Genomic DNA, 144,179 nt, shown 5'->3' with positions numbered 1-144,179 from the left:
CGTAATCATGATAATACTATATTATTACATTATAATATAATACTCTGATGCTGCATTTCAAGAAAACAATAGAGAGAAGTCCTTTATGAGTGTCCAATAATACAGTACTGTTTATTTCTCCTCAGTGGGGTTGAGTTAGATGTTGCCAGTTTGCCAAGCTTCTTTTTCACTAAGCACAGATGTCTGTAAGCAAGCTGAGTGAGCTGCTGTTGCGGTCTTGACAAAGCATATGGCTTTTGATGGCATGGAAATAATTAATTGTGGATCTATCCAATACTGTACTGTATATACTGTACCAGTCCTTGAAGTTTTGAAAGAGTGCCATTTTCTGATTCCCAAATATTGGTGATGCTGTGTCTAGTTTGGTAAACAACTCCCTAATCCTTGATCGAAACCATGATGTAAAATGGATAAAAAACAAATACTTCCTTTTACGACCTTATAACCAGTGGGGATTTAAAGCTTTTTTTTTGCTATAAGAGGCAACTGCAACCACATTTATAGCTTGTAGTTGCAAGAGACAACAATAACACTGTTGCCAATCAATTGGGCAAAGAGGGGCTGGAGAATTCATAGCTGCCTCCTCTCCCTTGTCATCAATAATGTTGGAATGTTGTTCCTTTTATGCTATACTCCCATGACATGTCCCATATGACTTTGCATGTGTCGGTGTTCTTTCAATCATGCAACTGTAAATCAAATGTTCTGTGAAGGGGAAAACACGGGGTAGGGGTAGATGCAATCCTGCTAGCTGGCACGAGCATAGAGCAAATATCGAAGAGATCAAGCCCTTGTTGGTCCTCTAGAATATTTGACCACGTGGCTGAATCTCATTGACCTGTTTTGTCATACCTAGGAAGTTAGAGGACACAAGATGTGACCTTGTGGGACTTCGGAGGCCAATTTTGTTTTTTTTACATGTTTGTTTCCACATATTCCAAGTGCATATTAGCTACAGGTAGATGATTCATTTATATATTTCACCACCATAAATAAGGGAGCAAGCAAACAAACAAAGGCAAACGTTGCATGAGAACGGCTGGAACAAGGTGCACAATCTGTTTTGAGTTCGACGTCTGGCATCCCAATTTACTAGCTGTTACAAAAGGAAATCTATTCTCTCTTTTATACGATATAATAAAATAGTTTGGATTCTGCCGACATCATGCTGATTAATTTCCATTGAGAGAATGCACATTGTAGTGATACACGCAACTATTGGACATTATGAAGTAAGACTGTGGCAACAATGGTATTCTCCGGTTGGTGTAAATTCAGTTTTAGGTAACATGGCTTGAAGTATGAATTTTGAGTGCCTGTTCTATACTGTTCAATTGTTCTCAGAGCCAAAACATTACAAAGAACTGGAATAGACAGACTATTTGACTGTGGTTTTTGGTCAGGAATGGTCAGGAATGACTTGTTATGTGATCACCCTGTTGCAGGGTAACTTTCCTGCAAAGCAGGAAATGTAAGACTTGAGGTTTAAAAAAGGCTTCTGAAGTTTGTAATTTCCACTTTGAAATGTCAGACTTGATTTTCCCTGACAAAACAATGTGTCAATCCTTACAAAAATGTCCATTAATTATAATGCACATAATAATTCACATTTCCTGTTGCTGCATAATTATTTTTTCTTGCTGTAGCAAACGGACTCAAATGAAGATTCTACAAGAACAAGAACAAAGCAAAGCAGACAAATGGGAGGTCTGTCATTATAACAGTTCACTTTCAATAAAACATGTTTTAGTCCATTGGCTACACATCTGACAGGTGTTAACTCTGTCTGTGTTAATGCTGTGAGAGAAGATGTATGTCTTTGTGAAAGATATAGAAAACTCAATATTAAACATATTCCCTTGTACGTTTTAAAGTGCTGTGTCTTTGGCTTTCTCTGATATTGTCATTAGAGAAAGTTTATCGTACAGTACTTCAGAGAATGATACTGTGATGGACTCCAGGTGTATGTGGTACAGATATGAGACATGTCTATATGCAAATGAAGGAGCACAACTGATGATTGGCTATGAAGAGCTCTTGTATACATCATGCTCTCCCAGGATGAGTATCAGGAGAGTGGAGAACCACATCTACAACAACATCTACAGCTCCAAACTGCCAGCAGCGGTTTTATGACCATCCTTTAAACCATGGACAGCAAAACGATTGGATCCAATGACAAGACAGCCAGCAATCGGGGTTGATTAATTAATTGAATAAGCCTGTGGCTTGATGGGTGCGTGACAGACCACCCTGTGTGGTATGACATCACCAATCCCAATCGCTGATGAGGACATCTTCAGCTCGCGGCCTCAATGCACTGTGGTCGATTGTGAATAGTACTACCTGTAATAAGCATTAGATTATCTGTGTTTAACAAGCCGGGTAATGCATGATTCACATTCTTCTGTTTGTTCCCTTCTTGAAATTATACAAACAAACACATAAAGTTTAATGGATCCCTCATGGTTTGGTTTTTCTTGATTGGGACATGGGCTTTATCAGGCAGCTCCCCCCTTTACTGAGATTAGCTCCGTTTCCATTACATCTTCAACCCCACAGGGCCAGATGGTGTGCCACCCGTCATAGCCGTGAAAAAGATGGAGACATTCTTCACTTCTACTTGAAACATGTATGCTGACAGATATAGTACCTCAGTCATTTTCCCTCCCTCAACAACTAAAGTGCAGTAGTCCATGTGCGTACTGAGTGAGGGGTGCAGGCTGCAGTGTTTACATTGGATGTGGCCCAGGTAAAAGGGGACTACCCTCTAATTATGGGCTGTGTTGAACTTTCCAGTCACTCATTCTGGCAACAACAGTTTTGTCATGGCTAACCCCATTGGTTGCCACTCAAAATACACTCCGATATATCAAACCGTTTTATGGTTAACACTCTCTCATGCTTTATTATTGATTCAAACCAAGTATTTCTATTTGTCATGCATGACGCCTCTACATACCTATTTGCATGTCATTATATTGAAATATAATAAACGTTTTCTACCAGCAAGGAAATATTACTTTTTATACTCTGTTTTTTTACTGCTCAACATATAATTATTTCAGTTCCCCTGTAAATATTAAGCTATTTGTTTCATAAGCCCCCAGCAATTCTACTTTCCCTACTTCAGTTAACTTCCGTGTTACATATTTTCTCAATCGCGTACAAGCAATTTAGGTATCTGTGTTGAAACGTATGTATAGCACAAAACACAATGATCAAATGCTCAAATGTATTTAAACTTCTGATCATTTTCTTGCCTTTGTACCTGACTTGCATAAATATCTTAGACCACCTTTTGCACAATGTTAAATACAAATGTCATCAGTGTATACAAAATTGACTGCTAAGTGTTTTGTTCGCGGAATAATAATCCCATATTTTTAAGAAGAGAAATGAGTGCAATTGTGCTCACTGTTTCCAGCAATCATCCAATACTACAGCACAATTCTAAATCATCCTATCAGTGTCATACCATGTACAATATATGGAAAGATCTAGGCAATTGGGACTGTCTAGTTGTTGTGATTGTTTTACAATGCAGAGATGCATAGAATGAAGTTGGGTTGGTTCTGCATAACTTTGGGTTACTCCTAAGTCATGATCTCAATCATTGTGACCTTCCATTGTAGAGCTTTGCTTTGCGTTGATTTAGGCCTGTACGTCTGTTGTTCCTCCATTGTATTTACCTTTCCTTATTTCTATCGTGCGCCAATGGAAAAGCTTTGAGCAAACCAACCTTTGTATTGAATACATAGAATTGGATTGGGATGATACCGATGAATGAATTCTGAACACTGTGCTTATTTTTAGGGGTTCAAGCAGCAAAGCTGGGGAAAACCCTATTGTATTTGTTGGCATCATTATTAAGGTTCTCCGTGGATTTGTAGAAAACATATCCCAAATTCCAAACAAATTCCTGTAAGTAAAGGTATGCAACTTGGCATGATGGTAAAGGCCCATGGGCCACACTCTCTCGTGCAATGCCACGTCAATTGGCCAGATGGTGGCGCTATAACAGGAAATTGAAAGTGCAAACTTTGAAAGGTCATGCCACTCACCCCGTTTGACCTAGATCAAATGTGGTACATAGGTCCCTCTCTGCACAAGGAACACATTTGCATCAAGAACCCATTAGGTCCACCCTGAAGGATTTTCCGGCCATTTCGAATTTTGTGAAAAACACTTCAAATGCAGCAAATTACCAATCTGCAAAAAACTTGATATACAGTGCATTCGGAAAGTATTCAGACCTCTTGAATTTTTCCACAGTTTGTTACTTCACTACCTTAATCTAAAATGGATTAAATATTTTAAAAAGTTGTCAATCTACACACAATACCCCATAATGACAAAGCGAAAACATAAATTCCGTATTTATATAAGTATTCAGACCCTTTGCTATGAGACTCGAAATTGATCTCAGGTGCATCCAGTTTCCATTGATCATCCCTTGAGGTGTTTCTACAACTTGATTGGAGTACACCTGTGGTGGACGCATGTTTATGTCTCTTGATCTGTTTTGCTCAGAGTGATGAAATTGTGCACACATGTTCAGGGATGTGAGTCTAGCTAACCTGTAGAGTACGGTTCAGTATATGGGCACATGGTGGCGCTGTTGAACAGGACAAACCAATCAAACAAGCTCATTGGCTTGTAGTGGCCATGTTGTTTGAGCTAGAGTCTTGGAAAATAAAAGATCCATGGATGCAATCTATCAAATTTGGTCCTGTGGTTCTGCAGGGGAAGACATTTAAAGTAGTCAACATCATACATTTTTTTCCAAAATACATCAAAAGCATATTGCATCATGTGTTTGCTTTTGAGTTCTGATATTTGGCAAGAGTGGTAAAGAGTGCACAGTGGTGTAGTAGGGGCTGTAAGGCAGGTATATAATGTATACCCACTTTTTTTCAGTGGGAATTGCGTATACTCACTTCTTAATCGCCACTGATGCGTATCAAAGTAGTGCAGTGGAGGTACATGCTGCATCAATTAAGTAGTACATTAGAGAAAACATGCACAATGTACCCTACACAATCGCAAAGCACGTGAAATATATTCACATGCGTGCCTCACACATAGCTTAGTTTCAGCGGAATATCATCCCAAGATCATGTACCGCTCAACTGGTTGTCACATGGAGCAGCTCACACAAGAATGATATCGGTAACTGGTAGGGTAGGTAAGAAAGTTGTTTCAACTTATTATATCTACAGTAAATGCACACAAAGGCAACAATGGGTATGCAAACCAGGTATTAAAAAGGTTTGGTCTGGGGCCTCCCAAATGGCGCAGTGGTCTTAGGCACTGCATTGCGGTCTTAGGCACTGCATTGCAGTGCTTAGTTGCGTCACTACAGACCTGAGTTTGATCCCAGGCTGTATCACAAACAGCCATGATCAGTAATCCCACAGGGCGGAACACAATTGGTCCGGTTAGGGGAGAGTTTGGCCGGGGGGGCTTTACTTGGCTCATCGTGCTCTAGGGACTCCTTGTGCGTTAATCTTTTTGCATGCAGTCATGTATGTACTTGCAATTTTTACGGTATAATATAGTTTTGATGAATGTATTAATGTTTTGAGAAGGCAACTACATTTTTTTTTAAAGCATTTACTGTTTTGCAAAAGGCCACAGAGTTCTGTGTCTTATGGACTCGGTTTTGAAAATTGTTCCAAAGAATGCTTGTATGCAACTGAGAAAAACTGTAAGAGTACATGCTGCATGAAGCTCAGTTAAGGTTTTCTGTGTGGCACTGCTGTGCTGGAATGCAAACACTCCTTAAAACACACAGGTGTATAGCCTCTCCACAAAACAACAAATTGCGCAACAACAAATTGTCCTCTTCCTTACCCCAGTTGAACCTACTCTTCTCACATCTGTTGAGATGAAAGGGGAGAAAGAAGGAATATTTCACACACCGAAGGGGGCATCACAGAGCACGCTGTGCAATAACATCATAGGGGTTCACTTTCCTCCCTTTCCTCTCATTTAGCACATTGTCTGTTTAACAGCATTAAGCGATGACAGCTGAAGCACCAAACAGCACTAACACGGTGGTGGATACCCTTTGGGGAGATCCTGTTTTGTGTGTGTGTGTGTGTGTGTGTGTGTGTGTGTGTGTGTGTGTGTGTGTGTGTGTGTGTGTGTGTGTGTGTGTGTGTGTGTGTGTGTGTGTGTGTGTGTGTGTGTGTGTGTGTGTGCGTGTGCGTGTGCGTGTGCGTGTGTGTGTGTGTGTGTGTGTGTGTGTGTGTGTGTGTGTGTGTGTGTGTGTGTGTGTGCGTGTGTGTTACAGCTGCTCTTAAAACATGGAAGGCTAGAAGGGGAGGGCCAGACACATTGACATTCAAGTTCAATTAGACCAGGTCCGAGAACGCCTACTGGTGTTTATGTTTTTTCTATAAATACTGATTAGCAAGAGCAGTTCATGGAGTTCCACAGTCTGTAAAAAAAAAAGTGTTAATTGGTGGGGAAATGACTTCACCCGTTATCTGAAGTTATCTGAAGTGTAACACACACATGGATGTGTGTAAGCTTTATTTAACTAGGCAAGTCAGTTAAGAACAAATTCTTATTTACAATGACGGCCTACCGGGGAAAACAGTGGGTTAACTGCCTTATACAGGTGCAGAACGCGTGTGCAATGATGTTTTGACAGGGAAAAACCATATTCATTGTTTTCAGTAACTTCTTTGTTGTTCACACACACCGTGGCTGTCTCACCAGTGGGGATTGCAGCTTTAAATCTGACATCACATTTTGTTTCTGCCTTAAATGGGAAATCCTCCTCCATAGCTCCTATTGTTATCCAATAGAGCACTTTTGTCTTATATACAGTAATGTAACTGGTTGACGTATTGAGAAACTCTCTGGTGTACGACGTCTCTATAATCTGCAGGGAGGTTTTCATCACAACGGTTTGGGCGGAGTGTGTGTGCATATCCGTTACTATCTGGACAAGAACGTCTCATGGCTTTATTCTCGACAGGAATTCTCATAGCCAAGGTGAATGTTACATATTAAACAGAGACATACGTGCTGAGTTGTGAAAACCCAGATCATAAAAGCTGGATCAAAATCCTGAACTACACAAGACACATTTCCAGCTCAGTTCATCTGTTAGTTGATGAGGCCACTTGACCAAAGCGTATAGTTAACCCTTAAACCATCAGAAGCTGCATGCATGTTAATAAAAAACATTATACCATTTACAACGTGTGATGGATAAGTAATGGTCAAGTGTCTCTAAACTCTATTGTATTATTTCACAAGAACAATTGTTGATTTTCTGAAGCTGAAAGAACCCCCCCCCCAGCTAAGGTTCTCCACATGACAGGGAATGGGAGTGGTACTGAAGGCTGATGTGCATGTTGATCACACTCCTAACAACAACAATACTATGTCTGTGTCCCAAATGGCACCCTATTCCCTACATAGTGCATTACTTTGGTCACACTTTATATGGATAGTCCAGATTGTCCATCTGTAGACACTCTAGAGAGGTCTTAGTTCCCTCCTGTACTCCCTGTTCATCCACTATTGTGTGGCCAAGCACGACTCCAACACCTTCATTAAGTTTGCTGACGACACAACGGTGGTAGGCCTGATCACAGACAACGATGAGACAGCCTATAGGGAGGAGGTCAGAGACCTGTCAGTGTGGTGCCAGGACAACAACCTCTCCCTTAACATGAGCAAGACAAAGGAGATGATCGTGGACTACAGGAAAAGGAGGGCCGAACACGCCCCATTCATATCGACGGGCTGTAGTGGAGCGGATCGAGAGCTTCAAGTTCCTTGGTGTCCACATCACCAACAAAAGTTCATGCTCCAAACGTACCAAGAAAGGGCATGACAATGCATTTTCCCCCTCAGGAGACTGAAAAGATTTGTCATGGGTACCCAGATCCTCAAAGGTTCTACAGCTGCACCATCGAGAGCATACTGACCGGTTGCATCACCGCCTGGTATGGCAACTGCTCGGCATCCGACCTTAAGGCACTACAGAGGGTAGTGTGTAAAGCCCAGTATATCACTGGGGCCAAGCTTCCTGCCATCCAGGACCTCTATACTAGGCGGTGTCAGAGGAACGACCAAAAAACGGTCAAAGACTCCAGTCACCCAAGTCATAGACTGTTCTCTCTGCTACCACATGGCAAGCGGTACCAGAGCGCCAAGTCCAAGCCCAAAAGGCTCCTTAACAGGTTTTACCCCAAGCCATAAGACTGCTGAACGGCCCCCTTTCAAATGGCCCCCTTTCAAATGGCCCCCCTTTGTTTTTATACTGCTGCTTCTCTCTGTTTAATATCTATGCATAGGCACTTTAACCCTACCTACATGTATAAATTACCTCGACTAACCTGAACCCCCTCACATTGACTGTATCCCCTGTATATAGCCTCATTATTGTTATTTTATTTTTTTCTTACTTTAGTTGATTTAGTAAATATTTTCTTCATTCTATTTTCTTAAAACTGCATTGTTGCTTAATTTAAGGGCTTCTAAGTAAGCATTTCACGGTAAGGTCTATCTATACCTGTTGTATTCGGCGTACGTGACAAATAATATGTGATTTAATTTGAGAATAGGTTGCCATTTGTGATATAATGTGAGATGATCAGCTCAACTCCTTTTCCCGCCACTGAACTAAGCATTTACAGGGAAGCACCTCCCCTCAGCCCTGCATGATCTTTAGAGCAAAGCAGGCAGTGCATCTGTGTTGAGAGGTACATTTGCAGTGACAACTAATGCTGGAGTGAAATTATGAAATGAGAGAATGAGAGCATGTGCTTGCTTTGTTGCACTTGAAACAGTGTTCAGTGCATGGCATCTTGCCTTGAATTGTCTTTAATAGCTCTCGTGATGCTCTATTGAAAATCAGGCATACACAGCGATGTTTTCTATAAACCAATCCTTGTGCCTTTTCAACGTGGTCTTATGGTTAGGGTTGGGCCATGATGTGAAAACAAAGCTAGGGTTAGGGTTAGGGACATGTCCACCCTGACCTCCATGCCCATGGTGTGGCTAGTGTATTGTAACACACCCATCCCTCTACAGGATCGGTTGAGCTAACGTAGACTAATGCGATTAGCATGAGGTTGTAAGTAAAAATAACATTTCTCAGGGCAGAGACATATCCTGATATTGTCAGAAAGCTTAAATTCTTGTTAATCTAACTGCATTGTCCAATGTAGAGTGAAAGAATACCACGCTATTGTTTGAGGAGAGTGCACAATTATGAACTTGAAAAGTTATTAATAAACTAATTAGGCACATTTGGGCAGTCTTGATACAAAACATTGAACAGAAATGCAATGGTTCATTGGATCAGTCTAAAACTTTGCACATACACTGCTGCCATCTAGTGGCCAAAATCTAAATTGTGTCTGGGCTGGAATAATACATTATGGCCTTTCTCTTGCATTTCAAAGATGATTGTACAAAAAAATACTTAAAACGCATGTTTTTTTCTTTGTATTATCTTTTACCAGATCTAATGTGTTCATTCATTTCACATTTCTACAAACTTCAAAAGTGTTTCCTTTCAAATGGTATCAATAATATGCATATCCTTGCTTCAATTCCTGGGCTACAGGCAGTTAGATTTGGTATGTCATTTTAGGCTAAAATTTAAAGAAAGGGGTGGTTCCTTAAGAGGTTTTAAGGCAAGACAGATACACATGAACCTCAAAGGGCAAATAAAGTGTGTGCAGGATATTATACAAAAATCTTGCTTGTATCCATCAAAACAGTTTCATCTAATTTATGAAATGTGTTCATGCAATCCGTGAAAGTTATATATACACAAGAAATGTTCTTTTGTTTGCTCGTTTATGTGTAATTATGTACATGCATGACCTTTCAAATCTAAAGCATTCCTACTACTAAAATCACCATGAAGCCACAGTACTGCTATTTTTTATAACATGGATGAGTAATTATCATCAAAACACACTAGAAACATATTAGCCAAGAACAGCAACATTTCGTGACCAAGGAGGAGTCACACAGTGCTCACCCCATGGAATAGATTTCTCCAACAGACTTCTATAAACATAATTTGTCAACCTAGGACCTTGTGTTAGACTTCAGAATGACTGTGCACTCATGATTACCTCTGCACCTGCAGATGTAGCCTAGGCTATATTAAGTGTGGTATCCCATTGTTTGAAGTTGTATCAATGATTGCTGCACATTGTTGGATGTCACACTCTGTAGAGTTTTAATCTAAATGGCATAAATGTTCACAAGAATTGGGAGTACCATCTCTCTCGCCACTAGTGCCACTTTGTGTGTTGTCAAAACAGGGCCTGGAGTTAACATTTCTATAGAATGTCCACTTCATGGAGATCTCAAGTGTGTGAAAATCAGGGCCATGGTCCATTGAGAGACCAATATGTCATGCAACTGTCTCTTTCTCCTGGATAGGGAACCAAACCAAGGCTATGTCCCAAATGGCACCCTATTCCCTAGTGCACTATTTTCGACCAGGGCCCGTAGGAATATGGTGCCATTTGGAACACAATCCTTCAACTCTGACTCACTAAGTCAACAGCAGCTAGACTACAGCACCTGTACCTGCTGTGGACTGCACAGGACGCTGACACCAGTGTGGAAACATAAATGGCCATATCCTGTATACATACCATTATGGCCATTAACATGTCCGACTTGAATAGACTTGCATGTAAAATGGTTCATGTTCTTTGGCAGGATGAGGAAGTGAAGCCCCTAAAACCATAATGGCCCTTTTCTCTAATAACCATGAAGCCATGTTTTTAATCTCCCATTATCTACAAATAACCCCTCAAAGACTCAATAATGAGAAAAGATGAAAGGTTCGAAAAGATCCTGTGAAATAACCTTGTAATACTAAGGTCACACTAATCACGCGAGTAGTTGTCGGTGTTCACATAAATACTACTGGCAAACCACTGACTTGTCAAAGATGCTTTGTATGTACAGTAGGTTATGATTACCAACATAGGGTAACCTTCACTTTTCATGTCAAGCGTATATAGATATTAGGGAGCTTCCTTCCTTCAGAACTGAGGTGATAGAATATTTTTTGATATTGGGCTGTAGGTTGGAAAAATGTTAACAATATAAAAACAATATGATATCTGTCTAACTGCATGCCTGTTTGTGGCGAAAAAAAAAATGATAAGGAGAGAACTTGAACGAAAACAAAGTTACAGAAGAGCAAATGGGAAACAGATTGTTTTGCCATACAGATTTCCCCTGTTAGATCATAGCAGTGAAATACAAAACAGATACTGTATCATGCATCTCTGTTAGATTAGCAACCCACTGATGGAAATGGCTGGGTAAAAATAATCTGATGTACTGTAGTGGTACACAATTGGAAACATATACTGGAGCAGAATTTCGTGTGTTCAACTAATGTCACTGTGGGGTCACTTTATATTGACAATTACGTATAAATATTCAAAGGTCTGCCTTGATCTATAAATGTTATTGGATAAAATCTCATTATGCATTTGAACCAGGGATGGCAACTTGATAGGGGTGGGGGCCACAAAAAAATCTGAACTCATCAAGAGGGGCTGCAATGGCTCGCCGGTCTGCGTAACCACATCCATACCCACACATGCAGTCAACTGATTTGTGCAATTGTGTGCAGTTAAACTACTTAACTCTCTTAACAAAACACGTTATACTAGTAGCCATAGCTCAGTCTTAACGGAGGAGAGAAAAATGTCACTTTTAAAGCAAGTTTGCTGCAATTCCACACATTTTGCCATGGGGTGGAGAGAAAATGTTGCAGTTTTAGAGCACATTTCATGCAATTCTACTCATTTTGCCATGGGGCAGAGAGAAAAGATGAGACGTTTTACATCCAATTTCCTGCAATACCATCCATTTTGCCATAGTGGAGATGATACATGCCATTTTGAAGCTAATTTCCTGCAATTCTACACATTTCTCCATGACTTATGCCATGTTAATTTGATATCTGAGTTATAGTGACTAACAAAATCAATAGGAGGCCCATTGAGGTAAGGGCCCCTGGCAACATGAAGTGGGGTGGCAGGGTAGCCTAGTGGTTAGAGTGTTGGACTAGTAACCCTAAGATTGCAAGTTCAAATCCCCAAGATGACAAAAGTACAAATCTGTTGTTCTGCCTCTGAACAGGCATTTAACCCACTGTTCCTAGGCTGTCATTGAAAATAAGAATTTGTTCTTAACTGATTTGCCTAGTTAAATAAAGGTTTTTTAAAAACGTGCCCTGTCGGTATTCAGCCATGATTACTACAAGTTTACTAATCCAAAAATGGTTAGGGGACGTGGCCAATTGGGTGACTGACATGACAAGAGAAAAACTACTGATGCACAACCAAATTTCAAAATTGCACCTGGTGTGTTCTACTATTCGGAAGTTGAGACCCCCGACTGTGTTCCTATGGGCCCCGTTTTTGGAAATTGCCCATCCCTAAGTTGAACAATATTTCATGCAAAAGAGACTTAAACTCACCAGAATGAGAAGCAGTTACAGAAATCAGTGATTCTGCAAAGCTGAGGTGAGATACAGCTCTTTATAAGTAACATCAGTAGATAACATGACATGGATGTTACAAGACAATTCTGACATACAAGTTAAAACAAGGATCAGAATTAACAGAACTTTTTCAATGGTTGTCCATGCTGGTCATGCCATGTTAGGAATGTTGCTATCAGTAAAAAATATCAGCAGTGGATGTAAATTAAAAGATGAAAAGAAATAGCACGATAGTACATAGACATGCTGTTGTTGGAGGACATTTGATCTGATAACAGAAGGAATGTTGAACAGGGAATAGGCAATAGGCAAGTTAGCTCATGTTACCTATGTTGTGGTGAAGTTTAAAAAGGTGGGCAATTCAGGCAATCTATGTATGTACAGTTGAAGTTGGAAGTTTACATACACTTAGGTTGGAATCATTGAAACTCGTTTGCAACCACTCCACAAACCTCTTGTTAACAAACTATAGTTTTGGCAAGTTGGTTAGGACATCTACTTTGTGCATGGCACAAATCATTTTTCCAACAATTGTTTACAGACAGATTATTTCACTTATAATTCACTGTATCACAATTCCAGTGGGTCAGATGTTTACATACACTGTGACTGTTGACTGTGCCTTTAAACAGCTTGGAAAATTCCAGAAAATGATGTCATGGTTTTAGAAGCTTCTGATAGGCTAATTGACATCATTTGAGTCAATTGGAGGTGTACCTGTGGATGTATTTTAAGGCCTACCTTCAAACTCAGTGCCTCTTTTCATCATGGGAAAATCAAAAGAAAATTGTAGACCTCCACAAGCCTGGTTCATCCTTGGCAGCAATTTCCAAATGCCTGAATGCCTGAAGCTACCACGTTCATCTGTACAAACAATAGTACGCAAGTATAAACACCACGGGATCACGCAGCCGTCATACCGTTCAGGAAGGAGACGCGTTCTGTCTCCTAGAGATGAACATACCTTGATGCGAAAAGTGCAAATCAATCCCATTGGCCATAATGACCATCGTTATGTTTGGAGGCAAAAGGGGGAGGTTTGCAAGCCGAAGAACACGAAGAACTACAGGGGTGGCAGCATCATGTTGTGGGGGTACTTTGCTGCAGGAAGGACTGGTGCACTTCACAAAATAGATGGAACCATGAGGGAGGAAAATAATGTGGATATATTGAAGCAACATCTCAAGACATCAGTCAGGAAGTTAAAGCTTGGTCGCAAATGTGTCTTCCAAATTAACAATGACCCCAAGCATACTTCCAAAGTTGTGGCAAAATGGCTTAAGGACAACAAAGTCAAGGTATTGGAGTGGCCATCACAAAGCCCTGACCTCAATCCTATAGAACATTTGTGGGCAGAACTGAAAAAGTGTGTGCGAGCAAGGAGGCCTACAAACCTGACTCCGTTACACCAGCTCTGTCAGGAGGAATGGGCCAAAATTCACCCAACATATTGTGGGAACCCAAAACATTTGAACCAAGTTAAAAAATTTAAAGGCAATGCTACCAAATACCAATTGAGTGTATGTAAACCTCTGACCCACTGGGAATGTGATGAAAGAAATAACAGGTGAAGTAAATCATTCTCTCTACTATTATTCTGACATTTCACTTTCTTCAAATAAAGTGGTGGTCCTAACTGACCTAAGACAGGAGATTTTTACTAGGATTAAAGGTCAGGAATTGTGAAAAACTGAGTTGAAATGTATTTGGCTAAGGTGCATGTAAACTTCCGACTTCAACTGTAGCTGACCAACACTTCTAATACGTTATATAATTATTGGGCCTCTGTCTACCATGAAAGAAACTTTATGGACTTGTTTAGCCTTCCCGCATTCCAATAACTCTCACCAACATTTGGTTTCTGTTTGGGCCCTTTCACTTTGGGAAACCAGTATAATACCAATGTAAATAGTAATTTCCCACAAATAAGCTATTTCATTTAAATTAAAACCAACATGAAAATTACAAATATATTTTATGTGGAGCAGCGCCTCAGTAGAATGTCCAGAGGGGCTCTAAACTACTCCCAGAAAAACTAGCTGTATCTGGGCTGGCCTTGTCTCGCTGAGACATCCTTCCAAATCCGTCTGGCCTGACGGACAGTAGTCAACTGAAACCGGCAGTAGTCATGAGTTTGTCAAAGTTTTCTTCCACTGATAACTTAATTGGTATAGCCTCTCTCTCTCCATTAAAGTTCCATTTAATCTATTACAAATCAAAAATCTTCAGTTTTTTTACGCATATTTAACTCTCTCCAGACTGACCTCAAAGTAAGACTGGAGATTACAGGTAACGGTGGTGAGTGTAATAATTGCTCTACAGAATAATATTATAAAGTGGACATGGTCTTTATGACCCAGGTGCGAATTACATGCTGTATGGGAAAGGACTGCTGGATCACAAACATATCATTTGTAATGACCATCAATCCCATTTATGGCTACTGACCTTTTTTTGCTGTGCCTGTTCTCTCTTCATTTAAAACCCTCTCAGAAGCTAGTAATTATTGCGCTGAATCAATGTAGAGGTTTAATTGTATTTATTTATGATGAAGCTCCAGCTAGCATTAATGAAGGCCAAGAAATACTGTACTACAGTGTGAACCATTCAGGATCTTCCAAATGCCATAACTGTTTCTCATTAAGAGCTGTAGTCACGGCCTGAACAGAAAGAAAAATGGATGAATTAGTGAAGAGATGATGGATACAGGAAAGATGTAAAGTATGATCGATGACAATGGTTAAACCAATACACCAGGAACTTCCTGGGCCGTATCATCTTGCTCAATATAAAAAAGAATGGGTGGAGCTTGAGTGTATTACTGCTAATTTTCAACATGGTTCAACCATCTTGATTGTTTTATGAACCCTTCATTAATTGTATCAGTATGCTATATATTAGAATAAACAAAGCAGACATTGACAGTAAGCAGGGATATGTTTCTTACTGCAAGGCAATGACCCATTAATATGCAGAAGATCATTTAGGAAGAAATTAAGTAGCAGTTAGGATAATTGCCTCAATGAGCTTTGGGCTTTGGCTTTATCTCACTCCCTCTGGGCAAATAACCTAGCAAAAATCTCACATTAGTCTGCTTATTCTATTTTCCAGCCTCTCAACAAATATCGGTGCCTCTTTACCCTCTGCATCACAAACTGCACCCTATTCCCTTCAAAGTGCACTACTTTTGACCAGAACCCTATCAAAGGTAGTGAACTATAAAGGGAATAGGGTGCCATTTGGGAAGCATACCCTGATAGTCTCATGTTGCTATTTCAAGGGAGGAATTACATCATTGTGTACATAAACTTTTATTCGGCTAACTATCTCTAAGTATTCCCAATTGTCCAGGGCAGCCCTCAGCAGGCCCTCAGTAAAATATAATTATAATTTTAAAATGTGGAGTGTTCCAAGAAAGCACATTTGGACAGAGAGGCAGGTTGTTGAGAGAGGGCAGATCAGAGCTGCCATCCAATCCACTTCCCAGCTACCATGCTCTGAGCATCACCAGAGGCCCTCTCTCTGCAGTAGCAGACCCAAAATGGTGGCCCAGGGGTCAGCCTCAGCCGGCCTAGAGGGACCTGCAGGTGTTGGTGGTGTTAATAACATGCTGTACTGGTCTGACACCTCTGTGGGCTGGCAATATGTCAGAGCATGATGAAGTGTGTCAAATCAAATTGTATTTGTGACATGCGCTGAATACTTCACTTTACCGTGAAATGCTTGCTTACGAGCCCTTCCCAACAATGCAGAGTATATCTTTTTAAAACTTTTTTTAAACTGTAATTTAATTGAGAGTGTGAGTGAATGTGTATATAGTTTGTAATTTATATATAGTCCTGTGAGTGTATCTCACTGGGTTCATGTAATACTCCTCAGACTGTCCCTCCAGTTAGAAAGAGGTCCTTTGAGGTTAGAGGAGGTCAAGTCCCATCATCATCATCATCGTCTTCGTCAAGAACATTGACCTGACAGACATCTGATGTTTGAGGTAGGTTTATCCTATCTAGGTTCCAGTGTCTTTCAAAATAATAATTCAAATAATTAGCCTTGTATGAAGTTGTTGTTATGCCTACCATTTATCACCATGGATGACGTGTTCACCACAAAATCTCACTATAACTATCACACTCAAATAAAATAATGCTGTAAACTGTCTTATTGGACATTTTCCTGATCCAAATTGAAAAGCAATTATCTCTGTCACTCGCTGGTCTTTAACATGGGATGTGACATCATGGCAGGCTAGTCTGAAACGTGCGAAAATCTGCAGGCTATTTATTATGGGTTTGTTGCTAGTTAAGTAGAATGTTTACTATGGGTTTATTTAATGGAATAATAAAGTTGATTGAAAATCTCATAAAAAATGTAAAAGAGAACACCAACCAAGAAGTACCGTTCTTAGTTGTCTAGAAAACTCCAGAAGAGTGTGGTAGAGGTGGACCAGCTTTACATATGTGTTTTTAGGTCCAAAGTGTTATGATGTAACAAATATTACATGTTCTGTATAGTGTTATACTATGGTCCCAAATTTTTGGGGGGAATTCATAGAGTTAAACAATTCTGCCCTATAGCCAACAACCCCTCAAAACAATGCACTTTGCTTGAAGACCCTTTATTAAAAGTCTTCAGATGTCAAAACCATGTTATCGCCAAACCTTAATAGTAAAATAGCTGATCTGTTATGAAATGTTCCTTAATTGCATGAAAAGGATAATCATGAAATGTGGAGGTTGGCTAATGAGCTGTCAACAAAAACAAGGAGGCATTGAAATGCCTTTTCCAAAAGCTAGGAACTAAAATACCCATGGGATATTGAAAAGTGGATATATGCCCAAGGTCCAATGTGCTATCATTTCCTTTGACAGACTGCTGAGTTGGTGACAGTTGTGTTCCTCGGAAAAAAAACACCACAGGAAAAAAGGGTATTTGACCAACCAACGATTGAGAATCCATAATACCAGGAAGTCTCCCAAACCTCAGGTTAGATAAGGGTGAAGGAAATTGTTAGCACATGCTAAATAAAGAGATTGCCAGTGAGGCTTTGGGGAAGCAGTTACCCCAAATCCCTTTCTAGATGGCATAAAAAAAAGACACAAAGTGTGAAGTACATGGAAGGAAACAATGAAAAGACAGGCTGAGCAGGGAAAAAAACAGCCCAGAGGAACACTTTGTAACAAATGTTTACAACGGAGGAAGTGCTGACTCCCAGCCTGCGGAGCATGGAAGAGTGTTGTGGGGAATGTCTGATGGTCTTTTGATGAGCCCAGCCCCTGAGGTGGGTTCACAGTGGTGGTCTTTCGGTGTCTATGATGCGACATACTCAGGTCATAGGGCTCTGGTCAAAAGTAGTGCACTATATAGCGAATAGGGTGCCATTTGGGATGAATCCAAAAGTCAGTGTGCTGGACTGTCTTATGCCACCACTTACAAAAAACAGCTCAGGATCCCAGTTTTATGATTGGTCATTTAAAGGCAGGTGTTGATGTGTCTACAGATGCCCAGCTTCTCTATGAATATTTCCTTCATCACACTGAGAACAGTAGAGCCAAGGAGGGTAAAGTCAATCATGCCATGACTGTTTAACCACATGGATTAAATATGCAAATCCTCAATGATATCATCCATTTGTAAACGTAATAACAAATAACTCCCTTTGGGGCAAGTCATCTGCTGTAGATAAGTAGTAACACCTGGATAACTGTGCCGGGCGAGAAACAAGTTTAAGGTAAAAATACATTTCCATTTGGACTTTTTGGCTCCACTCCCAGATATACCGTCCTGTGGATCCATGAAGTTGTGAGGGCAATGAGATGAGCCACCGGCACAGGACCCATTACTCATCCTCACCTTCCTTCCCACTGTGCCCCACAGCAGTGGAAAATAAATAACAAATTGAGCTTGTCAATTCCATACAAGTTTCAGCAGCAGTAGCAGACATTGATGAATTGCCTGGAGACCGTGGCACATACCGGTACACCCGCTGGCCACTGAATAAATATAGCCTAGGAATAGGGCTGTTGCGGTGACCATTTTACCGGCACACCGGCAGTTATGAGTCATGACCGCAGTCAAATTCCACGTGACTGTTGAGTCATGGTAATCTCCTCTTATGGACTTTGGAAATAAGCTAACGACTGTCAGGTTGTGAATGGCCTGGTACTCAGCGCTCTTTTTTTCCCTCTAACCTCTCTGACATCAATGCAAATGCATTAAAAAATCACATCAAGCACTTCATCAAAACTGTATTACGCTTTTATAACTCACTTCACTGAGATCAATCAATTTAAAGAAAGATGTTCAAGAACAGGTTCAACTGAGTGGAAAACATGGTCGGAGTGGATGTGGTTTAAAGCAGAACACAACAAAATGAACAGTGCTTTCTAAAGTGATGATTAATTCAAAACCCCCATAGGCATATGCTGTGGGGATGTTTTTTCAGCGGCAGGGACTGGGAGACTAGTCAGGATCGAGGGAAAGATGAACGCAGCAAAGTACAGAGAGATCCGTGAAAACCTGCTCCAGAACTCTCAGGACCTCAGACTGGGGCGAAGGTTCACCTTCCAGCAGGACAATGACCCTAACCACACAGCCAAGACAGTGTAGGAGTTGCTTCAGGACAAGTCTCTGAATATAATTTAATGGCCCAGCCAGAGCACGGACTTGAACCCGATCTAACACCTCTGAAGAGACCTGAAAATAGCTCCCCATCCAACCTGATAGAGGTTGAGAGGATCTGCAGAGAAGAATGGGAGAAACTCCCCAAATACAGGTGGGCCAAGCTTATAGCATCATACCCAAGAAGTCTCAAGGTTGTAATCACTGCCAAAGGCACCTCAACAGAGTACTGAGTAAAGGGTCTGAATACTTGCGTAAATGTAGTATTTCAGTAAAAAAATATATAAAATGTTTTAAAAAAACAGTTTTTGCTTTGTCAATATGGGGTGTTGTGTGTAGATTGATGAGGGGGGAAAAACGATTTAATCAATTTTAGAATAAGGCTGTAACATGACAAAATGTGTAAAAGTCGAGATTAAGCCCCCCCCCCAAAAAAATAAATATGAAGAAGCCCTTTCCTGTAGTCAAATGACCTAGTGGCCTCATGGGTGGAATGTTAATAATTAAATCACATTCTTTCAAAAAAACTGTCGAAATTTCAGTATTTCAAATGGTTTTGTTATATATACACTGATAAAAACTATAAACGGAACAATTTAAGTTACAGTTTAAATAAATGTAAATAAATTACCCCTAATCTATGCATATCACATGACTACTGGGAATACAGATACCTTATAAAAAAAAGGTAGGGGCGTGGATCATAAAACCAGTCAGTATTGTAATGAATACTCAGGGAGAAAAAGGTATAGATTCACACGCAGAGCATGGAGTGTGTTCATTTCGCCTTTGCAGAAGGCAGGAAATTGTGGTCACAGGCAGGCAATGGGCATACACTGGTAGGCAAACAGGCAGGTGAATCAAAACTAGGACTGAAAGCAATAAACTGGTTCTCACAAACGAGCTAGGAAAAGGCTTAGTAGAGTCAAAACGAACAATACCTCACAAAGGCACAAACAGAAATAACTGCACTAAATAAGGAGCTGATGAGACCAGGTGAGTAACTAACACAGGTGAAATCAATGAACAAAATGAAAGACAGGGCTATGTTCAAGAACACAAAGAAATAGAACACAAGGTTGACTAAGAAAATAAATACAGAACCTTAAAAGTATATGGTGTGACCACCAATTGCCTCATGCAACATGACACATCTCCTTCGCATTGTGTTGGTCAGGCTGTTGATTGTGGCCTGTGGAATGTTGTCTCACTCCTCTTCAATGGCTTTGCGAAGTTGCTGGATATTGACGGGAACTAGAACAAGTTGTCGTAAACGTCAATCCAGAGCATCCAAAACATGCTCATTGGGTGGTATGTCTGAGTGGTATGTCAGGTCATGGAAGAACTAGGACATTTTCAGCTTCCAGGAATTGTGTGCAGATCCTTGCGACATGGGGCCGTGCATTATCATGCTGAAACATGAGGTGATATGAAATATGTTCAGTTGTGAATCAAATGATATTTGTCACATGTGCCGAACAAAACAGGTGTAGATCTTACAGTGAAATGCTTCCTCTGAAGGCCCTCCAAAAAAGCCATGGATTACATGCAACATTCGCACTGAGCTAAAGGGTAGAGCTGCCGCTTTCAAGGTGTGGGACTCTAACCCGGAAGCCGATAAGAAATCCTGCTATGTCTTGCGACGAACCATCAAACAGGCAAAGCATCAATACAGGGCTAAGATTGAATCATACTACACCGGCTCCGACGCTCGTCTTATGTGGCAGGGCTTGCAAACTATTACAGACTACAAAGGGAAGCACAGCCGTGAGCTGCCCAGTGAAATGAGCCTACCAGACGAGCTAAATCACTTACAGTGGGGCAAAAAAGTATTTAGTCAGCCACCAATTGTGCAAGTTCTCTCACTTAAAAAGATGAGAGGGGCCTGTAATTTTGATCATAGGTACACTTCAACTATGACAGACAAAATGAGGGGGAAAAAATCCAGAAAATCACATTGTAGGATTTTTAATGAATTTATTTGCAAATTATGGTGGAAAATAAGTATTTGGTCACCTACAAACAAGCAATATTTCTGGCTCTCACAGACCTGTAACTTCTTATTTAAGAGGCTCCTCTGTCCTCCACTCATTACCTGTATTAATGGCACCTGTTTAAACTTGTTATCAGTATAAAAGACACCTGTCCACAACCTCAAACAGTCACACTCCAAACTCCACTATGGCCAAGACCAAAGAGCTGTCAAAGGACACCAGAAACAAAATTGTAGACCTGCACCAGGCTGGGAAGAGTGAATCTGCAATAGGTAAGCAGCTTGGTTTGAAGAAATCAACTGTGGGAGCAATTATTAGGAAATGGAAGACATACAAGACCACTGATAATCTCCCTCGATCTGGGGCTCCACGCAAGATCTCACCCCGTGGGGTCAAAATGATCACAAGAACGGTGAGCAAAAATCCCAGAACCACACGGGGGGACCTAGTGAATGACCTGCAGAGAGCTGTGACCAAAGTAACAAAGCCTACCATCAGTAACACACTACTCCGCCAGGGACTCAAATCCTGCAGTGCCAGACTTGTCCCCCTGCTTAAGCCAGTACATGTCCAGGCCCATTTGAAGTTTGCTAGAGAGCATTTGGATGATCCAGAAGAAGATTGGGAGAATGTCATATGGTCAGATGAAACCAAAATATAACTTTTGGTAAAAACTCAACTCGTCGTGTTTGGAGGATAAAGAATGCTGAGTTGCATCCAAAGAACACCATACCTACTGTGAAGCATGGGGGTGGAAACATCATGCTTTGGGGCTGTTTTTCTGCAAAGGGACCAGGACGACTGATCCGTGTAAAGAAAAGAATGAATGGGGCCATGTATTGTGAGATTTTGAGTGAAAACCTCCTTCCATCAGCAAGGATATTGAAGATGAAACGTGGCTGGGTCTTTCAGCATGACAATGATCCCAAACACACCGCCTGGGCAATGAAGGAGTGGCTTCGTAAGAAGCATTTCAAGGTCCTGGAGTGGCCTAGCAAGTCTCCAGATCTCAACCCCATAGAAAATCTTTGGAGGGAGTTGAAAGTCCGTGTTGCCCAGCAACAGCCCCAAAACATCACTGCTCTAGAGGAGATCTGCATGGAGGAATGGGCCAAAATACCAGCAACAGTGTGTGAAAACCTTGTGAAGACTTACAGAAAACCTTTGACCTTTGTCATTGCCAACAAAGGGTATATAACAAAGTATTGAGATAAACTTTTGTTATTGACCAAATACGTATTTTCCACCATAATTTGCAAATAAATTAATTAAAAATCCTACAATGTGATTTTCTGGATTTTTTTCATTTTCGCTTAACATAGCCACTTCATATGCACACTCGCTCTGGAATGGGAAAATATCCTTTCTATTTTATTCAGCTAAGTTAAATTATATTATTCTTCCTATAAAATCATATAATATAAAATAATGGCACGGAATTTATAAGCATATCTTGTCTGCTAAATGAACTAACCTACAGCCTATGGCATGGCTCATAGCCAGATAGCATTTGTTCTTCTGAAATACGTTTTCGTCATATCCTAATGTTACTTTAGACATGCCTAAAATATATAATGGATTTATTGTGATGGCGTACATTAAATGGATTTATTCTCATTTTAAATGTAGATGTTCCAAAGGCACGCATCAGCGGCCTATATGCGTGGAGGCCTGGAGATGCTAAACATGCTTATGTTAATTAACGTTCACTGTGAGACCAGCAGTCATTTTTGCATGACAATATCTCATGACTGCCACAGCTCTCCCTAGGATCAACAGAAATAACACATGCCAAAAGGGTCTGTGATGAGGTGTGCAGGCTGTCAATGTCGTTACATCTGTTAGCCAAGTATTCCCACAAATAAAATAAGAGATGTGATCGTGTCCTATTGATTTGAATCTGGATTAGCTATCCAGGCCTCAGAACAATTTAAGGTAATATGCATTGATTGTAATCTGACTCAATTTTTTATTTATTTTTATTTCACCTTTATTTAACCAGGTAGGCTAGTTGAGAACAAGTTCTCATTAGCAACTGCGACCTGGCCAAGATAAAGCATAGCAGTGTGAACAGACAACACAGAGTTACACATGGAGTAAACAATTAACAAGTCAATAACACAGTAGAAAAAAGAGAGTCTATATACATTGTGCGCAAAATGCATGAGGAGGTAGGCGAATAATTACAATTTTGCAGATTAACACTGGAGTGATAAATGATCAGATGGTCATGTACAGGTAGAGATATTGGTGTGCAAAAGAGTAGAAAAGTAAATAAATAAAAACAGTATTGGGATGAGGTAGGTAAAATTGGGTGGGCTATTTACCGATAGACTATGATCTGAAACTCCACACGGTTAAAGTTGAAAAACCCTGTTTGGCTTCTCATTGATTGATTTAGTTCTTACTAACAACCCCCATAAATATTTGTCTAATATTTGCATATGATCTCAGTAATCATTGTCACATAGCATGTATTAGAGATACGAAACAGCAAAAATACTAATCCTCGTTTAATTAAGAAGATACATTTTAAAAAGTTTTCTCCTCAAAGGGTTTTTACATGACATGATTTAGCCACCGTCTCCTGTATTCCTCACTCTGAGTTGGCTCTAGAAAATGTATCCTCCATCTTCATTCCTCTGGTAGGTACACATGCCCCTTTTAAACAATTCAGAGCCAAAGATGGATCTAACCCTTGGTTTTCTTCGGAGCTGTCTGAGCTTATATCAGATGAGAAATGAGGCCTGGCCCAAAACAAGGAAAGCTGACTCTGTAGTGGAATGGGAATCTTTCAGACAATTGAGAAACAGATGTACTATCTCAATCAAGAAAGCTAAATCAAGCAACTTTTTAAGCTCTCTCTGACACTGCTGGTGATCCTTCAAAAACGTTTGAAAACAGTAAATGCACTAAAGCGTACAAATTCCTCTTCTTCCCTGCATAAGCAAGTTCTGTCTGACTCTGGCATCATAAGAGAAGAATGGGACAAGTGATGCTTTAAATCATAATTTTTTCTCTGTGGGCTTTATTTGAGAGAAACAGTGTTTTAATTGACCTTGGTCAGTCCATCGACTGCTCTTCCCTCTGTCAGCCACTAGCTGACTCAACATTTTTTTTCTTCTTTTCAACAATTTACTATCTGTGATGTGCGAGATGCGTTACTAAAGATTGATGTAAAAAAAAAAGTTTTAAAAAAAGAAGTCCACTGGGGCTAATATGCTTGTTCCATTTTTTTCTGCAGCTCTGCCCCCCTGATTGCTAAATAATTAACCAACATGTCTAACCTGACAATTATATCTGGTACTATCCCCAAGGTTTGTAATGTGTCCATGTACTCCCCCTTCACAAAGTTGGTGACCCTTGTGACCTAAATAACTATCGCACCATTTTATTCGAATCCTTGATTCATTCTAGGCTAAGATCTTTCTTATCTTTGAAATGTATTCTAAATGTACATCAGTCGGGTTTTAGACCAAGTCATATATCTATCTCTGCTGCATCCCCAGTTATAAATTGTGGTTAACTGTATGGAGTAAAGGCAACATTGTGCTGTCCTCGTCATTGATCTGTCAAAGGCTTTCAATCCTGTTGATCACAATGCAAATTCAGAGGCCTTCCTCAATTGGCTTAGACCAGGCTGCATGTAACTGCATAAAAAATGACTTGACAGATATAACTGAATGTATAACTACTGATGGTGTTAAATCAGGTTTCCTGGATATTACGAAAGGTGTCCTGCAAGGGTTGGTTCTTTGTCCTGTACTTTTTACTGTTTATATTAACAATATCGACTGGTCTGTAAAAAACTGTAACTTGCACTTTTATGCCGATGATGCTGTTGTGTATGCTATAGCCCCCACAGTTGACCAGGCTGCCTTCATTGTATTTCAAACCTTATTGAATGCAGGTAAAACTAAGTATATGCACAAAAATGACTGATGATTTAGGCATATGTACTTTGGATGGTGTCCATATTGATCATGCTTACAAATTCCTGGGCAACTGGATAGATGGAAAGCTGTGTTTAAAAAGCATATTGATGAGTTAATTAAGTAGCTGAGAATAAAAGTGGGCTTCTTCTATAGAAATAGGTCCTGCTTCTCACTAAATAGTAGAAAGCAGATTATTCAGTCGACGTTCCTATTGGTCCTACACTATGGCGACATCTTCTACTATATGAACGCAGTTGCCATTTCATTAAAGCCGTTAGTTGCAGTTTATCATAGCGCACTGTGCTTTATTGCGGGCAACAATTTTTGTACTCACTGCATTCTCACTTCATCTCTGCATTCTCTATCAGAAAGTTGGTTGGCCGTCTTTGATGTCTCGTAGGTTTATATATTGCTATGTTTTCATTTATAATGCCCATTTTACAAAAAAATCCCACTCTACCTAATATTTTTACAAAACTTTAGACATAGGAGTTACCACACCCGGTTTCAGGGATGGTTAAATCTAAAAGTTCCTTTGGTCTCTACTGAGTTAGGTAAATCAGCTTTTAGTGTTCTTGCACCTTATTTGTGAAACAATCTCCAAAATGTTCTTCAATGTGTTGTTTTGGTGCCTCGAGGGCCATTCAGAAAGCTGATTCAGGAACTTATTACTGATGAAAGCGTTTGTATTTTATGGCTGTGTTTTTCTTTCTGCTGAATTTTATATTTATATTTTGATGTGTGTATTTTCTGTAATTTACGTTATTCAGGGCTCATCTGTAAAAGAGACCTTGGTCTCAGCATGACTCCTTATTAAAATAAAGGTTTGTTAAAAAAAAAAAAAAAAAAAAAAAGGTTTTAGTTGTGGTCAATTTGCAGTGTACAAATTATTATAATTATGTTCTGGCCCTGCAACCATCCGCTCCGACAAAAAACCCTGCATTACAATATGTGTCCCATTGGTAGACACTGCTGTAAAACAGACAATGAGGATGCCCTTCATCACAGAGACGTGGTTGTTATTGTTACCTCAGAACGCTCCAGGTATGAATTGTGGATAGATAGATTGGCACGGTCTGATTTAAATAACACAGATGTTTTGAAAACCACAGACTCCCATTTTGGCAAACAAGTTCCTAAAGCTCCAAAAGTATCAGTGGGGTAACACTCCGCTTTGGGCATCTGACAACTGTGTTTGATCGCACTGATGTTGTTACATCAGAGCAGATGGCGTGTGTGTGTGTGTGTGTGTGTGTGTGTGTGTGTGTGTGTGTGTGTGTGTGTGTGTGTGTGTGTGTGTGTGTGTGTGTGTGTGTGTGTGTGTGTGTGTGTGTGTGTATGTGTGTGTGTGTATGTGTGTATGTGTATGTGTATGTGTATGTGTATGTGTATGTGTGTGTGTGTGTCGGCCAGCAGGCGGGCTGGCGGGAGGTGTGTTTGGCTGAGATTCTCAGGGGCAGAGACCAGTGACGCATTTGGAGCTTTAATTTTAAATACCAAAGGAAGCATTTCCCCATTAAGGGAAATAGTGAAAATTTTTAGACATCTGCATATCCCTGAAAGTATGTCAATGATTAACAATTTCCCTTTATATGACCACCACAACCCATCCATCCAAAATGCTTTTTCCATGAGGTTTCACATTGTGTGAAGTATTCCATCTTTCACACCCCCCCACCTTTTTCCAGTGACACTCTTTTCCATACAGGAAATTGTCAAACAAAACAGGAGTTATTTTCACTAGGACAATCCTAGTTTATTTCTAGACCATTATAATAGAAAGGTATGGAACATGTCTGTCATTTCAAATATACAGCTATCCTCTGAAACCGATTGGAAAGAGATTTAGAATTGCACACACACGTGCGCGCGCACGCACACACAAGACACTCAGATACGCGTGACACTACGTTACAGACACACAGACAGCCTGGTGCCCAAGTTAAATCTGACGTCACTTCAGTAAATGTGCTTGCGCCAGGTTTTTAGCAGCATAGGTTCACTTCAGACTGCGATCACTGGCACTTCAGCGGTATTGGGTGCATGTTGCTTGTTCTGATGGATGACCTCTTTGGAGATATTGTGTTTCCAGACGCGGTCGCCCTGAGGTGAAATGCGGTAGTGGAAAAAATGTCCTCCTCTCGTCTGTGTGCCTGTCAAAATGTTCTGCACTGTGGACCAAGAGAGTGGGGAGTAGTGTGGTCTAGGAAGTAAGACCGAGAGGGGAACAAAAACCCTTGAAGTTATATCATGTGAAAAAGCAATATTTAGCGGCTCGTTCGGACCCCCTTATCGGGACTGGAGCCCCAGCAGAGCTATACTGACACCTAGTGGTAGCTCTGGATGAGGGCCAGTAGATTGACAGAGACACAACTCAATCAGCCACCATGATGAGACGGTTCAAGCACATAAATCATCTCAGACACACTGCATGCTACTAGAGGGTTCGTGCATGTAGTATGACTGGGCTAAACTAAGAAAAAGGAATGCGATCAGGTTTCATCTCACACTAGTCTTACGGGTTATACACTGAGTGTACAAAACATTTGGAACACTTTCCATGACATAGACTGGCCAGGTGAATCCAGGTGAAAGCTATGATCCCTTATTGTTGTCACTGGTTAAATCCACTTCAAATCAGAGTAGCTGAAGGGGAGGAGACAGAAGGATTTTTAAGCCTTGAGACAATTGAGACATGGATTGTTCAAATCCCCGAGCTGACAAGGTACAAATCTGTCGTTCTGCCCCTAAACAGGCAGTTAACCCACTGTTCCTAGGCCGCCATTGAAAATAAGAATTTGTTCTTAACTGACTTGCCTAGTTAAATAAAGGTTAAAAAAATTTAAAAATCTAAAAATTGTGTATGTGTTCCATTCAGAGGGTGAATGGGCAAGACAAAAGATTTAAGTGGGGTAAAGTAGGAAATGCCAGGCTTACCGATAAGAGTGGGTCAAGAACTGCAACTCTGCTAGGCTTTTCACCCTCAACAGTTTTCCATACGTCCACCACCTAAACGACTTGACACAACTGTGGGAAGCATTGGAGTAAAAACGTGCTAGCATCCCTGTGGAATCCTATCGGACTCCTGTAGAGTCCATGCCCTGACAAATTGAGGCTGTTCTGAGAGCAAAAGGGGGTACAACTCAATATTAGGATGGTGTTCCTAATGTTTTGTACACTCAGTGTACATCTGTAATATGAATGGTTTAACAGAACAACTAACCAATTGTACTGTAATTCCAGCATACACACTGGGAAAAAACGGTTTAACGGTCATTTTGTTGTTCTTTAATGACTAGTGTAATAAAGTTCATGAACTTTACTTCCAAACTTTCCCGGGTTCCTGATAAGACTTTGGGACACTAAATCAGTAGCAAATGAGATGTCTGACAGAGAAAATCCCAAATGCAATCAAAACCTGTGGAGAAATATTTTGCCCGGCAGATCACTGAAAGAGAGACACTGTGTGCTAAATGAAAAATTGGATATCTGATAACAATGGCAACAGAAATCCTTTCACAACAGTAGCAGGATAATTTCATTTGGATCTCCCAGTAACATTTCGAAGTCCAGTAACAATATACATCATTAGGTTATACTCATTAACTGGTCTCTGTCTACTTTTGCCACGTCTAGGAATAAAAATACCCACTTTTCTCATAGTTAAACGCACACTGTGTCCAACAGAAAAGTATATCAAATTCAAAGTACTTCTAGACAAGTAAACAAATGATCCTTGCAGATAAGTTTTTTTTGTAGTTCATTTGACATATCCAGTCCCCATCCATTTGTGTGTGACCAAGCAGAACCGGTGACCTTTCTGACCTCTGAACTTAACAAAGAATTTGAGGCGTCAGGGTACAAATGAAACCATCAACTCTAATGGCTGAAGTTACACTCCTCTCTGGCATGTGTCTGTCTCTAATGACACTATTATCCGCAAGTTCAGTCAAAGTGGACCATGTTTCAGTCTAGTCACCACTGTCTGTTTTCCCCCAGCATACTCCACATTCCTCAGGGTTTATCCACCAGCCCTGGTTCTCCTTCCTCTGTGTGTTCTGTTCTGCCACGTAGCTGAATCAGATAGTAGAGCTCTCCACAGGTTATCCCCCAATAATCCCAACATATCATTTCGCTCACAATAATGCAGTTTCTGGAATTGCTCAAATAATTTCCCATATTTATTCATTCACTTTGTATGAATCATTTTCCACCACTAGTACAACAATTGCCTTATAAAATATACTGAACAAAAATATAAATGCAAAATTAAACATTTTCTAAGATTTTACTGAGTTACAGTTCAAATAAGGAAATCAGCCAATTTAAATTCATTCATTAGGCCCTAATCTATGGATTTCACATGACTGGGATTACAGATATGCATCTGTTGGTCACAGATACCTTAAAAAAAAGGTAGGGGCTTGGATCAGAAAACCAGTCAGTATCTGGTGTGACACCATTTGCCTCATGCAGTGCGACACATCTCCCTCGCATAGAGTTGATCAGGCTGTTGATTGTGGCCTGTGGAATGTTGTCCCACTCCTCTTCAATGGCTGTGTGAAGTTGCTGGATATTGGCTTGAACTGGAACATGCTGTCGTACACATCGATCCAGAGCATCCCAAATATGCTTAATATCTGGGGAGTGTGCAGGCTAAGGAAGAACTGGGACATTTTCAGCTTCCAGGAATTGTGTACAGATCCTTGCGACATGGGAACGGCCATTATCATGCTGAAACATGAGGTGATGGCGGCGGATGAATGGCACCACAATGAGCATCAGGATCTCGTCACGGTGTCTCTGTGCATTTAAATTGCCATTGATAAAATGCATTTGTTTGTTTTCCGTAGCTTATGTCTGCCCATGCCATAACCCTACCGCCTCCATGGGGCACTCTGTCCACAATGGTAACATCAGCAAACCGCTTGCCCACACTACGTCATTACATGTGGTCTGCGGTTGTGAGGTCGGTTGGACGTACTGCCAAATTCTCTAAAACAGCTTTGGTGGACATTCCTGCAGTCAGCATGCCAATTTCTCCCTCCAAACTTGAGACATCTGTGGCATTGTGTTGTGTCACAAAACTGCACATTTTAGTGTGGCTTTGTATTGTCCCCGGCACAAGGTGCAGCTGTGTAATGATCATGCTGTTTAAGCAGCTTCTTGATATGCCACACCTGTCAGGTGGATGGATTATGTTGGCCAAGGAAAAATCCTAAAGAAAAGAAATGTGTGTAACAAATTTGAGAGAAATAAGCTTTTTGTGAGTATGGACAATTTCTGGGATCTTTATTTCAGCTCATGAAACATGGGACCAAAACATGTCGTGTTTATATTTTTGTTCAGTGTAGTTGGCCCTCTCATAATTTAGTCTTCTTTTGGGGGTTTTGAGAAACAGAACATCTGTGAGCCGGTCTTGAATTGTGCTGAATTGTTAAACTCTTCCAAGCAGTCTCCTCCTCTAATTTGACCCGAGCCTTACCTCCTTACCTCTTACCTCCCCACCTCCTGATGAGACTGCAAAACTGAGCCGATAGTTCTTGAAGGCCATAGTACTTCAAACAGTTACAGTTATGCATACCAGTATGCAATGATATGAACTGACAGACAAAGTATGTACATCTCTGTCAAGACACACACACACTCAGTCCTATTGCTGTCTTCCTATGTACAGTATGTCATGGACCAGAAGCACACATATTTCAACATGAAAAACTGTTTCTCATAAATTACAAGACATTCCGGCAGGACCTGTCTTCCCCTCTCAATCTTTCCTTTACATTGTATAATCTGTACAGTAAGACTGCAGGGCAAGAATTCCTCAGGTACAGACCTGACAGACCCCTTAATCTACTCAGGCAGGCACACTTGAAACAAACCTTAACCTATACACAAACCTTAACCTATACATACTTTCAAACCTATACTTTCAAACCTTAACCTATACATGTCTTCTCTAACATCTGTCCAGACCACTGTTCAAATGCTATTTGAAATCATTTCAAATGCTTTAGCTGGGCTTGATTGATTCATTCATTGATGAACCAATAGAATAACCGCACAACTATAAACCCTGCCCATCTGGCACTCCAGGAGGAAAGCAAACGTTTAAAGTACTTGAGAGATTTAACTTAGTATTTGAACCCAACTCTATTCCTCCCATGACACAAAATGAAACTGGTCCTCGAGGGGCGCGTTCACACTAACATTAGCCACTATAAAGATATAGCCTACTCATCATATAGATTTATTTTACGGTTTCCTAGCTGTGGGATGTGAAGTTGTGTTTGTCAGGGAATTTAAAAAATAGACATAGGAGCACATGGGTAACTATCATATTTGAGTTCTGTTTGGTTTCATACGTTCTGCATCCTTCCATGTGTTGTCCAGTCTCCCCATAGCCCCTCCCATTCCTGCCATAAAGCAGCCGTCATTGTCTGGAATTGAATGACTTCTGCACACTCAATGGGAATACTGAGTCTGGGATGAGGGATACATCTCCAATCAAGTTTCAGGAAAAAGCCACAATAAATGTATGAGCCTTTTCCGTGGATAAAGTTGTGCATGCTGAATAGGAAAGAGAAGGTAGAGACACTTCCATGGTCATAGACCACCTGCAGTCTCAGTCATTCCAGACCTCGTTGGAGAAAGCTTTACGCACTCTCACCGTGCCCCGCCTCTCACTGTGAAGGGGCTACGGCTGCTATCTGCCAGCACTATCAATCTTCTTTAATGTGCACAACGACAACAATGAGCTAACATGCTATATCCACGGCCATGTGAGCAGGCTTTAATTTGCCTCTGAAGTTTTAGCACACATCTGGGAGACATTTTGTTATGGTTTACATTTTGAAAAAACAAAATAGTTTGTTGCTAGCGCTAGAGCTAGGCTAATGATCCCAGTCTAGTCTAGATTCAGCCGAGATGTATATACATTTCCCGGGTCGTTTACAGTCCAAAAGTTGTGGGAGTATATGGCAATGTAACCATGGTGACGTAGAATTGTAGGTATGCAAAAAAGAAAATCAGGACAGCTGGACACAACATGGTTGAACAGTTATACCAAGTTTGTGAACTTGCCTCTTATCCTTCTGTGTATCAGCCCACTATCAGTTGAATTTAATACACTAAACGTGAGGAACTGTTACTGCACAAACACGTAAATCAATCATAGCAAATAGGATTCCCTGGTTGCAAGACACTAGGTACACTGAAGGTGTTTTATTAAACCCCAAAGAACACATTCACCTAATTATCAAACACAAGGATGGACAAGTTCACGGTAGTTAACAATCTAACATCCCTGGGGGAACTTGATCGCTAGTGTATCATGTGTAGATCTGCGATGACACTAAAGTTATAATGCGTGAGCTTTTAATGAGTGGAAAAGAGAATTGAGCAAAGTTTACTTCGCTGGGTTGGAAAGTATTCCAAGCCCTCTGGCAATTGGTAAACCCGAAATGTACATGTAGCGATTAATACAGCTGGCATCCAACACTACAAGGCCCTAGGGTGATAAAATGCCTACTTGTCGAGGGTTTGTGTGTACATGCATTTCACGTTTGTCGACCTGTCTAATCATATGATTGTGGGAGTATCGTTCTCATGTCATTTAAGTGTTTCGAACTCATTTGTTTACCAGTTATGTGGGAGGCATAACAAGCTGAATAAAAAGGCTTTCCTGTATGCTGTAGGGAAAGGGAAGGCAGACTCCCATTACTGATTTTTTTATTCCATGAATACCCTAGTATCCTTTGAGCTGATGTAACGGCTGCATTTCACACGTAATAGAAACCCTTGGCATCCAGAGTGCGGTATGATATTATGGCATATCTTTGGATACCAGAGATAAATACTCTGGGGTCATGAGTAGAGTAAGGAAACTAATTGTTTTTGCATGAATGTTGTAATATTACTCACTTGAAAAAAAAACCTTTCATTTTACAACCTATGCCACTTAAAATGTTCATGAAAAGCAGATTTTGGAAGTGAATCATTTGAAGTCCTTCCAGACGAGAGATTTTAACAGCATCTTAGAAGGGCCTTATCAGTCCCATTCATTCATCGGATATTACCTCATCTCTTCCAAAGCTTCTCTAATGGGTCACTGTTCATTTACGAAGCGTTGCATTACATCAGGACATGTAATGGCCTTGATCTAAAGGGGCAAGTACGACATTTCAACTGGAGCTTATGCTAAAATGAAATATTTGTACTGGATTACCAGCTGCTGAGGCTGCAAAAAGTGTCTGAAGGAATGACCACACCAGCTATCTCCCAATCATGCCAGACACGAGGTCACATTTGTTGGCCCCTGCTGCTTCCATCTCTGATCATTTAATTTCATTGGACTACCCATTTAACTTTGTAGCTGAGTAGTTTTGTTGGTGATGACCAAAGAAAGAAGCATGATGGCACCGTAAACAAATGCAAAAGCTGTTAGTGTCTCTCCCTTCTCCCAGACAAAAACACAAAGTATTTGCGACATCCGAACAGAACAGAGTGCGACTTTAAATCAAATCACAGATGAATCACTTCAGAATCACCGCCTCTTTTAATGTTCTGGTCAGTGTGTGGTGCTCACTCAGACAGCGTGGGAACAATATGTCTGCATCCCAAATGGCACCATTCCACTGACTAGCAACAATTATCCCTCTCCCTGACCAGTGACAAGGCATGCTACTGCTGACAGCAGACATGAGGGATGACAGGCCGGGCCAGTGTTACACAATTCAAGGGAATGATACAATGCACCCACAGAGAGGATTGTCATTATTTTCCCTCATTTTTCATTGTTTTGAAGGTCATTAGGTGACAGGCCCTTCTGTCATCTTCTTCTTCTTTTTCTTTCACTTGACCTCCATGTTTCAAGTTCGACCTTGCTGTCCAGACTGTCCGAGCTTTGGATAGGTCAGCTGTAAAACCATGCTAGGTCACCACATCAGAGGACAGAGAGGAGTCCTTCACAGTGACAACATGGTGTGTCGGCACACAAGTACAAGACATCATAGAGCATCCCATCTAGAGAAGAGTGCAAGGGAGGTCAGAGGTCAGGGACATCTGGTTAACGCTTTACATTTGACATTTTCATCATTTAGCAGATGCTCTTATACGGTTAGTACATTTCATCTTAAGATAGCTAGGTGAGACAACCACATCTCTGCACCCTTTCAGTCAGTCATCTTCGGTACAACATACTTGAAGGATTTACATTCACACCTGTAAAGGGCAATGAAATCCGCGCCTTACTGGAAGCCCCGCCTTACTGGAAGCCCCGCCTTACTGGAAGCCCCGCCTTCCACAAGTGATAAGCGTGAGGCTCGGATTCATTCCTTCAATTATTCTCTCTTCACCTCGGTGTGACCAGGAACGATTCACGCTACTAAAAACAAACAATTGGAACACGAGACTGTCTTACGTTGCAACAGCTAAACTGTCCCTTAGTGCTAGAGTATGCTCAACCCCTGGACGCTGTGTGCTAAAGTTGAATGGTTCTCATTAGTTATTATTCAAATTGCTTGGCTATAGCAATAAGTAAGATGGCTAATGCGACTGACACAATGAAGACTAACAAGCCAGGTTTGGGTTGACGACCATACCCCAGTTAATTAAAATATACTCATGTTGTTCGCCCAGCATCGTCCGGGTTAGGGTTTGGCCAGGGTAGTCCGTCATTGTAAATAAGAATTTAATCTTAAGAGAATTAACCAATAGTAAATAGTAACAATAATATATAGTATTAATATAAATAATAACAGCATAATCTTATAAATGCATCCTCATATTTAGAAAGTTCTAGCAAGGCTAGAAAATTTTGAAAAAAAAATGAAGAGAAAACAACCTAAATATATCACAAGACCGGTCCCATATCACAAGACATATTTCATGTAGTCCTTACTGTATCCTGTTGTATTCCGACAAAAAAAAAAGAAGAAGGAAAAAGGAACATAGATTCTAATGGCCGCTAATGGCTGCAAGTAAACAAAGGAATACCTAAGTTTAACTTACAATCGACTCTGACACAACCATGGCACGATAGCCAAGAATACATGCAGTACTGACAATCCAGAGCGAGTAAACCTGTAAAACCAACCCTCTCTCCAACCACACACTTTTTGTTTTTTATTCCAGGGTCTATCACCTCGGCTATTTTACACCTACAGGCCAATATCATTAGGATCAAGAATATAAAAGGTATCATAAATAGCTTATATAGAAATATACAGTTGAAGTCGTAGGTTTACATACACTTAGGTTGGAGTCATAAAAACTCGTTTTTCAACCACTCCACACATTTCTTGCTAACAAACTATAGTTTTAGCAAGTTGGTTAGGACATCTACTTTGTGCATGACACAAGTCATTTTTCCAACAATTGTTTACAGACAGTTTATTTCACTTGTAATTCACTGTATCACAATTCCAGTGGGTCAGAAGTTTACATACACTAAGTTGACTGTGCCTTTAAACCGCTTGTAAAATTCCAGAGAATGATGTCATGGCTTTAGAAGCTTCTGATAGGCTAATTAACATAATTTTAGTCAATTGGAGGTGTACCTGTGGATGTATTTCAAGGCCTACCTTCAAGCTAAGTGCCTCTTTGCTTGACATCATGGGAAAATTAAAAGAAATCTGCCAAGACCTCAGAAAAATAATTGTAGACCTCCACAAGTCTGGTTCATCCTTGGGAGCAATTTCCAAACACCTGAATGTACCATGTTCATCTGTACAAACAATAGTAAACAAATATAAACTTCATGGGACAACGCAGCCATCATACCGCTCAGGAAGGAGACGCGTTCTGTCTCTTAGAGATGAACGTACTTTGATGAGAAAAGTGCAAATCAATTCCACAACAGCAAAGAACCTTGTGAAGATGCTGGAGGAAACAGGTACAAAAGTATCTATATCCACAGTAAAGGGAGTCTTATGTCGACATAACTTGAAAGGCCGCTCAGCAAGGAGAAAGTCACTGCTAAAAAAACGGCATAAAAAAAGCCAGACTGTGGTTTGCAACTTCACATTTTGGGACAAAGATCGTACTTTTTGGAGAAATGTCCTCTGGTCTGATGAAACACAAATAGAACTGTTTGGCCATAATGACTATCTTTATGTTTGGAGGAAAAATGGGGAGGCTTGCAAGCCGAAGAACACCATCCCAACCGTGAAGCATGGGGGTGGCAGCATCATGTTGTGGGGGTGCTTTGCTGCAGGAGGGACTGGTGCACTTCACAAAATAGATGGCATCATGAGGAAGGAAAATTATGTGGATATATTGAGGCAACCAGAGGTGTGGACTTGAGTCACATGACTTGGACTTAAATGTATTTGGCTAAGGTGTATGTAAACTTCCGACTTCAACTGTATAATATACCTCTCTCGCTTAGAGAAGTGCTTCCATAAGCCAGTTGTTGTGTTAGTTCTACCATTAACTTTAATCAGTTTATCCCAGTGTTAACCAGCCCACCACACACTAATATAGACAACAGCCCTGTTGACAATACCTAATCCATTTGCCGGTATGTATTGGAACAATAATCATTCTTAAATGTTTTTATATTGAGATGTATTTGTTAAATGTAAAAGGGTAATGACACCAATAATTTTGGGATCGTATGGGCCTATTCCAATAGAGAACCTAGGCAGGTTCTTAATTCTAAAATCCTTTATCCTTACAATAAATCTATTCATATTTATTCAGTTCATCTTAAAAGCTAATCGTTCCGATTCACATCAGCGAAAAAGAGCCATACTATCTAACAGCTTTTAAGTCATAATATACCCGACCTCTACAATTAGGCCATATTATATCAAACAAAACAAAAACCAATCTTGGTATTTTCAATCTTCAAATTAAATAAATAAACAATCATGTTGGTCCATATAGTCCAACATTTCATTTTGCCTAAATAGAAAAAGGATAAGTTCATCATACCCTTTCTGCATTACCATGAGTCCAACCTTATTTTAAGTCCACATAGTCCACGGTTCTGTACTGCAGGATTTTTGAATCCATATTTGTACTGTGTAATGCCGTGCAAATACGTATCGGGGACTACTTCAACAGGATGTAGCTATTACTCACAGCCACGTTGTAATCTTCGAGTCCTTGAACATTTGGTGGTTTACGTATAATTTATCGACCACTAGATGAGCATTCTGCTTCTCTGCTCTGAGCCTTTTGAAAGTGGGGTACAGGGCACGTCATCTCTCCACTATTTCATGGTGAAATTGTTCACTAATAGAGAATGGGGTGTTCTGCAACTAAGCACTTAGTTAGTGCCTCAAATTTTGCAACAATGAGATTGTACAACAAAAATGATCTAATAAGTTGTTTTAGATGTGATCAATGTTCCCTCAAAACATTTTAGTGTGCTGAGAAAATGTCAGGTCTGCAACTTTAATGTTGTGAAAATTCTGTGCAATTTCCAGTGCGTTTACTGTAAACACTGAGGCTGGGACCCGCTTTAAGTTACAGTTTTCACAGCGCCAAGTAAGCTACTGTGGCTATTTGATCACAATGTAGGCCTACCAGGGTGGCCTCCCATTAAAAACGATGGAGAACTCACTAACTAGCAAAGGATATGAACAAATGTGCACACGTGGCTACATGCAGCTCTCACTTTGATCTCAAAACAAAAGCATCTTCTCAGGACCGCCTATGTTGTAAACACAGTCCAGTTCAAAGTGAATGGCACAAATCCATATTTGGCAATGGTCTATTTGCATATAGGCCTACTGGAGCTCTGATTGGTTATGCCACACAGGTGTGTGTAGAGTACAGGCTGAGTCGTGCCTCTCAATGCAATAGAATCCTATTCCGATGTGTTTTGCCTACAACATATTCTCTTGCATAGTTTGTTTTGTTTCGGTGTGTTGCATTGAAAGTGGCTAATATTGTATTAATTCAATCCCAATTCCCACAGTAAGGGGAAACATTGATAGTGTTAACTAAGGGGGAAAACTCGAAAAAGTTGAGTGATGTTCAATCTCGTACTTCTCTGCGCTGTCTGATATTTCTCCTGCCAGACAGTCCCAGGGGAGCTGCGTGCCCGCACATGCACACACATTGGATGGGATCCTTGTGGAATGAAATATGATATAGCAGAATTCCAAAGTAAACGCTGAACTCTGACAACTAGATCCTCACTCTGAAGACAAATCCCCTAAAAACATTGTTAGTGTAGATTTACGTTTCATCACCCTTTCAACATACTCAATCTATTCCTCTTGAATGAATGGTTGTTTTGTCACTATGCTAAAAGCCTACAGTAACTAAACCCCAAGCATTTACTTTCCAAAGGAAAGCAGAAACCCAGCCCCAAAGTTCGAATTGTGGTCTGTTATCTACAAGGTTCCCAACCTTTTTTCCCCATGGCCACCTTTTTCACATTTGAAATGGTTTATTTTGAGGGAGCTTGGAAAATGTTGTTGTTCTGAAGCTCATTTCCTGAAATTCCACGTAGTTTAACAAGACACATGACATCTTATAGACAGGCTATTTAATTATGATAATAATAAAATAAAGTCTCGACCTGATTTCACCCAATGTTATTCCACTACCAAATATGTTAATTATTATAATAATTTCTATGAACCCTCAATTTAATTACACATATTCTCTTTTACAGAAGGTGAATAGATCAATTGATAGTGACATTGTATAAGATTACATTTTTTTGGACTCTGTGGGTGGCAAGAATTGTATATAATAATGTAAATGGAAAAACTCTAAGTGTTGAATCAAGTGTAGTTGTACCAGTTCATAAACCATGTGCCATGGAATTGGTACATTGAAAATCCCTTCCATTTATTTTGCAACCTGTATGGCGGAGCTGTCAACATTTTTGTCCTCAAATGAAACTGGTATATTTTTCTATTTATGCCTTTTCTGCCTATTTGTATCTTTAATATACGGCAGGCAACAGGTGTTGTGCCTCGCTTCCCTCCCAGGTGTTGTACCTCGCTTCCCTCCCAGGTGTTGTACCTCGCTTCCCTCCCAGGTGTTGTACCTCGCTTCCCTCCCAGGTGTTGTACCTCGCTTCCCTCCCAGGTGTTGTGCCTCGCTTCCCTCCCAGGTGTTGTACCTCGCTTCCCTCCCAGGTGTTGTACCTCGCTTCCCTCCCAGGTGTTGTGCCTCGCTTCCCTTCCAGGTGTTGTGCCTTGCTTCCCTCCCAGGTGTTGTGCCTCCTTCCTCCCAGGTGTTGTGCCTCGCTTCCCTCCCAGGTGTTGTGCCTCGCTTCCCTCCCAGGTGTTGTGCCTCGCTTCCCTTCCAGGTGTTGTGCCTCGCTTCCCTCCCAGGTGTTGTGCCTCGCTTCCCTCCCAGGTGTTGTGCCTCGCTTCCCTCCCAGGTGTTGTGCCTCGCTTCCCTCCCAGGTGTTGTGCCTCGCTTCCCTCCCAGGTGTTGTACCTTGTCTCCCCCGCTTCTCTGCACACTGCACTGGCTTCCAGCCAAATTTTTAATTCCGCTTCAAGACCATGGTTCTTGCCTACAGAGCAGCAACAGGAACTTCCCCACCCTACCTTCAGGCTATGCTCAAACCCTACACCCAAACTCGAGCACTCAGTTCTGCTACCTCTGGTCTCTTGGCCCTCTCACCTCTGTGGGTGGCCAGCTCCCGCTCAGCACAATCAAAGCTCTTCTTTGTCCTGGTACCCCAGTGGTGGAACGAGCTCCCCCCTGAGGCTAGGACAGCAGAGTCCCTGCCAATCTTTACGTTCCCTTTCAGTCAGTCAACTTGGGTAAAACATATTATGGGGAAATATAATCACGCCCCAACCCAACCCCAATGGATACTACATGAAATGGCCAATGTCAGACCCCCCAGACCTGTCCCTGCCAGATGCGTCAGTTCATAAAAAAATAAGGTACATTTTTACATGGCTAAAATAGAAAGAATATAATATCTATTGTTTAAAGGAAACTCATTCTACAAATGCAGATGAGGTTGGGTGGAAAAGGACTGGGGGGAGAAATATATTTTTGTCATGGGCAAAGAAACTCAAAGGGGGTGGTTATACTAATTAAAACCAATTTTGATCCGATTCTGCAAACTGTGCAAACAGATCCACAAGGAAGGTGGATTATTTTAAATTCGCTATTTGATAAAAACAGATATGGCTAATTGATCTATTTGGGCCAAATAACGATGATCCACACTTCTTTGAAAATATATATAATAATCTATTGAGCTCACTGTCACACCCTGACCATAGTTTACTTTGTATATTTCTATGTTTTGGTTGGTCAGGGTGTGAGCTGAGTGGGCATTCTATGTTTCATGTCTAGTTTGTCTATTTCTATGTCTGGCCTGATATGGTTCTCAATCAGAGGCAGGTGTTAGTCAATGTCTCTGATTGGGAACCATATTTAGGTAGCCTGGGTTTCACTGTGTGTTTGTGGGTGATTGTTCCTGTCTCTGTGTTTTCACCAGATAGGGCTGTTTCGGTTTTCGTTACGTTTCCACGTTTGTTGGTTTTTGTAGTTTTTGTATTGATTCGTGTTTTACGTTTGTTGATTAAACATGGATCGCAATCTACACGCCGCATTTTGGTCCGACTCTCCTTCACCAAAAGAGAAGCCTACACTCACAAGCAACAAATTATTCTATTATTATGGTGGGAGATTATAATACGGTTTTAAGTACCTCAATGGATCGTAAAGGAAATCACTCTACAAACTATCAACCCCAAGCACTAAAGGAAATCTTGAAGATCATGGACACATTAGAACTAGAATCTTCAACATAGAAATAATACCGAAAATAATTTACAGAATGTCAGTACAAATGATGGCGTCATCCATGATTCAACAAATTATATTTTGGAAGAGGAAGCAAAATATTTTAAGCATGTGGTTTCTTTTCAGTCTCCTCCATTTCCACTGAATGATGTTAACTGAAAGGATTTCTTTCCTAATAATAATAAAAATAATCATGTAAAATTAACACATTTCCAAAAAGACCCGTGTGAAGGCCAACTTACAGAAGAGGAACTTTTTGAGGCGATAAAATATTTTCAGTCTGGAAAAATACCAGGGCTTGACGATACACCAGTAGAGGTACAGTGGGGAGAACAAGTATTTAATACACTGCCGATTTTGCAGGTTTTCCTACTTACAAAGCATCAATTGTGAGAGACGGAATCTAAAACAAAAATCCAGAAAATCACATTGTATGATTTTTAGTAATTAATTTGCATTTTATTGATGACCATCTGGATGATCCAGAGGAGGAATGGGAGAAGGTCATGTGGTCTGATGAGACAAAAATTGAGCTTTTTGGTCCACTCGCCGTGTTTGGAGGAAGAAGAAGGATGAGTACAACCACAAGAACACCCTCCAAACCGTGAAGCATGGAGGTGGAAACATCATTCTTTGGGGATACTTTTCTGCAAAGGAGACAGGACGACTGCACCGTATTGAGGGGAGGATCTTGGCCAACAACCTCCTTCCCTCAGTAAGAGCATGACAACGACCCGACACACACAGCCAGGGCAACTAAGGAGTGGCTCCGTTTGAAGCATCTCAAGGTCCTGGAGTGGCCTAGCCAGTCTCCAGACCTGAACCCAATAGAAAATCTTTGGAAGGAGCTGAAAGTCCGTATTGCCCAGTGACAGCCCTGAAACCTGAAGGATCTGGAGAAGGTCTGTATGGAGGAGTGGGCCAATTTGTTGGATTGTTGTTTTTAATTCCGTCTCTCACAGTTGAAGTGAAGTACATGCTTTGTAAGTAGGAAAACCTGCAAAATCGTCAGTGTATCAAACACTTGTTCTCCCCACTGTATATCAGACCTATCAGATCCATTATTAGCATGTTTTAATTGTTTGATTTATTTTATTTAACAAGGCTCCTCAGTTAAGTACAAATTCCTATTTACAATGACGGCCTACCCTGGCCAAACCCGGACGGCACTGGGCCAATTGTGCAACGCCCTATGGGACTCGCAAATGGATTAATTACTCCTATACAAAATGGTAGACTTTCAGGTACTCCACAAGAAGGCCTGATTTCATTACTACTAAAACAGGACTCAGGATTTAAGTATAAAGATCCAGTCCATTTAAAAAACTGGAGGTCTCTAACACTTATCCAGGCGAAATGCATAGCACATAAAATTAAAAGGTTTTTACCAGATATTGATCATCCTGATCAGACAGGTTTTTTACATTGATGATATATTGGAGATAATATATGACAATTACTTGAAACAATTGAACATTATGAAACATCTAAGATACCAGGCCTGGTATTCATAGCAGATTTTGAAAAGGTGTTTGATTAAGTATGACTAGAATCGATATATAAATGCCTGGATTACTTTAATTTTGGTGAATCTCTTATACAATGGGTTAAAGTTATGTACAGCAACCCCAGATGTAAAATAGTAGATAATGGTTACTTCTCAGAAAGTCTTGAGCTTTTAAGAGGAGTAAAACAAGGCTGTCCGTTGTCTCCATATCTATTTATTATGGTCATTGAAATGTTAGCTATTAAAATTAGATCCAACAAGAACATGAAGGGGTTAGAAATTCAGGGGATAAAAAAAGTGTCAATGTATGCCGATGACTCTATTTTTTTCTGTCAATATTACGTATTGAATCATTAAAAAACACAGTGTTTACACAACCTTGAAGTTTACCAATCAAATGGGCGGATGGTGAAGTAGGCATACTTGGTATTCACATCTAAAAAATATATAAATTAACTTACCACAAACTATTTTTTTTAAAGTTGGCAAAAATAGATAAGATTCAGCAACCATGGAAAGGTAAATACTTGTCTATTTATGGAAAAATCACATTGATTAACTCTTTGGTCCTATCACAGTTTACTTACAGTGCTTACTAATGGCACTACCTAATCCAGTCAACTCATTTTTTAAATCATATTTATTTATTTCACCTTTATTTAACCAGGTAGGCTAGATGAGAACAAGTTCTCATTTACAATTGTGACCTGGCCAAGATAAAGCATAGCAGTGTGAACAGACAACAACACAGAGTTACACATGGAGTAAACAATAAACAAGTCAATAATACAGTAGAAAAAAGAAAAGAGTCTATATACATTGTGTGCAAAAGGCATGAGGAGGTAGGCGAATAATTACAATTTTGCAGATTAACACTGGAGTGATAAATAATCAGATGGTAATGTGCAGGTAGAGATACTGGTGTGCAAAAGAGCAGAAAAGTAAATAAATAAAAACAGTTTGGGGATGAGGTAGGTAAATTGGGTGGGCTATTTACCGATGGACTATGTACAGCTGCAGCGATCGGTTAGCTGCTCAGATAGCAGATGTTTAAAGTTGAGGGAGATAAAAGTCTCCAACTTCAGCGAGTTTTGCAATTTGTTCCAGTCACAGGCAGCAGAGAACTGGAAGGAAAGGTGGCCAAATGAGGTGTTGGCTTTAGGGATGATCAGTGATATACACCTGCTGGAGCGCGTGTTGCCATCGTGTTGCCATATGAGCAAACACTTCATTTTATTTGGAATGCTAAGTGAGACAAAATTAAATGTGCCTATTTATATAATGAATATGAGTTTATGGGGCTAAAATGATAAAATATTAAAGCTTTAAACCTCTCACTAAAATTTTCAATCATACATAAGATCTACTTAAACCCAAAAATGGTTCTCCGGTAGATTATTAAGAAAGGCTCATCCTTTGTTCAAAAATGGCCTATAAAGATTACAACTTCTCATTTCCGACTAAATGAAAATGAAATTTTGTTTAAAGTATCGCCCTTACTTAAACAAGCCATACAAAGCTGGTTACAATTTCAGATTTATCCTTCAGAAAAGATAGAACAAATATTACAACAAATGTTATGGTTAAACTCAAATATACTGATTAATAAAAAAACATACTTTAAGGATTTTTAAAAAAGTATTATATTTATTAATGATATTATGAATAGAAACAGAGCAGTTATGTCACGTTTGCAGCTAGCGAAAATATATGGGAATATCTGCTCAATCCAAATTTACAACCAACTGATTGCAGCATTACCACAAAAATATGGAGAAGGCAAGTAGAAAAGGGAAAAGGTAGGGAACTTGTTTGCCTGCCGTATACAAATAGGCATAAAAGGCATAAATAGAAAAATATACCAGTTTCATTTGAGGATAAAAATGTTGACAGCTCCGCCATACAGGTTGCAAAATAAATGGAAGAGATTTTCGATGTACCAATTCCATGGCACATGGTTTATGAACTGGTACAAAAAACTACACTTGATTCAACACTTAGAGTTTTTCCATTTAAATTATTATATACAATTCTTGTCACCCACAGAATGCTATATATATATATATATATATATATATGGGGCATAAACAATCTCAACTCTAAATTTTGCTGCGAGTAGACAGAATCAATAGAAAATGTATTCAGGTATTGCCCCTATGTCGCTTGTTTCTGGTCACAGGTTCAGGAATGGTTAAAAAACTATACACTTAAAGTTAAGACATACACTTAAAGTTAAGGGGGGTATGGAATGGGTGGTGGAGGGGTTCATTAAAAAATTACAAATAATAATAATAACTAAATGCAGATGTCATTACAAAGTGTATTTTTTATTTGCATTTGGTTGCTGTCAACTAACGTGAATTGAACGTGAAATTAAAAAACATTTCACCATGTCATTAGATTTAGGTTCAAAGGTGAAAATAAATACTAAATTCCCTTACACTGATGGACTTTTTACAAATCCAGTTAGTTTTCCACGTTGACTTAACGTCGTCAAGTTTTTTGGTTTTGTTGAATTGGTGAGGAAACGACATTGATTCAACCAGTTTTTACGTTAAAAAAAAGATGTATAAGACCAGTGAGGGCCGTTCAAGTTTCAGTCAAGATGAGTTACATTTGGTGAATTAAGATCTTGTGTTAATTTCTTCCAGGGATCATAATTCTATATGTCATCATCATTCTATGTGTCATCATGCATGGGAATTGATGTGTTCTTTTAGCCGAAACAGATGTATCATAGAGTTTGTCTGACTAGCATGTGGGATTGTTTAAACACATAACAATTCACAACGTAGCTTAATTGTACCATCCTTTCTCTGGTGTTGACCAAAAGATAATGGCCTATAAAATGGTTTGGATGGAGGATCCGTATCACCAGACAGATCGCTTCATGTGGAGCTCAGATGTTCGAAGTGAGCCATCAAACGGAAATTCCTCAGAGCACATAATTCTACAGGATCTGGCATCACCATGGTATGAGGCACCTTACGGACAGACGGACGGAGGGGAATCAAATGCTCAAATCTCCCTGGAAAAACATTCTGTCTGTATATGTGAGGATTCCAAACGCAACCCCATGTTAAAGTGGGCATTGGATGGCCAGAGCCCATGAAGTCATCAAAAATCATACCCCACAAGAAAATGTCAATAGTAGCACTCACAGATCACCTCTCACAGACACAGTGCATGTATGGATTAGTGTTAAGGACATATCATGATATGTAATACAGTAGTTATACCATGTACAGTGCATTCGGAAAGTATTCAGACCCCTTTACTTTTTCTACATTTTGTTAGGTTACAGCATTAATCTAAAATTGATTAAATTGTTATTGTTCCTCATCAAGCTACACGTAATACCCCCATAATGACAACGCAAAAACAGATTTTTAGACATTTTTGCTAATTTATGAAAAATAAAAAACAGAAATATCACATTTACATAAATATTCAGACCCTTTACTTAGTACTTTGTTGAAGCACCTTTGGCAGCATTTACTTGAATCTTCTTGAGTATGACGCTACAAGCATATCATACTAATTTCAGGGTCACAGATTTACTATGTTAAGTGTACCCCACGTAACATTTCCATATGGTGTAAAGTACTTAAGTAAAAATAATAAAGTACTACATAAGTAGGTTTTTGGGGTATTTGCACTTTACTATTTATATTTTGGACTACTTATACTTCACTACATTCCTTTAGAGAATATTGTAGTTTTTACTCCATACATTTTTCTTGACACCAAAAAGTACTCGTTACATTTGGAATGCTTAGCAGGACAGGAATATGGTCCAATTCAACAAAACATCCCTGGTCATCCCTACTGCCCCTGATCTGGAGGACTCACTAAACACACACGCTTCATTTGTAAATTATGTCTGTATGTTTGAGCATGCCCCTGGCTATCTGTATATTTTTTTTAAAATGGTGCTGTCTGGTTTGGTTAATATATGTAATTTGAAATTATTTATACTTTGACTTTTACTTTTGATACTTAAGTATATTTCAAACCAAATACTTTTAGAAGTTTACTGGGTGACTTTTACTTGAGACAGTTTCTATTAAGGTATCTTTACTTTTACTCAAGTATAACAATTGGGTACTTTTTCCACTACTGTCCATATCACAGTCTGGTTTGCTACATGTTTTTATAAACTCAGCAAGAAAAGAAATGTCCTCTCGCTGTGTTTATTTTCTGCTGCTGCGTTTATTTTCAGCAAACTTAACATGTGTAAATATTTGTATGAACAAAATAAGATTCAACAACTGAGACATAAACTGAACAAGTCCCACAGACATGTGACAAACAGATATGGAATAATGTGTCCGATATGGAATAAGGGGGGGTCAAAATCAAAAGTAACAGTCAGAATCTGGTGTGGCCACCAGCTGCATTAAGTACTGCAGTGCATCTCCTCCTCATGGACTGCACAGGATTTGCCAGTTCTTGCTGTGAGATGTTACCCCACTCTTCCACCAAGGCACCTGCAAGTTCCCAGACCTCTCTGGGGGGAATGGCCCTAGCCCTCACCCTCCGATCCAAAAGGCCCCAGACGTGCTCAATGGTATTGAGATACTGGCTCTTTGCTGGCCATGGCAGAACACTGACATTCTTGTCTTGCAGGAAATCATACACAGAATGAGCAGTATGGCTGGTGGCATTGTCATGCTGGAGGTCATGTCAGGATGAACCTGCAGGAAGGGTACCACATGAGGGAGGAGGATGTCTTCCCTGTAACATACAGCATTGAGATTGGCTGCAATGACAACAAGCTCAGTCCAATGATGCTGTGACACAACGCCCCAGACCATGACAGACCCTCCAGCTCCAAATTGATCCTGCTCCAGAGTACAGGCCTTGGTGTAATGCTCATTCCTTCAACGATAAACGCAACTCTGACCATCACCCCTTGTGAGACAAAACCGCAACTCATCAGTGAAGAGCACTTTTTGCCAGTCCTGTCTGGTCCAACGATGGTGGGTTTGTGCCCATTGTTGCCAGTGATGTTTGGTGAGGACCTGCCTTACAACAGGCCTACAAGCCCTCAGTCCAGCCTCTCTCAGCCTATTGCGGACAGTTTGAGTACTGATGGAGGGATTGTGCGTTCCTGGTGTAACTCGGGCAATTGTTGTTGCCCTCTTGTACCTGTCCCGCAGGTGTGATGTTCGGATGTACCGATCCTGTGCAGGTGATGATACACGTGGTCTGCCACTGCGAGGACGATCAGCTGTCCGTCCTGTCTCACTTTAGGGCTGTCTTAGGCGTCTCACAGTACGGACATTGCAATTTATTGCCCTGCCACATCTGCAGTCCTCATGCTCAGCATGCCTAAGGCACGTTCACGCAGATGAGCAGGGACCCTGGGCATCTTTCTTTTGGTGTTTTTCAGATTCAGCAGAAAGGCCTCTTTAGTGTCCTAAGTTTTCATAACTGTGACCTTAATTGCGTCTTAATGACAGTTCCACATGTGCATGTTCATTAATGGTTTATGGTTCATTGAAAAAGCATGGGAAACAGTGTTTAAACCCTTTACAATGAAGATCTGTCAAGTTATTTGGCGTTTTACGAATTATCTTTGAAAGACAGGGTCCTGAAAAAGGGACGTTTCTTTTTTTGCTGAGTTTATAAAGCAGTTGCAGTATAACTGTGCCAATACAGGACTGTTAGAATCACCTTTGGCAGTGATTACACCTGTGAGTATTTCTGGATAAGTCTCTGAGATCTTTGCACACCTGGATTGTACAATATTTTCCCAGAATTATTTTCAAAATTATTCAAGCTCTGTCTAATTGTTTGTTGATCAATGCTGGACAACCATTTTCAAGTCTTGCCATAGAATTTCAAGGAGATTTAAGTCAAAGCTGTAAGTTGGCTACTCAGGAACATTCACTGTCTTCTTGGTAAGAGTAGATTTGGCCTTTTTTTGATCTGCTGAAAGGTGAATTAATCTCTCAGTGTCTGGTGGAAAGCAGACTGAACCAGATTTTCCTCTTGAATTTTGTCTGTGCTTAGCTTCATTACATTTTTTTTATCTTGAAAATCTCCCCAGTCCTTAATAACGATTACAAGCATACCCATAACATGATGCAGCCACCACTATGCTTGAAAATGGTACTCATCAATGTGTTGTATTGGATTTACCCATACAATAACACTTTGTATTCAGGACAAAAGTGAATTGCTTTGCCACATGTTTTGCGGTATTACTTCAGTGCCTTATTGCAAACAGGATATTTCTTCCTTTCACTCTGTCATTTAGCTTAGTATTGTGGAGTAACTACAATGTTGTTGATCCATTCTCAGTTTTCTCCTATCAAAGCCATTAAACTCTGTAACTGTTTTAAAGTCACCATTGGCCTCATCGTGAAATCCCTGAGTGGTTTCCTTCCTCTCCGGCAACTGAAAGGATGCCTGTATTCTTTTATTGACTGGGTGTATTGATTCACATACAGCCTGACTTTAAAAAGTCAGTAGACTTTACACATAAATCTCACTTGAAAGGTTGATTTACTTTAAATAAATGCAAAACATGTCTGAAATATCCTTGTTGCTGACATGGAGCCTTGCATTTTATCCTCTCTATCCATATTCATGTCATCAGCAACATTTACATCAGTCGGTTCTGGCTGCAAAGCCAAACTGTATGGAGCTTGAGTGTGCTTTTAATTTCTGATAGCTCTTTACTATAATAATAATAATAATAATAATAATAATAAATTACATTTGTAAAGCACTTTTCATTATACAGAATAATCTCAAAGTGCATTAAATACATTTTAAAACAAATAACGTTTTTTGGGACAACTAGACCAGGCAACTGACACAAAGAACACAGTTGACGCTACAAGGGACAAGGACAAGCCCAGCTTTCCTTATCTAACTTTGCATTGTTGGAAAAGGACCCGTAAGTAAGAATTTCACTGTTAGTCTACACTTGTTGTTAATGAAGCATGTGACAAATAAAATTGGATTTAAAAGCCTTCCTAAAGAAAAAGGTCTTTAGGCCCATTTTAAAGGAGCCCAGAGTCTGTGATGCCTTCAGGGGGTCCGGGAGGGCATTCCAGAGGCTGGGGGCGGTCAAGCTGAAAGGCTGATCTCCCAAGAAGCTGAGCTTGGTCCTGGGGGCGTGGAGTCGCTTGTCCTTAGGGTGCAGGTGGGGTTATGGAGGGAGAGTAGTTATTTTTAGATAAAGGAGGGGTATTGCCATGAACACACGGGAATGTCCGCAGGAGGGTTTTGAATTCAATCCGTAATGAGATGGGGAGCCAGTGCAGAGAGATGCCGCAATGGGGTTGATGTGATGGCGTTTCCGCACTCTCATCAGGATCCTGGCAGCTCTGTTCAGGATGTACTGGAGCTTTTGGAGACTCCTGCCTGGGTTCCCGATGAAGAGTGTGTCGAGGTAGTTCAGCCGTGAGGAGATGGAATGGCGCTTTACGCCGTTGTTTGACGTGGCTGTCAAAGGTCAGGGGTAAAGGTACAAAGGTACTATGTCCCTGGAAAAAGGGAGAATTCTAATCTATGTGCTTTCAAGGATTACATATTTGTCGAATCCTCGACAGTATCAAGCAATGGGGAAAGAATGCATATGGTGAGGAGCAGAGGCAATACTTGACCACTGACTGAGGGGTATGTTCTCTACATACATGTATATACATAAATGTAATATTAGCTTGTCTCCCTCGCTCACATTTTTATGATATTTTTCCGTCTTTAAAGTTGAGGATATGCCAAACAGTTTGAGCCAGAAACTGGGGAAATTTATAACAGTGTGATTGATACCACATTGTGGAAGAAGGCCCCATATTCATTGGGATTTGGAGCCATAGATCCCTTCAGAACTGTTCGTCAAGCTTACATTGTTCAAATGCGACTATTCTAGATTTGAGGGTAAAGACACGGTGGCTAAACCATTAAATTAATGTCATTAGATGATACAGAGTTCTGACATAAAGCAGTTTTCAATGACAATTATAAACAACATGGACTTACCTATACTCCTTATACTGTCTCCTTTGACTTAACCATGAACATAAGCACTTATCAATTTAATAGCAGTTTAATAACAGTTCATCATCATATTGACCTTATAAAGCTAACCTATCAGCTTTCTTAATGAATATATCTGCATCAAAGAGGAAGACGATTTGTACATTCACACGAAAAACATTTTCTCCCTATAGTGCAGCAGATCTGCCTGTTCGTCGGTAACTTTCTTCATGGCTTACAATGTAAAAGTGTAGGCAGTCCACATGTCTTCTGGGCCAGAGAATGGCGCCGTCCCAAATAGCACCCTATTCCCTATGTGGTGCACTCCTTTTGACCAGGGCCCATGAGGAACTGGGCAAAAGTAGTGCACTATGTAGGGGATAGGGTGACATTTGGGACAGAGCCTATATGATACTACCCACCCTGCAGGAATGGGGCATCCGGAAAAATCTCCTCCCTGGGGTCCTGCTCTCCACCCTAAGCCCTAGCTTCCAGCCAGCTCTGCAGCAGTGGAAAATGTTGCTTCTGGAAGTCTACATAATCTGGCATCATACCACTGAGGCGTTAAATAAGTGATTCTATCCAGCTCTGCAGCTTTAATGTGAGAGCCCTCCACAAGGACAAATGTGTTGCCATTACTGTTTGAGGAAATTGTTGAGAGTCATGTCTTTATTAGAATGTTGGATGAAGATTTGATGTTATGATGCATTCACCCAGAAAGACTGAAGACTGATACTTTTGAGAATGGCTATTGTTTTTGTCACGCACAAGGTGAAGGAAGCAACGCTGTGTGAATCGGGCATGGCCACAACCGTCATGTTTTCCATACATTAGTCCATTCACATGTGCAGTGGCGACACGTGCCACAGAAGATTAATGCAGTGGCCTGTTTCTCATTATCCTAAATTGGTGATTGTGTTAAGGAAAATGTAGGGCAGCTGTCTAAATTTGTACGAGTAAGCTCATGTTGGGCTTGGGCAAAATAAATGAAAGCTCTTCTGCTAATAAGAGAGCCGGGCTGAAGCGGCAACTTCGCAGCAGCTTCCCTTGCCTGGCAGCATCTAAGAACCTAACAGTTAGCTAAGGCTTTTGAAAGCTCTAAAGCCGTTTTCAATGACTTTAAGCTGGAGCCTCTCGTTTTACCTTTGGTCATATTTGGCCAACCCATGAAGAATTGCCCCCCACCACCACCACCAACACTACTACTACCACCCAGCCCCTAGCAGCATAGCTAAGCTCCTTTCCCAAATCTCTCCTTTGAACTCAGTTTTCCCCAAATGAGAAACACTCACACTCCAAGGGACCATAAACGGGCCTCTCCTCCTAGCATGTCGGAGAATGATTTACAACAGACGGCCTGCGGACACTGCCAATCATCCATTCCTTTGCCGTGTATGCAGGGAGAGGGCCACAGGCACTCCTGGGCCTGCCCTTTTGCCCTTTCGGTGGAGACAGGCAGGTTTTTTCCACAAGATGTGGGTTTTTGACCTGTTAAAGGTTTTCCATTCATAAATCATGGCTCCAATCCATACTTACATCACTGACAGCCATAGTAGTTATCAATGAACTGTATTATTTCATGGGCATCTAAGGAATGGAATGGAGATCTAGTTGTAGTACACAATAGTTACTCAGTTATATACTATATGCTATAAGTAGGCAGTAACTTCTGGCGGTAAAAAGTGATTGTGTTGTGCCACGTTTACCATCAGTGCTCATTATCTTCAGAATGACCATTATCCCATATTCCATGATAATCACAGTGAATAAGTGTAACTGCCTACTAATGGTACTAAATTAACCCAATTGACTTAAATTGACTAAACTGAGAAAACCATCAGATCTGTTCTGGGCTTGCCAAGTGAATCGCTGTCTTGACAGGTACTGTGATCCCCGTTGTAATCACAGCTGTTTCAAGCCTAGCGGCGGAAAAAAAATAGACATTAGTTCCATCAACGCTTTAAGTAAAACGTGTTGTATAACTCCCACAACGTTGTCTCACATCACAACGTTCTCTTTGATCCCTCAGTGGTGCTCCCAGTAGTGTGGCTAGCCTAGTTGACTTGGTGTGCTTGGCCTGCGAAACCCTAGACTGAATTATGAGTTAGCTGGTGGGAAGAGGACCAGAGGACTTTCCATGACTCCCCGGGATGAGATGAGCGAGTCCTGCCAGATGCATGCATCATCATCACCACGTCTGGCGAGCCACACTAAGGTCATGTTTGGTTCTTTGTCAGAAACAAATGAGAGCTCCCCCCATGGGCTTTTCCAAGGGATGGGATGACATCATGAGTTGGCTCTGGGCCAAATCAGGGTTATGCGGGTAGGGCATGTTTGCTTTTGATTCTTATGTAGACAGCAGTGGGACTTTGTGTTCAGGGGCTATCAGCTTAATCTAAAGATAATCATTACACAGCTGCAATTTTGGGCTCACAAGATGAAAGGAGGTATGTGAAGGGGATGAGTAGGCTTTTATAGTTTAAGGGAGTTTTCGAGAAATGTAATCAAAGTTCCATCACTTGTCCTGTGAAGCAATTTGGAATATTAAGATAATGAGACTTGGGTTATTACAGTAAAACATGTATGCCATTGATGCTGTAAGGGTTACAGTGCCCCGAAAGCGATTTAGTGATACCTTTTTATAAATATCTATGAAAGCTAGCGCTCAACCTTTGCATTTATTTCCATGGCAACGGTTACGTATGTGGTGGTGTTGCCTTTTATGATTAAGGGCAGGCAAAACAACTGAAAATATTTGTGGCTCCAAGGTTGCCTTAGTTGCAATTACATTCACCGTTTTAAGTAGCCTACCCACAATTGATCATGCATTAAAGCTCCCTCCAATCCAAATCTGTCAGAGCATTTCTGTATTAAGTGATTCTTGGTAGGTGTTGAATTTTTATTTGTTTATGTCATCTGCATCCTCATGGTAACCCTTTTTATAGGTGTTCTTTGAGGTCTTTCTTCGTTCCTGGATATCATTAAATGGATGTGCCTCTAGTGAAGTTATTTGATTGTGACACATGCTCTTACCTAGACCTCCTATTGTGTTCTGTTGAACTGCGGTGTGTTACATATCGAGCCAAATACAACTAGCCAATTACAAACTGAATCCAAATGCCTTGGGTAGTGAGCTGTTTTACATACCCCCCAAAATCTGTTAGCTAATAGCATTTTCAAAGTTTAGTGTTCTTGGACCCTGGAACCTTGGAACCACATCCCATAAGCAATGTTTAGACGGGAACATTTTTGTAATGTTTCCCTTCCCTGATTTCATCAATGTAAACAGCACAAACACATGTCGACATGTGATTGAGTAAATAGCTGCATCCACGACCACTCAGGCTTGTTTCCATAAACGGCAACCTCAGCTTGATGCGGTAAGTGTCACTAGGGTAATGGTCATGTATTATTGGGAGACGCAACACAATTATGAAGAGCATGGCCATGGAAACCAATAATTGGAGGCTGGGGTCTCCCATAGTGACTGTAAGTTGTGTGTGGGATAATCAGGGGCCCCAGTGTTGGAACATGTCATCACAACAACAGTAGCTCAAACCTCTGGACAACCAAACCCACCTGGACATACCGGACAGTTTAATAATGATCCTCTAAGGATCCATTTGGATTTTCCTTTCCCTGACCTGCCTCTGCGGATGACCTCGAAGAGGCAGCTTGGGGTGTGCCGAGGGGCCACAGTGGCTTAGTGCTGTAACAGGATCCTGAGAGTCAATAGTCCTTGGAAGCCCCTGGGGTTATGGATTGACTTCTATGACCTGGGCCCCTGAGTCGAGCTGAGCTCAATACTAATGAATGTTATACATCACCTCCAGCCAGGACTGCTCTGCTCTCTCCAATGGTGGGACAATGTGATGCTTTCACTCCGCAACCCAAATGGTACCCTATCCCTTATATAGTGCACTACTTTTGACCAGAGTCCTGGTTAAAAGCAGTGCCCTGTATTAGGAACAGGTTGCCATTTAGGACGCATCCTGTGTGTTACGTTACCAAACTGCCTCACTCCCATCCCCGGGGAAACCTTAATGATACATTTTTCTTTTAAGACTTCCATTATCTTAGTCAGCAAAATGAATGCTACATTCATACAATCACACTTGAGTCGTCGGCCATGTACGTATACATCCAGGCCTGGATCTCATCTGCTAGGCTCTGGGGTTTATGGAAAGCTGCGCTGCATATCTGCCTGGCTCAGTTCACTCCAGATTCCTGTAAACTGGGGCATGAAGAAGAAGCATCCCTTGTTCTGAGGAGCGCCTAGCCGACCAAGATTCACATGACAGTTTAGTATGAATAAAAGAATGGAACGAATTGAACGATAACACTTGCTGTTGCCAGGCAGTCGTTAAGTAGAATGAGAAAATAACTTCCTTGGTGCATTAACGAGCCTACCACATTTTTTTTTTTATTGGCTCTCCCCTGACCTTTAGTGAATCTAATTACTAGTATGTTTTAGTTGTGAGAATGCTTTCAAACAGAGCAAGAGCAGTGTTTAATTGTCATGGTTACCCTCAGCCTGGTCCCAGATCTGCTGGTGCTGTTATGGCTGCTTTTACAAAGGCAGCCCAATTCTGATATTTTTTCCATTCATTGGTCTTTTGACCAATCACATCAGATATTTTCACAGCAGATCTTTTTCAGAGCTGATCTGATTGGTCAAATGACCAATTACTGACAAAAGATGTTGTGTAAATGCATCCATGTCAACGTCGTCTCATCATGGCATGCCAAGGAGTGGCAAGGAGTAGCATGATGGCACAAACAGACTGATACCCAAGTTCCTCTCACCCAAGGTCAGTCGTGTCACTTTTCACTGTAGATAGACATTATATGAATACACTTGTAATGTAAAAAGGCGTGAGGATATCCACCCCAAGAGAACCTTAGCACACTGTGGATTTGTTGCTAGACATCATAGGTGTTTCTGTGTTATGTGCTACACTTCCACTGATTCCATATTTTCTTAATTATTGTGTTGCATGTGGTCTATGAGTCTCTGGCAGTGATCTCGGCCCATCTGCCTTCGATTAACAGGGACAGTCAAAAAGGCTCTCTTCTCACACAGTTTGACTTACTCAGGCGATGTGAAAGCATCTATAAAAAGGTTCCTGTTGTTACCTTTTTTGTCATGGAAAGTCATTTACATTTTTTTTTTCTCTCAAAACTTTGCCTTGAGCAAGTTTGCCATCTAGTGGTGAAATGGATGACTGTGATGGTCAGCACAGAGGGAAGAACATCCAGGATCCACAATGTATGAATGAAATCTGAGGGAGGGTTATTTGAACTCGTTTTCTCGTTGCCCCAGAAGAAGAGGTGTTGTGATTCTTGTCTCCCTCATCCATCACTAGTAAGACCAATCTTTCCCAATCTTTAGTCCCAGAGTAGCTCAATTGACACTGGTTATGATTCCAACAACTGCTCTGACGATCAGTTATGTCGGATTGCCTACGAGATAAACTCAAATGGGAAGGGTGTCCTTGGTAAATGAATTAGTGTGGCTTGAGCGAAAATGCAGGATGTCTTGTTGCAACCTTGTCCTTTACCAACAAATGATCGTAACTGGATCTTGTTGGACAATTGGAGCCAGGTGGTTGCTGACAGTATCACATTATTTTCTTCTCTGAAATAACACTGAACCACAGAGTCATTTTGACATTCCTGCCTGTGTGTGTTGTTTGATGACCAAGGGAATGACCAATGTGGTCTGTGCTACATGTGTCGGTGAGGGGTGGAGAGATGTAGGCTATACAAGATGGTCTGTTCTATTTAGAATGACTAACGATGAACCAGAACTTTGTGTTTGTGTAGAGTAAGATTCTCCACTGAGGAAATATTCAGCCTTTATTGTGTTTATATTCCCACAAGGTCTAGACACACGATTTTCTGGCTGGGCGTGCGGCGGGCAAACGTGTTTATTTACAGGGACGTATCGTCCCTTTTTTTTGGACCTCGTTGGAAACAGAGGTCAGTCTCTCATGACCAGATACACTAACAAGTAAACAACCCTTCCTCTTGTGTCCTTATTGCAGACATAAACCTCACTGTGTTATGCCATACTGAACAGTACTGCAATGTGTGCATGATAAAGCTGGAAAAAACAGGCAAGTTGCTATCAAAGCCAATGTAATTACTATGGTTATGTCCCAAATGATACCTTATTCACCATATAGTGCACTACTTTTCCCTGGTCAAAAGTAATTCACTAAATAGGTAATAGGGTGCCATTTGGAACAGAGCCTATGAAATAAAGTGCTGCATGCTCTAGTCAGTAACATATGGCCCAAAGTCCACAACACACCTCTGTAATTCACAGCTGCATTGAATATCCCTCTAACTGCCCTGCTTCCTGGTTTGGCTGCTCAGGACTCCCTGGTTGCCTTGGTCATTTCTGAAGGCATATCTCCTGAGCATGACATCCATCTCCGGTATCTCTGACTGAGTCCAATGTTGTTCTGTTAACAGTGGGAGATGACATTCAGACCCATTTCTACTGTTGATATACCCTGAAGCACCTCCTAACTACAGTGCATTCTGAAAGTATTCAGACTCATTCCCTTTTTCCACATTTTGTTATGTGACAGCCTTATTCTTAAACGGATAAAATAAACAAGTTGATCAATTTTAGAATACGGCTGTAACCTAACAAATTGTGGAAAAAATTAAGGGGTCGGAATACTTTCCGAAGGCACGGTATATAGGAAATAGGGTGCTATTTGGGACGCACCCCTAACTGAGATCATAGGCAGGCTGAGGGTCAGGAAGTGATTTTTGGACGGACCTAGTTGAGTGACGCACCCAAAGTAAAGCCCTGTCTGTGCCATTTGGTGCTGATCAGAGCCCAGGATATGTCCAGTTCAGACCCAAGCCTGCAAGGCCTCAGGTACCGGTTAGCAAAGACAGGGTTCCCCTCCTCTGGAAGAAGCAACACTTCGGCTCATTGACATTTACACATATAGAGAACCTTGTGACTTATTTGATTGTATAGTAGTTTGAAGGTTCTCTAGATGATGGATGGATTACTCTCCATAGACAAACACTGGATGGACACCGATCTCTCTTTTGAGCTGACCATATTCACACCCATGCATCAACTCAACTACTTCTTGTTCTGTCCCAACGATTAGCCTACATCTGACCAATCAGAATAGAGCAAGGTAGAGCTAAGTAGTAACTAGGTAGATAATCCAGAGCTAAAAAAAGTAGCTAGACAGATATTAAATGACCCTTACTATTCCAAAACAACAGATTCACCATATTTGAGAACTACAAAACAGTGACTTAAAATAATCCTACATAATCAACAGGGTAAATGTCAACTCTGCAGAACTATAGGAATTAACAACATCCATCACACTTTCTGAGTAATCAGCGTTACAATGCTGGTAGTGAGTACAATATTGAAGAATCGTAACAAAATGATTCTACCAATATCTGCCATGGAAGTACACTACCAGCAAAGGAATAGTATGTAGTGATAGAAGTGTTTCCCCTGCTGTCAGAAGGAATGCCAATAAATAAAAAACAGCAGTGTGAAACAGCATGCCAAGGACCAGAGGGCATCCATCAACCAAGAAAAACCTCAAAGGAATTCCGAATATTACAAAGGATCCAGAACATGAGGTCAAAAATGACCTAATAGACTAACGTCTTACACTACACTGGGCACAGACGTCAATTCAACGTCTATTCCACGTTAATTCAGCGTAATTTCCTAAAAATGAGGTGGAAACAACGTTGATTCAACCAGTGTGTGCCCAGTGGGTTGGTTCCTTGACTTTGTTCGGTCAGGGCCAGCTCTCCAACCCCACTTATATTTTTTTTGTGCCGATGAAAAAAAAAATGTTAGCACCTTATTCACGTAACTCTCTCTTCTCCTCATTCTGCGTCCAGTAAAGGGCAGTGTGATTGTTGTAATTCATCGTCATGGAGACAGCTTGTTGTATTCAAGAAAATATTCACCCGTTTTGAATGATATATTGTATTTCTGTCTGCTTAAACGGCTAGCTCAGATACACATGAGCACATGAAATGACGCCAGGAATCGACAGAACATCGCTCAGAGATGCACAAAACAATATAAAATGGGTCAATATTTTCTTTAACGTGCAGTCAAAAGCGCGATTTCCTGTGTTTTATGTATATTTTCATACTATGAGATTGGAATAATACTGTAACGATCCTGAGTTTATAAGAGCGGATATTGACTCTGCCGCACGAGCATGCTTTTGCGGCACAGTCGATAGCGCGCCAGACCTCGGGCTAGAAGGCCGAGGTGTTCGAGACCTGCTCCCTGCTGTTTCATTACAATACTGTGAAATTACGATAATGATAACAACGCCCTTTTTTAAATGTAAGAGCTGTTTGAAAAGACTGCCTGAAATTTCAGCTTGTTTCGCATGTGTCGGGTTTTGGACCACCTGGCTACATCAACAGGTGGTATAAGTTAATAGGCCAATAACAAAGAGAGTTCACCCTCCTCTCTGCCAATAACAGTTAGTTTTCAGGTTACATATCCCTCCAATTAGGCTCCTCGAATTAGGCCCCTAGGTCACTCAGACCACTCCCAGACAGTCCTAGCAAAATTCTTGCTTGATAAATAGCTTTTTGCTAAAAAGCATTTTTTTTAAACAATTTTAATTTAAAACAATCACAGTAAGGTACTTAAGTGTTACCCATAAATTATTTAATATTGAGATCAAAACAGCTGCATTGGATCTTTAAAACTTCACTCTTTCTGCAATGGGTAATTCCCAAAGAGTATGCGCCAATGCATACTGTCTGTCATTTACTTCAAAAAGGTCTGCATGAGAGGCTGGAGGTGTTGTGAACTATTTGTTGTCTGATCTGTTCTGCCGTTTCCTGTTGCCAGCCACTTGAGTATATACAGCTGTAGGATCTTAAATTGACCAGTTTGTCACCATGGGAAAATAATACTGCAGCAACAAGAAATGTGAATTATTATGTGGATTATAATGAATGTATATTTTTGTAGGGGTTGATAAATTTTTAGTTAGAGCAAATCAAGTCTGACATGTTTAAGTGGAAATTACAAACTTTAGAAGACTTTTTAAACCTTGAACATACTAAACATTTTCATTTCCTACTGTGCAGGACATTTCCTGCAACAACAGGATGATAAAATTAAGATCCTACACCTGTATTACTAAAGTGCTCTCAACTCCTCTCAGGTGAGTCAGTGTACTCTCAGAGAAGGGTGTCTTTCTCTTTATTCAACAGACTTTATATTACATTGTACACTTTCATACCCAACATATGAAGACATATCAGATTGTGACAGTCAGTCATTATATTAATTGTGAAATACTATATTGTACTTGTCATTAATGCCTTAAAAGTGATGAAGAATTAATTCAAATAAAGAAGAATTCAAATAGAAGAACAAGAAGAATTAAAATAAATGCATAATATGCCTGTAATTTTTATTTATCCGTTATGTTTACCAGGTAAGTCGACTGAGAACACATTCTCATTCACAGCAACGACCTGGGTAATGTTCTGCGCTCTGGTACCTCTATTTATATTTCACTTAAAAGTCCAATAAAAAATTCTAAACAGTATTTACAAACATTCCAGTGCATGACTTTGAGATGCCTAAGACAAAATATACTGCAGAACGAGATTTAATAAAACCTTGATTGAAAAAAATAATAAAAAATACCTCACACTTCCCCAACCTATTCAGTAAAATCACGGTTTCCACTTATTTATTATTAAACAACCTAAATGGTATAAAAAGTCTATACAGATCTCTTTTACAAGCTGCAGGCCAGGAGGACAAGGAGAGAACAGGCGAGAGTGGCCACACGGTGGCAATGGTGGGAGACAGATACACTGTTAGACACATAGGCCATCTGTCCTTTACACTGGCTGCAGTCTTCCCCACAGAATGAGCAGGCGTCCATGTCATGCCTCCAATAGGACTGGTATGTCCTCACCGTCTTCCTCCCTTGGTATGAGACAAGAAAGGAAACAATTACTTTACAGGCACAAGTCCACCAAGTAATCTCATGCCTCATTTTGAATGTGTGTCAAAACTTAAGTATTGTTTACTGGGCTCGTAGTAATCATAGATGAGAACCGTTGCATCCTGGACGTTGGCAACCTTGAAGTCCATGACTAGAGGGATTTTCACACACATCTCCTCTGTCGTCACCTGAGGAGGGAGACAACGTGAGAAATAAAACGAGAGTTGGTTTCCCTGCTGAACAGTGAACTTGGGGTCATATAACACAAGTTTTGACTTCTGACTAATGTTTCCAAGGCCTCCATATCTATAATGAGTACCTATGACAACAATTGTGTACTCAAGAGTTTCAAGATCTATCTTGATGAGGGATATGTTTCCTCCTCGCCATTGTCTGAACGAGAGTGCCAGAGGGTATATCCTATTGACGGTCTTGTTACATGAACCAGTAGACATGCCACACAGTACAGCAGTAGAAGACACACCTCACACCACACATAGACAAACAGTACCACACGGAGGGGAAGAGGTGAGGATATATACAGGGCATTTGGAAAGTACTCAGACCACTTCCCCTTTTCCACATCTTGTTACGTTACAGCTTTATTCTAAAAATATATATTTATTTTTGTATTCCCCTCATCAATCTACACAGAGTACCTCATAATGACAAAGCAAAAAAACGGTTTTTAGAAATTCTTCCAAATGTATTAAAAATAAAAAAACAGAAATGCCTTATTTGTGTGTGTATTTAAGTATTCAGATCCTTTGCTATGAGACTCTAAATTGAGATCAGGTGCATCCTGTTTCCATTGATCATCCTTGAGATGTTTCTACAACTTGATTGGAGTCCACTTCAAATCAAATCAAATTTTATTTGTCACATACACATGGTTAGCAGATGTTAATGCGAGTGTAGCGAAATGCTTGTGCTTCTAGTTCCGACAATGCAGTAATAACCAACAAGTAATCTAACTAACAATTCCAAAACTACTGTCTTATACACAGTGTAAGGGGATAAAGAATATGTACATAAGGATATATGAATGAGTGATGGTACAGAGCAGCATAGGCAAGATACAGTAGATGGTATCGAGTACAGTATATACATATGAGATGAGTATGTAAACAAAGTTGCATAGTTAAAGTGGCTAGTGATACATGTACTACATAAGGATGCAGTCGATGATATAGAGTACAGTATATACGTATGCATATGAGATGAATAATGTAGGGTAAGTAACATTATATAAGGTAGCATTGTTTAAAGTGGCTAGTGATATATTTACAACATTTCCCATCAGTTCCCATTATTAAAGTGGCTGGAGTTGAGTCAGTGTCAGTGTGTAGGCAGCAGCCGCTCAATGTTAGTGGTGGCTGTTTAACAGTCGGATGGCCTTGAGATAGAAGCTGTTTTTCAGTCTCTCGGTCCCAGCTTTGATGCACCTGTACTGACCTCGCCTTCTGGATGATAGCGGGGTGAACAGGCAGTGGCTCGGGTGGTTGATGTCCTTGATGATCTTTATGGCCTTCCTGTAACATCGGGTGGTGTAGGTGTCCTGGAGGGCAGGTAGTTTGCCCCCGGTGATGCGTTGTGCAGACCTCACTACCCTCTGGAGAGCCTTACGGTTGTGGGCGGAGCAGTTGCCGTACCAGGCGGTGATACAGCCCGCCAGGATGCTCTCGATTGTGCATCTGTAGAAGTTTGTGAGTGCTTTTGGTGACAAGCCGAATTTCTTCAGCCTCCTGAGGTTGAAAAGGCGCTGTTGCGCCTTCTTCACGATGCTGTCTGTGTGAGTGGACCAATTCAGTTTGTCTGTGATGTGTATGCTGAGGAACTTAAAACTTGCTACCCACTCCACTACTGTTCCATCGATGTGGATAGGGGGGTGTTCCCTCTGCTGTGGTAAATTCAATTGATTGGATATGATTTGGAAAGGCACACACCTGTCTATATAACGTCCCACAGTTGACAGTGCATGTCAGAGCAAAAACCATGCCAAGAGGTCAAAGAGCTCCGAGACAGGATTGTAGAGCTCCGAGACAGGATTGTGTCGAGGCACAGATCTTGGGAAGGGTACCAAAAGATTTCTGCAACATTGAAGGTCCCCAAGAACACAGTGGCCTCCATCAATATTAAATGGAAGAAGTTTGGAACCACCAAGACTCTTCCTAGAGTTGACGGCCCAGCCAAACTGAGCAATTGGGGGAGGTGACCAAAAACCTAATGGTCACTCTGACAGAGCTCCAGAGTTCCTCTGTGGAGATGGGAGAACCTTCCAGAAGGACAACCATCTCTGCAGCACTCCACCAATCAGGCCTTAATGTGGACAGACGGATGCCACTCCTCAGTAAAAGGCACATGACAGCCCGATTGGAGTTTGCTAAAAGGCACCTAAAGGACTCTCAAACCATGAGAAAAAAGATTCTCTGGTCTGATGAAACCAAGATTGAACTCTTTAGCCTGAATGCCAAGCATCACATTGGGAGGAAACCTGGCACCATCCCTACGGTGAAGCGTGGTGGTGGCAGCATCATGCTGTGGGGATGTTTTTCAATGGCAGGGATTGGGAGACTAGTCATGATCGATGGAAAGATGAACGGAGCAATGTACAGAGAGATTTTTGATGAAAACCTGCTCCAGAGCACTCAGGACCTCACAAATGGGGTGAAGGTTCACCTTCCAACAGTACAATGACCCTAAGTACACAGCCAAGGCAACGCAAGAGGGACTTTGGGACAAGTCTCTGAATGTCCTTGAGTAGCCCAGCCAGAGCCCGGACCTCAATCCGATCGAACATCTCTGGAGAGACCTGAAAATAGCTGTGCGGCGAGCTTGTAGCATCATACCAAAGAAGACAAGGCTGTAATCACTGCCAAAGGTGCTTGAACAAAGTACTGAGTAAGGGTCAGAATACTTATGTAAACGTGATATTTATTTTGATTTATTTAGCAAAAATGTTTAAAAAAAAGAGCTTTTACTTTGTCACTATGGGGTATTGGGTGTATGAGGGAGGAAAAAACAATTTAATACATTTTAGAATAAGGCGGTAGGTAACGTAACAAAATGTGGAAAAAGTAAAGGGGTCTGAATACTTTCCGAATCAACTATATATATATATATATTTATATACAATAGTAACACTTACAGAGTCCAGGTAGAGGATGACTTTCCCCGGAGGCGTTTCCACTCTCCGAACCAGATCGTTGGTCTCGATGCCATCCTGAGCCAAGATGAAGCCACTGAGAAGGCCCACGTCTAGAATGGCCATGCCAGTCTGGTTAATGCCTTGGCCCTCCAACAGACTGGCAGAGAAAAATACATAAATAGCTGTCTCAAACGTGGCAGGTATTAAACCTCTAGTAGCATACTGGCACGCCAGACCATGTGGTCCTTTCCAATATCTGTCTTATTTAACAGCAGGCGATTGAAAAACAGAGTTGTCTCTCTTGTTTTTCATTTTTAAGCTGTAAATGTGTGTTACCAAGCCAGACCCTAACACTTACCTTGTGCAAATGTAAAGATGGATGTAGTACATGGTAGTGTCAAACAACTCTATGTGCAAATCAAAAGCCTCCTGTGTAGTGTCTCTCCATTTCCGTGACAACCCTCTGCTCTCTAAATTGTAAAACACATTCATCTAGAGCGAGAGAGAGAGAGAAAGAAAGAGAGAGAGAGAGAGAAAGAGAGAGAGAGAGAAAGAGAGAGAGAAAGAGAGAGAGAGAGAAAGAGAGAGAGAGAAAGAGAGAGAGAGAGAGAGAGAGAGAAACAAATCATTTGAGAGATATAAATAAAGGACAGGAAAAGGAAAACAATTCACAGGCAAGTTTCATTTCCATTGTTTAACTGACAGACAGATTGTTTTCTTCAAAATGACTACGGGCTGATTTATTGCAGCCTGTTCACAGGGATGAAAACAGGTCAAGAAGACTGAGACTACAGGCCACTTTCCAGCAGGAGGCTCCACCATAAACTCCCTGGGACACAATCAGACAGTGTCAGCATGAGATAGTTGTACTCAATAACACGGCAAAGTGGACATTTTCACTATATATTTTGGTTATTTCTTATCATTTTGATATGAGTTTAGTCATTGGTATGATGCAGGAGGCTGTGTAATCATTCACAGCAGTTGAGCGTTTTGTTTTCATGTGTTGTACCTTGATAATTACAATGTTCTAGGCACTGGCAACCTCTATGTCATGGGGTTCATGTGAATACTACAATAGCCCAGCAAGGGTGGCTTAGCTTTTGTCTGTAATGTCATGTAATCTCTTACTGACGCAACATTGCTCGGCATGGTGGGGTTACTATTATGATCATAAAACCAGGGTGACAGGTTTTCATTATTGAGATTGATGGAAATTGCTGGCAGACGTGACATCAAGTACATTTAGGATTATCGGTACCTGAAACAGAGCGAATCCTTGGCCCTTGGCAGAAACCTTTAAGCGTACCTCTCTGCCTGTCTCGATCTGAAATGTAAATCACAGCAATCAGTTGCAACATCATCACTAGGGTGTCACCAACCTGGAGAATCATGCGCTGCTTTGTTCTTTATCGGTAGACAGTTTTTAGATATTTATTTGAATGGGGATATTTTCATTTTACCTCTTGGCTTTGGTATAGCAAATAGTTGGTGTAGTTGATGTGGAAGCTGGCCACTGTGGTTGAGGGTGCTGTGTTGACTGTAATGTGGAGATTGATGAGTTGAGACCCACTGTAGGCTGCATACTCAGACAAGGCCTGCAGGGCTATCACTGTATCCTGAGGAGAGAAAGGGACAATAAAGCAGCTAGACTCCGGTTGAGTCCCAAATGGTACACTATTCCCTATATAGGGAATAGTCCAGGGCCCTAGAGCCCTGGTCAAAAATAGTGCATTATGAAGGGGAATAGGGTACCATTTTGGACAGCCTTAGACTGTCCAAATGTGGAGGCAAGAAGAGGCCATTTTCGGAAAAACCCTTTCAATAAATGAATGCCAATTCCCACAGAATGAAACCAATATCTGTTTTTTGCTTTGGATGTTGTTTGAGTGTCTGAGCACGAACTGGGCTGCTTACAATAACTTTTCTTTTAGCTCAGCCAGCCAAAGACAGTCTCCCTAACGATTTGACACAGACAGAGCAGCTGTTCCCTCTTCCCTATTGGTTATTATTATCCTCTCTCCAGCTCTACGGGTAGCTGCATGCCAGCTCAATACAGCCTGTTGATCCTTACTCCTATCGTCACTGTGTATCTCTTGTAAGCCCTTGGGCCCCTAATATCTTGTTATACCCTAACTCTGTCTGTGGTGGGACTTTGGGTAAAGTGGTCCATTTTTATTACAACGTGCCTCACAGTACTTGAGGGACTTCATTTCAATCCCTGTGACTGACACAGAACAGGCTCCATAGACACTAAACTAGAGGATTGTTCTTTTGGGTTTTGTGAATGTTCCTTTTGGTTATATTCAGTGAAACTGGAATGCAGTATGTTCTGAGCCAACTTAACTGATCTGGAATCAGAGATTGACTCTTTAAATGCTTCTATTCTGAATAAGTCGAACAGATCTGAGTTTCGTCACTGACCCACAGTGACCCTTGAAATGCATATGTTCTGAACCAGCCTTGCTGATATGGGATCAGAGACGGACCCTTCCTTCCTTCCTTCCTTACCTGTGTGGAGCTGTATCCTCCCAAGTAGTTCCTCTGCTGGCTGAGCCACTTCATGAGGCTGAAGCCCTCCTCCAGCCTGGATAGCTTGTGGAGGGAGAGCAGCAGGTAGGCAGCCATTTCGATGTCTGCGGAGCGCGGCTGCCATGACTCAGAAAGCCCTATGCCTGATGAACTCCAGGATGGAACACTGTCTGCAAACAGAGGAAGTAATGGTTGGAAACACAAATGAACTACATCAACATTTAGAAGACAAGGCTTGCGCTGTACAGTTGAAGTTGGAAGTTTACAGACACTTAGGTTGGAGTCATTAAAACTCATTTTTCAACCACTCCACAAATTTCTTGTTAAGAAACTATAGTTTTGGCAAGTCGGTTAGGACATCTACTTTGTGCATGACAAGTAATTTTTCCAACAATTGTTTACAGACAGATTATTTCACTTATAATTCACTGTATCACAATTCTAGTGGGTCAGAAGATTACATGCATAAAGTTGACTGTGCCTTTAAACAGCTTGGAAAATTCCAGAAAATGACATCATGGCTTTAGAAGCTTCTGATAGGCTAATTGACATCATTTGAGTCAATTGGAGGTGTACCTGTAGATGTATTTCAAGGCCTACCTTCAAACTAAGTGTCTCTTTGCTTGACATCATGAGAAAATCAAAATAAATCAGCCAAGACCTCATCCTTGGGAGCAATTTCCAAACGCCTGAAGTTACCACGTTCATCTGTACAAACAATAGTACACAAGTATAAACCCCATGGGACCACGCAGCCATCATACCGCTCAGGAAGGAGACGCGTTCTGCCTTCTAGAGATGAACGTACTTTGGTGAGAAAAGTGCAAATCAATCCCAGAACAACAGCAAAGGACCTTGTGAAGATGCTGGAGGAAACAGGTACAAAAGTATCTATATCCACAGTAAAACAAGTCCTATATTGGCATAACCTGAAACGCTGCTCAGCAAGGAAGAAGCCACTGCTCCAAAACCGCAATAAAAAAGCCAGACAACGGTTTGGAACTGCACATGGGGACAAAGATCGTACTTTTTGGAGAAATGTCCTCTGGTCTGATGAGACAAAAATAGAACTGTTTGGCCATAATGACCATCGTTATGTTTGGAGGCAAAAGGGGGAGGCTTGCAAGCCGAAGAACACCATACCAACCGTGAAGCACGGGGGTGGCAGCATCATGTTGTGGAGGTGCTTCGCTGCAGGAGTGACTGGTGCACTTCACAAAATAGATGGCATCATGAGGGAGGAAAATTATGTGGATATATTGAAACAACATTTCAAGACATCAGTCAAGAAGTTAAAGCTTGGTCGCAAATGGGTCTTCCAAATGGACAATGACCCCAAGCATACTTCCAAAGTTGTGGCAAAATGGCTTAAGGACAACAAAGTCAAGCTATTGGAGTGGCCATCACAAAGCCCTGACATCAATTCTACACAAAATTTGTGGACAGACCTGAAAAAGCGTGTGCGAGCAAGGAAGCCTACAAACCTGACTCAGTTACATCAGCTCTGCAAGGAGGAATGGGCCAAAGTTCACCCAACTTCTTGTTGGATGCTTGTGGGAGGCTATCCAAAATGTTTGACCCAAGTTAAACAATTTAAAGGCAATGCTACCAAATACTTATTGAGTGTATATAAACTTCTGACCCACTGGGAATGGAAATAAAACCTGAAGTAAATCATTCTCTCTACTATTATTCTGACATTTCACATTCTTAAAATAAAGTGGTGATCCTAACTGACCAAAGACAGGGTATTTTTACTTTGATTAAATGTCAGGAATGGTCAAAAACTGAGTTTAAATGTATTTGGCTAAGGTGTATGTAAACTTCCTGACTTCAACTGTATATAGAATAACATACTATTAAACATGCAGAAATCAAGAAAGTTTAATCAAGAAATAACAATTGTGTGTTTTCTAAATTCCTCTTGAAATGTTTTTAGATGTAACCAGCACCTTAGTAAAGAGGTGTCTCATCCATCCCCATCCAACTCCCCGAGTGTTTACCCTTCATCTCTGCTCGTCCCATCAACTGTGCCAGCGCTCGTTCTGCACTCTCGCTGTTGGCCAGGGTCAGAGCGTAGGTGGTCAGACACAGGCTGTAGTTACTGGAGATGCCTAGAGCAAGCCTGGTCTCCAGAAACACCAGGGCCCCGGAAACTTGGCTCGCATACATGTTCTGAATAATAGAAACAGAGAAAACGTCAACCACAGAGATTTAACAGGCTCAGATTTAACAAACCAAATAGTGTAGCACAGAATCTAATGGTAGCATGACTCCCACCTTGTAGATGTCATCCTCCAGTAGAGCCATGAGAACGTAGGCTGTGAGAGATACAGGGCCATCCAGGCCTCCCTGGAGCTCAGTGTGAATGACCCGTCCGGGCTCCAAGAAGGCCCCATCATTCCCCTGCTGGGCCCCCAACCAGGCAGCAGTACTGACCAGCACTCTGCCATCAATGGAGATGAAGGGCCTCGCCTGCAGGAAGCACTTCAGTACGAACGCAGAGAGCCTTCAGAGAGAAAACATGGATACAGGGTTGGTTACTTGGTTACTTGGTTACTTACAGACAGACAGACAACCACAAGCCAAGTTTTCTCACCATGTGCTTCCAGAGTAGTCACTATCCCCAAAAGCACTGAAGGAACCGTCATCTCTCTGATAGGACAGTTCACGTTCATAACCTACATGGATAAGGGACAAAAAGGTTTAACTATTCATCTTCATCATACAAATTTCCGCACAGTGGCATGAGTTGGTATTATTAGCACCTTTCATCATGTAAGACGTGGCTTTAATCAAGGTATCGTGGTCAGCTTGTCCAGACGCGGTCAGATACTGGATGACATATATGTTGGGAGCAAAGTGGATCATGTTCTGCTCCCCGCAACCAGAAGGCATCTGGATGAGGGACTCCAGGCCCGTGATGGACGGTCCAAGGATGTCACCTTCTCCACCAAGAAGGAAAATGAAGAAAAGACGACAGAAACCAGAGAGAAATCATGAGAAATGACATCTTGGTCTAACTCTCACAATTCATCCCCAGACTGAGACAGCTCATCCCAAAGAATTAGGAATTAGAACACTAATAATTGAATAAGATCTCTATGGCCTGTCAACATCCAAAGGAGCCCACGTGGTGACAGCTTAACAAGTTTTTAAAAAAGGGCTTTCTTTTAATATGGTGACAAACAATTAGTCAAACAAGTAACAACCAGACTTGCTCTTCCCTGACATATTTACAAGATCTGCCACTTAAAACAGCAAGCATGTTTACCGGACAACAAACACAAGCATCCAAAGTAGCCTGCTAGATTGACAGGTTGACTAGAGTGACAGATACAGGACTCTTTTAGGATTCCATTCTCCGAAGGGTAAGAAAACACTCGCACAGCTGCTGACCATAAAAAGAGAGCGAAACGTTGCCAAACATGTCCTTATTTTCCACAGAAATCTAATGATTCAACGTGTTCAAGGCTTTTGTCTTCGCTTGACATTCTTTCTCGGGTGTTTTCAAAGAGTGTTCACTCCGACATTTTAAAGGGGTAACGTGGCGATAAAAAGGTCTCATGTATTGTGACCGTGCTCGTTATAAGACCATCGAAAATGAGTTTTTGGTCACTAGCTTGTGACTTGGAGTGGAAGAGGCCAAAGCTGGATGTGTTTACGTACCGACTGCAGTCACTTGTGCTCGCTGACTGCCCTCCACAACATCTGCAGGGAAGGTAAACGCCACTTCCCTGGAAAGCCTTTTCTCTGACCCCACCAGCTCCAGAAACATGGTCTTCGAAAAAGACTGCTCAAGTCCTTCAGGCTACCAAAACAACATGGCCGAAAAAGGATTACGCACAAAGGAACAATAATATGCAATACAACCTGGGTGAGACTGAAAAGTCCTTTGAAGAAGTTTAACAAGAACGAGATTTGTGTGTTTGAGCTGAAATAACGAACACATTCATTTGATACTCCAATTAGGAGAAAAAATGAATTGCTTTCGCTGACTTGTACGTTCATCAAATTAAAGTGAAACTTGTGACTTGTACCTTGACCAGAACCATCCGGCGGACGGCGTCAGAGGCCACAGACGATTTGGCTTCGACTGAGATTGGGATCTCCCCCAGGGCCAGTAGCCTGATGGGAAACAGGACAGAGGTCCCATTCTGACTCCCCACAGACACAGTACGTGTACTGGCCATAGAGAGCTCCTCATTGTCCGGGAAGACAAACTCGAACGAGTCACTCTGGGAAACAATCACCATCACCTGGAAGTGGAGAATAAGAGCAAAACAAAGAGAGAAAGGGAAGAAAGGGAAGTGGCCCAGATCACATTACACGCTTCTCAAAAGACATGGAATGTATTTAGAGGTAAAACACACTGTTCTTTACCCCCAGATGTTTGTCCCGTAACAATATTACAGATTAGAACTATGATAAATGAATTGTCTTGGGTCCTGCTCCACATAGAGGGGAGTGATATTCCTGGGATAGGTCCCTGTTGGATTAATAGGTACAATGCTTTCTTACCTCTAGCATATAAACATCCAAACTGGTTCATTCTTGTTCTGGCTGCAACTCCATTATAGGATTCTATTTGTAATTGTAAACTGGGTGGTTCGAGCCCTGAATGTTGATTGGCTGAAAGCCGTGGTATAGCAGACCTTATACAACGGGTATGATAAAAACCTTTATTTTTACTGCTCTAATTACATTGGTAACCAGTTTTAACAGCTATATGGCACCTTGGGTGTTTGTGGTATATTTCCAATAAACCATAGCTAAGGGCTGTAGCCAGGCACTCCGTGTTGCGTCGTGCTTAAGAACAGCCCTTAGCCGTGGTATATTGGCCATATAACCACACCCCCTCGGGCCTTACTGCTTAAATATGTTACGATAAATGTGTCAAAAAAAGGAAATAAATACTGTTAGATGTACTATAGTCAGTGGTGGAAAAAGTACCTAATTATCATACTTGAGTAAAAGTAAAGATACCTTAAAAGAAAATGACTCAAGTAAAAGTGAAAGTCACCCAGTAAAATACTACTTGAGTAAAAGTCTAAAAGTATTTGCTTTGAAATGTACTTAAGTATCAAAAGTAAAAGTCTAAATCATTAAATATTTCTTAAACCAGACAACTTTTTAATTTCCGGATAGCCAGGGGCACAGTTCAACACTCAGACATAATTTACACACGAAGCATTTGTGTTTAGTGAGTCTGACAGATCAGAGACAGCAGGGATGACCAGGGATGTTCTCTTGATAAGTGCGAATTAGACCTTCAAAATGTTACGAATACTTTTGGGTGTCAGGGAAAATGTAAGGAATAAAAAGTACATTATTTTCTTTAGGAATGCAGTGGAGTAGAAGTAAAAGTTGTCAAAAATATAAATAGTATAGTAAGGCACAGATACCCCAAAAAACAACTTAAAGTAGTTCTTTGAAGTATTTGTACTTAAGTATACACCACTGACTGCAGTGAGAGATTCTCAATATCAAAGTGGCTATGCCAGAGACATCTGAGAGGCACATTGATGCCAGACAGTGCAGCTCACCTTGAGATCCTGTTCGAGGTAGTTGAAGAGAGTGACCTCCACGACCAGCAGCTCTCCTCGGATGATGAAAGCAGGTAGATTCAAGGACAGAAAGAAGTCCTGGAACACTGTGAGCTGAAAACACAAGAGGGAGGGAGGGAGAGGAGAGGAGAGGAGAGGAGAGGAGAGGAGAGGAGAGGAGAGGAGAGGAGAGGAGAGGAGAGGAGAGGAGAGGAGAGGAGAGGAGAGGAGAGGAGAGGAGAGGAGAGAGAGGAGAGGAGAGGAGAGGAGAGGAGAGGAGAGGAGAGGAGAGGAGAATATTGCAGATGAAAGTAGAGAAGGGTAGAGTAGAGTATTGTAGATTTAAGTAGAGTAGAGAAGGGTATAGTAGAGTAACGTAGATGAAAGTAGAGTAGAGTAGAGTACAGTACAGTATCGTAGATGAAAGTAGAGTAGAAAAGGGTAGAGTAGAGTAAAGTAGAGTAGATGAAGGTAGAGTAAAGTAGAGTATTGTAGATTAAAGTAGAGTAGAGAAGGGTATATAGAAGAGTAGAGTGGATGAAAGTAGAGTAGAGTATCGTAGATGAAAGTTGAGTAGAGTAGTGTAGAGTAGAGTACCGGAGATGAAAGTAGAGGAGTGTAGTGTAGAGTAGAGTATTGTATAAGAAAGTAGAGTAGTGTAGAGTATCGTACATGAAAGTAGAGTAAAGTAGAGTAGAGTAAAGTAGAGTAAGTCTATCTGGGAATGAACAATGACTTGTACGGCGCCAACAATGCAGATCAGGGCGTGTGTGAGGATATAGTACAGGAAAAGTTGGTAAGTAAAATATTGCATCGGAGCTATTAGAGTGTACAGCTTTTCCTTTTCTTCTAAAGGGTGTAGTACAGTACCTTTGCAGGGGTCTCAATGATGCCTATGCCCAGATCAGCAGACATGACAAAGGCAGTGGCTACCCAGGTAGTAATGCTGTCTGGTAAAGTCAGAGGAAACTCAACTGTGGTAGAATCCCTGTGACCAAGATAATGAAATTCATGTTGTCAGTAAAAGTAGGATTAATGCACATTTAATTAAAGTGTGTGTGTCTGTGTGTGTGTGTGTGTGTGTGTGTTGTCTGTCTGTGTGTGTCTGCGTCTGTCTGTGTGTGTGTCGTTGTGTGTGTGTGTGTGTGTGTGTGTGTGTGTGTGTGTGTGTGTGTGTGTGTGTCTGTCTGTGTGTGTGTCGTTGTGTGTGTGTGTGTGTGTGTGTGTGTGTGTGCCAGCGTATTATGGACCATGGTTCCTGTCCATCACCCTGTGTTGGTGTCCAGCCACAGCCAGGTCTCAGGGAAGTCCCTGCGTTCCCGAGGCTCCTGCTCCTCCTGTTCCATATCATCCCCCTCATCTCCAAACAATTGGATTCCCTCCCCTGCTGGGAACACGGGGGTCAATACAGCCAAGACAAATACTGCACATAGGCGTACTGGAATCACAATGTGCTTTGTGGGTCATTATATCTGAGCTTACGAAATTGAGGTCTCAATTGCTCCCCCATCTTCTCCAACTTGGCATCTGTCAAAACCATGATGCCAGATGTCTGGGGATGTAGCAAACAATCACAAAGAGCATAAGAAACATGCACATTTTCCTAGGAATGTGATATACAATATGTGTGATGGTGTTATGGCATCTGATATGCCTGTCAAGGTCACAGCTAGCCACCGTAAAGATGGAGTAGGGATCTCCCATTCTCATGTCGCCTGTCGTCTTTCTGCCGTACTCTGCCATCTCCTCCAGCACCTGAGAAATAACACCATCATTCACTAAAGCCTCCTACTGTTACAACCTACACAGCACAACAAAACAGCCAAAGACAAAAAGATTATGCATTGTTAAAACCTGTTTGGTCAGGTTCAAAACAGACAGTTCATAGTGACTTCGTTTACACTTGACCGATACTTGGGTGGGGGCAATAGAAAGTGATTCATAGGTGTACTTGCACAGGATATTATATCATGTAAAATGGCCTACCTGGTTTAAATAAAGATGAAATAAATCAAATAAAAAAACATGTGTGGTGCACATTAAAGTCAGACGATGAAAAGCTGTAGGGAATCACAAAACAACGAAAAGCTCCCCACCCCCCCTTTAGTATGCCCGCGGATCAATTTCCAAATATTACCTGATCCATGAACTGTTGACAGGGGGATGAGGGAGGACAGGAAAGGAAAGGAGGAGAGGATAGAAGAGGTTTGAAACAACAATAAAATAAAATAAATATGGGTCTCAACTTACTGTTGAGAGTTAGAATAGTAGAATACACCAGGTGCAATTTAGAAATGTGGTTGTGCATCAGTAGCTTCTCTCATGTTACTGACAGTCACTCAATTAACCATGTCAGCTAACAAACTTTTGATTGGTGTGTTAGTCTATCCAGCTATCTAAACTTGTATTAAAGTTGGCCAAATACCAACCGTGCATGTGCCTGGGGAAGCTGACCTCCAGTGGGCCCCCATTGATTTTGTTTGTCCTTCTCACTCAGATGTAATATTAACATGGCATAAGTCATGGCAAAGTGTGTAGAGTTGCAAGATATTAGCTTAAAAACTGCAAAAATGTCTGTACCCCATGGCAAAATGAGTAGAATTGCATTAAATGTGTTATACAGTTGCAAAATGTGTAGATTTGCAGTAAACTGACTTTAAAACTGCAACATTTTCTCTCTGCCCCGTGGCAAAATGTGTAGGATTGCAGGGAATTTGCAAGAAAAATGTATCTCCATCTTCAAGGCGGCAGGTAGCCTAGTGGTTAGAGCGTTGGGCCAGTAACTGAAAGGTCGCTAGATCGAATCCCCGAGCTGACAAGGTAAAAATCCACTGTTCCTAGGCCGTCATTGTAAATAATAATTTGTTCTTAACTGATTTGCCAAGTTAAATAAAAAGATGGGGGCCAGTAAAATGTTTTGACTAGATGTGTGGGTAAATTCAGATTTTTTTGTGACCCCCACCCCCAACAAAGTTGCCCATCCCTGTGTCATCACTGGTACTATCTAGTCCAAGGTCACAGAATGGATCGCACTCTTTTGTGAAACAAACAATGTCTTTCAAAACAAGAAGTACATACAATATCTGCTTACATGCATTTTCCTTATATTACTGAAATTCTGTGGCAGTCATGTTCACGCATGTTTTTAGGCAGTTCTTTTTCCTTTTACAACATTGGTCTTCCTCACCATGTCCTTGGTGATGTCATTGTGTGAGTGGGGCCAGCGTGTTGCCTTATCCACCACCAGGATCCCCACCAGTGAACCGGGCTCAGCAACAGACACCTTGAGAGACACCTCATCAGCAGGCCTGGCCCTGTCCTCACTCCAGCTCAGAGACACCTGCCAGAGAGAGGTCACACCACGATATACAGGGGCAGAATATCACAGTCAGGATCATGAATGACTACACTGCCAGGTTAACTGCTACTTATTCCAACGATTCAGTTGAGAGATTTGATGAAGGGCAGCGGGGGTCTCAATCTGCACCATGAGCTGGCGCAGCACTACAAATGTTCAAAGTTAAACAGCGGGTGGCAACTACCTTGTTTTTTAGATCTTGGGCGATGGGAACATGCAGTGCATCATTGAAGATCTCGCCATCTGAAAGCACACAGTACACGACAATGCAGGCCAAGGGAGCCCAGGACTCCTGTGGAGTCAGGGTGAGGGAAGAAGAGCTGCCTCTTCCAGAAGACAGCACCTGTCCCCTGGACATCACCTGAAAACAGGGGAGACAAGAGAAGAATGCTGGACCTTTGGATACTAACTGATAAGATTAACATGAAGATCAATCTTTTAAGGTATCATTATATGACAGGTAAACTGCTTGAGGTACTTACCAGGTAGTGAAACTCTTTCAATGGGAAATTGCTCTGAAGTGTCAACAGGAGCGGGACATCAACCTTCAGAAAATCAAAGTTTGGTTTATCACTTAGAGTAAATATACCACGAGGATCTCGCCATGTTGTTAGCATTTATGAAATGGTCCATTTTTAGCACAAGGTGCTCAAGCCTAAAGCATCTCACACATCTATGACATCTAGGGCCTCAGTCTCAGCATGACTTCCTTCATTCTCCTAGGAGGGACAAAGTCATTTGGTAACATGTATTTAATCACTGGATGTCTTAACCATCCCTGTGAGATTTACCTGTGGAGTTGAACGGGACTTCTGGATCTGCAGGTACGATTTACTGGGGGACTTGTAGCTGCTATAGACCTGTAGCATCTTATAGCCGTCCTTGAATGAAGCCTAAAAAATATGAAATATTATCACAAATGATCATATCTTTATTTTGACCACGTACTGCGGTACCTAACCCAGGTACAGTTCAATACAAAGAGAGATACTGTACATTGTTCAAAGTTGGCAGTGATTTTGAAACAGTAATTTTGAAATTGCCACTTACATCTACAGTGAGTGTTGCCACCTTATCTGAGAGCTGTATGTGAATGGGGATGACCCCATCTGCAGGTACAGGTAAAACCATTGTCTGGACTGGTATCTCATCTGGCATTGGAGGGAGGCCAGGACCAGTAGAGTTCAGCAGCACACGAGGCATCATTAACCCCAAGTCGTCCAACTCCCAGCTCCATGGACTGTGCCTTTGCTGTGTTATGGAGATTGTAACAGTCTTCCCCTGATCCTCTCGAGTCAGGGGCCACTTGTTGTATGTGGATATTTTCAGCTGCAAGAACAAGGGGTTTGTAACTAAACGTGTTCCAGGACATGACATCCATACTCCAAAGATCATAATGACTTCTAATGTTTTCTGTGATGAGAATTGGAGTCGTACAGCATTCTGTACGTCCTGGGTATGGCACAAATACTTATAGTAGTATGTTTGTTTCCATGGCATTGATATGAGGTAGTCTGAAACCATGATATGCCCTACTCATGCATCACTGATCACGCCGCATGAAAACAGGTGCAATAATACAAAACGTGAAAAAGCTACTTAACCTACTTTTGTCAGAGCTGCGCCGATATGTTTGGTCATGGAAAGATGAACATTTATTTCCACACCCACGCAACTGAACAATACTCTATAGACTTGTAATTTTGCTTACCTCAGCGGTAAAGTTCAAAGAGGGCTTTATATAGCTGGGGTATCCACGGAAGGCAAGGTCATATCTACATTTAACCACACCCACCTCCATAGTGCTGTGATAGGTCAGTCCTTAAAAATCAACAAACAACAGATTCTATAGATCAGTAATAGTCGACTCTGAATGAGAGCGTTATTCTTCATTCTCACTAAGAAATGAGTGTACAGAATCTAACTTATATGGTTTGAAATAACTGTATGATTACCTGTCAGGGACTCTGTGACATAAACTATGATGGTAAGAAACTCATCGTTCTCATAATCCTCATACATGTTGTCTGCAAATCGTTTATACATGACCTGGTAGTCAGGCACATCAAAAGAGAACTCCGTCGAGCCGTAAATCTGTATAAAAATAACAAACAATGAATCATCTTTTAGAGATCTCCACTTTAGGTTTCATGAATGTCATTCAAATGCCAACAGGATCCCTTATGTGATTCATAAGACTAAAACTACAAATTACATTTGGGAGGGGGGGGGGCAAACTTACCTCTTTATAATCATCAGAACTCACACCGATGTCATGAAAACGATGCAAGTAGGTTATGTTCATGTGACCTCGTACAGGCTTCCCATACATGTATCTGTGAGAGAGAGAGTAGATTTACAATCCCTCTTGCTGCAGTGGGACCTTCAAATGATCGGAACCAAATAGTTTTGATTGAATTTTCAGTGTTATACACCATTTCGCGCCCAGCCCATATGGGCTTATAAGACACTATTTCTTCAAGTATGTGTGCACAAAACACACATGATGAGCCTTGTTCAAACCATAAGGTAAAACGTTATCAAACTGATTTACTTAGCAGTGACCACGCCCCAGAGAGTATCATCATGATGAAGGACACTGGGAGCCTCTATCCACACCTCAAACCTGGGCAGCACTGAAACAAACACAAAGAACATTCATTGAAATCGATTACAATCACACACAAACCTCAGCAAAAGCTTTCCAAATGTTTATTTTTATTCAAGATACACTACATGACCAAAAGTATGTGGAAACCTGCTCGTCAAAAATCTCATTCCAAAATCATGGGCATTGGTCCCCCCTTTGCTGCTATAACAGCCTCCACTCTTCTGGGAAGGCTTTCCACTAGATGTTGGAACATTGCTGGGGGGACTTGCTTCCATTCAGCCATAAGATCATTAGTGAGGTCGGGTACTGATGTTGGGCATTTAGGCCTGGCTCGCAGTCGGTATTCCAAATCATCCCAAAGGTGTTTGATTGGGTTAAGGTCAGGGCTCTGGGCAGGCCAGTCAAGTTCTTCCACACCAATTTCAACAAACCATTTCCGTATGGACCTAGCTTTGTGCATGAGGGCATTTTCATGCTGAAACAGGAAAGGGCCTTCCCCAAACTCTTGTCACAAAGTTGGAAGTACAGAATCGTAGAGTGTCATTGTATGCTGTAGCATTAAGATTTCCCTTCACTGGAACTAGGGGGCCTAATCCGACCCATGAAAAACAGCCCCAGACCATTATTCCTCATCCACCAAACTTTACAGTTGGCACTATGCATTTGGGTAGGTAGCTTTCACCTGGCATCCGCCAAACCCAGAATCATCTGTCGGACTGCCAGATGGTGAAGCGTGATTCATCACTCCCGAGAACGCATTTCCACTGCTCCAGAGTCCAATGGTGCTGAGCTTTAGTCCACTCCAGCCAACGCTTGGCATTTGGCATGGTGATCTTAGGCTTGTGTGCGGTTGCTTGGCCATGGAAACCCCTTTCATGAAGCTCCCGATGAGTCTTGCAACTGAGGACAGGCGATTTTTACACGTTTAAGCGCTTCAGTACTCGGCGGTCCCGTTCTGTTAGCTTGTGTGGCCTACCACTTCACTGCAGCTGTTGTTCCTCCTAAACATTTCCACTTCACAATAACAGCACTTACAGTTGACTGGGGCAGCTCTAGCAGGGCAGAAACTTGATGAACTGACTTGTTGGAAAGGTGGCATCCTATGACAGTGCCAGGTTGAAAGTCACTGAGCTCTTCAGTAAGGCCATTCTAATGCCAATGCTTGTCTATTGAGATGGCATGGCTGTGGGCTCGAATCAGAAACAGGTGTGGCTGAATTAGCCAAATCCACTAATTTGAAGGGGTGACCACATACTTTTGTATATGTAGTGTATATTGAAGTACACAATAAGTAAATGCTATGTACCAATCTAAATGTACCTTATTGAATGTGTTTGGCTTATGTAAATGGAAAATGTATAGCTTATTAGCTCTAGTTGAATGTCTGAGAAAATAGTTCAACTTTAGTCATGTTCAAAATGAGAGAGCATCAGTGAGTATCCCCTGGTGAGTCATCTACCTTTGTTCTGAACAATATAGGGAGGAACCAGAATGTATGGAAAAGGTACTGGAGCCCTAAGTTTAACAATGATGTAACGTTGATGAAAGCGATCTTACCATAATGTTCCACGTTGAATTGGTTTTCACTCACAACTTCCTGCAAGACAGAGAGAAAATGTGAGAGGTGACCACATTTCAGCACAATGAACTATGTACTGCTTGTTTCTAGCCCTCCTACAGGAAGACTTTTAACATTTCTGGACAGTTTCGTTGTAGTTATCTACTCTCCCTTGATTAAAACAACATGAGTGGGGCTGTCGTTGTGTAATAGTTCGCAGAAGACACGTTTCAGTGAAGACACATTTTTTAAATAACACTCATTTATTATGAGTATTTAGTGTCAATTATTCCTGAAGATTTGCAGACAAAAAACACATTCAAGCCCCAAGGCCATCTGTTAACGAGATGAAATAACGCCAAGATGAAATATATAGCCTGCATCACCCTGAAAAGCCGTAATAAAGCTATAATAACCACTCAATGTTTTGAGCAGCAAAACGTTAGCATAGTCCTTCAGATTTTAAGAGGACTTACATTGACAGAAGTCACAATGGTCCACTTGCCAAGGGATGGATTCTTAGACAGCTGAAACTCTTTGGACAAAACACCCAGAACACTGTCCAATGACAACCACTGCCGGATCATGTTTGCCTTAGGATCCTGGCTCACAGCGTTCATAAAAGGAAATGAGAATGATCAACTGGCCATCATAGTTTCATATCTCAAGTTTCCATTCCATCCACCTGCTATCACTTCCACACTGAATGTTCATACAATAACCACTTGACATGGTAACAGTAACACACACCTTAATAATAATATCTATCTTGCCCTTATATGGCTTGCCATCTGGGTAAATGGACACTGCCCGGATCTTCACAACCTGCCCAGGCCTGTAGTTGGCCTTGTCTGTTTGAATAAACGTGGATGAGGTTTTGCGGTTAAAACGCAGGACCGTAGAGTTGGTGAACACCATATTGCCCATCCCGACATAGCCCTTGACCACCAACGTGTAGGGGTGCCAATAGCTCAGTTCACTGTCGGGGATCTGTAGAGGGGGGGGGAATAGCAGAATAGGTCAAAGGTCAAAGAGGGCCAGGAAGAAGAAGTATTCAAGTATTCTGACAGACACGAGTCAAGGCTAAGGTGTACTGTTATCTCAGACACAATGGTGGACGGTGATATTTCGAATGCGACTTACTTTGTCATGTTTGTGGTGGTTTATAATAACCCTTTTTTTTTTAATGCTAGGAACCTCAGAGTTGAATACCAACACTGAAGAGGGATTTTCTATGTGCCTGTGACCAACAATACTGTGATCAACAGCACATACTATAAAAATACTGTCTCTACTTTGAAAGGGGGAATTACAACTCAAGTAACCAAAATGGTAACAACATCACTGCCACTACAACATGTAATGTGTATCTTCATTCATACCATGTATAGATTGATAGTTTTGGCATCTAATTGCTACTTTTATTTCATGAATTGTTTTTATATTGTATAAGCATTTCAGAAAAAGACATTCTTACCGGTGAAAGAACCAGCAGCTCAGTCGAACCTGTATGAAGAAAATGGCATAAAGAAACAGGGATGTTTATCATCGACTGAGTCATAATCAATTGAGTTCAAGCACTGATAATCATACAACATCATTATAGCGAAATGTCAAGGTTGCTGCTTGGCGTGTGAAACAAAATTCAAGCAAACATTTAGCGTATAAACAGTTATAGAAATATTAAAAGTTGAGTTCAAAATAATGTCTTACCTCCTTGAATTGTGGTTGTTTCTGTGACAACAGTATTATTACCATTAACAATCTCAGTAACGACTTGGACTTCCACCGTCTTGGTGAGGATAGTGACTGATAGTGTGATGGGGACACCAGGCCCTAGGACCCTCGGAACAGAGATCAGGTATGAAGGGCTGGGGGCCATGCTGGGCCTGAAAGAAAAGAGGATAGAGAACTTTGAAAATAAGGGAGGCCATTTAAAAAAAATCCTCTATAACAACAAATATAGAGGATCTTCGATAACGAGCTTCGATAATGGAAAAAGTATAGGATTGCAAATACATTTGTCTAGAATACCTTTGAAGTACCATTTTTTCCCCATACCTTGGTGTGTTCTGGGCTCCACTGAAAACAACAAATAATCCAAGAAATCCCAACACTTGAAACCACTCCATTTGCATTAACACACCAAAGTGCACCACTGATCAATGGAACCAAGTCCTTTCAGTGACAGTCTTCACACATGTTCAAAAGTAACTCCACCTACTCTGTCCCCAGAGAATACATATTATGCTCTCCACCAACCATATCAAAGGAAAAAAAAACCCACATCACTTAAAACCTTTCTTTCCTAAAACATGTTCTTGTTCAATCAATATTTTTATGTTTGGAAATGTGTAGTTCAGTTACTGCAATTAGATGCATGTCTTTTTTTCCCTCATAGGCTACTTACCCAGGTATTCGTTTTTCATGGAGGAACAGCTAGCTACTGGTTTTTATATTGCCACCTAATGAATGCATTTTAATTGGATCGGACACAACTACAGTATCAAGCATAAGTCAGCCATCCATTTGCTTGTGAATTCACTATTGCAAAGTAATGGATTAATATCTCAACTTTCCCATACACAACTTGATTAGATAGGTCACACACATCATTGAAATATCTTTCCAACCGTTGCTCACCATGTTCTGCTCGTGTGTATTCTAGCCTGCTATTCCTCAGTCAAACGGAAGATGGCAGTAAATCAGTCAATGACACCTCCCTAACGATAGAGGGCATCGACGTTTTGGTCGACGCTAAAGTTGAATGGTCAGCGAAAATGACAACGTTACGAGCTTTTACGTGCGATGATTTGTTCAAGTTCAACAACATGTGAGTTCATTTCGATTTGTTTTTAATACTGTTGATAGGCTAACCTTCTACCTACACAATACCTATGTTTTAGTGGCTCATACCAATAGCATTTTGCTTGTTGGCTAGTTGCAAGTATAGCTAGCTAGCCAGAAGCTAATTCTTTGGCCATACAGAGAGATGCATAGACGCTATCTTAATAAACGAGTCAACTCTGTTGCTATAAGATACAGTATTTGGAATGTATGGACAATAGCTCACTAGCTGGCTCTCTCTTTCAAAGGTGGCTAGCTAGGCATAAATACAGTAAACTGAAGTCTGCTGCCCCTCGTCGTCAGGGTCATTGCATTGAATGCGTGAAACATCTCAAACTTTGTTTCTACCTTCACAGCAACCTGGATCCATTAACAGAGACTGTATCCTTTCACACGTACAAATTGAACCCCGGCATTGTAATAATATACCACCTGTCTATCTATGCATGGAAACCCCAGATAATGTAGGCTTTGTCTTGTTATATTAGAAGACAAGCAGTCCTTAACTTTCTTTTACAGTATGGAATCCCATTTTACCTACAGTACCTGGCCCACTGGCCTGAGTACTTCATTGTTGCAGAGGCCCCTGGTGGAGAATTGATGGGTTACAGTAAGTGCATGTCATATGTACCATCCTATATGATGATGATTGCTTTAAAGAAATTGCAATAGCATACACTGTGGATGGCCTCTATCAACATGACACTTCTGACTTTGTCCTTGCAGTCATGGGAAAGGCGGAGGGATCAGTGGCGCGAGAAGAGTGGCATGGGCACGTCACAGCTCTCTCAGTGGCCCCAGAATTCAGACGACTGGGACTGGCAGCCAAGCTTATGGAGATGCTGGAGGAGATCTCAGAAAGGTGGGTCTGACTTTTACTAAGATCAGTGTCATTTGGTACCAATATATATATATATAGTACTGAAACCGGGTGGGAATACAAATAATAAACCCTTGTTTTCTGTTTCAAACCGTTTTGCTGTAGTGCACCCTACTGAACATGACATCTAGCATACTTCTTGGCTTATTCTAATCTATGTCATGTCTCACTGTTTTAGGAAGGGCGGGTTCTTTGTTGACCTGTTTGTTCGAGTCTCCAATCAAGTGGCGGTGAACATGTACAAACAGCTAGGCTACAGCGTTTACAGAACCGTGATAGAGTACTATTCTGCTAGCAACGGAGAACCGGATGAAGACGCCTATGGTAAGATGAACCCCTTCAAATCAAACATTACTGTAGCTCAATTTTGTTGACATGTGCTCACTCTTTGTAGATATGAGGAAAGCCTTGTCGAGCGACACAGAGAAGAAATCCATCGTTCCTATACCACATCCTGTCAGACCAGAAGATATAGAGTAGACGGCAGAACACGGACACTTTTATATTTCTCTCGTCTGCATTGGTGAAGTGTGATTAGGACTAGTTTTGAGGGTGTGATGTGTGAAAGCTGACAGAATATCATTGTACATAATTTTGAACTATCCAATAACTGGTCCTTTGTGAAACTAAGATTTTTTTTGCCAATGAGTCAGTCACTGTTTGGAGCTATATGGAATTGAAAGGACTCATTCAAATTCAATAAATGATCTACTTACTTGACTCACCCAGGGACCTGCTGCTTTGTCACAAAAATCAATTATGGTTCATTTTCAAATAAAAATTGATATCAGTGTTTATTTATTTACATTGTCATTGCACTACAGTAACTAAAACATGGAATAAGAATTCACATTAATAAAAGAGCTGTTTGTAAAAAAAAATTAAAAAAGCACTAGAAATGACCTGATGAGGTACTCAACTTGTCCCTACTTGTCATGAGTGAAACATTTTCCCAGACAAGCTAATCATTCACTGAATCCTTTTTGCTCTTCCTGGGCTGTTTCTCACTGCCATCTTTGTCACGATCACTACTGCTGCTGCCACTACTACTACTACTACTACTACTACTGCTGCTTTCATCAGAATCATCGCTGTCATCATATGTGCTCTCTTTGGAGTCTTTTTCAGGCACAGGCTCACTGACCATAGGATTTTCTGATGGTGATGCAGAGTCTTCGGACATTTCTTTGTCTCTACTCCTCTCCCCTCTTCCATTTTCTTCTCCATCTCTCTCTACTCTTCTGTTATCTTCTTCCTCCATTTCTTTGTCTCTACTCCTCTCCCCTCTTCCATTTTCTTCTCCATCTCTCTCTACTCTTCTGTTATCTTCCTCCATTTCTTTGCCACTACCTCTATCCACTCCTCTGTTTTCGTCTTCCTCATCTTCCTCGTCGTCGTCGTCGTCTTCTTCTTCTTGTTGCTGCCTCTTCCACATCTTGGCCATGGCGAGCAGCTTGAGGTTGGGCTGGTTGGCTGCATCCTCAGGGAAGATATAGTCGTAGTACTCCTCCCACCCTGCATCCGACTGTTGAAATGAAAAGTAAATTAGTGATCAATCGAACCACATCATGACAAACTTGCTGAGTACCGACTAAAACTAACCGCTGACTCAATATGCGTCGATAATTCAAAAACGCAAATTCTTAAACCCTTTACTGCGTACCTATGTTTTTGCTGAAATCCATACTTTTTAATAAAATGATAAATACAACCACTGACTGTTTCATCATTGCTGTTGCTCTAAGATGGCAACTTAGCATGGAAGGTTATCACTAGCTTCTATAGCCACAGTCATAAAACCCACCCATTTCTACAATTTCTTATTCAAATTTGATTTGAAAACTTAACCACACTGCTAAACTTATGCCTAACCCAAATTAAAAAGGCACATTTTTGTAGCCCAGGTTGTGGCTGTGGAATTTGACTGTGGCTATAGAAGCTAGTGGAAACCAGTGTGAATACGCATGTGCCAATTGTATCTCAACAAGGAAACTGTCTGTATTTGATTCATGTTTAATTAAAAAGTATGGATTTCAGCAAACGAAGAAAAGCATGCAACAAGAGGACCAAACATAGGTACACAGTAAGGGTTTTAGAATGGACATTTTTTAAGTGTTGACGCATAACGAGTCAGAGATTTGAAAAACTATATTCTGCTCTCAACTCCGTGGAGGAGTTGAAGTACTCGGGTAAGACAAACAAGGGTAATGAATTGATATTGGATTGGTATGACCAAAGGAAACAACACTTACCCCGTCCTCTGCTGTGAGCTTTCTCCTCTTCTTCACCTTCTCCGGCAGCAGTTTCTTTACCCTCTCCCTGGTCGTGTCCGAACCAAACTCCTGCTCAAACTCCTTCCACGACTCCAACAACATCAGACGCTCCTCCTTCTCCTCACAGCTTCTCAGGCCCTTGTTGCCCTCCTCAAAGATCCCCCTACACCTCTGCAGCCGGTCCGAGGCATCGATGGACAGCTCATACTGGGCATAGCTGATCCAGACCTGCAGGTAACATTTAGCTAAATTACACAATGAACGAGTAAATGTTTGAGGAGTTGCTGCGCCACAGTGAGTGTTTGGCAGGTGAGATTTAGCATGGGACTGTTGGTAGCAAGACGGTCACTTCAAGGTTAAAGGGACAGCTCTCACCTTTACGTGCTGTGTGCGCTGCAAAAGTCTCTGGTAGAGGCCCCTGGTGTTGTCAAACTCTTCCTGCTCAATTTCAAAGTCGATGTAGGACTTCCACAACACCTAAGATTAAAAAGGAAATGGAATATATTAAAGTAAAATACTGTTCAGAGGTACCTTCATTACTTTTCACGACAACACTTTTCTCACTTGAGGGGAGTCTTCAGACCTGCTAAACGACAGACAGTGGAACGTCAATACTGAGTAAATGCCCTGGGTGAGCGTTTGAGTCTGACCTCTGGCATGTCTAGTCGTGGCTGTCCGATGGCCAGCTCGAAGATGGCCCGGGCCCTCTCTGTGTCTCCTAGAATGGTCTCCAGCTCAGAGAACTTGATCCAGGTGGTGCAGTTCTCTGGGGCAAACTCCAGGTACTTCTCGTAGAGCTTTCTGCATCGGTCAAACTCTCGGAGCTGCAGCTCCAGCTCAATGTAGCCCTTGAACAGCTTGTTTTTTGGACATTTACCAATGGCTGTGCCCTGGGAGAGAGGAAGAAGCCCAAATTAGAGAGAAGTTTGACACAATGAAAAACATACATCTTCAGCAATCAGTAGGGACCTTACCAAGCCTCGCCTGGCAGCTTGAAGGTTCTTCTGGCGGATTTCAAACTGTCCGAAGAGTAGCCAAATCTTGGCAAATGTGAACTATGAGGAAGGGTGCAAAGTAATAAATATGATAATTTGTTGATGATTCATGTTTATGTCCCATTTCAGAAAGGATGTGCCACTGATTGCAAACTGCCAATACCTTTTTGTGAGGGATGAGATCCAGACATGCCTGGTACACCTGTCTTGTTCTCTCCGGGTCCTGCCAATTCAACAAAATAAGCACTGAAATCCACAGCTATATGCACAATGTCACACATAGCAATGTGAGAATTATAGCCATTCCATAAAACACACAGAGGAAGCAGGCTTACCTTGACCTCCAGTTCTTCATATAAAGCATAGTTTATCCACAGGTAAATGTATCTTCTCCAGTGCCTCTTCTCCTGTATAGGAGGGATGTTGGCGATGGCTCTCTCATACACCTCTCTGGCAGTGTCAGGATCCGCATCACTCTCCACCAGGCGTAGGTAATCAAACCAAGCGTCGTAATTGTGTGGGCTTGCCTACACAGGAAACAAAACACAATCCAATGGAAAGCTATTTAATAGGGGGATGAAATGTTGAACCATAATAGTGTTTTAATGGTTTATTTGGAGTAAAATATTTGCACATTTTTACAGGTTCAATTGAACGTACCTTGACTTCCTCCTCATACTGAAATCTCCGCTTGCTGACGATAACGTCCTCAATTCCCCTCCGGTCTCCAAACTTCTTCTCAAATACTGTGTAGAATTTGAAGAGCTCCTGAGCCTGATGCTTGGGGATTCTGTCCAAGGCGTATTTGTAGATGACTCGAACACGCTCAAACTAAGAGACAAAGGGGGAGAAAAGTTGTGTTGTGTTCTGTTGACCACAGTATAAATGTGTGGGAATAAAACTGACATGGTTCAAAGTGTCAGATTTAGATACCTCTTTCTGTTTCTCTTCAAATCTGGCGAAGGCCACAAAGAGGTTCTCGTTGACATGCTCCTCGCCAAAGAACTCCACTGATCTCTCAAACACCTTCCTCCCGTGGGCGATGTAGCCATGCTTCTCTTCAAAACGGGCATACTTGATCCAATTCTTCACGTCAGGGTGGACAATCACAAGTGCACTGGAGTTAAGGAGCTTTAAAAGAGATGCACTCTACAGGCATGATGACAATATGAAGGTAATACCACTACAGTAGGTTGCTATGAATCATAATAAATGTAATCGATTGCTAAACTGCTACAAGTCTCTGCTAGGTAAAGCCCCGCCTTATCTCAGCTCACTGGTTACCGTAACACCACCCACTCGTAGCACGCGCTCCAGCAGGTATATCTCACTGCTCACCCCCAAAGCCAATTCCTCCTTTGGTCACCTTTCCTTCCAGTTCTCTGCTGCCAATGACTGGAACGAACTGCAAAAATCACTGAAGCTCATATCTCACATACCAGCTGTCAGAGCAGCTCACAGATCACTGCACCTGTACATAGCCCATTTGTAAACAGCCCATCTATCTACCTCATCCCCATACAGTATTTATTTATTTATCTTGCTCCTTTACACCCCAGTATCTCTACTTGCAGTCATCTCCTGCACATCTACCATTCCAGTGTTTAATTGTTATACTGTAATTACTTCACCACCATGGCCTATTTATTGCCTTAACTCCCTTATCTTACCTCATTTGCACTCACTGTATATATACTTTTTGTTTTATTTTTTCTACTGTATTATTGACTATATGTTTTGTTTATTCCATGTGTAACTCTTTGTTGTTGCATGTGTTGAATTGCTATGCTTTATCTTGGCCAGGTCGCAGTTGCAAATGAGAACTTGTTCTCAACTAGCCTACCTGGTTAAATAAAGTTGAGAAAAAAAATCAAACACCTGTCAATTAATGACACACTCTACAGCAACCACAACTCATAGTAAGTAAATGTTTCAAGCACTTCCCATCAAAAGGGTATATCTCTCATAGATGGAGCGGGCCTTGTCGACCTCCTTGTAGCGCAGCTCGAAGTTGATGTAGGAGTGCCAGGCTTGTTCCTCTGGTTCCCACTCTGTCCAGCGCTCAAACACCTGTCTGCAGCCAGCAATGTTGCCCAGCATCTCCTCCATGTAACTGTACTTGTACCTGGAACGGGGGGAAACAGAAAAAGAACAGATGAGCCGCAACAAGATTGTGCACATTGGTGGTAAACTCTGCATGCTTTAGTCATTATTCTGCAAAAGCCTGATTCATTGAGGATCAAAACACCAATGGGGCGGCAGGGTAGCCTAGTGGTTAGAGCGTTGGGCTAGTAACCGGAAGGTTGCAAGTTCAAATCCCCGAGCTGACAAGGTACAAATCTGTCGTTCTGCCCCTGAACAGGCAGTTAACCCACTGTTCCTAGGCCGTCATTGAAAATAAGAATTTGTTCTTAACTGACTTGCCTAGTTAAATAAAGGTGAAATTAAAATTAATGTGACCACATCAATCAGATGTAGTTTTTTTAAACAGATATCAACAGTTTAGGAGGTGAAGTTGTTCAGTACCAGAACTGGTTGACACGAGGCAAGATGGTGATGGCTCTGTCCCAAATGTTGCGGGCGTGGTTCACTTGCCGGTTCTTCATCTCCATCTCGGCATACTTCAGCCATAGAGCAATGTTCCGGTGGTCTACATCCAGAGCACGCTCGTAAATAGAGCGAGCCCTGGGCGGGGGGTTAGACAACATGTATCCCAGTCAAAATTAATCTGTAACATTCACATCAGATTTCAAATAGGTATGGTTCACAATCATCACCTTCACAAAGTGAAATTGACAAGCATTAGCTTACCTCTGGACTTCTTTCAGGCTCTCCTCCCATTGTGCGTATTTTATCCAGTTGCTGATAACAGTACGATTCTTTCTGATGTTGTCTTCAAATCCCTATGAGAAGGAGAGTCCAATATGCATCTAAATTAGATCAATGTATTTACTGTATTCTTCACAGGATTCGCAGACAATCGGAAATGATGAAACTGGCAGGCTGGCAGACCAACAGGAATATCAAGAGTAAAAGTGAAGTAACAGTAAACGTGAAGTGTAACCTGTGTGTCCACTGTCACAGGGACACAGGGGTCTTACCTTCCGCTTCTTCAACTTGTAATCGTTCAACTCTTCTTCATCAGTGATTTTCTGTTTGGGCGGCGGTGGCAAAAGCTCGAGCTCCCTCTCCTTTGCCTCCCTGAGCAACTGCTCAGCTGTGATTTGTACCTCTGCTGGAGCCTTGTTTTTCACCTACACAAAACAAATTAATACATGAATTTAAGAATGGGTGAAATTAATTGGAGATAATACTAGCTAGCTACATAGTACATGTTCCAAAAGGAAACAGTTCGAACTCGCTAACTAATTACGTAACTAGCTAACTTCATCACAGACACTGACTTGGGTCAGAGTATCTAGCTAACGTTAGTTACGTTAGCTTGCTAAATACAATTATTTGCAGTGCTTAGCTACCCTTTCGTTCGTCGCAAGTAGCTAAAAGTAATTGAACTACATTTGTACCAAAACAAAGGACAAGTCTTGTTGTCGTTAGCTAGCTTGATACCTGGCTAGGCCCATATAGACATGGCTAGCCAATAACTTACAAGTTCGCTAACGTTAGATAGCTAACTGTTTTTAAATGTTTTGTTACCTTAGCCACTTTCGGTATCCTCTGTTTCCCTGCTGCAGTGGATGCCATTTTGCTCGGTACTATGGCAGAATCAATGAGAAACAACTGTTACAATTGAATCTATAAAACACAAAGAACAGATAATAGTTTAGAATATTTTCACAGCGCCAGTGAGCTCCGCCATGACACCTTCAAAAACGTGCGTCAAACTTAACCTATGAACTGTAACCTTTCACCCCAAGACGTCACTAGCGGTTGTTTCTATGGTTACACACCACAACCCCATTAGCAACGTTCCTTTACTTTCTTCGTTCGTTTATTACAGGAGGACAAATATGTATTGACACTTTAATGTTTCAATAATTAGCTAACCGTTAAAGAAGATACACCCCGATTTGCATCATTGATGTAAATTCAGAAGAATTACATAGAGCTTGAAAAAGTTTCCATGATGCTAATTTTACAAGAATGCTGGAGTGGTCTTCAAACGTAAACACTTATTGATATTATACCCCATAGCTATTGAATTGTTAACTATTACAGAAATGCATTTGTGTTTTGTTAAAATTCCCAACGTGTACACCCTGTATCCTGTGCACGTGACCAATAAACTTTGATTTGGTGATAATTTAGTTGGTTTGCTTCTCATTTGCTTTTCTCTCCCAAAACCAGAGAAAGATGAGTACCATAACTTCCTCGGGTGGCAAAGTTTAGACTGTGACTGTGAGGAGAACAGTGTCATTAGATGCACATGAGATCAATAGCCTGATCAGTTCTGCCACAGTACCAGTATTTGGAAGAGTAAACGTCATTCATCTACTGTGAGTATGCTTAACCTTACTCATGTCAAAATGCATGCAACAGATATTGACACTTAAGGTGAGACAGATTTTTCGATACATAATTCGTTTACTTTTACCATATCAGAATGCATGAACTTGCATGCGTCAATCCATTACATTAGCCACAATAATTTATCCTGGCCTCAATGTCTGTATGTTGGTATCCTCAGAGAGAAGGCTAATCTGGCAGTGACCCTGAACAATGCAAAGAATGAGGTGCTGGCCCATACTGCCTTCTCTGTTCACCCCATTGGAAACATTGTGGATCAAGCTTTTTGGGAACCATTCGACAGCCTCTGAACACACTCTTCCTGCACCTCAGCGGAGGGAGGGAGGGCGGAGGGATGGTGAGTCATGTGAGAGGCTGCCTCATCACTGCTCCCTCCCTCCCCTCAGACCAACCATTAGATACAGGCCATCGGTCCAATAAAAACAGAAGCAAATTACTATGCTTCCTCAGCTGTGCTTCACAAGTAACACAACAAATGATCTATTACCAGTGTACCTACATTTTTTTCAATATAATTTCAAAATGGTCTGAGAAGAACAACAAGAACAACATTGGCAGGGCAATTCAAGCACAGCCAATATGCAGGGATAATGTATTGGACCTATAGCCTACCGCACAAACCTCATTGCTACAGAACTGTTTTTAAAAAACAGTCTCCTTTTTTTCAAAACTCTACACACAATTCCCAAAAACTGCACACACAAAATGCTAAATGCCTCACATCTCCTTCAAAATGTAACACTGCATTCAAAATGCCATAAACACATGACAGAATGAAGCATTTGCATCAAATGGCAAACACTGCTTTCATAATAGTACATTTTTGGATATACCATTCTAAAGCTCTTTGGTCTTTCATAGGCTTATATCTGCATTTCAATACAATGTTCTACAGTGAAAGTAATCTGCTGAGAGGGGTAACAAGTACACTGTAAACACCAATGCAATGTAGAAACAGAAAATATTTATTAGGCCAAACATTACTGTTGTATACAGTAGCATAGAACAAAACCATAAACATATGTAAACCAAAAGTATATTCTTTAGAATACAGTAAAGAACACAATTGTGTGTGTGGGGTCCCGGGGGAGGCAGTCCAGGAATTGGTAGGGGGGCAGTCACCAGTGCTAAGCTACACTTCATCTCTTCTCCGGCCTGGGTCTGGCCACAATACTTCGTACACATCACAAGATAAGTTTTCTCTTGCCAAACATCGAGGGAAGTATCTCCTAGCATGGCGTATCCAACCTTGGACAGTGGCAACCTCTATGTCCCCACATGCGTCCTCCATTGCCTGGAGAAGCGGCATGCGGGCATAGGGTTGGCGATCAATTCACTTTCCAGCTCCAGGCAGAGAATAATTCCTCTATGGGATTTAGAAAAGGTGAATCTGGGGGTAGGTACAAAATTACAAGTTGTGGATGGGTGGCAAACCAGTTTTGGACCAGAACAGCCCGGTGAAAACTAACATTGTCCCATAAAACCACAAATCTAGCAGGCTCCTGATCTGGATCAGGGACAATCATTGTGTAAATTGCATCCAGAAAAGTGAGCATATGGCCGGTGTTGTACGGACCCAGTGTGGCATTGTGATGGAGGACCCCATTTTGAGTGATGGCACCACACATAGTTATATTACCCCCACGCTGTCCAGGGACATTGGTAATTGCCCTCTGTCCTATTACATTTCTTCCGCGGCGCCTGGTTTTGGTGAGGTTGAAGCCAACCTCATCCACATAAATAAATTAATGGCGAATTACATGTGCATCCAGCTCCAAAACTCTCTGTAACAGACAAAAGGATATACAGATGAGTAAATATGGTATGTCTGAAGTACTGGAAGTAGTGTTGCATACATACCTCTACAAAGTCATGTCGCATATTCTTGACTTTGTCAGAGTTTTTCTCAAATGGCACCTTGTAAAGTTGTTTCATCGTCACTCGGTGCCGTTGGAGGATGCGTTGTATGGTCGACAGGCTTACAGCATTGATGTTGTTAAATATGGTGCCATTATTCAAGATATGCTCTCTTATCTCTCAAATCCTAATTGCATTGTTGGCCAAAACCATATTTATAATTGCAGTCTCTTGTACATCTGTAAACAAGCGTTCTCGTCCTCCATGATGTCTTTGCCTTTCCACTCTGTACAGAATTCAAACACAGTATGTGTTCAGCATAGGAACTGTAAACAGTGTACAAAAAAATGTAGTACAGCATGATAACCAACCTCATTCATTCAATGCAGTGCAGTAAATGGATGGCTTAGAGTTACAAATGTTTATGCAATACTATGCAGTCATACGTATTTTACAGTACATTTACGTATTTTACAGTACATTACTGTAATGCTAAAATAGTCATTAGAAACTTGCATACCTGTTCTCATTTCTGAAGGTTCGATTTATGGATGCCACTGTAAATCGACTCAAGTTGGGCTGGACTCTCAGTCCAGCCTCTCATGGTCAAACTGTGGTTGATCACATGATCAACAAGTGTTGCCCTAATCTCATCAGAGATGGCTCTCCTTCCTTCTCTTCTTTGCCCTCATCCTCTTCTTCCTCTTCCTCTCCCTCCTACTCCTCTTGCTCTCTGTCCATTGTTGGCATCCATTGTTCAAAACAGGTCATCTGACCTTTGACCTATTTATAGGCCTATACTACAGTAAAGCAGTGATTGGTTAGTGATCAGTTAAGCTATTAGTGTTTGCACATGTGAGGAGTGTGTGACCTGGTGAATAAGTGTAGCATTTTGATTGGTTGTGTTTGGAAAAGGAGAGCAAGTCACTTCCTGTTAGATTTTTGTGTTTTAGGTAGAGAATTGTGTGTAGTGTTTTGAAAAAAGTGTTTTATGCAATTGACAACTGAGTCAAAGGCTGAGAAATAGCTTATGGTTTTGGATATTTGGTGTGTAGTTTAGCACTTTGAGTGAGAGGTTTCAAAAATTGTGTGAGATGAAAAGATTTTGTGTGTAAGCAGTTGGAAAAAAACTGTAAATAAAGGTGAAATGTCCAACGAGTCAGGTCCTCATAGTCATTTTAACACACCTCTGTTCTGTACCCTTTTGCTTTATATGAAGGAGCACTTTAGCAATAGATTTACTCTCAAATTTGATTTTGCAGTTCTCGGGTATGATAAATTCCTAAATTCCAAAAAAGTAATTTATTGTTTATTTCAACACGTTCACACGTTTTTCTATTCTAATTTTGGTGAGTGATGAGCGATCCTTGTGTTGGTCGTGGCGTTCAGCAAATTATTGAGGCTTCCGTTACAGGGTGGAGGATCATGACAACCTCACACACATCTTTACGGAGCAGACAAAGGTCCTCACAGGATCCTATGGACCTTACTTCCTGGCTGAGCTCATCGAGGCTCAGGATGAGGAGAATCATTCAGCTGTTTGTAAGGTTAGCTATGTTTAAAGTTGTGTTTCTTTGTTGTCATGAGACTATCTTTGTTTCTCCTTAATACAACTTCAGCCATAACCACCAGGCGAGAAGAAAAAAAACCGTCAGCCCTTTTGATTATTAAGCTCTAGATCAAGTCAGCCATGTTGTTGTTTCTGACGTTGTCTCTGTTTTTTTTATCACTGGCATCAGTAATCTCTGATCCACTGTCAGAGCGGTAAAGGCCATTTAAAATGTAATTGCGGCGGTGCAGATGCTATTGCCTGGTTCACAGAAATCCTGCTGGGGTGAATTCCCCCAGGGACTTAGAAGATGGCAGATCTTTCCTCCCCTCCCTTCAACTCAAGCTGACATGTGTTCATGGCAGCATATGGCAGATGAGAGTTGACACTCTGCCAAGACATGCTCTCACTAAACATATTGTGTTCAGACATCTAGCAACAACAAAAAAACGGCAGGATCTGTTCTCCGTTCAGAGAACAAACAGCACAACATTGCCCAAGAGGGTTGTACTATTCAGTCCTCTCTTCCTCTTAGGTACATCGTACATTATTTACTTTCATTTGCACACCCCGTGGCACCATCAGTTTATAAAGGTCTAATTTGGAAACCAATCATCTTTAATGAGGCCACAGCTCAAATGAAAGTTGTAGCCGAGAACAAAGTATTTGGTCAGCGTTGATAGTATGCACATGTATATTACTAGTGTTCAAACTCACAGAGGAAATATACTATCTATTTAATTACAAATGGCATTACAGTATAAATACTGTGTCGGTCTGTGCACTGTCTTCACAGAATGAGGGAACCGCAGTGGGTTTCATCAGTGTGAGTGGTGACATCAACTTGAAGCTGCTCAAGGAGTGCTTTGAGCTTGGGCCCTTCAACCGTCTGTATCAGCCCAGCCCAGAGGACCTGATTGAGACGGCCCCTGAGCCAAAGGTAAAGGGGCCTCCAGGGAACACCAACACCACCAGCCCACAGGGATGGAATATGATCCCAGGAGGATCCATGTGTCCAACCTACTGTAAGGCTATAACACAATACTGCAATACTGTAAGGCTATAATGGATATGCCACTGTCAGGCACAATGTAACATATTGGTTTGATTATGTGAATTGCAAGGTGTAATCACGTGACGTAAACCAGAGCTTGGATTTGGATCAAAGTTACAGCCATACCCAGTGAAATATCAGAGGTAAATCAATTATGACGTCCTTATGGTATACCTTCATGTCCACCAGGCTATGTGCTCTCCTTCATCTCATACTGATATATTAACATCGTGATGCTCTCATTGCAGCCGGTGGACACCCAGGCGTGTGCTGCAGAGCTTCAGGATTCAGAAGTGGCTCTGCAACCAAGAGTCTCAGAAACACCCAATGTTTTCTGTATTCAGTTAGTTGTCATCAATAAGAAGTTTGAAATTTGAAATCAGGGGAAGATCACAAGCATGATTTGATTACTAAATAATTCATTGATGACCTAGTCATTGACAGAAGGGTTACTATTTCGAAAAATAAAGAGGAAATACATTCCCATGAATCAAAGGTGATCACATTTAATATGTCTTTCTCCATTTTATGAATATGTGGAAACCTTTCACTTATCATGGCAGCCCTCCAGTGTGTATCAGTCTTGTGCTGTGTGAAGGAGAGCGAGGGATTGTTAGTTGGCTCCCGCTGGGTCCCTCTCTCTGTCGCCTTACTGCCCAGCTGTTCTGGAATATGGAAGCCAGTCACTCCCCACCGAGAATGAGCATGTAATTAATGAGTATGGCGCTTAAAGTGACAGTAACTTGAAGGAGAGAAGTTGAGCCGAGACCAACGGGCATTGTACTGAGACGGGCAGCTTGCTTGGCCAGTTGTTCCACCGCTATGATCTCCATATTGGCTCTGATTAGAGCTTTGGCAGAAACACAGATTCACTTCACTTCCCTCGTTCAACTACAGATCGGTGGACTTCCTGCCCAATATATTAAAACCTTTCCCTGTAAGTACCCTCTATAAGGCTTATTACTAAACCCATGTATGACTGACATCCTATAGTGATTTCCTTATTGTGGAGGGTATTTGAACCTGAGGTTATGTGATAAGCATGAAGCTAATCTCCTTGCCTCATCCAGGACCTGCATCATCTCTGTGCCCAAGCTGCCCCCTGAGTTCTCCCTCCTCCACAGCTTCCTCAAGGTGGTACCACACCACACCAGCAGTCTGCCCCAGGAGCTCTACATCTTCCACTGCTCTGGTCTGCTTATAAGTGGGTGTAATATAAAAATGTGATTGGGTACAAAGTGCATTGTCTGAGCATGCATCTATTTGTTTATCTTAGGATCAAACCGAGATGGATGTTAATAGGGATTGAAGAGAGACATGCCCTAGATCAGTGGTCACGAAACCTTTTCGGAGTCAAGATCACTTTCTGAGTCAAAATGCAAGGCGAGATCTACCGCTCAGAAAAAAACTAAAAAACATGACTTCTAAAATGTAAGCACATACAACATTAACCAATTAAAAACAGTTCTGTAGCAATGAGGTTCGTGCAGTGGGCTATAGGCCCAATACAATATCACTACATTTGGCCATGATTTAATTGCCCTGCCAATGTTGTTCTAAGACCATTTTTATACTATGTTGAAAAACATGTAGGTACATGATCGCACTGGAAATAGATCATTTGTTGTATTACTTGTGAGGCACAGCTGAGTGAGAATGATAATGTGCTTTTTTAAAAACTGAACTGGTGGCCAGTTAAAAAAGGAGGGAGCAGCGATGAGGCTGCCTCTCAGTCGACTCACCATTCTTCCACTCTCCCTCCCTCCGCTGGCAGAAAGGGGACACAGTCTTCCAGCTGATGGCGAAACTCAAGTCGCACTGCGTTATTCCCGCCTCATGTACTAATTCATGTTGTTACTCCCTATGACCAGAGAAAGTGAAATAATCCTCGATATTAAAAAGACACAAGCCGCCAATAATAACAACGCAAGCTTATCGGAAGACTTTGCGATACTCATTCATTGCAGCTGCAGTGTAGGTTGTAGCGCGAGTGGAAGTAGGGAGAACGCGCATTTAATGGTTTGTAAAAGTGCTGAGTAACAACTTAAACATGAACTTACTCATCAAAACAGAAGCTCTTTGCTGTATTCGTTGAGTCTCTCTCTAGTCTTGATTTTAAACGTTTTGAAATCTCACCGTATCAACTTTGCTGTGCGTTCAAGGTTTCTTTTTACAGTCTGTGGCTCGAGGAAACTGTGCAGACATGGTGATCTGAGCTATCTGATTGGCCAGCGGTAGACCTATAGCTGCACTTGGTTTGCTCTCTAGGCCTGCTGGGTAGGCGGAGTTCTACCTTCGGACACATGAAATGGTTCAAAATGGGAACACTTTGCCTTCCCGGCTCTAGGGCTGCTGAATCAAGTGCACCTACCGCCAACAGCACAATTTTTTTTTTTTAAATAGGAATGTTTTTTTTTTTACAAAAATGTTTGTTGATCGACTAGAAATGTCTTGGAGATCGATCAGTCAATCGCAATCGACCAATTTGATGACCACTGCCCCAGATGTACTGTATATTGCTTGTGTAATGTCAATCATGGTCTTGTTGTCGTCTCAGGACATTTGACATGAGGCTGGCAGTGTCTGCAGATAGGCCTGCTGTCTGTGACATGGTGAAGAGACTCGGTCTGCATGTGAGCCCTGCTGGAGGACCTGGACATGTTCTTCAAGGTCACCAGAGACATGGTCAGTCACAGACACACAGGGCATACTACTGCAAATAGGACAAAGGATAGTACAATAACCACTAGCTCCATTTACCTTAGCTAGTCTCCGTTTATCAATCAATCACACAAAACTGTTCCAGTGATTACAATTATTATGTTGGAAGACTTGGAGTATCACTGATTGATTGATGTTTTTTTTGCAAAGAACCAACTAATTACCATGTAAACCACATTACCAGTGGTGATTGACACCCCAGATGTCAAACATGATTATGGCAGAGCTCCAACACAGATAATTACTTTGGAAATGAAAATGGAACCACATGTATGTGTAATATTTCATCTCCCATCCTCTCTTTCTCTTGGTCTGTCTTCCAGGATGGAACACCCTTGCAGGTGTTTGTGGCCAAAGTTCCAAACCAACTAGTTCGGATTTTAATTATTAGAAATTAGGAAGCAATTTTCCTTCTTTTTTTTATATCTTCGCTAGACAGACTTCAATGGTATTTTGCTTTCATAGATTTAGTACTACTTAACATCTCTCTCTCTCGATATATAGATTACGTTTTTGATGTTATGGTTGGCTCGGATGTAATCTACTTCAGCCACCACTGCTATGAGGAGTACGGCCAACGGTGTCACTTTGCCCTCAACCCCATCTTCCAGCACTACGCCAAACACTTCCCGAAGGAGGCGCTGCAGCTCGCCCACAAATCTTGCCTCTACTACCCAGTCTACCCCTCCTACCACAGAAACAGCCTCGGGACCTTAAAGCTCACATTGAGTGACTCCTCAATGTGCTCATTCCAGAGTGTGTGCGTGCGTTCAGTACCAGATAGCGCCTGCCCAGCCACCAGCAGCTCTCTCCGGGGTTAAGGCAGCAGGTGCTGATATAAGACTGCCAGCTCCAGCTCTCTGGACTGTGAGAAGACATTTCCTCAGTGTGTAGAGGCCTCCTCCTCTTGCTAATTACCTTCTACTAACATGCACCAGATTGGGAGATGATGAGGTGTAAATAGAATTATGGAATTATGGAAAAGCTAATGGGAGAGGGAATCATCATTTGGGCAGTGGATGGTGGAGCATTGGGTTGGCCTGCCATGAAGGGGTTTCTTTCTATTCAAGAGCATGTTGAAGGGCGTGTAAATCGTGTAAACCAACGTGTTCATCTGAACTAATTATGTCTGCTTCCCAAATGGCACCGTATCCCTTTACAGACCTTTTTATGGGTCCTGGTGAAAGGTAGTGCACTATATAGGGAAAAGGGTGGCATTTGGAATGCATCCTATATCACCTTAGACTTGGCACCTGTTAGTCACCACCCGCCCTTGCCTCCATCAATAGTATAGCTCATAGGTATCACCTCACCTGACCTTTGCCCCTTTTCTTCTCCCATCAGAACTCCTGTGCCCATTACCTGACCTCTGTCCTGAACTGCATGGTCCCAGGTGCGCCCACGACGCCAGATTGTTTACCCTCTGGACAGGCTGGGCATCAACACACCATCCAAGCAGATCACCAAGGACCAGGTGGGCACAGCAGCAGCTGGTGAACATGTTTTAACATGCCAGGGAATGCAAATGGGAAATACCCACTGTCTCCAGGTTAACAGAATGAGCGGGAGAGAGATGATATGAGACAGAGCCAGAGTAGGGAGAAAGACAGGAAGCATCTTTAGTGTGAGTCATTTACATGCCCACAAGAGGGCGCTGCTTTAAAATTGATGGATTCCCCCACTTAGCATGGAGTGTTTATAACTGATATTTGTGTCAAACAGTAAAATATTGTGATGGATAATATGATTTTATGTGACTGATAATTATTCAATCAAGAGTAAGACGTGCCATGTACAAACAGCATTGCAGTTTTGAACATTGCATATAATGAGTTGTCAAGCTTTTTCAGTGGTATTGTATACGCACAGCTTTTCTTTAATAGTCTTTCCAACCCAACCTTCGCAAGGTTATTTTTAAAGGGCTTTATATTTATATAGATGAGGGCAGCAGATGGTTGCTGTGACAGACGGTTGGGAGTGTTTGCCTCTGCTGTTTTAACAAGGTAAAGCAGCATAGTCCACTTATCACACTGTCATAAACCAGTGTCTGCCGCACCTGGGCTACATCTCAATAGTTGTAACTATCTTCCTCTCCTTGTGTCCTTTTTCCTCCATGATCATTGATCTGGCTGGACAGGACAGGTGGAAGCAAAATAGTCTAAAGTAAACCTAACCAGTCTGTTCACCTATAAAAGGTAGGTCATGGAGAAAACAAAAGGAGACAAGGGAAGGAAGCCATTTCAGACTAACAAAACCCTGGACCTGTCCTTATCCGCATAATGAAACACTTGTGTTGGATTATGCTGCAAATGCAATGTTATTCTAAGTCAGAACTTTATACGGTAACACTTTCACCGTTTGACTTTTTGCTAATCACAGCACATTCTGCTCTCACATCAGTCTATATTCTCAACCTTTTGTAAAATATAATATCAATGGGGCTTTAGTCCACAGCATGTTCTGAACCATACGATGGGAACAGCACAGTTATGCAACATGTTGCTGTGCTTTTTTAACCTGAGATCATAGATTTAAATCGGAGACTAATTGTTCCTATATGTGTCACGTCTATCACGCATCACTCCCCTCGGCCTCAGTGCATTTGCAGATACACCTGCATTCGCCCATTCCTGCCCATCCAATTTAAAAGCTCCATTTAGTAACACGGCAACCATCATATCCAGGCTGCCATGTAGATAAGAGGAGAGCAGAGCGCTGCCTCACAGCTTTGTCTGTCAGGGTGCATCGCAAATGCCACCCTATTCCCCATACTTTTGACCAGAGCTCTGTGGGCCCTGGTCAAAAGTAGTGCACTATGGGAATCGGGTGCCATTTTAGGACGCAGGCTCCGCTTTGTGATGTAAGCCTGGTGTCTAGCACAGATGTATTAATCAGATTTAAAGCACCTGTTCCCTCTCTATCAATACGGGATCATATTACACAGTGCCATGGTCACAGCACCCGGCCATTATGTTAGAGAAAAGGTTAGGCAACATCTACACAGGGATAGGAAATAGGGACAGCTGCACCTACCCCACGCTATACCTACCCGCACATGACAAATCACAAAGCAGACCTGCCCTGTGTTGTTTGACTGTCTGGAGTATTTCAGGTGATTCTTTTTGAGGGTGTTCTTGACAAATGCTAAATAAAGATGTCAATAGCTGAACTGACAATGCTCCTTGCACTTTAATTACATAGGTTTGATAACATTTGCTCATTTTCACATGAAGAGTTTGCATTTACATTTTGTTGACGTGTTCTTTGAAAGAACGGAAGTAACATCAATATTACTCAAAGGTTCATTCCACCCCTGTTCCCACTTCCTTTGTGGTGTGCTGCCATTTTCCATCCAACAAGGTGTGCAGGGAAACCAATCTAACTAATTCTGAATGCTCAAAGACCAGTTAGCGCTCTAAGATCACTGTGTGGTTAGTAGTGATCCATGGAAGAATTTGGAGAAATGGACAATTCTGTGGATAACACAATGCTCTCTGCAACCATTCTCACTCCGTACCTTGTGTTGAATGCTCTGACATTTGGACATTTATTTTCAACAGAGCCAGTACCCATAATAAATGTGTTAGTATTTAAGTAGGAGCGCTGGCACTTAAGTTTCACTCAGTGCTTCCAGTGGCGCCATCTAATACTAAGAAATGTCCATATTGGTTGGTATGAACACTGCTAAAATAATAATAGAATGTTTGAGCTGAAAGCTGGTACTCTCTTTTAGGTAGTTTAGTGCTCAAATCGCTGCAGAATGCTGTGGTAGCCATGCTGGTTAAGTGTGCCTTGAATTCTAAATAAATCACAGACAGTGTCACCAGCAAAGCACCCCCACACCGTCACACCTCCTCCTCCATGCTTCACGGTGGGACCGCACATGCAGAAATCATCCGTTCACCTTATTTGGTTCCAAGCGGTTGGAACCAAAAACCTCAAATTTAGACTAATCAGACTAAGGGACAGATTTCCACCGGTCTAATGTCCATTTCTCGTGTTTCTTGGCCCAAGCAAGGCTCGTCTTCTTAATACTGTCCTTTAGTAGTGGTTTCTTTGCAGCAATTCGACCATGAAGGCCTGATTCACGTAGTCTCATCTGAACAGTTGATGTTGAGATGGGTCTGTTACTTGAACTTTGTGAAGCATTTATTTGGTCTGCAATATGAGGTGCAGTTAACTCTAATGAACTTGTCCTCTGCAGCAGTGGTAACTGGGTCTTCCTTTCCTGTGGTGGTCCTCATCAGAGCCAGTTTCATCGTAGCGCTTGATGGTTTTTGCGACTAAACCTGAAGAAACGTTCAAAGTTCTTGACATTTTTCAGATTGACTGACCTTCATGTCTTAAAATAATGATGGACTGTTGTTTGTCTTTGCTTATTTGAGTTGTTATTGCCATAATATGGACTTAGTCTTTTACCAAATAGGGCTATCTTCTGTATTCTGTATCTTCTGTATTCTAGAAAATAGTAAAAAATCAAGAAAAACCCTTGAAGGAGTAGGTGTGTCCCAACTTTTGACTGGTTCTGTATATTGGTTAAAAATACTAGAGTGACTGAAATATGAACATTTTAGGAGAGACATTTTTTGAGGTAATCAAACAAATGAATATTTTACTTTTACGGACACTCTCTGCCACGTCGCCTCAGGCAACATATGCACTCAACCACATCAACTGAAAACTAACCATGGAACCAAAAGTCACCATCATTGTCGTAGTGGGGTCATCAGACACCGGCTTCACCTTTTTTGAAGTATTGAGAAATTGTATACAAGTGTTCGTGTGTGTTTTGTTCCAGTTGAGAGGTGCTTAGATTTGAACCCATCTCTGAAGGGCACAACCGCCAGATTATAGGATTTAATACAGAACATTAATCTGCCTTCCTGGGCAAATGCAAAATCTGCATGGGAGCAAGACATGGGTGCTGAGCTACCCGATGACATATGGCAACATAGTATTGGGCGTATTCACACCTCATCATTTTGCACAAGGCACAAGGCTCATTCAGTTCAACGTTTTGCACCGTCTCCATTCTCAAATGACAGGCTGGCAAACATATATCCAAATGTTGACCTCAAGTGTTTGAGATGCCATCAGAGTCCAGCAACTGTGAGACAAATGTTTTGGGCGTGCCAGTCTTTGAGTGGCTTCTGGGACCTTTTTTTTTTTTGCCATTCTCACACGTGTAACAAATCTATTAGCCCCAATCCATTCACTGCTATTTTTGGAGTACTTCCCCTAGATCAGGGCAAAGCCTCCCTCCTTTATGCAGTGGGTTAAGGAGGTGATGTCATCCCTGCCTCTGGAGAAGGTTAGGTACACTGTGCATGGGTCCCCATTCATACAATATGTGGAAAGCCTGTCTTTTACATAGTGTAACTTGTATATTTTAGTAAGCGGACATGTCTGATCTAGTGGCCATATATTGTGCTGATAAATTTCAACTATAATTACAATACCGATTTTTGTATTTTATATACTTTTTTTCCATTGTTTTGTCTTATTACATTTTCTGTGATATATTTGTATGACACCTTGGTGGAGGGATGGGAGGGAAAGGTGGGTGGTTGGGGAATAAGGAGTTGGGGTTATTGTACGGTTTATCTTGTCTTTTCTCATATCTGAAAATCGATAAATAAAATGCACTTAAAAAAAAAAAAGAAATGTGTGTTTTAGAGGAAGCTCAATGACATCCAGATGATTGTAATTGGTGGGGAGTGACTGGTCGGTATTAGAGCAGCAGCTTGTGCTGCTTTATCAGCAGTGATTAGTAGAAATATGAGTGGAGAGGATAATAGGTATACCCACCCACAGCAACATGTGTGAACACACTACCATCCCCTTTCCCACCAAGGCAATGTATACAACCAGCTTACTATTGGTATTACTCTGAATTCATGGGTACCTTCAAATAAACGCCAATTCAACACCTTTTGTTATTACCATCTTTTTTGCATTGTCATAAATAAGCTTTTTTTTTTTTTTACTCTTCTTAATCTATCTGCGCGTGCAGTGTGTGCAGATTCTTGCTTCTCAAAGTCTTGATGCTTTGTCGATTGGATAAATGAGGCTTTATAGTTTTAGGCTTGGATGAAAGCCTGAACACACACGCGCACACGCACACACACACACGCACACGCACACACACACACGACAACCCTCCATGACCGCGAGTAAAAACACTTGTCTAAAGTGTATGTCAACAGCATTCACTTGCAGAAAGAGTTCTCCAGCATTTGTCTTTTATTCCAGGAATCCAATCTCTGGAAATGTCACCAGACCTTTGATCGGTTAGAAAGTGGAGGAGCTGCTATGTTTGCACTCATCCCATCTTTGAGATTAACTGTTCCTCCAAACAATTTGACGTTTAGGCCTGCTCATTCACCATGAGCCGATAACTGCCAGGCAACCGGGTCATTGTGTGTGGATGTGAAAGCAGCTCGGAGGGAGGGCGTGTGCATAACGCAGGGAGGGGGTTGGCAGGCAGGAGTGGCGGAGCGATGGGCACACAGCTGCCTGGGGCTGGCATTCAGGAGGGCCGAGCGCTGGCCCTTTAATTAGCCACTCCACTGTTCTCCTGTCAGGGATCTTCTGCAGCGATCTGTGTTTGCTGTCACTAATGACTTGACTAATGAGGCAGTTAGTGTCCACTAAAATAATGGCGAGGCTCTGCTAGCAGTGGGCCTGGGTGAGTGATGGATCAGCTTGGGCCCTGCTGGGCCCCCTTATCAGGCCAACCCAAACGGCTGGCCTCCAGCTTTCCATCCCCCTCCATGCAGCCCACCCCCCTCCTCCATTACTCAGTGCGACAGGGTCAGAGTTGGGGGGGGGCAGGCAGATAAAGAGGTGGTGGGACTGCTCTGCCTCTCTGCCTGCTGGTCAGTGGGGTGGGGGGAGGTGGGGGGAGTGGGGCGCCGGGGTCACAGCGGTCGTCTGTCAGCGTCTGATAACAGACAGACAGAAAGCCAGGAGCTGGTGATTTGGTCGTGTCCAGAGCCCAATCACAGGCCTTAATGCCTCAGTGCTGGGAGTTAAACCCACCTTCTGGCTCAAATTAACACGGAAAGTTGGATTGAAATGAGCTCCGATTATTCTCTGTTCACCAGAAAAAGTAATGTTATGACTGTAACTACTGTTCCCTGAAGAAAGGAAACAATGTACAACATACTATGGGGGAGTCGCACTCTTGCAACTTTGGCTGAAGGATCTACAATCACGCCTGTCAAGGCCAATGAAAAATGCGCCTCGCTGGAAGCCCCGCCTTCCACAGGTGATAAGCGTGAGGCTCGGATTCATTCCTTCCTTCAATTAAATACCGCTCTTCACCGAGCTCAGGAACGGGCAGTGCTGGGCCGAAGATATGTTGTACCTCGTTTCCCTCCTTCAGGAAACAGTAGTTATAGTCGTAACGTTACGTTCCCTTTCAGTCAGTCAACTTGGGTAAAACATACTATGGGGAAATATCACGCCCCAACCCGACCCCAATGGATACTAAATTAAATGGCCGATGTCAGACCCCCCAGACTTGTCCCCGCCAGATGCGGGGGTCTGGGTATTGCGCACACGAATGCTGCCTAGTGACTTTCCCCTGTCCCAGCCATAAGCACACTGTGGGCTACACAGGGAGCATTGACATCCAATGTATGCGGATGACTCAACTATACACGTCGGCTACTACAGCGACTGAAATGACTGCAACACTCAGCAAATAGCTGCAGTTAGTTTCAGAGTGGGTGGCAAGGAATAAGTTAGCCCTAAATATTTCTAAAACTAAAAGCATTGCATTTGGAACAAAAAACACTCACTAAACACTAAACCTTAACTAAATCTTGTAATAAATAAATGTGTAAATTGAGCACGTTGAGATGACTAAACTGCTTGGAGTAACCCTAGATTGTAAGCTATCATGGTCAAAACATATTGATGCAGAGGTAGCTAAGATGGGGAGAAGTCTGTCTATCAACAAGGCAGGTCCTACAGAACCTAGTTTTGTCCCACCTTGACTACTGTTCAGTCGTGTGGTCAGGTGCCACAAATAAGGACTTAGGAAAATTGCAATTGGCTCAGACCAGGGCAGCACGGCTGACCCTTGGATGTACACAGAGAGCTAATATTAATGATATGCATGTCAATCTCTCCTGGCTGAAAGTGGAATAGAGATTGACTTCATCACTACTTTTATTTATGAGACGTATTGACTTGTTGAATGCACCGAGCTGTCTGTCTAAACTACTGGCACACAGCTCGAACACCCATGCAAGAGGTCTCTTCACAGTCCTCAAGTTCATAACAGACTATGGGAGGCACACAGTACTACATAGAGCCATGACTACATGGAACTCTATTCCACATCAAGTAACTGATGCCAGCAGTAAAATTAGATTTTTAAAAAACAGATAAAAAAACACCTTATGGAACAGCGGGGACTGTGAAGCATCACAAACATTGGCACAGACACATGCGTACACACACATGATAACATACATACATGGATTTAGTACTGTAGGTATGTGGTAGTGGTGGAGTAGAGGCCCGAGGGCACACAGTGTGTTGTGAAATCTGTGAATGTATTGTAATGTTTTAAAATTGTATAAACTACCTTAATTTTACTGGACCCCAGGAAGAGTAGCTGCTGCTTTGGCAGCAGCTAATGGGAATCCATAATAAATACAAACACAAACGACAGAAGTGCGTAGTGATGCCCAACTTGCCGCAGCACAAATATCTCCTCTAGTCAACCCTTTAAACAATGCGCAAGACACTGTGAGGCAATTCCCACATGACCCGCTGAGATAGTGGCCATGTACACTTTTAATGTTCAGAATGCCTGTCCCTGCTCCAAAAGCTCCTGTAGGGATATACGGATGTCCCTCACCGCACTCTGAAAAGGAACAAGTATTTTCTCTTAGCACCAGAGCTCAAGCGCTTGCCACTTATACCCATACAGTCCTCTCATGGAGGGCGCCCTTGCAGACTGAATGGTAGTAATAAAATTCAGAGGTAAACCTCTAGTCTTCAGATTGGCCTTCTCAGGGGCCAGGCCCATAGGAGCCAAATCTCCAGCCTGGGACAACAGGTGCGCCTGGGACAACAGGTCCCTGTTGGGAGTTGCCACAGGTCCCCACCTAAAAGGTGAACGATCTCCTCGAACCAAGGCTGCCTGGGCCAACGGGGAGCTACAACAATAGCTACAATTTAATTTTTTTTTTAAAAAGGGTTCAATCAGAAACACTGGCAGAAACGCCTAAAGGACGACACTGCACGTTTTCTCGCGATGCGACAAGCGTCACCCAAAGCGAGAGTATATGCGCACTGCTCCCCATCAATAGGGAGTGAGCCAAGGTTCGGAGGGCGAGAGACAGCATCTCTCTCCCTGTCTGTTGATACACGCCACCACTGACATATTGCCGGTTCTGACCAGCACAAGCCGGCACGACAAAAGCAGGGGGAAGCACCTGGGCACCAGATACGGCGTTAGGAGATCCGGGTAACTGATATTGCAGTGCACTCCGCACCAGTTTCCATACCCCGATTCGAGTTGCCTTTGTACAGCGCCCTCGGGGGGGTGCATCTGTCGTGATCACTTTGCACCATACAACTAAGCCCATGGAAGCCCCCTAACAATAGCAGAGGGTTCCAACCACTGGGTCACCCGAAGTGACCGACTTAGGCTGCGAGATGAGTCCAAGTGAGTGGCTAGCACTCAGAGCTGGAAGGGCCGCATCAACAATAGCCCCATGAGAGCGACTTCCATTACAGAAGCCATCATCCCCAGCAGGTGTAGGCACGGGAGAAAACGCACTGAGTGACCCAGCCGAAATGTAGCAGAGCCGGAGCCCGGACACCCTCCATTGGGATAGAAAAGCATGATACATGAGCGAGTCAACGGAATGCAGTGAGACTGTGCCAGACAGCTCTTTCTCTGGTTTCCTATGAAGCCTAGAGACTGAATACAGGACAGTAGCATGTATGTGTGTAACGCTGCTTGCCGCCTCGACCCCCATCGTCACTAGTCAATCGGCTATAATCATCAATTGTAAATTAAAGGAAAAACCCTGGAATGAGTAGGTGTGTCCAAACTTTTGACTGGTACTGTAGGTCTAGAATGGGACCCAATGTTCCGTCCATTTTTGGAACCAGGAAACACTGGCTGTACCAGCGTCCTGGATCTTCGACATAGGAACCACACGTGTTGCCTGTTTCTGGAGACGGGAGAATATTTACTAACTCAAAACGGGCGCTGAGGCCTCAAGAATAGTCAACGTGATGACGCTGCAGGAGCGTGGGAGACACACAGTAAATTGTAGCCTGTACCCTGGCATCACTGTTCACATGATCAAGGGTAACACTGCACATGCGCGCCACTGGACGGAGCAGACAGCAAGCCTCCCGATGTCATCTGAATGGACAGGACACCACTTTGTGGCCTGGGAGAGATTGGTTCTTCTTCCATTTCCACCACTCTTGACAACCATCAAACTCACATGTTGAAGACAACACTTTTGACACCCGCGAACAGTGTGGAACTTCGAGGTTGTTAAAATTGTGCCAAGGTTAGCCTAAAGCCCGGCCCACTCTGGGTACAAGGGCTTCGGTGATCAGTGATGTCCCCGATTGGCAGTACTGTCACAATGAGCCTCACTCGTTTTAGGTGGTAAGATGCATTCCGGTAACCAGCTGGCTCCCAGCACTGGGCGATTTCGAGGTTCATATGAATCCCAGAGACTGTGTGTTGGATAATAGCATTGTCATGTCCAACCCTGCTTGTTCTCTCGACTTCGCTACCAACCACCAATCACCTACAGGGCCCATAACCTGTATCACTAGACACCTCATAGGGAATAGTGAGCTACAGGCAGGAATCAGCAATGAATCCCAATAATGCCCCCTCCCCATAGGGAACGAATCCCCCAACTTATTACTCCCACACTGGGGAGATTGATTTACACTTTGAACCCCGTGAACAGCATGGGACGCGGGGTACAAGAGGAGCATTAAACATAGACAAGCTTCCAACACGCGTTGTGTTTCCGTGAGATTGTATAGCCCTGCATGAACCCCGGCTCCCTTGTGGACACAGAGGACTCCGGCAATGGCTGATGTAGCGCCCAGTTTGACATAACAAAATGTGGGGGAACTGTCATCACATTAATGTTTTTTTGTGGAGCAGCGCAGATTCCTCATCGGAGGAACATGCAAGCCCTGCTCTCTCTACTTTCTCAAACTCCAGGAATTGAAAATAGGAATGGGGTTGCTATATTCCCAGGGGAACGCTAGTAAGTTTCATTCAGTGGGAGTTATGCATGCTAGCAGATGTTATTATTTATTTATTTTATAAAAAAATATATATATTTCACCTTTATTTAACCAGGTAAACCAAGATAAAGCAAAGCAGTGCGACAAAAACAACATCACACATAAACAAATGTACCGTCAATAACACAATAAAAAAATATATGTACAGTGTGTGCAAATGTAGAAGAGTAGGGAGGTAAAGGCAATAAATAGGCCATAGAGGCGAAATAATTACAATTTAGCATTAACACTGGAGTGATATATATGCAGATGATGATGTGCAAGTAGAGATACTGGGGTGCAAAATAGCAAGAGGGTAAGTAATAATATGGGGATGAGGTAGTTGGTGTGCTATTTTCAGATTGGCTGTGTACAGGTACAGTGATCGGTAAGCTGCTCTGACAGCTGATGCTTAAAGTTAAAGAGGGAGATTTTTGCAATTCGTTCCAGTCATTGGCAGCAGAGAACTGGAACCATCTCTGCGTCCCGCAACTCGGACGAGGTACGTGCATGCGGGAGAGGAAGTCACTACCGGAAACACAAAGCCCCCTAAAGAATGTTACACTATTGTGAGGAGAACCTGTGCCACGGATTAGTAAGGGAACATTGCCAGCCGTCCCCTAGTCTTGCACACAAACTGATTTGAGCGAGGGCAGCCTGAGCATGCACCGAGCCATACAAGACAATCAACGTGAGTATCTTTGAATTGATTGGGACATGGTTGTTTAATCATCCCCAGTTTACATCCCCCCCCTCCTCTCCCCTGTAACGATTCCCCAGGTCGTTTCTGTAAATGAGAATTTGTTCTCAGTCATCTTACCTCGTAAAATAAGGGTTAAATACAAATAAAAAAACAAACCCAGATTGTTAGATTTCGTCGTTTCAGGTACGTTAGCCATCTTACTTATTGCTATAGCCAGGCCAATAAATTACAAAGAATAACTAATTGTTCGTTATTAGGAGACTTTTGAGAACCATACAAACTTCAGCACACAACTTCCAGTTGGCTGAGCACGCCAACTAAGGGGCAATTTAGTTGGCGCAACGTAAAACAGTCTCGTGTTCCAATTGCTTGTTTTAGTAGTGTGCACACTGAGGTGTAATTAAAGTAATGAATCCGAGCCTCACTGTTCTCACCTGTGGAAGGCGGGGCTCACAGCGAGGTGAGGAATTCCTTGACCTTTGGTGGGCGTGACTGTAGGATCCTTCAACCGAAGCCGCGAGAGTGCGAACATGGTACGTGGTACCGAAGTTGACTGACTGAAAGGGAACACACTGGATTAGGCTACCATTGTGAACAAAGACCATGGTTGAGTTATTTATTCTACACGTCAAACCGAGTGTTAAAATATAATGACATTAAAGGGTCGTAATAAGTATTGTGTTGACACCTCTGTTTGTGTTGCATGAAAAGGTGTCCCCCCCCCCACTTCATTCACAAATGTGCAACTTAGACCAGATCTATCACTTTCCCTCCCAGAGACAGGCAGCAGACTTGCAGGCGATCTAAAGCTTGACATGACATGGCTCAGCCCAGTGTACATCTCCTTTTCACTCAGCACCATTGAGGCTTTCTCTGTTGTATTACCAATGAGAATAATGTCCATTTGGCACGGAACAAAGGAGGACATTTACATCACAAGAGACCTTTTACACTCCTGATAGTAAACGCATAAGAGGAACACTACAAGCTGGGGACAAAAACAGACTAAACAAAGGAAGGGCTTTTACTACGAGGCTTAGAAAATAAAGGATTTTTAATGTATACCGAAGGAGATGAAATGCAATAAGGGCATTAGATGGAGGCATTCAGCTGCATCTGCGCCCTCTCACTCAGCTCTCAGAGAATAACAACACACTGCAGATAGAGCCTTAGCTCATATCTCTGTGATTCCCTCTGTTCTTCCTGAACCAATGTACTGCATGTCTAGTCTTTCGATTTTTCCGCTACTACAAAATGGAACAGGAACTCTGAGATAACTGTTGACGAAATACACCCATTTGTTCATCAGGGCAAGACCATTTGTGTTCAGGTGTGATGAGGTCATCATCTCTCAGAAAATACACGTTCTCATATTCTGCACTGGACATTGTTCATCTACAGTGCCTTGCGAAAGTATTCGGCCCCCTTGAACTTTGCGACCTTTTGCCACATTTCAGGCTTCAAACATAAAGATATAAAACTGTATTTTTTTGTGAAGAATCAACAACAAGTGGGACACAATCATGAAGTGGAATGACATTTATTGGATATTTCAAACTTTTTTAACAAATCAAAAACTGAAAAATTGGGCGTGCAAAATTATTCAGCCCCCTTAAGTTAATACTTAACTTTTAACTTAATACGCACCTTTTGCTGCGATTACAGCTGTAAGTCGCTTGGGGTATGTCTCTATCAGTTTTGCACATCGAGAGACTGAAATTTTTTCCAATTCCTCCTTGCAAAACAGCTCGAGCTCAGTGAGGTTGGATGGAGAGCATTTGTGAACAGCAGTTTTCAGTTCTTTCCACAGATTCTCGATTGGATTCAGGTCTGGACTTTGACTTGGCCATTCTAACACCTGGATATGTTTATTTTTGAACCATTCCATTGTAGATTTTGCTTTATGTTTTGGATCATTGTCTTGTTGGAAGACAAATCTCCGTCCCAGTCTCAGGTCTTTTGCAGACTCCATCAGGTTTTCTTCCAGAATGGTCCTGTATTTGGCTCCATCCATCTTCCCATCAATTTTAACCATCTTCCCTGTCCCTGCTGAAGAAAAGCAGGCCCAAACCATGATGCTGCCACCACCATGTTTGACAGTGGGGATGGTGTGTTCAGGGTGATGAGCTGTGTTGCTTTTACGCCAAACATAACGTTTTGCATTGTTGCCAAAAAGTTCAATTTTGGTTTCATCTGACCAGAGCACCTTCTTCCACATGTTTGTGTCTCCCAGGTGGCTTGTGGCAAACTTTAAACAACACTTTTTATGGATATCTTTAAGAAATGGCTTTCTTCTTGCCACTCTTCCATAAAGGCCAGATTTGTGCAATATACGACTGATTGTTGTCCTATGGACAGAGTCTCCCACCTCAGCTGTAGATCTCTGCAGTTCATCCAGAGTGATCATGGGCCTCTTGGCTGCATCTCTGATCAGTCTTCTCCTTGTATGAGCTGAAAGTTTAGAGGGACGGCCAGGTCTTGGTAGATTTGCAGTGGTCTGATACTCCTTCCATTTCAATATTATCGCTTGCACAGTGCTCTTCGGGATGTTTAAAGCTTGGGAAATCTTTTTGTATCCAAATCCGGCTTTAAACTTCTTCACAACAGTATCTCGGACCTGCCTGGTGTGTTCCTTGTTCTTCATGATGCTCTCTGCGCTTTTAACGGACCTCTGAGACTATCACAGTGCAGGTGCATTTATATGGAGACTTGATTACACACAGGTGGATTGTATTTATCATCATTAGTCATTTAGGTCAACATTGGATCATTCAGAGATCCTCACTGAACTTCTGGAGAGAGTTTGCTGCACTGAAAGTAAAGGGGCTGAATAATTTTGCACGCCCAATTTTTCAGTTTTTGATTTGTTAAAAAAGTTTGAAATATCCAATAAATGTCGTTCCACTTCATGATTGTGTCCCACTTGTTGTTGATTCTTCACAAAAAAATACAGTTTTATATCTTTATGTTTGAAGCCTGAAATGTGGCAAAAGGTCGCAAAGTTCAAGGGGGCCGAATACTTTCGCAAGGCACTGTATCTATGCATTATTCCTAGGCTGGCTGAAGGCCACTGAGTTGTCAGAAGCAAGGTCATCTTCCCAGAAATCGTTGTGTTTCTTTCCTGCTCAAGGCCCACACCTGCAGGTTCAATAACATGACTCTGATACCCACGCAAGGCTTCCCGGGCTACTACACCAATGAAAAGATGAGATTCCTGTCCACAAGATGAGATACCTGCAGCTTACCTTACTGTCATTCAAGGTCTACATGGAAGACTGTCGTCATCAATGTCAGTGGAAATCAGAGCTTGGGAATCATTTTGATCTCATGGACACAGAAATGGCCTGTACTACAAATGTATAATACCCAGACGCCTGTCAAACACACCTTTCAGAAGGCTCTATAAAAGCTTTTAACACGCTACATAATGAACATCTGTTGTAGACTGTGCCAAGCTGACTAACTCCACTCGCCCTGTCCACCACCCACAGCCATGGCTACTGTGACAGGGACAATACCCATCTGTCTCTCCGCTCCTGGATCAACGTGGTGACAGGCAAGATGGTGGGCATCGACAGGGCAGTCAAGCACGTGCTGGTGTCTGGGGGCAGGAAGGTGCCCTATGATCACCTCATCTTCTATACAGGCCAGCAGTACCAGGTTAGCGGGAAATATGACACACTGGTCTACTACAGGGCTGACCATTTTTTTTTTGCCTCGGAAGCCGCATTCAGTCTTCAGTGAGGTCCGCAATGATCATTTCCTCGCTGTCAAAATTTGCAAAAGAAATTGTCCTCTTAATATCAATATTTGTATTTATTTTCTATGCTCCCTGACTGTCTATATTTCATTTAGGGGATTATTAGTGAGCTGAACACTGTCAAGAAACTGTTCTGATTTGGTTTAAGTTATTTTAAAGTATATTAAGTTTGAATTGGACCTCCTCGCGCGGGCCGGATGTTTGACACTTCTGGTCTACTATGTAACAGTGTCAGGTGAAAAGCACGCTGTGCTCCATTTTTTTTTAAACGCAATAGTAAATCTTAGCGCTGGTGGTAGCATTATAGGGTTCAGGGGTGTGTCAGAAATATTTTTGCTATTTTCACAACTGTACAGTAATGATGGGCGCAATAGCTGGCAGTGGCGCTAAAGGACTAGATTTTGATGAGTAAGTTGTGGGTGTGTCAAGGCTTGGCCCCTGACTGGCCAATCAGAACGGGCTCCATGGCTAAATATGTGGTTGCTTCAAGTTGTGTATTTACCTTTTTATATGTATTCCATTGTCATCAATTCCAATTCAAATGCTAGTCCGTTATGGCCTAGTTCGTTAAATAGCCTTCCCTGTATTTGATCATGTTGAACATGTCTGTAGTCCACATTGATCTAATTGCATTGCTTCATAATGGAAAGTACATTGTTAAACATAGGCTATAGCATTCACACGGACGTAGGGGCTAGGCCTACTGTAAACTGCCGCCTGGACATGGGACATGGCAAAAGTAGTCAATCATCAAGATTAAATTATCTAAGCTACTGACGAAACAAGAACTTGCTTTATATAGGCTATGTCTGAATACAGGTACAGGCACCACAATTGCTCTCCGTGGTGGGCGTGTAACACAGACAAGGCAACTAAGACTACGGAGGGTTTTACGCACCTCCCATCTATTCAGAAGCTGGATAAAGATCCAATATAAAGACAAATGGGGAATGTCCACTCTCCATTACACTGCTGGCAAATGTGATGTTTTTATAAACCTCATGGAACCATCTCACAGATCGGATTTGCACTTCTCCAGAAATAGCAGACAAAATTGCATTGCATTCGAGCAATGCACATGCTCACCTTAGGCGGGTTGGCAGAAGGCCACATGGTGTTGTGATTCTGAACGGTCAGATAACTAGCAGCAACGACAAGAAGCTGTCATGTGGGGAATCGTAGGTGGCTCGTTTCTGCGCGTTGTATCGTGTTATTGATATCATGACTTGTTCTGAGGTGTTTTTTCTGACTCTTGTCATGTCAACGCTAATGTGGCAGAAATGAGCTATCTAGAAAACCCAACAACTTAAATGATGCATTGGAGAGGCAACAAGTGGTCATGGTGCAAATGTATTTCTGTTTTCAATAAACGTTTGGAGACAAAATAGTTTACGTGACGGTCAACAGTCTAAGCCAACCCCGCCTGATAGTTGAGCATGCTTCGGTTTTGTTACTAAACAACCAACCCGTCTATAAACCCACGGGCAGTGAATCTTTATAATAAGTGTTTTTTAATCAAATTAGATGAAAAACAAATCTGTTTTTCAAACAAACAACAACATCTCTAAATAGGATTGGGTCAGAAGCACGATATCATATACCACTTCTCTCGCGGGACTGTAAGGCCTACATTTCTTCTATACATTCACATGTCTATATCGAAATACTAGCTCCTGTCAATTGTATCATTGCCTATGTGTGAGGCAGATTCTCAAAAAAGTCTGCCGTTGATGTGGCATTATAGGTTGAATAGTTTGGAGGAGCTTGTCTTTGGTAATCAGACGAGGGGCACTCTCTGAAAATGGGGATGGATAGCCTACAAGCAAAATGCAGTTATGTGAATTGTGAATAATAAAATACTTCAACGCCCTCTCGGTAAAGCCCCTTTATTCATAGACTACTCAGCTAATGGACAAGATAAAAAGACAAACCAATGCTGCTAAACCAGCCTTAAATGAGGGGAGGGTAGGCTATGCTTCATTATTTGTAAAAAAAAAAAAATAAACAAAATGGGGGGAAACAAATACTTATTTTATGTTTCTAAATATGAGATTCACCACATCATTCCTTCAATGGGCACTGTGTGTCAAGGCTGGATAGGCTTCGCTTCCGCTCTCAAAATCCATGATACCATTATCAACCGCTTTACTGTTAGGACCTGCTTTTTGTGGGTCTTCAAACTCCCCATTAGCACTGCATGAAATTGTCACGTTTGCGCTTGTTTTTAAGGACAAAGCTAAAATATTGCCACCCCTCCTACCTCAGCTCAAGAGAGCTGATGATACACAGGTAAATTTCCAAACCTGGTGTTTGGGTGGAGCTTTTTCATGACTAAAAAACTAACGTGCTTTTGGACGAAAATAGAGCCCTGTGTTTCTATAGGTAGAGCAAGTTATTTCGACATAATCATCATCATTTCTTAACGCCCTGATGCTGTACTGATGACATACTGTGCTTTTTCTTTTTACGTGCACAATGTTGAATGATTGCTGTGAGGATTTCTAGATTCATCCCTGCTAGGTTCCCTGTCCCGCTGGTGTGGACATAAGCCAACTTCCTCCCAACAGCCAGCTCCTAGCCCCACCGTAGATAGACCTCTTCACCCTCAACAACCACCTACAGTCTACAAGTGGCTGCTGATGAACTTTGTAGAGCTGGAGGGTATGAATGTAGCCTGGGCACCAGTCTGTTTGTGCCAACATTCCAGTCCTTGCCACTCCTTGTCATGCCAAGCAAATGTTGAGGAGTGGCACAAGCAGACTAGTAACCAGGCTAGCTCCTGAGAGTATTCAGACCCCTTGACTTTTTCCACAGTTTGTTACGTTACGGTCTTATACTAAAATGGATGAAATAAAAAATGGTCCTCATCAATCTACACACAATCTACACTTTTATGTCAAAGAAATTGTCCGTAGAGCTCCGAGACAGGGTTGTGTCGAGACACAGATCTGGGGAAGGGTACCAAAACATTTCAGCAGCATTGAAGGTCCCCCAAGAACACAGTGGCCTCCATCATTCTGAAATGGAAGAAGTTTGGGCCCACCAAGACTCTTCCTAGAGCTGGCCACCTGGCCAAACTGAGCAATCAGGGGAGAAGGGCCTTGGTCAGGGAGGTGACCAAGAACTAATGGTCACTCTGACAAAGCTCCAGAGTTCATCTGTGGAGATGGGAGAACCTTCCAGAAGGACAACCATCTCTGCAGCACTCCACCAATCAGGCCTTTCTGTTAGAGTGGCCAGACGGAAGCCACTCCTCAGTAAAAGGCACATGACAGCCCGCTTGGACTTTTTCAAAAGACACCTAAAGGACTCTCAGACCATGAGAAACAAGATTCTCTAGTCTGATAAAAACCAAAATGTAACTATTTGGCCTGAATGCCAAGCGTCATGTCTGGAGGAAACCTTCCACCATCCCTACGGTGAAGCATAGTGGTGAAAGCATCATGCTGTGGGGTTGTTTTTCAGTGGCAGGGATGGGGAGACTAGTCAGGATTGAGGGAAAGATGAATGGAGCAAAGTACAGAGAGACTCTTGATGAAAACCTGCTCCAGAGCGCTCAAAACCTCAGACTAGGGCGAAGGTTCACCTTCCAACAGGACAACGACCCTAAGCACACAGCCAAGACAATGCAAAAGAGGGGCCTCGGGACAAGTCTCTGAATGTCCTTGAGTGGCCCAGCCAGAGCTCGGACTTGAACCCGGTCGAAGATCTCTGGAGAGACCTTAACATAGCTGTGCAGCGACGCTCCCCATCCAACCTGACAGAGCTTGAGAGGATCTGCAGAGAAGAATGGGAAAAACTTCTCTAATACAGGTGTACCTAGCTTGTCGCGTCATAACCAAGAAGACTCGAGGCTGTAATCGCTGCCATAGGTGCTTCAACAGAGTACTGAGTAAAGGGTCTGACTACTTATGTAAATGTTCTATTTCAGTGTTTTTACTTTTAATATATTTGCTAAAACCTGTTTATGCTTTGTCATTATGGAGTATTGTGTGTAGATTGATGAGGGAAAGAAACAATGTAATCCATTTTAGAATAAGGCTGTAACGTAACAAAATGTGGAAAAAGTCAAGCCGTCTGAATACTTCCCGAATGCACTGTATGTACTGTATGTAGGAAGTGCTAAAGGCATGATAACCCCCTTACATTAATTCCCACTGATGTGCCATTATTCAATAGGATATGAATAATAACGGTAATTAGTGAGAAAGGGGAAATCTTTCATCTCTCTCAACCAGATCTGCCTCCTCCATCTCTCTCCATTTACAGGGTGACATTAATTTCTGAGAGGTTGTGTCCCAAATGGTAATCTATTCCTTATATAGTGCACTACTTTTGACCAGAGCATATGGGCCCTAGTCAAAAGTAGTGCACTATAAAGGGAATAGGGTGCCATTTGGAACGTAGGCAGAGAAAAGGTTTTCTGTTTTCTGCTGATGAAAAGACTGATGTCATTAAGTGGAATTAATCTTTTTCCTCTGAAGGAATATGAGACGTGCAGTGATCCAGATTAAGCCTATTATATTCACTAATTAGGGGATCTGTTCATTATGGAGGATATCATTACAAAATGCAAATTACTGTTACTACGAATTGAATGTTATAGACAGAATGAAAATGTTTTGGAAATGGCTGTATTTTATTTGTTCCTTATTCCCTCTCAAAAAAATTGAAAGGAATGGAAGAATAAGAAAGAGGAAGAGGAAGGAGGAATAATAATGAATAGAAATCATAGAAATATAGCATGCATTTAAAGTGCAGTATTGTACTATGCAGTGGCTTTGCTGTAGCTAACCACTTCAGCACCATGGACAGGGGCACAGAAAATAACTGGAAAACAGTGAGGGCCTTCAATAAACTGCTTTCTGTTTCTACAAAAGTAATTTTAAATAAATTACTTTATTCAGGCACAAGCTCTAATCAACTGGGACGCAACCATTGTTGTTCCTCCCATTTAGGATAATACGCCCAAGGGTAGGAATGCCTACCTCGAGCAGAAAGCTGTCACTTCTGAAGCCTGTGCATCAAAGAACCCATTCACTGAGGCTAAACTCATTTAGATCCTCCTTTCGCTGTCATTATTAGCATAATTGTGTTTTCATCACCAAGGCATGTCTTACATACAGAGGCTGAGCTGTAAGAATTCAGAGGTCACTGGGATAGCTGCTCTCATCTCACCCTGACAAGGGGATGATTAGGCAGTATTTGTTTGCTTGCCTTGCCCCCTTGTTGCCAAGTGATCTGATCTTCCCCATCCACGTAGCGTCTGAGTAATTTGGTTGGCTGTGATAGATTTCAATCAATCCTCTTTTTGTGATTGTAAATTGCATCAAGCTCACTATTCATTCAATCTCTGTTCTTTGTTTGAATGTCTAGTTTTTATGTTGGCGCGACAGGTAATACCATCTTCACAGCAACACCATCGATGTGTACACCTGTGTGAGGATTCTGTTAAGCCTGGGTGTTGAAGGCTTTCGTATCCACTTGCTCACTGATGAAGGCTCTAGCTGCAGCCCCAGCTCCTGCTTCAGTAACCACACGGTGGAGAAGTGGGGTCCATGTTCACCACAACTGCTTTCTGGCCAAGATGAATGACGGACAGCGCCCTGAGTCAATCACCTTTGTGTCCTCCTCTAGTGACAGTCAACCTCTCAGGCTGGAGTGCTCTTTAAGTCCAACTCAACAGCTCTGAGAGAAAAGAGGGGCTCTGACTAGGGTGCAGTAACCTTATACTTGATTCAGTGAATTGTTGAAGAGATCTCTAAAATGGATTGAACAAAAGTGGTTTTGTGGTATTTTTTCTCCAAAGTGCTTCAATCATTGTTGTTTTCTTATTGTCCATTTTCATTGTCGATTTCATCCTCTTATGAGCAGTGTAAAATAGCTGGTAGAAAAGGGTTTTGATACAAATTTAGTAAAACTGTTCACATCCTTGATTTCTTGTGGGTTTTCATGAACCTCTCCTCCAATGGGGTGGACTACGATGCCTTTCAGTCCAACAACAATGCCTGTCTGGTGTACGATGGTCGACTGGTCATAGACACCACCTTCCATACCAGTGACTCCACCATCCGTGCCGTTGGGCCTCTGACCAAGTTTCCCCGGCACTACCACTCAGACCAGTGGTCACACTCCAGATTCAACTCCAGGGAGGTGGACCAGGAGCTGGCTGCTATTCTGCTGCCCTTCTTCGACCTCACCCTGGAACTGGCCATCAACCCTCCAGCCGACCTGGACCGCCTCATCACCAACTACACACAGGCCAAGATTTAAGGCCTGCTGCCGTCCAACAAGTGCCTTATGATGCTTATCCAAAAATAATGCATTAAATCACAGATTGGGCACATGTTGGACAGTACAGCAGATTGGACAGAACAGCAGCCTCTGGCAAGACACGGGGCGGGGGACTATGCATTTATGTAAACAACAGCTGGTGCACGATATCTAATGGAGTCTCAAGGTTTTGCTCGCATGAGGTAGAGTATCTCATGATAAGCTGTAGACCACACTATCTACCTAGAGAGTTTTCAACTATATTTTTCGTAGCTGTCTACATACCACCACAATTCGATACTGACACTAAAACCGCACTCAATGAGCTGTATACCACCATGAGCAAACAGGAAAATGCTCATCCAGAAGCGGTGCTCCTAGTGGCCGGGGATTCTAATGCAGGGAAACTTAAATCAGTTTTACCTCATTTCTATACTATACTGGCTTCGACACTCGTCGGATGTGGCTGGGCCTGAAAACTATTACAGACTATAAAGGGAAGCACAGGTGAGAATTGCCCAATGAAATGAGCCTACCCGATGAGCTAAATAACTTCTATGCTCGCTTCGAGGCTAGTAACACTGCAACATGCATGAGAGCATCAGCTGTTCCGGACGACTGTGTGATCACGATCTCCGCAGCTGATGTAAGATCTATAAACAGGTCAACATTCACAAGACCGCAGGGCCTGACGGATTACCAGGACGTGTACTCTGAGCATGCACTGACCAACTGGCAAGTGTCTTCACTGACATTTTCAACCTCTTCCTGTCTGAGTCTGTAATACCAACATATTTCAAGCAGACCACCATAGTTCCTGTGCCCAAGAACACAAAGGTAACCTGCCTGTATGACTACCGACCCATAGCACTCATGTCTGTAGCCATGAGATGTTTTGACATCAACACAGTACATCAACACCATTATCCCAGAAACCCTAGACCCACATACAATTTGCATACCGCACCAACAGATTCACAGATAATGCAATCTCTATTGCACTCCACACTGCCCTTTCACACCTGGACAAAAGGAACACCTATGTGAGAATGCTATTCATTGACAACAGCTCAGCATTCAACACCATAATGCCCTCAAATCACTAAGCTAAGGACCCTGGGACTAAACACCTCCCTCTGCAACTGCATCCTGGACTTCCTAACGGCCCACCCCCACATGGTAAGGGTAGGTAACGGCACATCCGCCATGCTGATCCTCAACACGGGGGCCCCTCAGGGGTGCGTGCTCAGCCCCCTCCTGTACTCCCTGTTCACTCCCTGTTCACTCATGACTGCACGGCCAGGCACGACATCGACTCCAACACCATCATTAAGTTTGCTGATGACACAACAGTGGTAGGCCTGACCACCGACAACAATGAGACAGCCTATAGGGAGGAGGTCAAAGACCTGACCGTGTGGTGCAAGGATAACAACCTCTCCCTCAATGTGATCAAGACAAAGGAGATGATTGTGGACTACAGGAAAAGGAGGGCCGAGCACGCCCCCATTCTCATCGACGGGGCTGTAGTGGAGCAGGTGGAGATCTGTGTCCACATCACCAACAAACTAATATGGTCCAAGCACACCAAGACAGTCGTGAAAAGGGCACAACAAAACCTATTCCCCCTCAGGAGACTGAAAATATTTGGCATGGGTCCTCAGATCCTGAAAAGGTTCTACAGCTGCACCATCGAGAGCATCCTGATGGGTTGCATCACTGCCTGGTATGGCAACTGCTCGGCCTCTGACTGCAAGGCACTACTGAGGGTAGTGCGTATGGCCCAGTACATCACGGGAGACAAGCTTCCTGCCATCCAGGACCTCTATACCTGGCGGTGTCAGAGGAAGGCCCTAAAAATTGTCAAAGACTCCAGCCACCCTAGTCATAGACTGTTCTCTCTGCTACCGCACGGCAAGTGGTACTGGAGCGCCAGGTCTAGGTCCAAGAAGCTCCTAAATAGCTTCTACCCCCAATCCATAAGACTCCTGAACAGCTAATCAAATGGCTACCCAGACTATTTGCTACTCTCTGTTTATTATCTATGCATTGTAACTTTAATAACTCTTCCTACATGTACATAGTACCTCAATTACCTCGACACCGGTACCCCTGCACATTGACTCTGTACCGGTACCCCCTGTATATCACCCCGCTATTGTTATTTACTGCTGCTCTTTAATAATTTGTTATTCTTATCTCTTTTACTTTAAAAAAAGTTTTTTTCCTAAAACTGCATTGTTGGTTAAAGGGCTTGTAAGTAAGCATTTCACTGAAAGGTCTACATCTGATGTATTCGGCGCATGTGACGATTTGATTTGTCTCATATCATGGAACACATTGAGCGAAATATTAGAGACAGCCTAGACGCAAAATAGAACTCAATTGATTGACCATGAAATTGATTTCAATATGAGAGAGCTGATATAGGCCCATGTAGCCCATGTATCTTTTAATAGAGTCATCTCAGTTTTCATTTGAAGAATCATTTTATCCTTCACTTGTTTTTGTAACAATTTCAAATACTTTAGCGACTTTGTATTTTTGTTATTGTAAGTTATCGGCAGTCACGGTCAGACGGATAGAATCAAGGTGTTTAGGCTATGTTTAGAGGATATCTGTGACTAATGTGATGAGGAAGGGCAAAAAAAAAACATCTAACGATGCTCTATGAGTGGTCAAGATGTGCGTTTTTAAGAGCCGCGTTACTAACAAAGGCTCTAGGAAATGCTTCAGCTACTAAAGATACATCGTAAGAAGGTTCTAACAATTATCTTAATGCTACAAAGGCTCTGGGATACGAGGCCCTGATTGAGTCATAATTCTGATTAGAACTAATTGTACTTTTTTTCTGTCACTGTGTTGATGTATTGAAAAACACACATTAGCACATTGTCTATCCTGTTATGCAACGTCTGTTCAGGAGACTGTATTCCACATTTTTATGCATTGTTCCATTGTTCCCTGGTAATGGAATCTCTGAGCTACTCAGTTCTTTGGCATTATACTGTGTTTGATAATCAAACAACATTGACCTATTCTGCATTAGGTTAGTCACATGGTAAACAAGGTTATGTCAAGCAGTGTGTTTACAATACAATCACTTCTCTTTTTTCGAATGAATGAAATAGCTTTTTACATTTTTTTTGTGGTAGAAATTCAATATAAAATTCAATATCATCACCAGGCAATTCTAAAGCATTTTCTGTTCCGCAGTGGTAGTCATCCACACATACACAATTCTGTTCATTTGAAAATGCATACTGTAACTATTTATTGCTCATCAAGTTACTAAGTTCCAAGTTATTATTATTGTCAGTATTATTATTTGTTTTATTATTATTACTAATATTATTATTCATTATTACAATTTGCTTTTGGGAATATTAAACTAATTAGGTACACTACATGACCATAAGTATGTGGACACCTGCTCGTCAAACATCTCATTCCAAAATCATGGGTATTAATATGGAGTTGGTCCCCCCTTTGCTGCTATAACAAATTCCACTCTTCTAGGAAGGCTTTCCACTAGATGTTGGAACATTGCTGCTGGGACTTCCATTGAGCCACTCAACCATTCCTGTATGGACCTCGCTTTGTGCACGGGGGCATTGTCATGCTGAAACAGGGAAGGGCCTTCCCCAAACTGTTGCCACAAAGATGGAAGCACAGAATCATCTAGAATGTCATTGTATGCTGTAGAGTTAAGATTTCCTTTCACTGGAACTAAGGGGCCTTGTCCAAACCATGAAAAACAGCCCCAGACCATTATTCCTCATCCACCAAACTTTACAGTTGGTACTATGCATTCGGGTAGGTAGCGTACTCCTGGCATTCGCCAAACCCAGATTTGTCCGTTGGATTTGTCCGTTGGTGAAGCGTCATCACTCCAGAGAATGCTCACTAGAAAGTGCATGGCTCAATATTTTTTTCGCACATCGGTATGCATTTCTCTTTGTGACGTAATTCGACTGCTCCTTTTGCAAAGTAAGATCTATGATTTCTCTCTCAATTACTTTGATCATTGGAACATTTTAGTAAGAGATATGAAAAGGATAGGGATCATCTTTTGAAATTCTCATACAAGTTGTGCTATTAACAGCAACATGGGAATCTATCTGATCCTTCCTATTTTCCCCAGGGCCGAATAGAGACTGGCAACTACTTCCACCTGCACCTGAACTAGTATGACATGGTGGAGACCATCACTTGTTTGTCACTGAAGCCTCTCCCCGTGTCCAACTACATGTGTCTCTATGGAAAACATGAGCTGTTGCTCAACCACCTGTGTTCCCGGTTTGATGAAGGCCTGGTTCATGACCTCTACAGGTAGCTGCTGGGGCTGTTTACATGACAGAGAGGAGAGGGAGGAAGTGGGGGTGTTCAGGTCACTGGAAAGATATAGTTACATTTCAAATGTTTACAGACAAGTATGGTATAGGGAGTCGTAAAGCAATGCTTGTCTTTATTAGTTGTATAAATCAGCCTCTTGAAGTAGGCAGCTCTCTCAGATATTATCCCCTGTCAGTGTTTCCTGGTTGGCTAGAATTTGAAGATCTGTGTGTGGGTGACCTCATTTCTGATGTTTCAACACAAGCGACCCCCAGATATAGGAGCCATTGTCCCTGGGTCTAATCTGTTTATGCAGGTCCCTAATCTGCTTTTCTGCTCTATGGAGGAGACAATGGCTTAGCCACCCTGCAGTGGTCATAAGGCTCTGTAACACATATTAAATCTGGATTTTTCACTGGACCTTGTCATGGCTCTGAATAAGGCCACTCTCAATGTCATTATTGGAGCTGACTGAACACATCATGAACCGGTAAAATAATTGATTGACCATGTTGCTGCTGCTGTTGTTGGGGGTTATTAGATGAAGCACTAACTGTGTGTGTGTGTGTGTGTGTGTGTGTGTGTGTGTGTGTGTGTGTGTGTGTGTGTGTGTGTGTGTGTGTGTGTGTGTGTGTGTGTGTGGACATGTTAAGCTATACGATCTGGGTGCGTGCCTGTGTGCGTGCGTAGTTTTGTAGTTATTTCAAGGAGAAATGGTGCTTGGCAATATATCATGATCACTTTGCGGACTTTGAGCAGGAAATGGAATCAAGTGCAGGTTTGAATGTGGGATGTTTGTCGGGGGGATGGGTGGGTGTATAACGTGAAAGTTTAGCAACCCAAAGGTTGTTTGTTCAAATCACATCAAGGACAACTATTTGGCATGTTAGCTAACCCTGACGCCTAACCTTAACCCTTATATAATGTCCACCTAGCCAACGTTAGCCACAAAAAAATGAATTTGTAACATGTCATACATATTGCAAATTGGTAACATATTGTAGTAATTGCAATTCGTAACATATCATACAAATCATAATTAGTAACATACTGTATCATATGAAATGGATTATGGATATCCATAAATTAATAGATACCATATAAACATAACATTTCATACTAACTTGAGGGAGACAGATTTGCGTTTTCTATTTACATCTACCCCAGAGAAAACAAAACAGAATCCTAAAATAAATATTCTCTTTAAGTAAAAAATAAAAAAATGTAAAAAAGTGACAAGGAATTGTCAAATTCAGCTTTCTCACAACAAGTCAACAGTTTTTTTTCCTTCTGAAATTCGCCTTGAATAGGCTAGGCCTACTCGAATTTGTGACTGGAAAGGTAATTGGAATGACTGATAAGGACCTGACCTAGGCCTGGAGATGAAAGTGTGATGGCGAGGAGGGGGTTCTATATTCTACAGCTGTATGGTAATGTGCCTGAAATCTTCACTGCCTCTCTTTGCGCAGCACACGCCACCAAACAAATAGCCGCACACGCGCCTCAGTGTTTTGAGTCGTTCACGCGTTTATCACATAGCTCGGAAAGATAAACGTTAATGGGGAGAACGAGAATATATTAATTTATAAAATGACACGGCTCCAATGACACCCAATGAATTGTGTCGTATCTTGATTCGCCAGTTTTAATGTGAACAATTTTTTACAGAGGAGGGCAATGTAGACCTATAAACATTTTCCAAACACTTTAAGAGTTTTTCCAATGAAATGTTGTTGTTTTTTGCATCATATGGGCCTAGCCTTTTCTTAACTAAATGAAATCTTCCAAATGTGTGTGATTGTTTTAATTCGTAGCTCATTTGTGTGATGTCATTAGGCCTATTTGATAATTATGTTGTCGAAGGCCTACACTTAATACTCAAAGGAGCTTTTGCCTCCGACATATTTGCTTTTTCTGAATTGATCATTTCACGTAGTTCCATTTCAGATGACTTTGACCGAGTTTTTGTTGTTGTAGCCTATACATATTTAGGCCTATTAACAACGGGTGAGGTCTAGGCCATTTCAATAACCAATTCCATTGCATACAAAACCAATATTATTGGGTGAAATTATGTCAACAGTGTGTCATCGAAATAGACACGAAAACACTTGCTAGACATGTGGTTTATGGCACAATGGAATTACATCTTGTCGCATTAACCAAACTAGACAAATCTTCTCATTCATCGCAATGGTGGTGGGTAGCCTAAGCTATATTTTAGAGATGGGATATGATTTGACCCTGAAGGAATTGGGTTTGACTGTTTTAACGGAGAGATAATCATGGTTTGGCCCATTTAGAGACCGTCCGCTTTGTCCAAACTGCACTGATTACGCACAGCACGCGCCGACAGTATCTCTTGGCCAGATTGCTTTTGGGGCCCATTTTACCGTGCAATTTCCTTTCAATCACAAGCGGTATAGGCCTACAGCTTGCACAAGCGCGGCCATTGTAATGCAAAACAGGAAACCCCTTTTGTTAATTATGTATGCGTAAAATGACTGCTTCATATGTCCCGAGTTCAACTGTCGTATCCAACACATGTCGCTATGAATGCCTTAAAATGTTTCTTTGTCGCTGCTTAAAAAAAAATATATATATATTTGCTTGTTTGGGCTTTGTGTGTTTTTATGGGATAGCCTAATCTATACAACTTGTTTGAATATAGGTTGCCAATAAATATTTGCTTGTTTGGGCTTTGTGTGTTTTTATGGGATAGCCTAATCTATACAACTTGTTTGAATATAGGTTGCCAATAAATAATTGGCCGAAACGGTTTAGCCTCGAATAAGGTTGAATATGGATGCAATTGAAGCAGACTAAAACATGCCACTCAACATTGTGTGTGTGCGTGTGTCTGCACTGAAGATAATATTTTGAGTAGGGCCTACTAATAGAGTAGGGCCTACTAATAGAGTAGGGCCTACTAATAGAGTAGGGCCTACTAATAGAGTAGGGCCTACTAATAGAGTAGGGCCTACTAATAAACAACACCAACCCCGGAATCTTTGTCATTGTCCGTTAATCAGGCACCCCTACCTAATTTGGATTTTAGATTCTGATGGTTGTTGTGTAGTGACGGACGTCTCCTTTTTGGCAGATCAGAGCCCCCCCCCCAAAGGAGACACAAAGCCGAGGCACGTGTGCATTTCTATACAAACTCATCAGACCGTAAAAAAGGAGGGTCCCGGCGTGTGCCTTTAACGGGATAGGGAGGGAGGAGGGAGGGGGCAATGAGCACATAGTAATATAATACAAACTCAGGTACATCTGTTTAGAAATCTGCAAATCCTCCTACATTTCCACCCGAAACCAAGCCCACCTCTCCACCCTCCCCACCCACTCGCAAATCCATTGGGATGTTGGTTTCATCTGATTGGTTGGGGATGAGGCAACAAGGGGCGAGAACAATGTCATCATGTCTCCTTAAAAAGAGTGCAGCTATGTCGTGGTAAAAGCATCTCGGGAAGAGAACGAATCAATAACAGGGGACGGTGAAAATCAAAGTGTCCGATGTGTCTGCAATAATAACCTGAACCTGGATTTTATTTCAACATCATCTGTGGGTCCAAAGTGCCTTATTCGTTCCGTCCACCGCAAAAATGCCAAGAGGGTTTTTAGTGAAAAGGAACAAGAAAGCGAACCCTGTGTCTTACAGGGTGCGCTCTGACGAAGAGGAGCAGGGACAACAAATACACGCTTTACAGAGTCCAAAAGACGCACTACAGTCGGAGGCTCTCGCATCCTTCCCTGAGCGCTCAGCAGCAGCATCGGTGTTCTGCGAGGCATCAGCCACAGCAGCGGCACCCGGACATGACGCGAAACCCGTTCAGTTTGGGAACCCGGAGGCATTGTACCAGGCGCTCTACAGCCCCACCCGGCCCGTCAGTAAGGACCATGAACGGGCATATTTTGAGAGACGTTTAAATCTAGGCTCACCTGTGTCTGCTGAATCCTTTCCCACACCTGCAGCGCTTACCACTTTAGATAATCTCTTTGCCCCAGTGGACCTAAAAATCGGTACCAGTAACAGCAACCGGACCGGGACAACCACGAACCCAATCCCACCCGCTGTCACCGGGAATGGCACCAAAAGGCCTTCAAGCGACACTGAGCGTAAAAACAAGCCTCCATCCAAAAAAAACAAAGCTATCAGGAAACTACACTTCGAAGACGAGATGACCACATCACCCGTGCTTGGCCTCAAAATTAAAGAGGCGCCTGTCGACCAAAAACCCAGACCACAGCCGGCAGCAGGTGACAAACCCCTCGGTGAGTTCGTCTGTCAACTGTGCAGAGAAGCATATGGCAACCCGTTCGCGCTGGCCCAGCACAAGTGCTCCAGGATTGTGAGAGTTGAATACAGATGCCCTGAATGCGATAAGGTGTTCAGCTGCCCGGCGAACCTAGCCTCCCACAGGCGCTGGCACAAACCAAAGCCACAGAATACAGCGTCAATATCTGGTGCGCAAAATATTAAATCCCAGAGTGATAAGATGCCGGCGATTGATAAGGCTGTGTCTGAAGAAATAAAGCTCCGGAGCGAAAGAGACACACCCAGCCCAGGGCTGTCAGAGTCGGGGTCAGTTGGATCAGAGGAGGGTCTCTATGATTGTCATCACTGTGGGAAAAAGTTTAAACGCCAGGCATACCTGAGAAAGCACATCCTATCTCAACATGCCACATCCTCCCACAACACCAGCAGCGAGGACCACGATGCCTATCCACCATCCCAAAGCGAGGGAAAGCCCAGTGACCAAACTCCAAGCCACGCACCACTGAATCTGAGTTCCTCAGGGTGCCACCTGTGCCCTGTTTGTGGAGAGAACTTCCCCAACAGAGTCAATCAGGAAAGGCATATCCGTCTCCTCCACTCCTCGCAGGTCTACCCATGCAAATATTGCCCTGCCATGTTCTACAGTTCACCGGGACTTACACGGCACATCAACAAATGTCATCCCTCAGAAAACAGGCAGGTGATCCTCCTCCAGATGCCTGTGCGCCCAGCCTGTTAATCGCCCAGCCTGTTGAACCTGTGTCTGTACGCATGGAAGTCATGTGCGTGAGTTCGACTCCATCCTCAGCCTGTGCATTTAGTAAAGGGGGATTTTAAATCCTGTTTGGAGCTTGGATTCTATATTTTTCAGACTCATCTTAGTTGATCTAAAGAAAGTAAAGCATTAGACTGTTAACTTATTTTTCTAGTATCTCTGCACAAGTGCTTTTGCATTAGCTTCTAGACCTAAGAAAGGGATATCCTAGCTGTACCGTTGTCATAAAATTGCCTTTTAATTCACAGGCTGGAAATGTATCTATTAGCTTTATTATAGCTTGTGAATCTGTGGACATTCCATGTTTAGCTTTGTCTCTGAACATAATACAATTTGAAAGGTTTTCCATCAATGCCTTGGATTAGAGCTCTTGTACACACCTGCTGTAAAACTGCCTTAATTTATGTGTCGAATAATGATTGTTTTTAATGTCTTATTTATCCTTGGCCAGATATTGTATCATTACTGTTATTTGCATACTGTATTGCCAATATACTACAAGTAAACCATCATGATTTTTATTTATTTATTTATTGAATTTATCTTATGTAAACTATTGTTTTGTGTGATTTATTTGTGACTCATTAATGAATCTCTTCATGCCATAGCAAAAGTATCATTTTTACTTATTTATGTCAAGTTTACATAGAAACCGAGAATGGTGTATGTGTGAAGTAGGCTACAATCTAATGACCATGAGCTTATAAAACATTCTCTTCAATGCTCTTAAATGCAAAATCATATTTTTTTCCCCTCTGATTGTTTTGTATCTATAAGCTCTTACCACGTTTGTATGTTTCTGCAGTATTTGCTAAATGTCCAAATAATAAAAGCAAAAAAATCCATATTGTTTGACTAACTTGGACTAATTTATGTTTTCTGACCCGAGCTTAGGTAGGACCTTGCAGCCATAGTGCTGGTGTCAACATCATATTGTAGTGCATGTCACTATTGTCCGTAAGTAAATGGACACAGCCTCGACTTGGCACTGCATGGTCAGTCAGTGAGGGAGCACAGGGCAGTTGCAGGTGTTTAGCAGGTGGCAAGACAGACACTTGACTTGAGTTTGTTGAGGCTCCCCCTCACTACACTGACGTTGGGTCTCAGGCTATCGTCTTCACACAAGAGGCAGCCTCCATTATCGACATCCCATCGCAGCCTAGCAGCACAGAGCAGACCAACAGGAAGCAGAGATGGCCCCACTGCGGGGGACTGTATGTTTATTCACTGCATCCCATCAGCACAGCAGACGGTAGTTAGAGAGAGAGGATACTGTGCTACAGTAGGTTCTGTCACTACTAGGGCTACTTAGAGGTCACATACATGTTTTAGATATTATCAGACATTTAAATATTACTATACAAGTACATTTCCTAAAGAAAATATGTGTGCTTGCTAGCTTGTTTTAAGGTATTTACGGTTGTGAAATAAGTTCTAGCAGTGGTAGTGACTACCGTAGTAATAGTAGTGACCTTTTATAGTTGAAAAAGTAGGTTGATGGAAAGATTGATTGATTGCTTGATTGACTGATACATAGCATGCCCGAAACATGCCCGGAACATGTGAAAGTTGGTTTGGTGTCTCTAGCTTGAATGGTTTAAGCGTTACTTTAATTGTGGGTTATTATTTTATGCTAATGTTAATAGTTATAATTGCTCTAGTTTAGAACATGTTAAAGTTGTTTTAATGTTTGAAGCTGAAATGGTTCAAGAGTAGTAGCATTTAAAATGTCTACCACGGTCTTCTTGTGGTTGGCATCAAGGTTATTATAGCAAACTAAAGCTGAAATCAAAACTAACACTAATCATGAAAAAACAATGTAGTAAACTGAAAAAAAAACACAAAAAAACAAACCTGCTTGAAAAACTAAAACTATATTAAACTATTATCCTTGACTCCAAAACAAACTCAAATCTGGGGGGTAAATGTGGCCAGGAAATAGCAATGTTTCAAATAGGCCTAGTTTGTGAATCACTATCACTGGCTTACCGGAAAACATTTTCTAGGTAACTAACTTGATTCTTCTTGCATGTACCACTAAAGTTAAAAAGCATTGGATTGGTGTAAACATGGGCGAGAGAGATTTTCCTTACGCCATATTTCTTTTGCACCAGTCTCTGCACTATTCCTTTTCAATCCAAGTCACATTGAGATTGGGTATGTTCCTGACGCATGCCAGATCTTTCAATGCCTGGATAGGTATTTTACATATCAGCTAACCACATCATATGTTATAGCAATCTGGTGCCAAACTGCACATTAGATGACATAGCATGCAACCATTGGTTGATGCATGCAACGTCTGAGCAAAAGAACATTACCATTATAATTTAAACCTAACCTATGACCTGACCTATGACCTGACCCATCACCTTATGTATTACTGCCTCCTAGTTGCAAGAAGTGACATCCCGAAAGACACGAATGGCTTCTAGCCTCCCAGTCATGATTTCTGTCCCTAACACTACAACTAAAACTGACACCAAATAATAAAATAGATTTTTTATTTCATTATTTATACAACTGAAACTAAATCAAACTAGCAAATCAGGTCTGAAAACAAACTGAAAGTAAACAGCATTTCAAATAAAATGAATAGAAATAAAAACTAATATAAAATCAAAAAATTATAATAACCTTCCTTGGCATTGTTTCTCTGAAGTTGTATGCTAATTTATGCAAATTACAATTAGTAATAGTTTATAGAAGTGTTAGAGAATGTGAGCAGGGATGTTTTAAAATCTTGTAGCTTAATTGGCAGGGGTATTTTGAATAGCTACCACTGTACTCCTATGGTTCTCAATCAAACCCATGTTAATTTATGCAAATTTCAAATGGTTTTATTTTAAAAAGGATAAATTGTATAACAATTCTGAATCCAAGCACACTAAGTTGAGTCAGTCTGCACATTTCAACTTTGGTTTGGAGTTGATTGCTTAAAACAGAGGAAATAGGTCTATATTCTTTTCTTTTTCTACCATTTAAGTATGGCTGTAGTATAAAAATTATAAAAGTATCACTTTTCAGAAAGCACATTAATAATCATGCAATGACATCGTAATTTGGCTTAGTGATACTGAGTACAGTGTTTTTAAAAAAGGAAATAAGGGGACCTATTTAACATTGCAACTAAGGGGGTAAGAAAATGCCCCCCCGGCTCAGTGTGTCTTAGTAGCTGAGCACGTCTGTACAGCTCACACTACGCTTCACACCTGGGCTGCACCTGGTTCTCCATGGCAACCAGATCACTGGAGGAGTAGAAAGGTGTGATGGCTGGGCCAGCCACACCCTCACACAGTACCTGCTGCCTGTGATAGAAGCCTACATGCTGTCAATCACACATATGGTCATTGCCACTGGGAGTGGCATGGGTCAGGAACTTAAGGCATGGCCCTATTATGGTTGTTTCTAACCTCAGCTTATAAAATGATTGGACAAAAAAAACTTGAGCTGGATGATAAAAACAGAAAATGTATACATTAAGATCAGGCACCATACTATAATAAGGATTTTTTTAAACTTAATCATGTCACAATCAACTTTTACCAGCTGAATGTAGACACAAATATAATCATTTTTTGTATTAACAATTTTCTGCATTTTTTAATGATAGGATATGCAAATCAGTTTATATTGAATGAAATATGTACATATTTGCATATACAGTTGGCCTAAAAAATACATGCTAAGACATGTACATAAAATGCATTTTGGGAAGAAAATTTGGTCTAGAATAATAAATTGACAACATATCAACAATTCCCTCTAAGTCTGGAGAATATTTCCAAGGATGCAGTGTTGAATGATAGCCACACAAACTTTGATGAATGACGATGCTTCCGATGCTGAGAATAATGAGTTGACATGTGGGAAGAGCCTCACTTTCGGGAAGTGGCAGTTAAAGACACGTATATTGAATTTAGCAATAGCCAAATGCCTGTTTCGACCCAATCACCATCTCTTCAAAGTAATTTCCTACATGTCCTCCAGTTTGCAACATTCTCTATGAAATGGACCATTATGAGTGAATCACTGAGCTTTGAAATGATGGATACCAGTCAAAGGTTTGGACACACCTACTCATTCAAGGGTTTTTCTTCATTTTTACATTGTAGCATAATAGCGAAGACATCAACACTATGAAATAACACATATGGAATCATGTAGTAACCAAAAAAGTGTTAAACAAATCAAAATATATTTTATATTTGAGATTCTTCAAAGTAGCCACCCTTTGCCTTGATGACAGCTTTACACACTCTTGGCATTCTCTCAATTCCACATGTGTTATTTCATAGTTTTGATGTCTTCACTATTATTCTGTAATGTAGGAAACAAGAAGACGGCCGTGGTAAAACGTCACATAATCATGCTGAAAATTCTTGGACTCTCTTTAAAAAAAAAAAAAAACACTGACGAGGAAATGTCCTCAACTGCACTTCACAAACGCCCTGCGGTGATCACAAAGTATGTTCTCACTAATCACAACACATTCCTTCAGTTCCCCCTGAACCCCAAACCCCACTCCTCACACAGCGACGGCCTGGCCAACAGCCTGCACCCCCCCCATCCACACACCTCCTCCCACTGGGTCTGACAGACAGACAGGTGTATGGCAGGCAGCTGGGGAGCGGGCCAAAGATAAGAGCTCCAGATAAAGCCTTTCACACAAACATTACAGACCGCTGCTGCACTATAATAGAGCTGTCTGTCGCAGTCTACATCTACACAGAAGGAGAAAAAAACCTTTGGGGAAAGATAAAAACCGTAGCATTTACAACTAGTCACACGTCTACTATTCAAATATGACAGCTAATCTGATCTCCATTGAAGGAGAGAGGAGTGAGACTGTGTTAATATAACAGGGACATGGAGTATATGTATCCTGGCACTACTGACTCTGTAATTAAGGAAGGGTTAAGTGTCACAGAGCTGAAACCCCAGTCTTGTTTACAATTGCATTGTGTGTTGTCTTTAAGTGTGCATTGCAGAGGCTTCACAGTCAGCATCCCAAGGCAGTTCTACTCCTCTCTGGTCCTGTTCAAATACACCTTTATTTTCTCCTGTGAGCTGACTCGATATCTCACATGAAAGCAACACAGAGTTACTTAATTTAGCTGATGTAATCAGACATCCATCGCGGTGTAATGCGGTTAGCCAGACCTGGGGAGTAGTGTTACATGGTTGGATGTGTTACTGTGTGTGAGGGCATACATGTGGGTGTGTGTGTATGTGTGTGTGTTTTTTAACCTAACACACACACACACACACACACACACACACACACACACACACACACACACACGGTGGTGGAAGTTACACCTGCCCTTTGCTTGTCAGCCACACCCCCAATTTCCTTTCCTCTCTTTTCGATTCACATCCTCCATCTACTTATCGGCTCCATCCCTCCTGAAAAAAAAGGAAAAGTGAACAGAGAGTCTTTCAGCTTAGTCCACAGCAGAGTGCAGCACAGCGCGTGCCTCTTATCTTCAACGTTCTAAGAAAAAGACAAGAGGAGAAAAGTAAACACACTCTCATCCACTCCCTCCGGCTGCCCATGGCAAGTCAAACAAACCTCCAGGCATTTTCCAGTACGGCAGGTGTTGGTGTCAGGTCCAGGCAACCCCAAGGAGAGTCAACAAACACACACACACACACACACACACACACACACACACACACACACACACACACACACACACACACACACACACACACACACACATACACACACACACATACACACACAGAAAAATTGTTATGACTACAACTGCATTGTTTGTTTTTGGGGGCTGGTAATCCGTGTGTCATTAACAGCCTGCATCCTTTTTTTTTACAATCACATTTTAATATTTCAATTTTCATCATGAAAAATGTCCTGTAACGTTTCAAGTGTTCTGTATTCTTTTTATGTCATGCATTATGTGTTACGTTTTTTAAATGAGTGTTTTGTAATTATTAGTATTGTAAATTCGGCATTTCTTCAGTTTTACCTGTGAGCAAGAATTTTTTTTAAAACTCAAACTCAGCATCTGACCCTGTTAAATGACATTATTTATATATGTGGTGGCAAAATTGGGGTGAGCTGTTGTAACTTTTCAAGGTCTATGCTCTGTTCTGTGTTGAATTGTGATGAACTGCATTTCATAGAGTCCGACACCTGTTATATGTCTGCACCCCAACACAAGGCCATTGTTGTCTGTTAATGTTGCTTGTATAAAAACAACTACTACCACCTCCTTCTATATGAGTGACATGCAACCATCTCCCCTGTGAGTTCTTCCCTGACTGTAAATCAGAGACAGGTCTCCCTGCAGCTGCTTCTATTACAGATTTACTATTGTACCTTAAATAGTCTCTGCCTAGATCTTTGAATCGACTTTTCCACAACATATAGAACAGCTGTAGGAAGAGGTTCCTTTTTTGTTGTTGCTGTTTCGATAGTGCACGTATCTCTACATTATTACACGTCCATAGTTTTATAAGGTGAGTTGTGAGAGCTTGCCCCTGCCTATATAACTCGATTATGTCATTTGGATGTTACGGAGAGTGGCACATCAACCATGGGAAAATGAAGACAGCATAGAGGAGCTCACGAAACTTGAATGACTGTTGCTGCTAAAGAATTAAGTCCAATTTCCACTCTTACATAATCATGTCTATGCCCCCCCCAGCCCTTCTTGTTCCTAGCCTAGCTACAGATCCCTGACACAGCTCAAGGCTGTTGGAGTCTAGTCCTGCAGATGGCTACTGATCCTTTTTGTGGAGTTCAGGATACAGGTGGCTCTGATACCCATCTTTATCTGTGGGACGAGCACGGCTCAAACAATAAGCTCCAATCCCCCTGTTGACCTGACACACTCTCAAAGTGAAAGACGAATTATTTCAACCAAGAGACCAGAGAGGAGGGAACGGTCTGTTTGGATCCTAATGACAAGAGAGATAGGCCTCCAGACAATTGTTGTGACACTGTCATCAGGTGATGTGAAGGTATACTGTCTCAAACCGTCACGACTTTGAAGTATTTTATAGTTTTGAATATCTCCATATATTTTTTTAAAATCACGACATCCTCCCCCAACCACCGTTCAACCCCACAATCTCAAGCGCATCGCCCGCATTTATTTGTACATGCACATGAGTCTGTAGCCTACGTGTTAACAGCTTGCTTGTTTTAGAGCGAGACACAGTCTAAAGCTGGCACATGTCTACTTGGTGATTCCTGAAAACACCGCGACACATTTCTCTGTTGTGTTCCTCCAAGCAGACGGCTTTTGTGGAGGGGACAGCTGATTCCAACCCCAGCACACACAAAAGACCCCGGACGTCCTCCACACATGCCCCTCACAATGCCCCGGCCCTAATGCTTGTAAATCTATTCACACATCCAGAGGCCAAGATAATAACAAGCTATTCAGAATGAATTTCCAATAAGGCAGGAGAGGCCTCTCACATTAGAGCCTGATTATGTTGCAGACGTGGTCCTGTTTTATGGAGGGATGAGAGATACAAATCCTCCATTTACGATCAATGCAGATAAATGTGTATTCTTAGACGAACCGATGGCTGGGTGATCGTCCTGACGGTCAATAGCGGCTTGACTACAAAGGAATCCTACCTGAATTGAAGACGCAGAGATAACATCCATGAAACACATAGGCAACACATACCATAGCTAGCCTAAACAAACTGACACACACACACACACACACACACACACACACACACACACTCACTCACAGGGTATACACACAACCTTGCACAATACAACTGAATACTAGAGATTTTTGGTAACCTCTCTTTATTTTCCTCTTTCTCTCCCTCTGTCTCTGTGCTGTTCAGTATTCCAGTTCATGAAAGGTCGATAGAGGTTAGAGAAGTGTTTCTCATTGCCTCTCCAGGAAGCAGGGGCATAATTATGCAAATAGCCCTGGCTCCCCTCTGTTCCTGCCAGTCTGCTGTTCTGGCCTGCCCTCTGCTCTGTGAGCCTGTGCAGATGATCCCCTGAAATGCACACATACTAATAAACACACACACACACACACACACAAATATGGCACGTGCACACACACTTACAGAAACAAATGTGTCATATCATATGAAAAAAGCACCCAAGTGTACAAAGACTGATTTTATTAGTGGTTGATTGAATCTGTGCAAATTCAATAACTCAATAACAAATAGCTTTTATGGCATTGATGTACGTTTTTGGTAATGTGATGTGAGTGTACGTGGGGAACGTAAGCAGGTGACTGACACTGTCCAATGTCCGGATGGTGGCAGTGTGGAATGGACCAGACCAGAGCAGAACAAAGACCATGTATGTGACCAGTCCCTGATTGAAAGTAGTGCACTATATAGGAAATAGGGTGCATTTGGGACATACCACACATTATAAAGTGCCACATTTTAGTATAGAATTCCGTTGTAAACTGTAGTATACTGTAGAATACTATACTACACTGTAGTGTCCCCCGATCATGTGTTGTGCTACTATAGCATGTTGAAGTATACTGTAGAATACTATAGTAAATACCAGTGTACTGCAGTCCACAAAAACACTGCAGTAAACACTACAGTAAGGTCTGCAAAAACACTACAGTAAACACTACAGTAATGTCAGCAAAAACACTACAGTCCACAAAAACACTACAGTAATTACTATAGTATATACTGTACTACAGTATTTAATTTGCATATACCCTGCTCATTCCCCTCCCCCATATCCCAATTTGTGCCACCCATAAGTGAGGAACCTACATGCCAAGTATATACCATATACTGTGTTCACTACAGTTTATAGTTAACACTGAACTATCTGTTCAGGGCTACCCATGGCTGTAACCAGTGGCAATTTTAGCATGTATGTCTTGGTGGGGCATGCATGCCAGCAAACACAACACTACATGAATTGCACTATAACTGTGACAAACTGTGCCCACACACTGTTCGGGCCTACATAAAGCTGTCCCAACAGCAGAGTCCCAACCCCTTACCACTGCTACACCTGGCTATCAGCGGAACCTTGTCCGGCAGCGAAACAGTTCATTCAGCCTCATTTACTGCCTTTTAAAAAACATAGCTGAAATGGCTGACTTGCTTAAACAAATGTGGTTTCTACTGACAATTGAGATGTACAAACTATGGCATAAGGGGACAACAAGCGGATCAGAGGCAATCTGTAGTTTCGATTAAGACATTAATGAGCAAGCTAGGACAGACAGTCAATGTAACTATTTGTTCAGCACTTTTGAAATGTACAGCGACAGAATTCTAAAACAGGCTATAGGCTACATGTGCACCACCAAGTCAGAACAGTAGGTGAAATTATGAGGGGAAAAGTGTCCAAATTATTAGGATGGGCTGCTAACAGCTTACTACACAACATACACCCAGTATTACTTTCTTAACCACAGACAGTGTACATATCTCCCTGGCCTATTACATCATTTATGCAGCAGCATACAAGACATTTTCAGACTCCCCTTGTTGTGCTGTGCTCACTTGAACAGGAAGGTGGTCCTTCGTGGGAAAATGTTGTCATCAAAAGTCTGGCATTCTCTGGATTTATGGTGCTTTCAAGACAACTGGGAACTCTGGAAAAAAACAAGGTTGAATCATGATAACATTAGTGATCTTCAGGTCAGGGCTCTAGAAAGAGGCCCGAGTTACATACTTGCAATTCTGAATTGGATTTAAAACATGTTTAAAACATGTTTTTCCAGTCAGAGCATGTTTTTTTCAGAGTTCCCAGTTGTCTTGAACTCACTGAAGTCAGATTTCCCAGTTCCCAGTTGTCTTGAACTCACTGAAGTCAGATTTCCCAGTTCCCAGTTGTCTTGAACTCACTGAAGTCAGATTTCCCAGTTCCCAGTTGTCTTGAACTCACTGAAGTCAGATTTCCCAGTTCCCAGTTGTCTTGAACTCACTGAAGTCAGATTTCCCAGTTCCCAGTTGTCTTGAACTCACTGAAGTCAGATTTCCCAGTTCCCAGTTGTCTTGAACTCACTGAAGTCAGATTTCCCAGTCCCGAGTTGTTTTGAGCGCGGCAGAAGACATGCTGGATTGACAGCATGGCCAATGTTGAATTTTGTTGACCCTTTTAAGCTTGGAAAAGAGAACTTTAAACCCAGACTTGGGACCACACACCCACTCCACTGAATAGCAGGCTAGTGATTACTTTGCAATGCTTGCAGTTAGCCTCTGATTCCTTCCAAACCACTCATTGTTGAATTTGCGATTTCCAACTTGTGTGATGTTTATGTCCAATGGCCGATGAGCACCGACACGTTTTATCTATAATTTCTATTCATTATTTCTCTTCACATGATAAGGAGTAAAAAGGATTTGCCAGTAGATTGTCGACGTGATTCATGATGATGACTGCTAGCTTGCTAGCTAAGATTTTGAAAGTATGATGTTGACATGTCCAATCAAAGCTACTGTAGATATAATATGATTGGATGTCATTTTATCTGTGGCCAATGATCTTGAGCCTTCTTGGATGGGAACCTTTAATGTAACTCTATGGTAGCACCCAAGGGGCTTGAATTTTCGAGCTCTACCCATAGATTATGCAGTGACATGGTGTCCCCATCAGTGACAGAACACTGAGCCAATCACGGCGCAACTAGAGAACATTACCAACCTACACTCGCTGGCTGCCCCTCCACTACAGAAAACACTGAGCTAAGCTGAAAGACCTGCATTTTGGAGCTGCCTTACTCAAGAAAGCAAAAAAGAGACCAATTATTAAGACTATTGTTTGCAAATTGATACGTGACACATATTAATGGCAAAATAACATGCAAAAACAGAACAAAAAATTATTTAAATATTTATTTTTGTTATTATAATTTGTTTGCTAAACAGGTGGGGTTCAAAACAGGTTAGTGGCCGTAACTACATATGAGGACCCCGAGGTCCATTTGATGTCCATTAAAATAACATCAAATTGATCAAGTCCAGTTGAGGACTTGTGAGGCGTCTGTTTCTCAAACTAGACACTCTAATGTACTTCTCCTCTTGCTCAGTTGTGCACCGGGGCCTCCCACTCCTCTTTCTATTCTGGTTAGCGCCAGTTTGTGCTGTTCTGTGAAGGGAGTTGTACACAGCGTTGTACCAGATCTTCAGTTTCTTGGAAATTTCCCGCATGGAATAGCCTTCATTTCTCAGAACAAGAATAGACTGACGAGTTTCAGAAGAAAGGTTTTCTAATGATCAATTAGCTTTTTAAAATGATAAACTTTGATTAGCTAACACAACGTGCCATTGGAACACAGGAGTGATGGTTGCTGATAATGGGCCTCTGTACGCCTATGTAGATATTCCATAAAAATCAGCCATTTCCAGCTATAATGGTCATTTACAACATTAAACAATGTCTACACTGTATTTCAGATCAATTTGATGTTATTTTAATGGACAAAAATGTTGCTTTTCTTTTAAAAACAAGGACATTTCTAAGTGACCCCAAACTTTTGAACAGTTGTGTATACAGTATACTTGTTTTTTTACTTCAGTATTTATACTATAGTAAACTGTAAATACTACAGTATACTACATCCATGTCCACAACACTACAGTAAAGTCCACAAAAACACTACAGTGAATATTATAGTATTTCTACCATAGTATATTTTAGTATTTTTTTAATGTGGGACCCCATGAAGGGTCTGATGATGTTATGCATACAGCCAGACGGACAGGGGGGGCGGGCATCGACACCATGAGGGGACCAGCTGGGCACCCCATGCCACAGGCTGACACCAGACCCAGTTCAGCCAAGAGTCATTTCTCTCTATAAACAGTAAATTAATGCATTTGTACATTTTATCATTGTAAAATTGTTGTTGTATATTGTTGATGTTGGTTGATCAGAATTTGCTTTCTTGAAAAAATTTTTCAATATTATTATTCATTGAACGAAACAGATTGTGAACAGTCAGATCAAGTAGAATCCTTATATTTCCTCCTTTAAAAGACAAGCTCTAATCCAACTGATATGGCAGCAGACAGAATTTGATAGCCCTTGTCCTCATTGACTCTGATGTTCTGAACCACCTCAGTGTTCTATTCACATAGCTGTGTTCATCACAACAGCAGAGTGACCTGTGACTGTAGCCGTGACCTTTCTGACAGAGATAGCTGTTAATCACCACAGAGCAGCGAACCCAGTTAAACACTCCCTCTCTGCTGTGTTCCTCACACAGCTCCGATTCTAACAGCCACGGTCTGTCTGCTCTCTCTGCAGTGTGCATTTGGTTCCCTCCACTTGTCCTTGTCTCATTCAGACACTGAACTCCTGATGACTCGGGCTAATGAATAGCCTGCCGGGCTGCAGGGGAGAATAGAGAGGCCCTTCACCTCCTCCTTCTCCTCCTCTTCTTCCAGAGGGGACCCTCCATGCCCTTCGGGGCTCTGCCTATTCTTGTCCTGGGCTGGGGTTGGGCGGGGAGGTGGTGGGGTGGGGCGGGGTGGGGAGGTGAGGCTGCCGGGCCGGACGGTTGCCAGGGTCCCTGTGTGTGACTCCTTGCTAAAGTCTGGCACGTGCCGGCGCAGCAGGCCTGGCCCAAGGCATAACGAATCGCTGAAAGAGGTTGCTGCAACTCTGAGCCAAGGAGCACCTGAGCCTGGGGTCTGGACCACCACAGAGGGGGCCACAGAGGGAGCCACAAAGGGTGCCACAGAGGGGGCCCTTCGGTCTGTCAGATCAAGATGGTCCACTAGAGAACAAGCGTTTCACAGTCCACTTCCAGAACGACCTTCCTGCTGCTTAAGAGAATCCCTCAAGTGCATGACACTACTGTCCGAGGCTAACTTGTCCCCTGCACAGTGCACACTTTGCGTTTGTAAGAAATGGCAAAAGTAAAGTAAATGGTTTTTGGTACAAAAGGTACAAACAGTGTGGTTTGTTCATAAGCAATACTAAAGGAGCAAAAGATAGCTCTACACACTTCATTGTTTGGTTATCATTATATGAAATACAGGACGGATTTAAAAAGCACTAAGTGGCAATACTGAACAATAGAGTTGAAAGCACCTGCGGAGAGGCTTTTTATCCTGAGGGTTTTGTACAGGGCTCAGTGGTTTCATAATCTGGCCACTCTGGATTTCACCGGGTGAATTAGGACACCAAAAGAGCATCACAGGTTTAGCTGCCATGGCAACCAGGGCCATATCACAACAGCAGGTTTTCTGCAAAATATTTCCTGATGAAATTAAATGGTCTTCATTCTAAAAATGAACTGCGTTTTTGCACATTATTTGTAATTTGATATTGTAAGCTATGAGGCAATGAGACGATTCAGTTCAACAACAGAAGTTGGATCTTATCTTTGACAAGCAGCCTGCCTATCCATTACCTGGAGTAAGGAGGACACCAGTAAACCTGTTAAACACACTCCCTTGGGCAAATATTGATCCCGGACAGACACATGCTTTCAAGTCACATCAGATGAAATATGAAACAAACATCAAATCACTCTTGTTGGAGTTATCAACACTGGTTCCTCTCTTCAGTCCTGTGGTCGTAGGACACCATATCCTAACCGTCCTGTCTGAAAAACCCTACTTTGGGCGGATGCCGGATGGACCACAAAAGGTACCACTCAGCAATTAGAGATGGATCTCCCCTGTCACGGCCAGACAATGAAAGGGTTCAGTAATTGAAACATTACGGCACCCCATTGTTGTAGCCCGAGGGGCAGGGCTCTTTGGTGACTGCAGGGGGCTGTTTGGTGCAGACCACAATCAATAAAGGTCAGTGGAGGGGGTCTGGAATCTCCATAAACTGACAGAGGTTGTCAAAGGCCCGGGATGGTGGCAGCTGATGCTTTTTAAAGAGATGCTGATGGCTCAACCCCCTTTAGCCCCACAGTAGGACGACTGTTTTCATTGCCTAATGGAGTCACTGAGTGTGGACCCCATGTAGCAGGACAGACATCCTGTCTTTCTACTCAGAATATAGAATATAGAATTATAAAAGGAGTCATTCTTGATTGCTAACACAGTTCACTCAAAGCTACTTATTTTGTATTCAGGTTTTGAAGGCCCTCAAGATTCATCCTTGGTCATTTTAGATTTCTTTCCAGGAAATTTCTGGAAATTCCCTCACTACCTTAGTATACCTCAATGTTGTCCTCAGTCGATGTGCAATTCGAATAAAATCCAATATCATTTGTCACATGCTTCGTAAACAACAGGTGCAGACTAACAGTGAAATGATTACTCACGGCCCCTTCCAAAGAATGTAGAGGAGAAAGAAAATAGAGAAATAATATAAATAATAAGAAATACACAATGAGTACAACAATGACAAACAAGAAACCATTTATTTCTGTAAGAAGCAGTCCATTCCTTGAATGAATGATGGCAGAGGGGTTGGGGCTGGGGACAGAGGCTGCTCACACTCGACCGTCTCTTGAGCTACGGTTGGTTAATTAACCCCCGTCAATCGCATTGACCTTCCCTGCGACGCGCTCAAGAGGCCCACGACCACACCGACCCTCCCCGAGAGGGATAATTGGCTTATAAAAGTGCAGCCAATCATAGACAGGGGCCGAGACGGTAGCTAGCTAGCTATCGGCACATCGACACAGACTGTGCCCCAAATAGCACCCTATTCCCTATATAGTGCACTACTTTTGACCATGGGCCCTGGTCAGAAGTAGTGCACTATATAAGGAATAGGGTGCCATTTGGGGGTGCAGCCACAGTCAGCCATAGAGCACACTTGCCCTTCTTCCTGAGAGAAACCTCTGAATGTCATTAAGGAGGCTGAAAGCATCCAATTAACCTCATCAGCTCCCAGCTACTAACGAGGTGCTAAAAGGGACTTGGGTAACGAGGCAAAGCCTGAGTCAGCCCGCCGCCATGGAGAGTACTGGAGACAGCCAGGCGAGGAGAGAAAAGCGTAATCCAATTTCATCGCCATTACCCAAATAAGTGAGCTGATTACATTTTCATATGCGTTTTGGGATGTGCTGTAAAGCGAGATGAGACTTGATCACTGCTGAAAAACAGT

The 144,179-nt window shown here is 41.9% G+C and overlaps 4 protein-coding genes and 1 pseudogene across 4 annotated transcripts; 3 read left to right on the top strand and 2 right to left on the bottom strand.

The window, feature by feature from the left end:
* Positions 1-59,544: 59,544 nt before the first annotated feature.
* Positions 59,545-81,819, bottom strand: cd109 (CD109 molecule). Its single transcript, XM_042300639.1, has 33 exons — positions 81,717-81,819; positions 80,787-80,962; positions 80,551-80,579; positions 79,824-80,063; positions 79,550-79,675; positions 79,073-79,112; positions 77,459-77,540; positions 77,147-77,240; positions 76,860-76,998; positions 76,616-76,725; positions 75,955-76,233; positions 75,696-75,797; positions 75,387-75,449; positions 75,089-75,265; positions 74,734-74,886; positions 73,224-73,301; positions 73,029-73,098; positions 72,816-72,930; positions 72,417-72,534; positions 71,547-71,660; positions 70,041-70,259; positions 69,670-69,811; positions 68,769-68,945; positions 68,600-68,681; positions 68,281-68,509; positions 68,004-68,175; positions 65,980-66,170; positions 64,932-65,087; positions 64,730-64,795; positions 63,827-63,960; positions 63,469-63,625; positions 60,406-60,508; positions 59,545-60,301 (listed from the first exon to the last, which is right to left on the bottom strand). Exons 2-33 carry the CDS (start codon positions 80,953-80,955, stop codon positions 60,108-60,110), a joined length of 4,320 nt encoding a protein of 1,439 aa, XP_042156573.1. The 5' UTR covers positions 80,956-80,962; positions 81,717-81,819; the 3' UTR covers positions 59,545-60,107.
* Positions 81,767-83,520, top strand: LOC112217477 (N-alpha-acetyltransferase 20). Its single transcript, XM_024377777.2, has 6 exons — positions 81,767-81,906; positions 82,277-82,301; positions 82,440-82,530; positions 82,647-82,782; positions 82,979-83,124; positions 83,195-83,520. Exons 1-6 carry the CDS (start codon positions 81,854-81,856, stop codon positions 83,278-83,280), a joined length of 537 nt encoding a protein of 178 aa, XP_024233545.1. The 5' UTR covers positions 81,767-81,853; the 3' UTR covers positions 83,281-83,520.
* A 47-nt stretch (positions 83,521-83,567) lies between these two features.
* Positions 83,568-89,917, bottom strand: LOC112217476 (crooked neck-like protein 1). Its single transcript, XM_024377776.2, has 14 exons — positions 89,723-89,917; positions 89,170-89,322; positions 88,880-88,971; positions 88,595-88,753; positions 88,027-88,193; positions 87,002-87,180; positions 86,729-86,899; positions 86,404-86,595; positions 86,232-86,291; positions 86,048-86,128; positions 85,724-85,963; positions 85,449-85,550; positions 85,053-85,301; positions 83,568-84,325 (listed from the first exon to the last, which is right to left on the bottom strand). The coding sequence occupies exons 1-14, from the start codon at positions 89,768-89,770 to the stop codon at positions 83,762-83,764; spliced, it is 2,457 nt and encodes an 818-aa protein (XP_024233544.1). The 5' UTR covers positions 89,771-89,917; the 3' UTR covers positions 83,568-83,761.
* A 252-nt stretch (positions 89,918-90,169) lies between these two features.
* Positions 90,170-124,922, top strand: LOC112217318 (annotated as a pseudogene).
* A 2,569-nt stretch (positions 124,923-127,491) lies between these two features.
* insm1a (insulinoma-associated 1a) lies at positions 127,492-129,999 on the top strand. Its single transcript, XM_024377775.2, has one exon. It carries the CDS (start codon positions 127,706-127,708, stop codon positions 129,116-129,118), a length of 1,413 nt encoding a protein of 470 aa, XP_024233543.1. The 5' UTR covers positions 127,492-127,705; the 3' UTR covers positions 129,119-129,999.
* Positions 130,000-144,179: the final 14,180 nt, after the last annotated feature.

The sequence above is a fragment of the Oncorhynchus tshawytscha genome, linkage group LG18, assembly GCF_018296145.1.
Source record: "Oncorhynchus tshawytscha isolate Ot180627B linkage group LG18, Otsh_v2.0, whole genome shotgun sequence".
Lineage (NCBI taxonomy): Eukaryota > Metazoa > Chordata > Actinopteri > Salmoniformes > Salmonidae > Oncorhynchus > Oncorhynchus tshawytscha.
The sequence above is the reverse complement of the archived record's forward strand: the minus strand, read 5'-3'. Positions and strand labels throughout refer to the sequence as shown.

What these genes read in the sequence shown, in the direction of transcription:
- LOC112217477 (XM_024377777.2), top strand. Translation starts at nt 81,854, where the DNA reads ATGACAACGTTACGAGCTTTTACGTGCGATGATTTGTTCAAGTTCAAC. An exon ending in TGGATCCATTAACAGAGACT is followed by an intron (nt 82,302 to 82,439) that starts GTATCCTTTCAC and finishes TTTCTTTTACAG; the next exon opens with TATGGAATCCCATTTTACCT. An exon ending in CTGGAGGAGATCTCAGAAAG is followed by an intron (nt 82,783 to 82,978) that starts GTGGGTCTGACT and finishes TCACTGTTTTAG; the next exon opens with GAAGGGCGGGTTCTTTGTTG.
- LOC112217476 (XM_024377776.2), bottom strand. Translation starts at nt 89,770, where the DNA reads ATGGCATCCACTGCAGCAGGGAAACAGAGGATACCGAAAGTGGCTAAG. An exon ending in ATCTCATCCCTCACAAAAAG is followed by an intron (nt 86,129 to 86,231) that starts GTATTGGCAGTT and finishes CCTTCCTCATAG; the next exon opens with TTCACATTTGCCAAGATTTG. An exon ending in AGCGCACACAGCACGTAAAG is followed by an intron (nt 85,302 to 85,448) that starts GTGAGAGCTGTC and finishes TGTTACCTGCAG; the next exon opens with GTCTGGATCAGCTATGCCCA.
- cd109 (XM_042300639.1), bottom strand. Translation starts at nt 80,955, where the DNA reads ATGGCCCCCAGCCCTTCATACCTGATCTCTGTTCCGAGGGTCCTAGGG. An exon ending in AAGGATTCGCTCTGTTTCAG is followed by an intron (nt 63,961 to 64,729) that starts GTACCGATAATC and finishes CTCTCGCTCTAG; the next exon opens with ATGAATGTGTTTTACAATTT. An exon ending in CTATGATTACTACGAGCCCA is followed by an intron (nt 60,302 to 60,405) that starts GTAAACAATACT and finishes TCTCATACCAAG; the next exon opens with GGAGGAAGACGGTGAGGACA.
- insm1a (XM_024377775.2), top strand. Translation starts at nt 127,706, where the DNA reads ATGCCAAGAGGGTTTTTAGTGAAAAGGAACAAGAAAGCGAACCCTGTG.